At 44.2% G+C, this 144,179-nt stretch overlaps 2 protein-coding genes across 2 annotated transcripts; one reads left to right on the plus strand and one right to left on the minus strand.

The window, feature by feature from the left end:
- Positions 1 to 1,875: 1,875 nt before the first annotated feature.
- On the minus strand, positions 1,876 to 75,491 carry LOC309653718 (cyclin-Y-like protein 1; the record flags this gene model as incomplete). The annotated part of the gene is made up of 10 exons (XM_082478545.1): positions 1,876 to 2,263; positions 3,821 to 3,983; positions 7,265 to 7,431; positions 11,252 to 11,371; positions 12,344 to 12,395; positions 14,597 to 14,632; positions 18,181 to 18,281; positions 24,332 to 24,366; positions 26,252 to 26,326; positions 75,410 to 75,491. 10 exons carry the CDS (start codon positions 75,489 to 75,491, stop codon positions 2,147 to 2,149), a joined length of 948 nt encoding a protein of 315 aa, XP_082334671.1. The 3' UTR covers positions 1,876 to 2,146.
- LOC309653717 (10 kDa heat shock protein, mitochondrial) lies at positions 20,654 to 21,390 on the plus strand (the record flags this gene model as incomplete). Its single annotated transcript, XM_082478544.1, has 1 exon — positions 20,654 to 21,390. The coding sequence occupies exon 1, from the start codon at positions 21,082 to 21,084 to the stop codon at positions 21,388 to 21,390; it is 309 nt and encodes a 102-aa protein (XP_082334670.1). The 5' UTR covers positions 20,654 to 21,081.
- Positions 75,492 to 144,179: the final 68,688 nt, after the last annotated feature.

Here is a 144,179-nt window from a genome sequence, read left to right on the forward strand (position 1 = left end):
AAGAGAGAAAGTACTTCTGGCCCAGAAATGCTTTGCTTACAGGCAAAATTCCTAGGATTACATTTGAGAAGGTAGGAGGAGAAAGATTTCACATAGTTGAGAACACTTTTTTTTTTTTTTTTTTTAATATTTCAAGTTTAGGTGACATCGTTACCAATCTCCAAAAAGACTGATTACTGGACCTCCCTGCCTTTTAAAGCCTGAGGTAAGGGTTCCTAAGGTTTATATGTTTCCTCTTACATAGAACTTGAAGTGAGACACCTACAGCCAGGTTAACACACAGGATAGAAAAGCTGTTTCGTATCACTTACTCTCCTGTCACTACTACTAGGGTCCAGTTCTTTTCAATTTATTACATGTGAATTAACACTGTTGTTCATAATTCCTTCACCAAATCTAGAAAAAAGAAACTTAGGTGATCAAGCAGGTAAGCAGCCCAGCCTTGCAAAGGACTATTTTAAAAAGAGGAGGGGAGGTATCCCCTCAAGTCTTAGTGCAATTTTAAGCTTTGATACTTGTAGAAGTATAAATGCCACAAACTTACGAAACATCATTTGAAAGTTTAATCGAATTTCTTCTAAACTCATTTAGTTTTGTAAATTTTAAACGTTAAGCGTTTATTGTTTTATTTTTTATTTTTTAAAATTTATGTATTTATTTATTTATGGCTGTGTTGGGTCTTCGTTTCTGTGCGAGGGCTTTCTCTAGTTGTGGCAAGCGGGGGCCACTCTTCATCGCGGTGCGCGGGCCTCTCATTATCGCGGCCTCTCTTGTTGCGGAGCACAGGCTCCAGACGCGCAGGCTCAGTAATTGTGGCTCACGGGCCTTCCCAAGCCAGGGCTCCAACCTGTGTCCCCAACAAGAGAGCCTGCGACAGTGAGAGGCCCGCGCACCGCGATGAAGAGTGGCCCCCGCTTGCCACAACTAGAGAAAGCCCTCACACAGAAACGACCCAACACGCCATTAAATAAATTAATTCATTTAAAAAAATAAAAAATAAAAAAATAAAAGCTTAATGTTTAAAATGTACAAAAGTAAATGAGTTTAGAAGAAATTCGATTAAAGTTTCAAGTGATGTTTTGCCAGTCTAGCATTTATACTTCTGCGACACTGTTCTGGAGTATCCAAGCACACTATATTAAAGCTTAAAATTGTTCTAAGACTTTTGGGACACCTTCTATTTCATCACCGGCTTGTTAATTACTGGACCACCATGTTGGCTGGAATTATGAAAATATCCTTTAACACAAGTACATAACAAAGAGGAAAATCATCACAAAATCAGAAGCACCATTATAGTTAACAAGAAATGCAGCACGGACCCAATAGAAGGAAATAACCTACTTTCTCTGTTTATGATCGCAAACATGCTAATATGCTAATAAGTACTGCCTGCAAAGAATTTGGATGACATGTGTTATTCAGCAGCTTTTTGGTTTAAATTGATTGCCAATAATGACTAGCAGCTTCAATGATATAGTAGGGAGGAAGAACCCTGCAAAACCTAACGATGCTACAACAGTCTGTTCCGAAGTTTGGCTTTATGAGTTGTTAGGAGTCCCATGTTTTTTTTTTGTTTTTTTTTTTGTGTTTTTTTTCTTTTTTGTTTTTTTTTGTTTTTTTTTCTTTTTTGTTTTTTTTTTGTTTTTTTGGTTTTTTTTCTTTTTTTGTTTTTTTACTTTTTTTTTTTTTTGGAGTCCCATTTTTTGATGGTAATACTGCACTGATTCTAAAGGAATATGCAGCAGTATGGGACAGTGAGGTAAGAAAAACATAGAAGTTATATAGCTAGTGTCTTTAAAGTCTAAAAATTTAAACTATTAATTAAAAAACGTCACATAGCTCACAGCTATCAGATATCTGTGCGTGGATTGGGAGCAGATATCTGTGCGTGGATTGGGAGCTTTTAGCTTTGGAGTGGTTTTTGTAACTCTGTTTACAATAAAAAGGACAGAAGAGCGTGTTACATTGACGAGGTCCCGTTCTCTCCTATGAGCATAATCTTCGCTTGTCCATGAGTCTCTTGAATTCAATGTCTTTCTTTAAGGTGAAAATACTAACTTTGCTGGTTTCTGAGCAGGAGAGGTGATATTTCTCCAGTCTTTGTTTCGAGGGGTTTATGATGTTACAACCCCTCACTTCTCCCTTAAGAGAGGATGGCATTGGAGCGCCGAATACCAATGAAATGATCAGCGCTGAAAGACCTTCTCATAGCAGCTCTACACACGTCTTTGTATTTGTCGTCACACAATCTGGAAATGGCCTAGGAAAGTCAATCAGGTAGAACATAGGTATAATTAGGGGGGAAAAAAATGTTCGGACCTTAAAAAAACAAAAAAAGCATCATTGATAAGCCACACATCTCCATTCGTTTAGATAAGTTCATAGTTACTGCTACTTTGGATAGCTGATATCTACACTAACTGACAGTTCCCTAAGGTAATAACCTTTAAGGGCTATGATTAGATTGCTGGGGCAAGGGGTAACTTGCCCTAATAACTTAGAGTTACTTAAAAATTGGCTTCCTAATGATAGGCTCCTAATAGCAATATCATCTGTTACCTACACACGTGATCCTTAAACGTAATGGACATACACTTGGGCAAAATCAGTGTTTACTCAGCTATTCAACTTCTCTTCAGTTTTCATTAGTTATTACATACTCTAAGAAAATTTTAATCAGGTAGGTATGTGCTGAAGGTAGGAGAGGTCTAATGACAAGCGCTGAAAGGTGCTATTTCACTTGCACATAAATTATGGTAGAAAAACATCTTATTCTAAAGTACCACCAAGGTACCACAGAAAGTATCAATTTTAAATGTGTTCATTTCAGTTGTGAATTTTGCTGTATACCCACCAAAAATCATAAGCCATAAGTATTACGTTGTTCCATGTACGTTACCATTTATATTAAAAACTCATGTACTTTCTACATCCAGTATCTGAATCCACATTATACCTTCCAAGTATAGGTCTCTCAGGTTAGCCACGGATGCTTTGTCTAATAAACTCATGGGACTGAACTGTGATACACACACACACACACACACACACACATACACACACACACACACACACACGAACTGCAAGCTGAGTAAAAAACAGTTAAGAGGGAATTCCCTGGTGGCGCAGTGGTTAAGAATCCGCCTGCCAATGCAGGGGACACGGATTTGGGCCCTGGTCCGGGAAGATCCCACATGCCGAGGAGCAACTAAGCCCGTGCGCCACAACTACTGACCCTGCGCTCTAGAGCCCGTGCTCTGCAACAAGGGCAGCCACTGCAATGAGAAGCCTGCGCACCGCAATGAAGAGCAGCCCCCGCCCGCCGCAGCTAGAGAAAGCCCGCGTGCAGCAGCGAAGACCCAATGCAGCCATAAATAAATAAATACATTTATTTATTTATTAAAAATATCAAGACAGTAGAAATAGTCCAAAACATCAATTATTAAAAAAAAAACAGACAGTTAAGAGTGGTAAGTAGATTCTGTAGGTACATCTGATTAGGGATACAATTTTAAGAAATTATTCATGTACGGTTATATGTAAGTGTAGAGGTTCAAATGGAAAACCATTAAGAACAGATTAAATATGATTGAAAGTATTCTGAATTATGGTTACAGAAGAGACAATTTTTTTTTTTATAATGTGGGATCCCTGTATAAACCATAAAAGACACAGGAAATATGATGCCAACGGGTCAATAAGCTCTTCAAACTGTTAACAGCTTTCCATTTTCCTAATCACTGCTTAATATAATTTAGCTACAGGTGTGGCTTCGGTGGCTGACAGAAAACCCCAGTTAGTGATTTCACAGCCTTACCTCTAAGTTCTGTGCTCTTTCTTTGCTAAGAGGAGTGAATAGAACATTCAGGTTGTTGTCATCTGCTAAGGAGCGAAGGTCAAAGTAGTATTTGGCATACACACTGAAAGGAACATTAATATTAAACTGAAGTAGCTCCACGAAGTGCCTTTCCATCTCATTCCTGGGGGAGGAGGAGAAGACAAAACCAACACAGGACAATTTTAGTCAACTGGGCTATCTTCAAAAATACCATTCTGAGCTACTAGGATGGCTCTAAATACTGTTTTGAAACCAATAATGGCTACCCAGCTGGATTAATACCCTAATGTGCAAACAAGGTACAGCTATTTGTGGTCCTTTCTGCGTCCCAGCACTTTGAGTCTGGGACAAGGGGGAAGAGGTCATGGCCCTCTTATGCACTCATGCTGCTGACTCAGGGGCTCATTCTTCAGAGTTCCATTAGTGCAGCTGTACGATTCATGCTCCACACTCACTCACGAGGCCCCGCTCTAGTGATCAGTTGAAAGGAATGATGTATGCTGTTTATTAGCTCTGAAGAACTTGCAGACATTTTCACCGGGCTGATGACAGGAAGGGGCTTACTGAAGTAGAGACGAGCCAACAAAAGGAGTGGGCACATCACCACGGCAACAAATGGATCCATCGAGAGCCACTGCTATTATCTCTGAGGGGGGAAAACTCTTGAGGCAACAAGGATTCATCTCAAGTAAATAAATAAATAAGCTACATTCGATGGGAAAGGGAATCCCCCCACCCCCACCCCCACCCCGTGCATGGGGCTGTGTCAAAGGGCATAATGCAAGTTTCTGTTCACCTTAAAACCTTACTAGGGTGAGTTGTCGTCACCATGACAGGACAGGATGCACTTTTTAAGCTTAGGAAGGCAGTAAGATTATGTCTCAGCTAGACTAAACCCACTTTACGATACGACCTCTGATAGAGCAGTTGTTGCCCCCGGTGTTAGGAGAGCAGCCCAGAATGTTCAGACCTACCGCCCCTTGCCAGGACAGACTGCACACGCCCACAGAGGGCGAATTCAATGAAGTGGGAAAGTAGAGTGCTGGGAGCAGGCTTCTGCTATATGACCATATCCAGCCATTTGCTTGCCAAATGTTTAAGTAAATAAATATAAAGTTAGAGTAAATCTTACCACTTTTCACAGCAATCACTTTAGAGAGTTGATTAGATAAAAATGATAAATACCCAAACAAACATGCAAGTGGCTTATTTTACAATACATTTGGTTTCTTGGTTTTCAAGTGTTAATATTTTATCCATTGGATAAATCAACAAATGCTCCATGTTCTCCTGTATGGAGAGCAGAGTATGAGCAGAAATGAGGTTTCTCATTTGTTGAACTTTAAACCTAACTGAACCTACTTCCAAAATTAATTTCCTGTTCATACGGCCAGAAGTCTATAGAAATGTAAATCAGATAATGTTTTGATAATCAGCTAATCAGGACTTAATTTACTACAGGAATAAATGCACTTCACTATCCCTTTTATATTTTCTCCACTAATACATTTTAATTGTGTGGAAATACAGTACTTCATAGGATTAACATGTCTATTAATAGAGCTTTAATCACTGAAGAAAAGCATTATGCCTACAGAATATGCATCTTCTGTGTTTTTTGCTGTTTGTAAATGGCTAGGTGGCTGAAGAGCCTACCACTTACAGGCGCAGCAAACTGTCTGAACAGCAGCTGCTCAGTTTAACTTACTCTTTTGAAGGGAAATATATATTTAACAAGACACAGAGATGTTAGAAAGTTTTAAGGAAAAGCTGATAGACAGCAATTTTTCAATTCAGACTCAAAATGAGACCATTACAAATAGTAGTCAACAGCAGAGGGATGAAACAAATGTGTATTAAACACTTTGTTGTAATGCTTTCCAACTCCCAAAGATCATAAACAAAAGCAGCCTATTATAAACATAACTCCTGGTGATTCTCCGTTCTACACAGAAAAGCGTTGTTTAGAATTAGTTTCTTCATAGCTGGACAGTGCCGCCAATGCTCCTGGGCTCAATGTCTATGAACACCCACACGTTTCCCTGCATGTTCTCGGATGTTGTACCTGGAACCAGAGCCCCAGTCAGCTCAGCTGCAGATTCTGAGAAAATTTCAGCTGCCATCATGGCAGGGATGGTGTTCACGATTACAAATTTTCCTTCCTTCAAGGGACCAGTTCAAAGACTGATGATAGTGTTGGTCAACGTCACTTTAGTTTCTGCAACTTCCAAAAGTACTTCTATTCATTTCAAATTCATTATCTGCTGTTCCACTGTTTGCTAAGATTGCTACCAGCAATATCACCACGACCACCTGGTTTACATGATCACCAAAGTGGGCATTTTCACCAAAAGCCACTTTGACAGCTACTGACAGTCACTGGTCCCTTCTCTTAGTCACAGCTTTCCTCGCTTCAGCTGTAAATATGCACTTTGGTAATTGTGAATTATCTAGGGTAAGGGGCAAAGGTAACAAAAACAAACTCTTGCCCCTGCCTGCCATCTTGATCGGCCGCTGCTGTCCAATATAATCAAGAGGTGTCCTTTCACATTTTCCTGAATGCCACCCACAAAGACAGGTTCACTGTCAAGCGGGCACTTCGAGAGTCTGCTGGAATTACCTCTCTGGCTCATCCTGCTTCCCACCCTTGGGGCCCTTCACCAGAGCCAGATTGGAAGCCTGGCGTTTCATGCCAATGTGAGCGTGCCATCTGTGAGGAGAACCTGCCTAGTTAACTCAAGGCCCCACAAAGTGCCGCTGTGTTTGCTGAGTGCCCTGGGTGAGGCCCCAGGGATGCTTCCCGGACGACCTGAGAGGTAGGTGTTTCCTAGCTCAGCAGACTTTAGGGGAGGAGACAGGAACACAGGGATCTGAAACCTTTATATGTGGCTACCTGTACATCATAGTTTCTGTAACAACAGAACCTCAGATAAAAAGGAGAAAAAGACCAGCAAAAGCAAATACACAATGTGTGACTCAGGTTGAAATTATAACCTGTCAGTAGTCTAGAGGCCCTAAGACCTTAACAGTGGCCACTTGCTTCAAAGACCAGGCATGTGCCCCTTAAAAATGGACTGGACCTGGTAGACAGCTTTAAGAAAGCTGTCAAGTTACTTACTGTACCATGTTGCTCTGGTAGTGAGCTTGTAAAATGTTTGGCAAAAACCACCAGAAAAATAATTTCAATTTCTCAAGCAGAATATTACAACAATAACACATCAAGACCTACCAATGAATGAGGGGAAATACAAATTGTTATACTACAGCTAGATAGAAAGAAGGCTGTAATTTTATGTCTATTTCAGCTCTCTGCACAAGGTAACCTTTCTTAAAATGTAACATTTCTTAAAAATGTAAACTTTATGAGAGCAAATGAGGTATTGGAAAATGGTTTGAAAGTTCACGGTAACCTTACAAACTCACATGTCCTCAACTGTAACGTCCTTGAGGATCTGGCAGTCGTCCACATTCCATACAGCCCGATCGTCCCAAAACTCGGAGGCAAGAAGAATGGCTCCCAAAACAATTCTTTTCCAGTTAGTGGGGCAAATGTCGATCTCAGCATAAGTTAAAAGCCTTTCTAAGTAAACCTGCAAAAGTAGAGCACTGATCTTTGATTTTCGTTCAGTTTAAGTGCTGTGATAAGAATTGTTAGGAATGACAGATTTCATCTCTTTTTGACACCCCTTTTATTCCTAGGTTCTACAAAGACTTTGCTCAGCCAAGCCAAGGCCAGAGGCCAGGTCACAGTTGTAAGTCAGATATTTCTGTGAGTCTGATATTTCTACTCTGCCCGTGTGAATTTCCAACCCAATTTTGGTCACAGGAATGAAAGGACATCTCAGCAAAGGGCATTCTAAAGACACGCATTGTATTATTACCTTCCCACTTGTCAAGGGCAGCACATACAGCCCAGTGTCGACTTCAACTGTTCAGTAAATGCTTGAGTGCCTATCACGTGCAATGTTAACTACAAGACTGGTGGTGGTTGCATGGCGATTTTACATAACGCTTGAGTGTGTAAAATTCTGGTAAGACTGAGCACATCTTTACCTTCTCTTCAGAGTCAGTCACCAGTCCTTTTGTGGCATGAACTTGAAGATAAAAACTGGTGGTCAAGAGAGCCTCCCAGTGGCTGCTGCGTGGCACAGCAGGACAGGCAGTACAAAGGGGCTTTACAACTGTCAAGTATTCCCATATTTTAGTGCCTTTTTAAGGAACACACATGCATACAAAGGGTAGTCCTTTTCATAGCCCTAATTTTTCACATCTCCATTATCATTTCATTATTCATTTCTGTCTTACATAATCTGCAGCTTAGTCAATTCTTTTGGTTTTAAGGTGGGAAGACCTGCCTGTGTCTGTATCCCTGGGGCTCCTCTAAACCTGCCGGTTTGTGAGATGATTTCACGGTTTCTTTTACATGTATCAAATGTCTACCCTACAAAGAACTGGATGGAGTTAACAGCTGAGCAAAGATTAGAGAGGTAAGCTGTGATTTGTTGTTACCTCTGTAGAAGAGTGTATATGCCATTTGACAAAAAGAAAAATGTCCAGTTTGAAAGAGTCTGTTTACTCTCTGAAGGGTTATCAGATTGACAGCTCAGATTCGCCCATGCCCTCCAAACTCTACTGTGTTTTCAAACACGGGTATTGAGATTATATGTTCTTAGTGAAATTCGGCTCCCATTCCCCAAAGAACTCAGCACTCTCTAGTACCCTAAGAACGACTCTCCCCGCAAGGTTCAACTCTCTACTTTATGGGACTCATCAGAGGCACTGAAACGACACTGGCAATCTCTCAACTTCCTCTCACCTTTGTACTGGCAAACTTGGTACACGTGCTGATATTCATTTATCCCACTTGCCCTCCTGTCTCGGAGGAAGCGAGATTTCTTTCTTTTCACTGAAGCTAACTCTCCTATGAATGAAGTTGATCCCACCTCACTTCTGCAGAGCACTGTGCCCACAGTTAGTCTCCTTTTGAACAACTTCTCCCTGTCAGAGGCTTCCTCCAGTGTGAATGCTTCCATGTCCCCAGCCTGTCCCCCACTGCCCCTAGACGGCGTCCTCAGGCCTGAGGCCAGCTCCTCATCTCCCATCCTCTCCTTAACCCACTTCAGTCAGCCTCCTGCTGCTACCACTCTACAGAGACTACTCTTGCCGTGGTCACCGGTGCCTTCACACAAACAACCCAGAGCTCTTCGTCCCAGAGCTCCACTCCCCAGGCCTTCCCTCATAAATGAAAGAGCACTGCCACACGCCCAGTCGCTGAGACCAAAAACCTGCACTTGAGTGTATCCTGCTCCAATCTGTTAGGACTTCTTGTTATCTCTACCTTCACTGGTACCCTGACCGCTTTTCTGTCTGTCACTTCTGACTTGTATCGCTGCCACTGCCTAACTTCTCTGCCTCCCAACAGACTACAGTCTGTTCTCCCCAAAGCAGCCAGGAGAGCCTCTTAAATTAAGAGTACTTTATGCGCCTGCTCCAGATCTGCCAGAGGCTTCCCATCAAACAAATACCTTCTTCCCGTGGCCTGCAAGTTACGAGGCCCTGTGCGGTACGGCCTTGTCCTTCCGTGACCTCATCACCTATGCTCTTTCCCTCATTTCCCGCTCGGATCACAATGGCCACCTTGCTTTTCCTTGAACACACAGAACAAGTTCCTGTCTCAGAGCCTTGCACTTGTCCCCTCTGCCCGTAATGCCAGCGTACCTGATCTTCCTCAGTTCAGCCAGGTCCTGGGTTCAAACATTACCTCTTTAAAGAGGCTCTTCCTGAGCTTTCTAGTAAGCCCCTCTAATCACTTTATCCCTTTACCTTGCTTTCTCTTCATGGTTTTTACCACCACTTGAAATAGTCATCTTTTAAAAAACACTCATTAAAAAAAAACACTTATACTTTGCTATACACCTGAAACTAACACAACACTGTAAATCAACTGTACTCCGATAAAAAAAAAAAAAAAAAAAAAATTTACGTCTTCCACACTTGCTCCATAAAGGCGAGAACTTTATTTATCCAACTTGTTCTCTCCTCCACCCCCCACATGTAGAAAAGTGACACAGAGTAGGTATTCAGTGACATGGTATTTATGACATGAGCAACTTCTTGGTAGCATTTAGCGTTTGGACCATACTCTCCTTCTTGAACCTCTCCTGGTGTCTCTTAGGGTTCTCTGCTGGGTTTCCTACCACTGTAGCCACTCCTCTGGGGATCTGTCCCTTAAGTGCTGACAGTCTCTAGTAGGATCTATCTTCTACCCACTTTTTATTTTACATACTTTCTCTGCATTTTAACAGCTACACTTAATTCCCTCCCTCTAGCTCAGATTCATGCTCCAATCCCATATATTCAAATGATTACTAGACACTGCCATTCTGCTGTCTCGCAGGTACATCAAGCTTAACTTGGCTACAAAGAAATGCCCCTCTTCCAACCCAAATACTCTCCTTCCTGCATTTCCTAGCTCTCCATATGCAAGCACCATTCCTGCCTCTCTCAAGCATGTGCTAAGCACTCCAAGTGGCCTGTAGCGCCAAGAAAAGGCCTGTGTCTGATCCAGTACCCACTGAGGGGTCTCTTTTCAAAAGGACAAGCCTCCTGTCCTAAATTCTGCCTTGATAGGAGCAGGCAGTGAGTGGCCTAAGTATTCCTTCCCTGCAGACCACGCAGCTGACTTTCCCCCCTACAGGTTTGCTATAGGGAGGAGTAAAACAATCCCAACTACCTCTCACTTGAATATGATTTATTATTCAAATGATAAAATCTTACCATAGGAATTAGGAATGGATGACAAAAAGGTCCTTACACAGCTGTAGCTTAGCAGGCTAACTAGAGTAAAGCCTTCTGAAGTCCTACTGGCACCCTAGTCCTGGGCAACTTCACATGCAGGCAATAAGAGGACAGCAGGGATGGTTAACACCATTATCCATTATCCAAGGAACAGAGAACTGAGGGCAGTAGTTCTCAGTCAGGACACACATCAGAACTGCCTAGGCAGTGCAGTCTGGGACTCAGCTTCAAACTGCCCGGAACCTGTTTCTGCCTGTGGACCAGAGCGCTCAGTGATTGCGCCGCCCCATCACCACCACACGCGTCGTCTGTGTGTGCGTGTGTGCACTGTGCGTGCGTGTGTCCCCTCAGGTGTGGAAGGAGAAACCAGAAATCTCTCCTGCTGCCTTTAATAGCAATTGTTTTGTGATGAGAAAAGCAATGGCAACGTTTTAAATCATAATGATGATTAAAGCTCAAATGTGTATACTTTACTTTCTTTTGATAGGTTTCTCTTAATAAAGTTCTAATGATCGTTTCAGGAACCTACTTTCATTTGGGAAAAACAGGACCATACCATGTGTACAAGACAGAAATTTCTACAGATGCTTTATGAAAGAAAAAATATCTTACCAAAGTTACTACTGCACCTTCAGCAGTTAGCTGTGCGGCACTAGAAAGAGTATGAACAAATCCGTAAATGAATTTGTGTTCAGGATCATGCTCGAAGTATTCCTCTGGAATCTTTTCTCGCTGAAGGGAGAAAAAATGCAATTTAAGTATCCACGGAAGAAAAATACTTAAAAGTACCCTTAAGATAGCAGTCTTCACACTTGGGCCCACGTGCCCCTTAAAATAATTCTGATTGGGTGACATGTCTTGTAGTCTTTTAAATCTAAACAATGGGATCCTAAAATACCACAGTGATCCAGTACTCACCACCATTCATTAAAGAAAAATACAGGCACAACCGCAGAAAATTTATGTATTTCCACGTTCCTCCCCACAGAATTCTAACCAAATGTAAACTATTGGGTTGGCCAAAAAGTTCATTTGGTTTTAAGTAAAAATAAAAGACACAGTTTTCATTTTCACCAAGCATTTTATTGAACAATATATTCACTAACCAAACAAACTTTTTGGCCAACCCAATACTTTTAGGCTCAAAAGTCTTGCTGATCACCATATGTCATACTTTTCTGTAGTCAACTTTGAAAACACATTTCCAGTGTCCTGTAACCATAAGGCTCTAAGAATGTGCTGTCCTGTACAGCAGTCGCCAGCCACGTGTGGCCACAGAGCACCCGGAGAAGTGAATTTTAAAACTTTGTCATTTTAATTCGTTTAAAATGTAAACAGTTTTCTAATTTTCTTCTTAGAGGCCTTATCATATTAGGTTTATTTACAAATATTTATATTGTTTGATGCTATGGAACATCATCCTTTAAAAAGATACATTTTCTGTTACTTGGGTATGTTTACTTACCTGCTCACTATTCACACAAAGTGCAACTCGGTTCATATCCATCAACCCCTTATACAACACGCCTTCGGGAAAATGACTAGACACAACATGGCGTGGGGAAGAAGACTTAAAGGAAGATGAATTTGACTTCGAGCTGGAGGAAGTAATTTTCTTCTAGTAATTAATTTCAAAGCAAATCAGCATGAAATAAACACAACTGTATAAGAGAAAAATACCACTTCAATAAAACTGACACTTACTGTGAGTGGATGTAATCTCTCATCAAAAATATCCAAGGATCTATCTGCAACTCTATAAAATAAGAATGTGCATTTAAAAAATTAATTCAGGACTTACTATCTTAGTAAAATATCGGCTAGGAGTAGAGAGAGGGGTAGAGGAAGCTTAACCGTCAACGAAGCAAACAGTTTTATAAATTCTTCTCCTGGATTCCACCCTTAGAAAGGTTTCCTGACCTATTTTTACTCAGCACATCAAGTTCTGTGAAACCTTTTCTACAACAACCAGCCAGAGTTGCCTCTATAAGCACTGACCCTCCCTAACAGGCAATGCTAGTAAACCAATATATTTTCACCCCTCTAACCTCACACTGGAATATGCAAGAACATTTTATGAAGCAGTGGTGGTGGGCAATAAATTCTTCTCACTTCAATCAATGTGAATATGAGATTCATGGTTTTTTCCCGTTTTTTTCTCTTTAGTTCTTTATATCCTTATTGTGTATTTCTTCTTGTCTCTTTTAAATAGTTTGAGTTAAAAATGTAATTGTCTTTTTATTTTAAAAGAAACCAGGCTTTTTAATTTAAAATTTCACCACACTAATACACTGCGCTCATTTGAACAGCGGTTCTCTAAATGTGGTCTGCAGGCCTCTGGGATTCTCCCCTATCCCCTCCTTCAGGAGGCCCAAGAGGTCAAAACTGCTTTTGTAAGAATACTAAGACACTACCTGCCCTTCACATTGTGTGACATTTGCTATGGATGTATAAAAGCAAAAGTGGGTAAAACTGCTGGTTTCTGAGCATGAATCAAGGCAGTGGTACCAAACTGAATTAGAAGTCATTCAATTATTCACTGCCACTTGCAGTTAAAAAATCTGCTTGAAGAACATCCTTGATAAAAGAGTAAAAATTAATAGTGTTCTTAAACCTTGGTCCTTCTTTTTAATATTCTGAATAAGTGGAAAGTATGCATTAAGCACTTTTACATACTGAAATATGGCTGTGTTAAGGAAAAGCACTTGTGACTTGGCGGTAAGTCATTTTTTTCATAGAACACCATCTTTATTTGAAACACTTTTTTCATCGAACACCATCGTTATTTGAATGTACAACTGACACAGTCATTCTTTCAAAAATGAACAAAGTGAGCCTGTCACTTCAAGGAAAATAACTCTAAAGTTATTTGTTGCCAATGATAAAATTCAAGCCATCAAGCTAAAAATATCAGGAGTTTTGGAAAACTTCTACCTTCGATTGTGAACTTGACAACTTCTCAACACTTAAAAGACTTTTCTGGTAAGACTGGTGGTGATACTAACAAAAGTGAGTTTTTGACACTGTCTAAAGAAATGTGAACCAATACTTTCCAAATGACCAATGTATAATATTATAAAGTCAGGTACAGGTAAAAAGATCTACTCAGTATGCATGACAGATCAATGGGTATTAATTTAACATAGTATTTATTACAAGTTCATTGATATGATTTAGAATTCCATTTTAACTAATTTAAGAAACTAGCACATGCAGACTTTTGGTACAGTATCAAAGAATATACCAAATTATCTGAAGGCTTTAAAAATACACCTTTTTCCAACTATATATCTGCAAGCGGCTGGATCTTCTTCATATTGTTTCTTCAAAACAAATGACTGAAGACAGAATAGATATGAGAATCAGCTGTCTTCTATTGAGGAGATACTTTTCTCTCAATATTTTTTGTTGTGGAAAATAGTTATTTTTCATTAAAAAAAATGATTTATGTTGAACACTGGGGTTCCCAATCAGGGGTGATTTCGTCCCCCAGGGGACTTCTGGCCATGGCTGGAGACAGTTTTGGTTGTCGTAATGTGGAGGGAAGAAGGTGCTACTGGCATCTAGTGAGTAGAGGCCAAGGGTGCTGCTATATATCCTATAACACACAGGACGACACCCCACAACAAAGCATTATCTAGCTCAAAATTTCAGTAGTGCTAAGGCACACCCTGTTTTAATATACAATGAATTTAATTTTTTAAATTCTCAATTTCAATTTCTAATACAGTAAATTATCAATATAACCCATATAAACAAATACTCTTTGGGATGCTCAGTAACCTAAGAATTAAGGGTCCTAAGAGAAAAATAAATGATTCACTTCTATATTGTAATAAAAGCACTCTAATAATAAAAGCTTATGCCAGTAACATCTATAGTTATTACCTAACACTAAACTTGATACCTTGTAAATTAATTAGCTGGAATAACAAGATAGGTTTCAAAAGAGCTCACCTGTTCTTGATGTGGTAATATATTGCTAAGGTCATACTGTGGAGGAAAAAAAATACATTGTCATCACTGATTTTTATCATATCAGGCCTGAAGACATTTTTAAAAAGGGGTTAGCAAGGAGGGAAGACCTTCCAGAGGCCCAGTGGCCCCGAAATCCTCGAATTCAGAACAGTACCACATGGGTGCTTTCCCCCTTGTTTTAGGTTCTTCAGCTTTTAGCAAAATTAGGAGACCCAAAATGCTAGATATGCTGTTAGAAGGCATGTTTTGGTTGATTATTATAATATATAAATTATTACATATGTCCCCTGTCATTTGTCCTTCTACCCACAAAACCTTCTGTCCTGTACAAGTTATATCTATCTATACACGTGCTTAAATTTAAGCCATATAGTAGTTTGTGTGTGGGGGTGTGTGTGTGTGTGTCTGGTTTTTTTGTTAGCCCCTGCATTTCAGTTGATTTAGTTCGCTATCCACCTACCCATCCGTTTTCCATTATTTCCCTAAAAGTAAATAATAAAAGTGCTCTATACCAAAATGATTTCAAATCACTTTTACATAATTATTAGAAAATTTAATAGCAAAATTTTATAGCCACAAAACTGATGATAGGTCTAGCTATCCTGAAATAAGCAGTGCTAATAAGACAGCATAATACTACACAGTATCCTATTAATGACAGGTATTTCCAAATTATTTTAAATAAAGTATTAACGAACAGATAGATACAAGTCCTTAGGTAGTCTTTTTTAAGTTACTATATTCCTAAGTTATTCACAGATGTTGTATATTAGGCAACAAAGGGGTTCTCTGGTTAAGTTATATGCTCCCCTTTGTTCTCAGTGTCTAAAATGAAACTCAAAATAATTGAGGGAAGGCAAATCTGAATTTTAGAATAGGTCTATAGAATCTTAGCACTTGTATAAAGGCCTGTAACACCGTTAGCATCAAAGATGGATACTTCTATAGTGCTTCCAAGTTTCATCTTCAAATTGATTTTAAAATCACAGCATTAGAAGTTTTATGATGGAAAGGACCACTGAACCGTAGATGACATTTAATTAAACCACCCATTTTACAGATAAGGGAACCAAGGCTTAAAACTGACTTACCTAAGGTCCCACTAATTATCAGAAGCAGTTCTCTTTCTCCTGCCCTCTAACCAAATAGTGGCTCCCAAGCTCAGCTGCACACTGGGATCATCTGAGAAGCTTTAAAAACTGCCTGGCTTCTGCTTCAAGATGTTCTGATTTAACCGGCACTGGGTATGACTTGGGCATCAGGACTGTTTTTAAAGATCCCCAGATGACTGCAGCGTGCAGCAAAGTTTAGGGATGAATGAGTTAGGGTTAAGATCGGAGAATCACTCGGGATGCTTTTGTCCATATAATCATGCTTCACATCATTCCCCATCTTGTCAACAGGTGTGTGTGCGTGGGTGAGAGAGAGACAGACAGACAGACAGACACACAGACACTGTGTCTTGGAGGCGGGGGCAGGCGGGTGGACTTTGTGCATCCAGAAACATATATCTTGAAAAGTTGCATAAGTGATTCTAATAAGGCTCACCTACCCCACTGAGAACAGCTACCCCACTGAAAACTAACCCCATGATAAACATTTTCAAAATCATTCCTAAAAGCCAATTGGCCCTATTAATTTTCTCAGTAAACCTTTATTTCACCAATAATGAATGTGATGAATGATCATTTCTAAAACTTCATGAGAGCAAATTAAAATTTACTGTACTTCCAAAAATTAGACTAGGTCGGGAAAAAAAAGGATGAAACCTTCTTGTCTGAGCAAGGTAAATCTTTTTTTTTTTTTTTAATTTTATTTAATTTTACTTAATTTGGGATGCATGGGGTCTTTGTTACTGCGCGCGGGCTTTCTCTAGTTGCCAAGAGCGGGGGCTGCTCTTTGTCGTGGTGCGCGGCCTTCTCACTGTGGTGGCTTCTCTTGTTGCACGGCACGGGCTCTAGGTGCGTGGGCTTCAGTAGTTGCACACGGGCTCAGTAGTTGTGGCTCGCGGGCTCTACGGCACAGGCTCAGTAGTTGTGGCGCACGGGTTTAATTGCTCTGCGGCATGTGGGATCTTCCCAGACCAGGGCTCGAACCTGTGTCACCTGCGTTGGCAGGCAGATTCTTAAACCACTACACCACCAGGGAAGTCCCTGAGCAAGGTTTACTTTCAAAGTACTTTTGAATTATATACTGGACATCAGACTCTTTTGAATTCAAAAGAAGCTGCGACTCTAGCCAAAGTAGAGTGGTTTTTGTACCCACAGATTCAGTGTCTTGGCTGAAGAAAAACATTGAGTGATTATGTGATAAGTGCCCAAACTCAGGACTTTAGAGATGGGGCTCAGTTTTTGCTGAAACATGACTTGACTGCAACTATTATTGTAAGCAAGAGAGGAAAGTTACATTATTATGACTGTGAACTTGCTGTCTTTAATTAAAGTAGAAGTTACTGATAATTTAAATAGCTAAAAAAAAAGCTGGCACATTAAAAACCAATTAAAAATACAATTAGCTTATAAAATTAAGACAACAAATAAAATTAAGGATAAGGACATTAATATTTTCAAATAGCATTTCCCAAACTGTGTTCTGGAAAATCAACATTCATATCCTAAGGAGATGTTAATGTTTCGTGGACAACCGCGAGGGAGGAGGCAAGAAGCTCTGCATCCCGTTTGGTTTTTTTCTCTTAAATAAGCTTGAAAGGTTCATCATTAGGGTGTTTTGAAAGTGCATCTCCAATTGTGGACTATGAGGTGCTCCCAGAAATTAAAGAATAGTTTCCATCATCATGACACTGTTCGTGTCTCCTTAAGTATAAGCCTGACCACAGCCATGTTTCCGAAACCTCACCTCTTTTATTGTTCTCTGCTGTGAGTGATACAGTGTGTTGGAGATATATATATATAAACAAAACTTAAATGTGTCTATTAAGTTAAAACCTCAGTTGAACAAATTTCATCTACAAAGAAATTAAGCTTGAGTGTGTATTTCTTAAGACTGGTTTGATATATTCTCCCCCTCTTTGGGGGACAGGAAGGAGAAGTAAAATTTCATACAGAAAGAGTGCAGGAAAAAAAAAAAAGCACAGTGGGATAAATCTGACAAACTCCAATTAAATTTAAATGCAGATTCGCTTTGGTGCCAGCAGGGGACAAGCTGTTCCTTCTTCTAAGAGCAGCTTCCAAAGTAGTGCACGTTGTTTGAGGACTACAACTCATACAGTAATAATTGTCTCTAGAAACAGCCAATCAAAAGCACCTCTCTTTCTCACTGTGTTCAACAATGGCTTAGCAACAGAAACGCGTCAAATAAAGATTTATACTTTTTCTGGGATTTCTTATTTGCTAACTGGCTTTCCCTTCTATCATGCGCTCTAAGATTAAAATGGAAACTGAAAATTCATATTTAGGTCCTTGAAATCAATCTATAGTTGACACCAGTTTTTTAACCTGATCACTGAAAAGGACAATTCAAATGAATGAACTTATGTATGGCTAGGATGCTTTTAGCGATAAGGGGGTCTGTCACTCAGCCCTTGGCAACCTACTTGTACTCACCATTTTACTGTGGTTCTAAGATTAGGCTGGCTGACCGTGCTGTCATCTAGAAATATTGTTGAGCATGAGCTATACTTTTTAGTAAGCTGCCCTGGAGATACCTGAAGGGGAAGGGAAATAGAAGAAAATGTCACAGTAAGTTAAACCTATCAAGTGTGTGTTTTTCCTCGGTTAAAATGTCAAACGATAAAGCATTAAGATTTTTCTTACACTCCATGAACTGCCTGAGTGTGATATCATGTGCAGCTCTATGGGAAACCTCTATACTCTGACTTCCACAGACGAGCTTTGAGAAATGGGTTATAAAATGCTGCCTTGATATAGTACCTATAATCAAACCTGGCAAGCACCTATTATAAATTACCTTTATAATAATGTAAAAAGTTTAGAATAAGATTTCAGGGTTTTTTCCTTAAGCAATGAAATGCAGCTGAGATTTCCTATTTCTATTCATTTACTACAATAAAACGTAATGCTTTATATAATACCGATGTAGGAGCATTTCACTGCAGTAAATGAACACCAATAATAAATGTTCAGGAGACAGTGTGACGAAACAAACGTTTTCCAATCAGAGGCTGGGCATGCCAGGGCTGCTCTATCACTAAAAAGCTGGGGGCCATAAGTCTCTCTGGGCCTCAATTTCCTTATCTGGAGGACAAAAAGGTACTGCTTAAAGATTCTCTCGCATCCAAAAAAAACGGATAAAACAACTCTGAGAATTTAACTTCTCACTTCATGTTTAAGTAAGACTGCCATGACATTACTCAAGTGAGAACCTCAGAGAATACTTGCCATTCATTTCAAAATTGTACTAATTCTGTTCTACGTGTTATTTGACACTCCTGCCTCACCCATGCTGCTCTCTGCCTGCAATGCCTTTTTCTTCCTCCTGTCCCAGCAAGCTTGACCCCATCTGCCTCTAGGATCCCTTTGCCAGCAGGCACACCACAAAACTTCTCACTTTCTGCACACTCACACATCTAATTTACCAACTGTTCCATGGTCTCAGCTGCTTGCATAGTACCACCCTCTTAAGTAAACAAGCTTCTCCAGGTTAGGAAGATTCTTCTCCTACCTCCAGCTACTGAGCACAGAATCTGGGACAAATTAGGATTCGACAAGTGTTTGAGAAATTATTTAAGATCAGTTACAACTGGAGGTAAATCTTACTAAAGGTACAAATTCGTGAGAATTTATCTACAGTGGTGTTGGATAGGTGACAAAGAACTTTTTGAGACCCTCTAGAGAATGAACTATCTTTAAAACACTTTAGAAGTATCCATTTATTTGTGAAGAGCCCATGAACACGGCAATAGTCAAATACTAAAATGGCCTAAACTATGTTAGGACAACTCTCTTCCTTAAAGTAAGGCCAATAACCAAATCCCAATCACTGAAAGCCACTGGAAGGAAGAGTAGCATTCTTTAATACCACAGAATACGAACAATTTTAAAGCTGGGTTTTGGTTTTGGTTTTTGTTTGTTTACTAATTCAGATGAGCCTTCCTTCCTCCTATTAATATAAAATAGTTTTCACCATGCTGTCACACTCTCCCATCAATGTCCTCCACAAATACATGAAAGGTGAGGCAGGGAGAAAATCTAGTTGATGCTTTTTAAAATACAGAGCATTTAAATAAAAATTGCCAGTATCCAATAATCAGAAATATCCAAATGGCATATATAAAACACCATTTTGCTTGTTTCAGATGCTTTATGCAAAGCCACTTATTCCTTATTAACAAAAAGTTCTAGATGTAACATATTTGAAACAGTATCACTATTTGGAAGACTAATTTCTCCTTCAAGCTAGAAATGTTTTAAACTAAAACTCTGATATGGTCCTTAAGCTATTTGGTTAATGTGTAATTTTAGAATCTCAAAAAACAGATACAGCATGAAAAATGAAAATTCACTCATTCAAATACTTTGATTCTAAACGAAGCAGGTTATCTTTTAAGGTCACTACTATTAGGGTATAATATGACATACACTACACGTAATAAAAGTCAATGCTGACCAAAAATCTATATATATGAGGGGAATAAAAATAGTAAGGAAATGTACCAAAATATAGACTAGTTGGTAGAGCTTTGGGTGCTATTTATCCTGTTTTCCTCTATTAAAAACTTTTTTTTCTATTATGAATGTATATGGATTTGTCTTTGGAAATATTACTGCTAAAACATTTAAAATTTTTAATTAGATGTGCTCTAGAGTCCTATGGGGGCTCATTTAAGTTGTATCAGCAACTTACAGTCTACTGGCTCGATCCTACAAAAGAAACACTTCCACAGGCCTACTCCTGAAACTATTCAAACTTTCCAGCATCTAGTGTTCACTAAAGGATGGCAGAATTGAAGCCTCTGAGCAAAGCCTAGATATGTTAGCTGCCAGCAGATTACTTTCCTCTCATCTTGCTTGAAAATTTAAGATAACTGTCCCTTATGATTAAAGCTTTACCATTGCTGGCTCACAACCTCAATAAACTGCACTGACACACATAAGGGTATAAAATGCAAATACAAAAAAAAAAAAAACAAGTAGCAAAAAACACTACTGACAGTTTAATGTTCATAGGTATTATTTCAATTGGTCACTGAAGAAGAGTATTTATCTTCATTCAGCACTAAGGACAAAATACATGGACTTTTACAATCTTTATAAGGTGAAAGGTTGCTTAGTAGACTGCAGGTTTAATGGTGAAGACTAGAAAATAATCATACCTAGGAGGCTAGTAAGTAACAACCCTCAAAGCTTATCATTAAAGGTCAAGTACCTGTTGAAATCCTGCCCCCACCCAATGACTCTTCCTATTGTGCCTACTGCCTCTGATTTTAACCCATTAAAAGAATAAAGCTGGAGAGAGCGAGAGTACGAAGTGCGGCAACCCGAGTCATGGCAGGACAGGCATTTAGAAAGTTTCTTCCCCTCTTTGACCGAGTATTAGTTGAAAGAAGTGCACCCGAAGTTGTAACCAAAGGAGGCATTATGCTTCCAGAAAAATCGCAAGGAAAAGTATTGCAAGCAATGGTAGTAGCTGTTGGATCAGGCTCTAAAGGAAAGGGTGGAGAGATTCAACCAGTTAGTGTGAAAGTTGGAGATAAAGTTCTTCTCCCAGAATATGGAGGCACCAAAGTAGTTCTAGATGACAAGGATTATTTCTTATTTAGAGATGGTGACATTCTTGGAAAATATGTCGACTAAAATAAGTCACTATTGAAATGGCATCACGTGAAGCTGCCCGTTCCCCCAATGGCATCACGTGAAGCTGCCACTGAAGTTCTGAAATCTTTCATCCTGTAAATAATTTCCGTGTTTCTTTTATAATAAAGTAATGATATCCAAACTAATGATATTCATTGTCTCTGAAATTTCGTTTTCTCTGTATTGATTTAAACATTCCCAAATAAAAGTATATAAATGAAAAAAAAAAAAAAAAGAGAGAGAATAAATCTGAAGTTCACTTTTTTCTTCCCCCTTTTCACAAGTTTTGGATACGTTTATTAAGAATCAATGACTTTCACTGAAAAGTCTGTAATACTCCATCTATGTTGCACATTAATGGACAATATGGTAGGGTGAGTGGTTTGAATAGAATTCATACTCAAGGCCTTAGTAGAAAAGTATAATATTCTAATTATAGGTATAATCAAAAATATTGTCTGAATTAATATCGTTAATTATATTGCATTAAACTTCAAACTCAGAACCTATATTCAAAGAATAAATCTAAGTTTGAGTAGACTGACCACAAATCTATTTCCTCTCCCCCTTCTTTCAGATATCATCTCATTAGAATTAAAGGCATTTTTTAAAAAAGCTATACATAAGACAGGATAAACAGCAGATGATTTTTAATGTTTGAAAGGTGAAAAGACTAGATAAAGGAGTGGTAACTGACATGGCAGAACAGAGGAAGCACAACCTTGGTACCTACAGAGGCTGACTAGGACAGGAACAAGAAAACCAGTTTGTCTTACAGAACCCAAGGCAGGCTCAGAGTTCAGAGGCGTGGTCCCCAAATCCTTGCAGTGAGGCCCATCAGTTAACGAGTTGTCCAAGTGATGCTTCCAATTAGATCTTAACAGACAGCCAAGGACCATCACACGTTTGAGGGAAGCCCCCAACAAGTAAGAGATCAAAACAGGAAGAAGGAATGGGACTTCCCTGGTGGCGCAGTGGTTAAGAATCCGCCTGCCAATGCAGGGGACACGGGTTCGAGCCCTGGCCCAGAAAGATCCCACATACCACAGAGCAACTGAGCCCATGCGCCACAACTACTGAGCCTGCGCTCTAGAGCCCATGAGCCGCAACTACTGAAGCCCGCACGCCCTAGAGCCTGTGCTCCGCAACAAGAGAAGCCACTGCAATGAGAAGCCCACGCACCCAACAAAGAGTAGGCCCAGCTCACCGCAACCAGAGAAAGCCCACGTGCAGAAACCAAGACCCAATGCAGCCAAAAAATAAATAAATAAAATAAAATATAAGGACGCTTTAAAAAAAAAACAAAACAAAACGGGAAGAAGGAATTGATGGGAGTGATAAAAACTCAGGAGCAAATGAAAACTTGAAATTGCATCAGTGAAAAAAAGAATGACAGGATATAAGAGAACTCTATAAATTGAAAATAAGGTAGACAAAACAATATATTCAATAGAAGGATTAGAGCACAGTCAAGGAAATCTCCAGGAAGCAGGACAAAAAGACAAAATGCAAAGCAGGAGGGGAAAAAAGTTAGCGATCTGGTAAGTCTAAGACTTCCAACATCTGAATAATAGGAACCTGGAAGAAAAAAACAGAATATCAAAGAAACACACCAAAAAGGTCTATACCAAACCAAATTATGAAATTTCAAAATCCCAGGGAGAGGGAAGGTACTAAAAGGTTCCCGAGAAGGAAGGGATGGGGGAAAATGACTAAAATCGGTAATGTACAATGTACCATACAATGTCAACAGGTTTAAGAGCAACAGTGTAAATGAGAAGATGAGAGGGAAATGTCTTTAGAACGGCAAAAATTAGTTTCAACTGAGAATTCTATACTTTATCAAATAGAAGGAGTTTCAGAGAGGCTAGATCTCTCTAAACTTTCTGCCCATGTGCCCTTTTCCCAGGAAAATGTGCTCCAGTAAAACAAGGAAGTATAACAAGACAAGAGGGAAACAGAATCTAGGACATAGGGGATCCAACATAAGAGAGCAGAGTTATGTGAGATCCCAGATGACTTCACACAGATATCCCAGGAAAAGAGGCATAGAGCAGGCCTAGGGGAACACTAGTCTATATGGGAGTAGGAAGACAAAAGATTGGGGCAAAGTGTCTCCAAGAAAAAAATGGAACAGATGTGGCTTAGTAGACGGAAAATAGTTTTCATAGGCATGTGACAAATGTTAAAACATTTGGGGAAAAAAATAGCTGTTAGAAAACAGGCAAGTGAATATAGTCAGGAAATTAATTCCACAGAAAAAATGAAGAATGTGAAAGCAGGGAGACCGGGCAGGGAGCTACTTACTGCATTTGGCTGTGTGAGATCACGTTGGCTAGGAAAAGGGGGATTGGGTTATCCTAGAGAAGTGCAGAAGTGCTCCAATTTCATTAATATTTAAGAAAAAGAATGAAGGGTGTACAAGGAGGAGGCACAGTCAGAGAACTATATGGCTCAGCAATGCACAATATTTGCAGAGTCGTAGTAATGTAAACATTGATTCTGATTTAATAAAAACTGATACATGTTGAGGGAACACAGGGAGGGAAATAACGTCATGGTGGAGCGAAGAAGCTCAGCTTTCACCTGCTATGACAAGAAGTCAATGGACAGTGCTAAAAATTAACTTACCTGTTATACTTTTATTACTTTGGTTAAAAAATAAGATCAAAAAAATAAGGCAAAAGAATTTAAGGCAGATCTTTATACTACAACCGTATTAGTGAAATTTAACGTAAATGTCAGAACCCTTAAAAAATGGGCACTACTAAGTCAAAGACTTTCCTGAATCCATTTGATAATTAGGAAAATAGAGATTTAGAAAATCTACAAAAAAGAGGTCCATGCTAACAGTATTGGATCCATCATATTTTTAGGAATCATGGCAGACATATTTTTAATTCAAACTATTAATTTCTTAACTTTTCAACTGTTTACTTACATGGTTTAAATGGTTGCTCCTCCTCTTTTCCCGCACTAAGAATAAAAAAAATTAACTGATGAATTCTGATACAAATGCCATAGAAAAATAAAAGTAGTCACTAATTATCTGATGGATTACCAATAACACAATGAGATAGAATTCCATTCTATTTTTTAAAATAATTTCCAACAAAATATATAATTTAAATCACCCAGCAAGATGAGTCCTATAAATAAAATCTAAAAACTTAGTTTCACTTTTTTGACCTAATAGATATTCTGTATTAGGCACAAATGAAAGACTCCCCATTTACAAAAGAAAAGGACAAAGCAAATCAGGCCAGGTGAGAAACTTAGCTAATAAAAAAATGTACCTGCTGCATAGCTGAACTACTAGCCAGGAGTATTTTCTCAGTCTTCATTTACACACAGCTTACTTTAATTACCACAATCTACAGATGACGACTCTAAGAACCAGTTTCTGGCCAGGCACTCGTCTCCGAACGCACCAGGATCTCTGGAAGCATCCTGAACCACTTAATGGTAACCTACTCAAATACCTTACTGAAAAAATACACAACTGGAAAGTAACCTATGTTAAACGTAAATTTTAAAATGAGTGTGCTGACCTAAATGAACATATCTACAGCACACAAAACGGTTTTGCTCCAACAAAGGCCAGAAGAATAAAAGCCTGAAGAGGGTCTTAGGCCACACTCTTGCTCACATTGCCTCCTTTAACTCCAGACAGGCATCACAGGCACGGATTCCTTAAGGCTGAAGAGAGAGACAGGCATGGGACAGCTTTTCTTTTACTGTCTCCAGAGCCCCTCTACATGTGAGCAGCTCATGGCTCTGGAAGAAACTGAGAAATAGAGCAATCCTAACCAGAAAGGAGTGGCTCAAGTACACACACTAGAAAAATGCAAGTTAGAAACCCCAGGAGCTTCCAGGTTGGTGAGCATGTAGTACCCTTGCAGAGGGCATCAAAGCTCTGTGCCCTGTCCCCATGCCTGGCCCTATGCATCTCTTCCATCTGGCTGTTCCTGAGTTATATCCTTTTATAAAAACCAGTGATCTAACGGAAAAAAACCAAAAGCAAAACAACAACAACAAAAAACCAAACCTCCGTTTTTTATTGTGCTGCATCACTTTAAATATTATGGAATGTTCACTTCTTGTATTCCTGCTCTCGTAATCAACTGAAAAACTTGGTCACGTATGGCTTTTTAGCAAATAAACTAGGATTTAACATAACATTCAGGAAGACAAGCAGGCAAGCAGGAGTGCAAAAAATTCTACGGTTCTGATTCTCATCTTAAAACAAGGAGGACACAGGAAATGTATATGAGTTTCACATGCTGAGGATAATCTTCTGGAAAACCCCATATGGCATGTTGCTCTTATTACCCTGGCACAGCACTACATTAGGATGAGAAAGTTTTGAATAGCTTAAAAGTTCTGAGTAGCATAAATCTGGATGTGAGATAGGCTCGTCTGGTTGAACACTGTGTAAAACAGGGCCAAAATCACAAGGCTCAATTCCCACATATAACAACTGATTTTTCTGATTTGACCAAATGAAAACCTAACTGTGACCTAAACCCTATCATTTGTCTTTAACATATGTGCTCTTCGGAGCAAGGGGAAAAGGACAAAGTAGCATGGAGAAATAGACCACATCTAAATCATGTGGCCAGTTGACTATGTTGATAAAGAGGTGGCAAAATGTATAAACAGATAGTCTAAGTGTTCTCCTCCCTAAAACACTGACAACTAAAGGAAACTGTATCATCAACATATTAAAATAAGACAAGTGAATACATAAAAAAGTGAAACATTTAAACCACTGTAAGAGTTTTTCTAAATACCTCCTATAATACACAAAACAAAAACAGTTTTCACTCTTTTTCTCAGGGAAAAAAAAGCATTGCCTTACCATCTGTTTGAGATTTGCTCGGAAAAATGGTGCTTGCCCTTGGGTGGTCAGAAGGGTTTGGTTCCAAAGCTAAGTCTGTATAGGAAGAAGAGAAAAAGGTGTGGTGATTTAGTTGAGTAGAAAAATACATGATTTTAAAGATAGCTACACATTGATTGAAACCACTTATTAATAGTCTTGAGAAGAGCTTTTAGTAATGACAAAAAGGCAATTTTAGTAAAGGCACAATATAAAAATTCTATTGGGAAACAGCAAAATTGTAGAAACTCTCCATACATGTGGAGAAAAACCATGGCTATGTCTTAGACTTCTTTAACTTGCACCTAAATAATCTATGCCATTTTTAGATGAATCATATATGTGACTCCCCTCCTATTTATCAATTAAAAATTCAGTCACCCTCTTTTAAAGCTGATATTACTAGCACATTCCAGGAACAGTCTCAAGAAGCAAGTTATGCTGTGGCCAACTACTGTCAGATACCAGCTCAATATATCAAATATGCCAAAACGAAGTGAGTTGCTTTTGGCAAATGTTCTTCAGACAATCAAATGGCTAATTCTAACTCCATTCAACAAATGAACTCATTTCATTGGCTGTGGTTTATCTGGGGGCTATTCATCATGGCAGATTTAAGAGGACTACATAAAAGTTCAATGTTCTAATCTAGAGGAACACTTCCATGAGAGTGATTTTTAACTTTGCCCTCTATTTCCAAAGCTAAACTCACTTCTTCATTCCACGCTGCATGATTAATTTGGGGCTTCAATAAGAGTACTTTCTGGAGCAGATCATAGGGCTACTAGAAAAAAATTTTGGCCATACCTACACGAAAATGTGGGTCTGCCTGTAGCCCACCTTGCACCAAGGTGGGATAGCGTCTTCTATTTAGGCAGAAATACAAAACAAGCACAAGCTACCACACAGGATAGTAAGGTTGTTGTTTCAAACAAACAAACATAAAAGCCCTATGACACTTCCTCAGCAAAGTCCATCTCAAACCATTTAACCAATCTTTTAAGAAACTGGACCAAGATTCAGATAAAGAGTAATGGTTAAGGCAATTATTTCCCAAACCACATAATAACTGATCTGTTTTTGAAAGATGGCTTTGATGGTCAAAGTGAAATACAAATATATCCCTGCCTCTTAGAGAATCCAAAGAATACACACATTGATATATTAAAAACTAATTAGTCTAGTAGTGAATTCTGTCTAACCCAGCATTTCACAAATGTATCTACCTAGAATCCCCTTTTCCCACCCAGAAAGAATGTGGCACGAACAGTAATTTTGGACTTCCCGTTTTAACAGGAATCTGAGCCATCCATTTTAATGTCATTGCCAGCACTAGTAATTTACAGAGCTAAACCAACTGCTTTGTTCTTCATGAAAATTCCTTCACTGAATCTGAAGTTTATCAAGCTGCTTTTGGAGAAAATATTCTATTCAACATTTTTACGTAAAAGACCCATATAATTATTTTAAAGTTTTTTTCTCCTACATATTTGAAAAACTAAGACAATGGGAAAATAAATTATTTCAGCTGTACACAAAATGGCAGGCAGAGACTTTCACAGCTGCCTCTAACCTATAGCTTCCGAAAGAATTCATGACTACTTACCTATACCAAAAAGAAAGTAAATAGACTACATTTGAATCTAAAAAATAAGCAGAAATGTTTGCAAAGTAGCTGTCTTATTTTTCAGTGTCTATGGCATGGTAAAACTTAACAATTTTCAATGGAAGTCCAGGAAAATTAAGTGCCAGAATCAAAGAGAAGCAAGCTTTAACACACACACACACACACACACACACACACACACACACACACACCCGCCAAACCAAGATGTGCTACTACAGATCTAAATACAAAAGTCAAGAAGGCTGGGATAAAAGAAATGACAACATGCAAAAAAAAAAAAAGTAAACTTAGCCCAAGTGACCAGAAAAAAGCTGGCACTCTCCCTACTCTATCCTAGGGGGTTCAAAGGTAGGCACAGGATCCAGGAACGGCCAATCAATCACAGCTGTCCTGGGGCTTGCCAAGAAAAGAGAAAGGCAGAACTGTACTCTAGGATCCTTAGCTAGTCTTGAGCTGCTGGACACTCCCCTTGCTATCATGAGGGGAAAGGCTTTTCAGGAGACATCAACAGAGGAGAGCAGAACTGAGGAGATCATTTAACTCCTGGGTCAAGTAGTGCTTAACTCTGTGATGTTCTTTTAACTTGCAACTGAAGGAGACCTGGTTAATCAGCAGTACTGATGATCACACTAAAGGTGGGGAAAGGTAAAAGTCACTTGCTCATTCCTTTATCAAATATCATGAACAAAAATCTGCATGAGACAAAACGATGCTCTGTTTAAAAGTTACACACAACCATTCACAATCATTAACACACAATGATTCACAACTGTTACTTTTAGTTGCTTTTCTTATACGTTAAAAAAAGCTCTAATTAGTGTACAATTTATGTCTTCTTGTTACTAACAAGCGCTCTCCACCCCACTGTTGCATATTTATTGTTTAATGAATACACACTGGCCCATCAAGTGTTATTCCTATACTGGACTTAGCCAATCCCCTATTGCTGGGGATTGGTGCTTACAAAGTTCTATTCTTAAAATATTATGAGGAAAATCTTTATGTACATAGTTTTTTAAAATAATGGTTTTATCTCCTTAGCAAAGATCTTCGGAAGTGGAATGACTAAGCCAAAAGGTTAGATCACTTTCACGGCTCCATGTACAATGCTAAATTGCTTCCTAAAGAAGGTGGGGGGCACATTAGGGTATAATGCTACCAATCATGACATTTTGATTTCCTACCCTTGCTTTGGATACTTGAAAAAAAAAAAAAAAATTCCTACTGATATGAATGAGGAACCTCACTGTAGATCTAATTTGTATTTCTTCTGATTACACAGTTTGACCATTTTCCCACAGTTATCAGTGTTATTTCCACTTTGGTGAGTTGGCCTATCATTTGAATGTACTGTAAACACCAGGGCCCTACTGCTGTCAGTTTGCATGAGGTTTTCAGAAAATATTAATCTTTTGTTTATAGCCTATATAACTAACAATTTTCTATATAACTTGCACTTTTTGCTAATGAAAAATACCACATCACTATCTTATAGAATGGACATGTGAGCCATTAGACAGTAAACTCATACATACACACAATATTTCTGCACTTCCCATGAACTATCTTCCCAAGAGCCTAAGGAGACTATGATAAAACCTACCACACTCTTCACTATCACAAAGGTAAGACTGCCAACTATTAAGCAAAGCTTTACCACCCACCATCCCTCTCATCCCTCTCCCCACCACATGCACACACAGTAATTTAGAGACTTCAGGGAATTACTGTGCATTCAGGAAATTACATGGATTCTTCCGAAAGTTATTTCTTTAGAAACCTCTAAGAATGTTTTACCCAGGAGAAATATTCTTGAGCTCATGATTAGGGGTTATGATTAAAACTGTATTTTAAGACCCATCATTTTTGTATTATCAATTTAAATTGCAACTTATTTGACAGCATGATAGGTCGATGTAGAAAAAGTATGATTAAAAAAAAATTAAACTCGGTCTTCATGTAAACATTCCTCAGAGGAAACCTGTAAAACACCACCGACACTGAGTACTGTTTTTCCTCCAATCTAAGATTCTACCAGTTGTTAAGATCCATCTCAATTGCAGTTGTTAAAAGTGTGAAAACATAGGCAACTTAGAACAAATGAAATGCATTACTGAAGGCTAAAGGTGTTAAAACTATGCTATCAAACTGTCGATAAATGATTTGTCCTTGTTAAAATATTAGAGGGAGAGGGAAGTGACCAAGAAAGCATCTGACAGAAGCAGCATATTTCAGAAAGCGATTAATATCGACATATTGATTTCAATATATTCCAAATAAACAGGAGATGTCAGCAGTTTCTGGGCCAACTGCTGAGCACCAGTTTACTTAACGGTAACCACTGCATTTACTGAACTGCCCTAGCATCCCTATACTGTGCAGTGTATTAGTTTTATGGCTCATAATACAAACATTACAATCTTTACAATTACCATGTAAACTGATGATTTCATCTCTTTGCGTCCACACTTTCCACCGCAGTCAGGGAGTTCCTGCCAGCCAGCCCTGAGCTGGGCTGCCTCACCAGCGGGTACACAGCAGGCTCCTGCACCTGCCAGGCTACTGCTCACCCAAGCCTTGATCCTGCTTTCCTAGCTTCTGACAATCCTGGCTTCCAAACTTCCCAGCTCTGGTTTCCAACTGCTTCTGTACCTGCCTCTACCCTGGTTCTCAGTTTTGCCTTATTTTAATCCTCAATCAGTGTTACAGTGATCATGACTGAGAGGTGACACATAGGTAAGTACACCTGGCTTTATATATTTCTAAAGAGCACTTTACTCAGTTTCTTGGACTTTTAAGAACCTTTCTGGGTTGCAAGTTACCTTCATTTCATTTCACATTACGCAGTGTTACTGTTTTAACTCTTAAGTTTTATTACTTTAATACACTAAAACAACAACAACAAAAAAGGCTGAGAAAAAAGGTAGTATTCCAAAGAAGCTCACATAATGTCAACAATAAATTCTGTTCCTATATGCCATGCATTTGGAATTTACAGTCCTACTCTCTATCAATACTCATTTTTAAAACCTTGGACAACTCAATTTATACCTAAGAGAAGAATTCCTACACTACCTAACTCAGAACATGGTGAGAATCAAATGAAATGCAAGAGCAATCTATATACTACAGCCTATTTTAGACCCTTATTAATATCGCTTTTTTGTTCAAGCCACTGTTGGCTCTCACCTGAGCTACCGCACCAGCCTCCTAACTGGTCTCCCTCTCTGCTTCCTTCCACCCTTACAGTCTATTCTCACACAGTAGCTGGTCTGATCTCCCTCCGCCCTCTCTACCCCCCTTCCCTTTTTCTAAGAATTAACATCATTCCCCTGCATATAATCCTTCAATGGTTTCCCATTACAATTAGACTAAAATTCATATTTTTTGGTCAAGGCCCACTAGGCATACAAGGTCTTAATCCCCCATATTCCTCCTGGCATTCATTCACTCAGCTGCAGCCACCCATCTTTCTGTCCTTGGCACGCATCAAGCATATTCCCTTCTTAGGAACTGCACAGAAGCCTCTTCTCCCACAGCCTCACACGGCTCTCTTAGGACTGCTCATGGGTCGCTTAAGGAGAGAAGCTGTCTTTAACCACCCCTTGTAAAACTGTCCTCCTCCCCAGCCCATTACCTTCATTTTCTTTCTTAGTGTTCTCACTACCTGATGTTATTCTTGTGTCGTCAGCCCCCAGGCACCTCTAGAAAGTAAGGACCTGAGTTAGGATACGGGTTTTGTCTTGTCTAACCACTGTTTGTCCTGCCTCTGGAATGGTGCCTAATAATCATGTTTCAGTGTACCCAAAACCAGTTAAGGTTTTCCCAATTTTCCCACATCATCTAAGATTTCTTCTAATGCTGTCTTTTGATGTGTCTGTCACCTAGGACCAGAGTTAATTTCAGATCTCTTAGAGTAGTAGTTTAGTTACTCAGAATCAAAGACACAAGACAGGTTACCAAGAACCACGAAAACCTAAAAGAGGAAATCTAATGTTCAGTGAAAAATCAATGGTAACTTTAATTTGGAAAAAGAACATTTAATGTTAAAATACCTTTACTACAAAATGACTCACCCTATGAATTTAATTAAGTCGTAAGACAAAGTGTACAATCAGAATGCTATAGGGAAGTATCAATACAATGCATCAGTTTTTATCTGTGTCCCCTGAATAAAGCATTATAATGGGATTATAAAAGATGCTCAACCATAAAGGCTGGGTAAATGAATTATGCTCCAAGGTTATTCGATGGCCCAGTAAACAGTTGGTAAAAGGCAGGCTGTAGAGCTATGCGCAGTTGCATGGAAATACATCACCCTGGAGCACTCTCTAGGTGTCAGCACGGTTACAGGAGCTTCATGTCGTTACTTTTCTTTATAACAAAAAGTTACAAAGTGGCACATAAAGAACAATCCCATCTTTGTAAAATAAACACAATGTTATGTTTATATGCATACAAAAGGTTCAGGAAGAATCAACACCAAAATATTAATAAAAATTCTGGATATTCTGAGTGTGAGTGAAGGACTTTTCTGTGTTTTCTCAATCTTTCACATCAAATGTTCATTAATACTGTCACCAAAAAAAGGAAAGATCTGTTGCTCAGAGGTTTTTCCACATCATATTGCCAATTCCTTCCCTACCCACTCTTCAGGGGGATGGGAGGTAGGGGTCACTTGAGAGAGCACCTTTCACCAGAAAATTAGCAAAGCTCCTAAGGTCAGAACATAAAGGCTGTATGAAAAGTTGATGAATAAAAATAAAATCAGATAATAGGACCGTAGCATCTTCTTTTCTATTATGACACTACCATCAGTTATATTAGATATACTGTTAAAGACAAAGTAGTAAAAAATTCTTTTGAGTCTATCTGAAATCTATACTACGTTCTTAGGAGTTACTTTTTTGAGATGGCTTGAAGAAATCATGTTCTTCTCCAATGTTTCTGAAGAACAAGACAGAGCATCATTTATGTACGATTTTCTCTAAGTAACCAAATAATTCTTCACTGTAGAAAAGCCAAAATGTTTTATATCTGAGTAGGTATTTCTCAGTTTCCAGGGAAACTGATACAAAATTGTCTGAAATAAAGACATGAAGAGCAAACTTCCAATGTGCCTGTACTTTATATTTGGTGTTCTGACCTTGTTTCTATGGAAACTTAATTAATAGGCAAATGCTGAAATTGAGGTTTCTCTTATCACTTTATCGAATGCCCCCCAAAAAAGACAAATTGAAATGAAATTTTAACAATCATGTTAAACATAAAAAGGTAAATTCTGTACTCATGAACTCTATTTTTCCAGTTCCTGATTTAGCACTCCTTCCTTATCATACATAGTCGTATGCTAAATGCTTAGTACCTTACCTGCCCGCTTACCAGCTTCCCCTAATGTCCCTCTGTCCAGGGCATTCTCGGCTTCAATTGGATTTCACCAGAACAAACTCTTTAAATTATATCAACGTGTTTACCTGACTGATAAATTTAGGCTATTTCATGACTTCTACTTTTATTCATATCCATTGCAATGTATGTACAGACAGAGAATGGAGAGGTAAATGTTGCTTCTGAGTTGTGTACAATAAACTGGAATGGCAATAATCAAAACTGGAGTATGCTGAGATAGGCCTAACTTATGGATAAATTATAATAAAATATAAGGTGCACTCTAAACAGTTTCTTAAGCATCCCAAGAACTGAATTTGGCATATCTACCACCTCCCAAGTCTGTCTCTTTTGTTCAGTAGCTGTGTTACACAGTCATTTCAGATCTCTAAGTCTTGGCTTCTTCATCGGCAACAGAGGGAGAATATATACGGGCCTTATTTGTAGATGGAAGGGCCGAGTGAAATACACAAGAAAATGCATTGTAAATCTTAAAAGAATTCTATAAAGGTCCAATTTTCGTCTCTCATCCTACACTAGCCAACTACTAACTGTTTTTAAAAATCATTTAGAGGCTTACCTTATAGCAACAAGCAGAGCAGTTTTCACAAGTACTTACATGCTTTGTGTTTAAAGCTACAATTAATTCACATAATTTGTTCATTCTTTCACAATATCTAACGATTCTGAAAAGGGAGTACTTTCCACTTACAAAGCCACGTCCATCATAAGGGTGAATCCACAGGCTTCATTATTCTAACTTTTAAAGAAATTAAATAAACCCAACTAAAATTTAAATAGAAGAGCTGTAAGACATTTCGTCTATGAAATAATGAAATAATCTCTGGCATTTAAATGAAACAAATGGGCCAGTGGGGCTTTAACATCTTTATGATACAATGTTTTATACTTCAAAGAACAGTCTTTATTAAAGTGCCACTATGCTACCCAGAATTTTTTTTTTTTTTAACCTACAGCCATCCCTTTCCAAAATTCTAGAGGCAAAAATCAAACATTTCCTCTCTTCTCTCTCTCCTCTCCTCCCCGACAACACCCACCCCCAGCCACTTAGTCTACAGAACTTTTACCTGAACATTCCTAAAGTTAAATAGTATTCTACTGGGGTGGGCGGGCGGAGGAGGAGGGAGCCATGGAGACATTTTTCTGCAGGATGGATGTGGTATGTTAACTCCCAAACCTTTATATTACAAATTACAATCTGAATTTGTTTTTTCTCCTTTGAAACTTCTGTCCAGCAGTCTCAGGAACCACCTCACCCCTCCCTTAGAACAGGCAACGTGCAAAAGAAGTCGGTTAAGGCTGTGCAACTGAAGACATACTTGTGTCAAAGTGGGAATTTAAAAGTAATCAGAACTCCATGGGGTCTCCTTTGGTAAAGAAAAAAAACCCAACAACTATTCTCTGCAGCCGTGGCAGTAACGTTTCACACCGTTCACAGTTATTTTAAGCCCCTCTCCCACCATTTTCTTTCCTATCGTGTTCAAATTATAGTTAGAAGGGATAAAGTAGCTTCTATCAGGGCGACTGAAAACATTAAAATCCAAAGAATTTTAGTTAAGAACACCACACTGACTCTGTCCATCTCTATTTTGAATTTAAATGACAAATCCTCTAATGTTTGTCTTAATTGTCTCGAGTATCAACTACCTTAAGGAATAGAAATCTGTCATCAGGCCCTTACCTAGTTCCTTCGCTTAGGTACCATCTGGATAGGGAGACGGGATGGATACGCCGAAGTTAGAGTATTTAAGTTTGCATTAAGAAAAGAGAGACTACACCAGAAAGTCTCTGCTAAGTCCCACGAGATGTTAAATAGAACCACGAACAGGAAGGGCCGCGGATTGGAGGGTCTCAGGCCGGGCTGGGAAATGGGAACGGGGGAAAGAATTGGGCATTCGGGTAGGGAAGAGGGAAGGAGACTGGCCGGACGCGACTGGTAAAGAATAAGGGGTGGGGACGCCAAGCAGAGCCAGCCTTCGTCCCCGGTGCCCAGCCCTGGGAGAGCCAACTCCGGGCAAGAAGGAGCCCTAGGCGGCGTCTCCCTCCCGGGGGACCCTGGGGGCGGCGGAGGCCAGAGGTAAGCCCGAGAGCAGACGGCGCCGACCCCGCGAGGGGCGAGGCGCGTCAGCCGCTTCTTACCTTCGGGCATCTCCCGGTCGCTGATGTGCTGCAGGTGGTGGCCTTCGCCACCTGCGAAATCCAACTCGGCGGGTTCCACGGTAGCCGCCGCTGGAGCTACTGCCACCGCATTCCCGGCCGCCGCCTTGTAGACCTCAGACTCGCAGTCCGGCTCCGCTGACCCCCTGCGCCGGCCCGACTTGGGGCTGGCATTGGGGGACAGGCAACAACACAGCGAGTTCCCCATGGGGCGCCTTCACTCCTCGCCGCCGCCGCCTCCGCTCGTCCCCCGACTCTGCCGAGCACAGAAGCCGCCCCCTCCCCCAACAATGGCGCGGCGGGCACTGGCAGCCCCGGGCTATGCCGGGGCTGTGCCGCACATGCAGACGCGACTTCGCCCGCCGCTCTCCTGTCCGCCCAGCCGCCGGGGCCCCGGGCAGGGGTACGGCCCCGGCCGCACCCCTGCCCAGCCGCTGGGCCCCGGGCAGGGGTCCGGCCCCGGCCGCACCCCCGCCGCTGCCTCCCCGGAACCAACTAGTCTGTGAGGGCGGTGACCAGACCCGCTTATTTAAAAGGGCTGGGAACCAGACAAGCGCTGAGACGCGCAGCCACTGAGGGAGAGAGCGCAGCCGGAGCTCCTCCTCCTTCCGCTGCCACCTCCCGACTGAAAGTAGCTAGCCCGGCCGGCCCTTGCCTACCGGAATGTGTCCTTCGGTTACCTGGTTACGACGGACCAATCACGACCAGAGTTCCCTCCACGCGCCCTCCTCAGAGCGCAGGCATGTGACTCACAATGCCCCGCCCCCGCCCGCGGCTGCCCCGCCCCCCGAGCGGCGCGCCCCAGACTCTGGTTTCCATTCATCTCTCGCGCTCCGAGCTTTCGGGTCCTGCGGGAAGCGCCGCGGGAGTTTGTTAATCGAAGCCGTCCTGAGTCAGTGGGCTCTGTAGAAAGCCCCTGTTCGTAAAATGCCAGTTCAGTTAGCAACTCGCTTTCACTGGGTCCACAGTTGACTCATTTGATGTATTGCTCAACGAACTTAGTTTCACCCCAATTTTTGACCGTTTTTTATAACTGAATGCTCCTCCTGTCTTGCCTTCCAAAGAGTGTTAGTTTCCGCCTACAGTTTAACCATAGCAACCCCCGGGGCCCTGGTCCTACTCTCAATAAAGAGCTGTGGCTGTGTCTTGAATGAGACTCGAGGACACGTCACCCCTCCACTTCCTCATCAGCAAATTAGGGACCAAACTCCCCCCTCCCACCTCTGAGGCGCTGGGATTCAGCAACTCGCTTTTCTCGCCTGTTGCTCTCTTCCACGGCAGGAGTTTCCAGGTTTCCCTACTTTAGCCAACAACAACGCATAAAGCACGATTTTCTCATACAAACTTGAGAGTCACAAAGTGAAGTACCACGGTCTTGATTTGATGAAGATGATAACGATAGTTAACATTTGGCAAACACTATGCGCCCGCCCCCGTTCCAAGTGAGGTACTCATTTAACCCTCGGGAACAAAATCCTCAGAAACCTTCATTTTACAGATTTTACAGACGCTAAGTCACGTTCCCAAGGTCACATGATTGCTCAGGGGTGTGGCCAGGATTTGATCCCTGATTGTGTGGATCCCCAAAGGCACCTTATTGTGATCATCAGAAAATAAAGGTCGAAGTCAAATTTGGTTGGAAGTGGCATAGTGTATCAGGATTTTCTTTTTTTAAGGAGGAACAATTTTTTGATGTGGATTTTAAAATACTTTCCCTTCATTCAACATTGATTAGTCCCTCCTACATGCCAGGCACCCGTGTGTGAAAAATAGTCCTGCCCTCAGTGACCTCAGGCACGGTGAGAAAACAAAGGCTTAGAAAGCCCAACAGTCTGAGGTCACACTGCTGCAAAGTACTTAAACCTGAAATTCAAACCTAGATCTATTAACCCCAAGTAGATGCTGGGGTAAAGAGCTTGGTTTTCTTCCCAGAAACATGAGAGCCATTGAATGTTGTGAAGTTAAGGAGTCACTATCAGGTGGTTTGTAGTGAGGTCACGCTTGAGAATAAGTAGGACTGATGGAAGCAACAAAACCCATTAAGAGACTTTATATTCATCTAAGAGAGGAGTGAGGGCTCAAACTAAAGGCAGTGGCAGAGATTGGAGTGGAGGGAAAGGATCTGAGGTCATCTGGGAGGTAGAATAGAAGTGCTCAGTGACTAGATATGGAGCGGGAAGGGGAAAAGAGAAGCAAAAATGGCTGCTAGGGTTCTGGCTTAGGGAACTATGTAGAGTGTGGTTACTTTTTCTTAGATAGTGCAGGAAAAGGAAGAGGTTTGGGAAGGAAGATCATTTTGGGTTCTGTTAAGCGGAACATGGAAATGGAGCTCTCTGGTTGAAAGTAAGCCTCTGCAGGCTAAGTCCATTTTGTGATATCCCAACTTATGTTTTCAAAAATAACACATTAGATTAACCAAGATGGCGGAGTAGAAGGACGTGCTCTCACTCCCTCTTGCGAGAGCACCAGAATCACAACTTGCTGCTGGACAATCATTGACAGGAAGACCCTGGACTTCACCAAGGAGGATACCCCACGTCCAAGGACAGAGGAGAAGCCACAGTGAGACGGTAGGAGGGGTGCAATCAGAGTAAAATCAAATCCCATAACTGCTGGGTGGGTGACTCACAGGCTGGTGAACACTTATACCACACAAGTCCACCCACTGGAGTGAAGGTTCTGAGCCCCACGTCAGGCTTCCCAACCTGGGGGTCCGGCTACGGGAGGAGGAATTCCTAGAGAATCAGACTTTGAAGCCTAGTGGGAATTGATTGCAGGACTTTGACAGGACTGGGGGAAACAGAGACCCCACTCTTGGAGGGCACATACAAAGTAATGTGTGCATCGGGACCCAGGGGAAGGAGCAGTGACCCTGGGGGAGACTGAACCAGACCTACCTGCTGGTGTTGGGGGGTCTCCTGCAGAGGCGAGTGGTGGCTCTGTTTCACCGTGGGGATAAGGACACTGGCAGCCGAGGTTCTGGGAAGTTCTCCTTGGTGTGAGCCCTCCCAGAGTCTGCCATTAACCCCACCAAACAGCACGGGTAGGCTCCAGTGTTGGGTTGCCTCAGGCAAAACAACCAACAGGGAGGGAACCCAGCCCCACCCATCAACAGTCAAGTGGATTAAGGTTTTACTGAGCTCTGACCGCCACAGCAACAGTCAGCTCTACCCACCACCAGAGCCTCCCATCAAGCCTCTTAGATAGCCTCAACCACCAGAGGGCAGACAACAGAAGCAAGAAAAACTACAATCCTGCAGCCTGTGGACCAAAAACCACAGTTACAGAAAGATAGAGAAGATGAAAAGGCAGAGGGCTATGTACCAGATGAAGGAACAAGAAAAAAACCCAGAAAAACAACTAAATGAAGTGGAGATAGGCAACCTTCCAGAAAAAGAATTCAGAATAATGATAGTGAAGATGATCCAGGACCTCGGAATAAGAATGGAGGCAAAGATTGAGAAGATGCAAGAAATGATTAACAAAGACCTAGAAGAATTAAAGAACAAACAAACAGAGATGACCAATACAATAACTGAAATGAAAACTACACTAGAAGGAATCAATAGCAGAATAACTGAGGCAGAAGAACGGATAAGTGACCTGGAAGACAGAATGGTGGAATTCACTGCTGCGGAACAGACTAAAGAAAAAAGAATGAAAAGAAATGAAGACAGCCTAAGAGACCTCTGGGACAACATTAAACGCAACAACATTCGCATTATAAGGGTCCCAGAAGGAGAAGAGAGAGAGAAAGGACCAGAGAAAATATTTGAAGAGATTATAGTCGAAAACTTCCCTAACATGAGAAAGGAAATAGCCACCCAAGTCCAGGAAGCGCAGAGAGTCCCATACAGAATAAACCCAAGGAGAAACACGCCGAGACACATAGTAATCAAAGTGGCAAAAATTAAAGACAAAGAAAAATTATTGAAAGCAGCAAGGGAAAAACGACAAATAACATACAAGGGAACTCCCATAAGGTTAACAGCTGATTTCTCAGCAGAAACTCTGCAAGCCAGAAGGGAGTGGCATGATATACTTAATGTGATGAAAGGGAAGAACCTACAACCAAGATTACTCTACCCGGCAAGGATCACATTTAGATTTGATGGAGAAATCAAAAGCTTTACAGACAAGCAAAAGCTAAGAGAATTCAGCACCACCAAACCAGCTCTACAACAAATGCTAAAGGAACTTCTCTAAGTGGGAAACACAAGAGAAGAAAAGGACCTACAAAAACAAACCCAAAACAATTAAGAAAATGGTCATAGGAACATACATATCGATAATTACCTTAAACGTGAATGGATTAAACGCCCCAACCAAAAGACATAGACTGGCTGAATGGATACAAAAACAAGACCCATATATATGCTGTCTACAAGAGACCCACTTTAGACCTAGGGACACATACAGACTGAAAGTGAGGGGATGGAAAAAGATATTCCATGCAAATGGAAATCAAAAGAAAGCTGGAGTAGCTATACTCATATCAGATAAAATAGACTTTAAAATAAAGAATGTTACAAGAGACAAGGAAGGACACTACATAATGATCCAGGGATCAATCCAAGAAGAAGATATAACAATTATAAATATATATGCACCCAACATAGGAGCACCTCAATACATAAGGCAACTACTAACAGCTCTAAAAGAGGAAATCGACAGTAACACAATAATAGTGGGGGACTTTAACACTTCACTTACACCAATGGACAGATCATCCAAAATGAAAATAAATAAGGAAACAGAAGCTTTAAATGACACAATAGACCAGATAGATTTAATTGATATATATAGGACATTCCATCCAAAAACAGCAGATTACACGTTCTTCTCAAGTGCGCACGGAACATTCTCCAGGATAGATCACATCTTGGGTCACAAATCAAGCCTCAGTAAATTTAAGAAAATTGAAATCATACCAAGCATCTTTTCTGACCACAACGCTATGAGATTAGAAATGAATTACAGGGAAAAAAACGTAAAAAAGACAAACACATGGAGGCTAAACAATACGTTACTAAATAACCAAGAGATCACTGAAGAAATCAAAGAGGAAATAAAAAAATACCTAGAGACAAATGACAATGAAAACACGACGACCCAAAACCTATGGGATGCAGCAAAAGCGGTTCTAAGAGGGAAGTTTATAGCTATACAAGCCTACCTAAAGAAACAAGAAAAATCTCAAGTAAACAATCTAACCTTACACCTAAAGAAACTAGAGAAAGAAGAACAAACAAAACCCAAAGTTAGCAGAAGGAAAGAAATCATAAAGATCAGAGCAGAAATAAATGAAATAGAAACAAAGAAAACAATAGCAAAGATCAATAAAACTAAAAGCTGTTTCTTTGAGAAGATAAACAAAATTGATAAGCCATTAGCCAGACTCATCAAGAAAAAGAGGGAGAGGACTCAAATCAATAAAATCAGAAATGAAAAAGGAGAAGTTACAACAGACACCGCAGAAATACAAAACATCCTAAGAGACTACTATAAGCAACTTTATGCCAATAAAATGGACAACCTGGAGGAAATGGACAAATTCTTAGAAAGGTATAACCTTCCAAGACTGAATCAGGAAGAAACAGAAAATATGAACAGACCAATCACAAGTAATGAAATTGAAACTGTGATTAAAAATCTTCCAACAAACAAAAGTCCAGGACCAGATGGCTTCACAGGTGAATTCTATCAAACATTTAGAGAAGAGCTAACACCCATCCTTCTCAAACTCTTCCAAAAAATTGCAGAGGAAGGAACACTCCCAAACTCATTCTATGAGGCCACCATCACCCTGATACCAAAACCAGACAAAGACACTACAAAAAAAGAAAATTAGAGGCCAATATCACTGATGAATATAGATGCAAAAATCCTCAACAAAATACTAGCAAACAGATTCCAACAACACATTAAAAGGATCATACACCACGATCAAGTGGGATTTATCCCGGGGATGCAAGGATTCTTCAATATACGCAAATCAATCAATGTGATACACCATATTAACAAATTGAAGAATAAAAACCATATGATCATCTCAATAGATGCAGAAAAAGCTTTTGACAAAATTCAACACCCATTTCTGATAAAAACTCTCCAGAAAGTGGGCATAGAGGGAACCTACCTCAACATAATAAAGGCCATATATGACAAACCCACAGCAAACATCATTCTCAATGGTGAAAAACTGAAAGCATTTCCTCTAAGATCAGGAACGAGACAAGGATGTCCACTCTCACCACTATTATTCAACATAGTTCTGGAAGTCCTAGCCACGGCAATCAGAGAAGAAAAAGAAATAAAAGGAATACAAATTGGAAAAGAGGAAGTAAAACTGTCACTGTTTGCGGATGACATGATACTATACATAGAGAATCCTAAAACTGCCACCAGAAAACTGCTAGAACTAATTAATGAATATGGTAAAGTTGCAGGATACAAAATTAATGCACAGAAATCTCTTGCATTCCTATACACTAATGATGAAAAATCTGAAAGAGAAATTATGGAAGCACTCCCATTTACCATTGCAACAAAAAGAATAAAATACCTAGGAATAAACCTACCTAGGGAGACAAAAGACCTGTATGCAGAAAACTATAAGACACTGATGAAAGAAATTAAAGATGATACCAACAGATGGAGAGATATACCATGTTCTTGGATTGGAAGAATCAACATTGTGAAAATGAGTATACTACCCAAAGCAATCTACAGATTCAATGCAATCCCTATCAAATTACCAATGGCCTTTTTTACGGAGCTAGAACAAATCATCTTAAAATTTGTATGGAGACACAAAAGACCCCGAATAGCCAAAGCAGTCTTGAGGGGAAAAAAATGGAGCTGGAGGAATCAGACTCCCTGACTTCAGACTATACTACAAAGCTACAGTAATCAAGACAATATGGTACTGGCACAAAAACAGAAACATAGATCAATGGAACAAGATAGAAAGCCCAGAGATTAACCCACGCACCTATGGTCAACTAATCTATGACAAAGGAGGCAAAGATATACAATGGAGAAAAGACAGTCTCTTCAATAAGTGGTGTTGGGAAAACTGGACAGCTACATGTAAAAGAATGAAATTAGAATACTCCCTAACACCATACACAAAAATAAACTCAAAATGGATTAGAGACCTAAATATAAGACTGGACACTATAAAACTCTTAGAGGAAAACATAGGAAGAACACTCTTTGACATAAATCACAGCAAGATCTTTTTTGATCCACCTCCTAGAGTAATGGAATTAAAAACAAAAATAAACAAGTGGGACCTAATGAAACTTCAAAGCTTTTGCACAGCAAAGGAAACCATAAACAAGACGAAAAGACAACCCTCAGAATGGGAGAAAATATTTGCAAATGAATCAACGGACAAAGGATTAATCTCCAAAATATATAAACAGCTCATTCAGCTCAATATCAAAGAAACAATCACCCCAATCCAAAAATGGGCAGAAGACCTAAATAGACATTTCTCCAAAGAAGACATACAGACGGCCACGAAGCACATGAAAAGATGCTCAACATCACTAATTATTAGAGAAATGCAAATCAAAACTACAATGAGGTATCACCTCACTCCTGTTAGAATGGGCATCATCAGAAAATCTACAAACAACAAATGCTGGAGAGGGTGTGGAGAAAAGGGAACCCTCTTGCACTGTTGGTGGGAATGTAAATTGATACAGCCACTATGGAGAACAATATGGAGGTTCCTTAAAGAACTAAAAATAGAATTACCATATGACCCAGCAATCCCACTACTGGGCATATACCCAGAGAAAACCATAATTCAAAAAGACACATGCACCCGAATGTTCATTGCAGCACTATTTACAATAGCCAGGTCATGGAAGCAACCTAAATGCCCATCAACAGACGAATGGATAAAGTTGTGGTACATATATACAATGGAATATTACTCAGCCATAAAAAGGAACGAAATTGAGTCATTTGTTGAGACGTGGATGGAGCTAGAGACTGTCATACAGAGTGAAGTAAGTCAGAAAGAGAAAAACAAATATCATATATTAATGCATGTATGTGGAACCTAGAAAAATGGTACAGATGAGCCAGTTTGCAGGGCACAAGTTGAGACACAGATGTAGAGAATGGACATATGGACACCAAGGGGGGAAAACTGTGGTGAGGTGGGGATGGTGGTGTGCTGAATTGGGCGATTGGGATTGACATGTATACACTGATGTGTATAAAATTGATGCCTAATAAGAACCTGCAGTATAAAAAAGCAAACAAAACAACTAATACTAAACTTTCATTGGGTTATTTGTATGGAAATATGTTAATATAAATGTTTCAGACATTACATGAAATTTCTAAAAATCTTATATTTGTATTTGTATGGAAATATGTATGGAAATATGTTAATATAAATGTTTCAGACATTACATGAAATTTCTAAAAATCTTATATTTGTATGGAAATATGTATGGAAATATGTTAATATAAATGTTTCAGACATTACATGAAATTTCTAAAAATCTTATATGTTCTGGTATAATGTTATATGTAATAATCCTAGTTATTACTTTAAAATGTATATCTCAGAAATAACTAATTTTCTTGTCAACTGCATTATTATGAACTTTCATCAAATCTTTTACCGTGGTCATTTTTAAGGCTTTTGTCATTTACAGACAGTTCTGGGTGTACTCTGATGATTTTGCAAATATGTTCCTATAAAAGGGTTTCATCTTCAAGAAATTCATGGAAAAGACTCTGACATGTACAGGTTTCTGGTAACTGACTGTACTGCTGAACTGAATGAATAAGCATTTTCAGAACTCTGATGAAAAACTTATGAACTCATAAAAGTGCTAACAAAAGATCAAGATGAAAAAAAACAATTAATTACATGGGACTGAGTGAACTGATGAGGATGAGTATAATTTTTGTGACTTTCTGTCTGAATTAAAAAAAAAAAAAAAAAATCCCACAAGGACTCAGAGGCAAAGAATATACAAATCAATTTTCACTGCAAAGTAAAGGAGCTGTTACAGTGGAGGATTACTGGACTGAATGTCAATATTATGACATAGTATGAGTGTGTTTCATGTTTGGTAATGGCAATCATTGTTGCTTTTGTTGTGGTCATCCATGTACAATGCTTGGTGTCAGTCTATTTATCTCTTGTAAAAATAAAATACAGTGTGTGTGTGTGTGTGTGTGAAAAAAAAAAAAAGGAAATGATATAAATGTGACTATGAATGAGTGTATTCAATAGTTAAAATGATCTATTATATTAGTGATATATATTGTGGAATTAGTATTGTTTTTCTCTAAAGAGCAATGTGGAATAAAAGTTATTTGTTTCATTTAAAAAAAAAAAAAAATAACACATTAAATCAATTTAAAAATGTGATTGGGGAAATTCCCTAATGTTGACGGCTAAGAATATCACATTTTTCATGGAGCAACTTGGAATCTATGGTTTTAGTAAATGAGGCATCCTATGTAAAATAAAACTGGTAAATGAGAGCTCTACCCACCACCAGAGCCTCCCATCAAGCCTCTTAGATAGCCTCAACCACCAGAGGGCAGACAGCAGAAGCAAGAAAAACTACAATCCTGCAGCCTGGGGACCAAGAAACACAGTTAGAGAAAGATAGACAAGATGAAAAGGCAGAGGGCTAGGTACCAGATGAAGGAACAAGAAAAAACCCCAGAAAAACAACTAAATGAAATGGAGATAGGCAACCTTCCAGAGAAAGAATTCAGAATAATGATAGTGAAGATGATCCAGGACCTCGGAATAAGAATGGAGGCAAAGATTGAGAAGATGCAAGAAATGATTCACAAAGACCTAGAAGAATTAAAGAACAAACAAACAGAGATGACCAATACAATAACTGAAATGAAAACTACACTAGAAGGAATCAATAGCAGAATAACTGAGGCAGAAGAACGGATAAGTGACCTGGAAGACAGAATGGTGGAATTCACTGCTGTGGAACAGACTAAAGAAAAAAGAATGAAAAGAAATGAAGACAGCCTAAGAGACCTCTGGGACAACATGAAACGCAACAACATTCGCATTATAGGGGTCCCAGAAGGAGAAGAGAGAGAGAAAGGACCCGAGAAAATATTGGAAGAGATTATAGTCAAAAATTTCCCTAACATGGGAAAGGAAACAGCCACCCAAGTCCAGGAAGCACAGAGAGTCTCAGGCAGGATAAACCCAAGGAGAAACACGCCAAGACACATAGTAATCAAACTGACAAAAATTAAAGACAAAGAAAAATTATTAAAAGCAACAAGGGACAAACGACAAATAACATACAAGGGAACTCCCATAAGGTTAACAGCTGATTTCTCAGCAGAAACTCTACAAGCCAGAAGGAGTGGGACGATATATTTAAAGTGATGAAGGAGAAGAACTTGTAACTAAGATTACTCTACCTAGCAAGGACCTCATTCAGATTTGATGGAGAAAGCAAAAGCTTTACAGACAAGCAAAAGCTAAGAGAATTCAGCACCACCAAACCAGCTCTATAACAAATGCTAAAGGAACTTTTCTAAGTAGGAAACACAAGAGAAGAAAAGGACCTACAAAAACAAACCCCAAACAATTAAGAAAATGGTAATAGGAACAAACATATCGAAAACTACCTTAAATGTGAACGGATTAAATGCTCCAACCAAAAGACACAGTCTCGCTAAATGGATACAAAAACAAGACCCACGTATATGCTGTCTACAAGAGACCCACTTCAGACCTAGGGACACATACAGACTGAAAGTGAGGGGATGGAAAAAGATATTCCATGAAAATGGAAATCAAAAGAAAGCTGGAGTAGCAATACTCATATCACATAAAATAGACTTTAAAATAAAGAATGTTACAAGAGACAAAGAAGGACACTACATAATGATCAAGGGATCAATCCAAGAAGAGGATATAACAATTATAAATATATATGCACGCAACATAGGAGCACCTCAATACATAAGGTAAATGCTAACAGCTCTAAAAGAGGAAATCGACAGTAACACAATAAGAGTGGGGGACTTTAACACCTCAATTACACCAATGGACAGATCATCCAGCCAGAAAATTAATAAGGAAACACAAGCTTTAAATGACACAAGAGACCAGATATATTTAATTGATATTTATAGGATATTTCATCTGAAAAGAGCAGATTACACTTTCTTCTCAAGTGCACATGGAACATTCTCCAGGATAGATCATATCTTGGGTCACAAATCTAGCCTTGGTAAATTTAAGAAAACTGAAATCATATCAAGTGGCTTTTCCAAACACAACATTAGGAGATTAGAAATCAATTACAGGAAAAAAACATAAACAACACAATCACATGGAGGCTAAACAGTACATTACTAAATAACCAAGAGATCACTGAAGAAATCAAAGAGGAAAGCAAAAAATACCTAGAGACAAATGACAATGAAAACATGATGATCCAAAACCTATGGGATGCAGCAAAAGCAGTTCTAAGAGGGAAGTTTATAGTAATGCAATCCTACCTCAAGAAACAAGAAAAATCTCAAATAAACAATCTAACCTTACACCTAAAGGAACTAGAGAAAGAAGAACAAACAAAACCCAAAGTTAGTAGGAGGAAAGAAAACATAAAGATCAGAGCAGAAATAAATGAAATAGAAACAAAACAAGAGCAAATATCAGTGAAACTAAAAGCTGGTTCTTTGAGAAGATAAACAAAATTGATAAACCTTTAGCCAGACTCACCAAGAAAAAGACGGAGAGAACTCAAATTAATTGAATTAGAAATAAAAAAGGAGAAGTTACAACAGACACTGCAGAAATACAAAGGATCATAAGAGACTACTACAAGCAACTCTATGCCAGTAAAATGGACAACCTGGAAGAAATGGACAAATTCTTAGAAAGGTGTAACTTTCCAAGACTGAACCAGGAAGAAATAGAAAATATGAACAGACCAATCACAAGTAATGAAACTGAAACTGTGATTAAAAACAAAAGTCCAGGACCAGATGTCTTCACAGGTGAATTCTATCAAACATTTAGAGACCAGCTAACACCCATCCTTCTCAAACTCTTCCAAAAAATTGCAGAGGAAGGAACACTCCCAAACTCATTCCATGAGACCACCATCACCCTGATACCAAAACCAGACAAAGATACTACAAAAAAAGAAAATTACAGACCAATATCACTGATGAATATAGATGCAAAAATCCTCAACAAAATACTAGCAAACAGAATCCAACAACACATTAAAAGGATCATACACCATGATAAAGTGGGATTTATCCCAGGAATGCAAGAATTCTTCAATATATGCATATTATTCAGTGTGATAAACCATACTAACAAATTGGAGAATAAAAACCATATGATCGTCTCAATAGATGCAGAAAAAGCTTTTGACAGAATTCAAAACCCATTTATGATAAAAATCCTCCAGAAAGTGGGCATAGAGGGAACCTACCTCAACATAATAAAGGCCATACACGACAAACCCACAGCAAACATCATTCTCAGTGGTGAAAAACTGAAACCATTTCCTCTAAGATCAGGAACAAGACAAGGATGTCCACTCTTGCCACTCCTATTCAACATAGTTTTGCAAAAAACTATGTAAATAGTGCTGTCAGGTAGTGCTTCTTCTTTGGAAGAAGAAAAAGAAATAAAAGGAATAGAAACTGAAAAGAAGAAGTAAAACTGTCACTGTTTGCAGATAACATGATACTATACATAGAGAATCCTAAAGATGCCACCAGAAAACTACTAGAGCTAATCAATGAATTTGGTAAAGTTGCAGGATACAAAATTAATGCACAGAAATCTCTTGCATTCCTATGCAGTAACAATGAAAGATCAGAAAGATAAATTAAGGAAATGATCCCATTCACCATTGCAACAAAAAGAATAAAATACCTAAGAATAAACCTACCTAAGGAGATAAAAGACCTCTACTCAGAAAACTTTAAGACACTGATGAAAGAAATCAAGGATGACACAAACAGATGGAGAGATATACCATGTTCTTGGATTGGAAGAATCAATATTGTGAAAATGACTATACTACCCAAAGCAATCTGCAGATTCAATGCAATCCCTATCAAATTACCAATGGCATTTTTTACAGAACTACAACAAAAAATCTTAAAATGTGTATGGAGACACAAAAGACCCCGGATAGCCAAAGCAATCTTGAGGGAAAAAAACGGAGCTGGAGGAATCAGACTCCCTGACTTCAGACTATACTACAAAGCTACAGTAATCAACACAATATGGTACTGGCCCAAAAAAGAAATATAGATCAGTGGAACAGGATAGAAAGCCCAGAGGTAAACCCACACACCTATGGTCAACTAATCTATGACAAAGGAGGCAAGGATATACAATGGAGAAAAGACAGTCTCTTCAATAAGTGGTGCTGGAAAAACTGGACAGCTACATGTAAAAGAATGAAATTAGAACACTCCCTAGCACCATACACAAAAATAAACTCCAAATGGATTAAAGACCTAAAAGTAAGACCAGACACTATAAAACTCTTAGAGGAAAACATAGGAAGAACACTCTTTGACATAAATCACAGCAAGATCTTTTTTGACCCACCTCCTAGAGAAATGAAATAGAAACAAAAATAAACAAATGGGACCTAATGAAACTTAAAAGCTTTTGCACAGCAAAGGAAACTATATACAAGATGAAAAGACAACTCTCAGAATGGGAGAAAATATTTGCAAATGAATCAATGGACAAAGGATTAATCTCTAAAATATATAAACAGCTAATGCAGCTCAATATTAAAAAAAAAAAAAACCCAATCAAAAAATGGGCAGAAGACCTAAATAGACATCTCTCCAAAGAACACATACAGATGGCCAAGAGGCACATGAAAAGCTGCTCAGCATCATTAATTATTAAAGAAATGCAAATCAAAACTACAATGAGGTATCACCTCACACTGTTCAGAATGACCATCATCAAAAAATCTACAAACAGTAAATGTTGGAGAGGGTGTGGAGAAAAGGGAACCCTCTTGCAGTGTTGGTGGGAATGTAAATTGATACAGCCACTATGGAGAACAGTATGGAGTTTCCTTAAAAAACGAAAAATAGAATTACCATATGACCCAGCAATCCCACTACTGGGCATATACCCAGAGAAAACCATAATTCAAAAAGACACATGCACGCCAATGTTCATTGCAGCACTATTTATAACAGCCAGGTCATGGAAGCAACCTAAGTGTCCATCGACAGACAAATGGATACAGAAGATGTGGTACATATACGCAGTGGAATATTACTCAGCCATAAAAAGAAACGAAACTGAGTTATTTGTAGAGATGTGGATGGACCCAGAGACTGTCATACTGAGTGAAGTAAGTCAGAAAGAGGAAAACAAATATTGTATATTAACGCATATTTGTGGACTCTAGAAACATGGTACAGATGAACCGGTTTGCAAGGCAGAAATAGAGACACAAATATAGAGAACAAACATACGGACACCAAGGAGGGAAAGCGGGGGCAGGGTGGTGGTGGTGTTGGGATGAATTGGGAGATTGGGAATGACTTATATACACTAATGTGTATAATATAGATAACTAATAAGAGCAAATGATTTTTCCAAATGTGCTATAACATACACACACACATGCATGCACACACTGTCTCCTGTTTGTAATCAATTCTATCCCACCTGGATCTTTTCTTATTAATCCCCCTCAAAAAAAAGAATTAAATGATAGTCATTATTCTAGAGATATGAGTATCCTCCTTATTTTTCTCCCGACCTTACAGGTGAGTCACACAAAGAAGTTGGTACCTGCTCACCGTTGCACAGAGTCACCTGAGAGCATCCAGGCCCCAGACTCTGGGGTCACAGAGCCAGGGTACAACCGGGCAGCTGATGGTCCAGGCAGCCTCCCGAGACGCCAAGCTGAGCACTTATGATTAACACATACGGTATTCTCGGAAGGTCGTGTCTCTCTCCCTCATAACAGCCATAAACATCTGCGATCATGTTTTCCGTGTGTCACTCTTTTCCTGTGCACACAGCCACAGCCGTACCCCCAGCAACAAGCAGCAGTCACCACTCGGGGCAGGAAGGAAGCACCTGTCGCCCGCCACTCACGCCCCCCTGCCCCGCCCCAAAGCCTGCGCTTCCAGAATCTACCTCCGCTAGTGGTCATGGGTGGGGGGAGCTGGGGGGTGCTCACCGGCATGCACCTTGTGTCTGGACCCCTTCTGTCCTGCTTTGTCCTCTCAGCTCCCAGCACAGCTCCTAACAGGTGCTCACACTTTGCTCTGTTAGTGATGTACACGCATAAATGGTGTGCACGCAGGTGCAGGTACGTACACATCTGTAACCACAAAGTACTTTTCCAAATGACATTTAATTTTACCTTCATAAAGTCCTGACCCCTTCAGGAAAACCCTCACGGCTGTGGAAAAGGCCAGCTTGGCGCCACTTCTCCTGGCTGCCCTCCCCGGCAGGAAGGCAGTGAAACCTCTGGCGTTTCTAATGCCACAAATGCAGAAGCTGCTATTTGTCTACCTTGTCACACAAGCCATGACAGCCTGGATCTATCACCAAGATGACAGGACTAGCACTGCCTATGTCGAGCCCACACACCTTCCCCAAAGCACTGCTGCCGCCTCAAGGGGTCCGAATGTCCCCAGGTTTACAGTTGAGGAGTAATTTCATGCTCCTCAGCACGTAACAAAAACTTAAGATAATTATAATGTGAAGAGTCAACTAATGGAGCCATTTGGTAAAGTATAATTATCTGAAGAGAAATCATTAAGGATAATATTCAGCAGGATAGAGATGAGAAGAGAATACGGTATATTTTACCATTAACAGTTATGCTGATTTGTAAAATTGATATCAAAATGCAGCAATTATAAAAATATAAAGGCACAATTTTATTCAAACCCGAAATAGCTAATCAGGGATTCCCTGATGGCACAGTGGTTAAGAATCCACCTGCCAATGCAGGGGACACGGGTTCGAGCCCTGGTCCAGGAAGACGCCACATGCCGCGGGGCAACTAAGCCCGTGCGCCACAACTACTGAGCCTGCGCTCTAGTGCCCACGAGCCACAACTACTGAGCCCCCGTGCCACAACTACTGAAGCCCGCACGCCTAGAATCTGTGCTCTGCAGCAAGAGAAGCCCACGCGCAGCAACGAAGACCCAATGCAGCCTAAAATAAATAAATAAATAAATAAATTTACAAAATAGCTAATCATAAATATAAATTCTCAGTACAAGAGCCAGAAACAGAACTTCCTCCCTCTTACAGCATGACATACCATTAATTCAGATAAATACTTATGATTCAACAGTGCGTATCAGCTGTTACGTACCAGGCATGTAATTTATTCACCCAGTCTTGCGTCTCTTTCTGAAAGAAAGGGGAACTTCCCCCCTCACTCACAAGCAGCCTCACTGGCAAAGCTGCAATCATGCCCTTTCCAAAGGCAATCATTGACTTAGACTGGTCCATATTTACACCTGAGGGTGGGATGAGGCCCATAAAGCATACGGGCACCAGATACCCAGACAAACGTGGGTTCTGAAAGCAAGAGAGAAGGGGCGCGGCTGTGACTGGGAATGAGCAGGGCTGATGGAGGCTGGGACAGAGGCCAGGGACGGGGTCAACGTCCAGGGAGAGACGAGAGCGTGAGCAAAGGCCCTGAGGCGGCCTCAAGGGCACGAGCACATCAGACAGAGACATGAGCTGGCTGGGTGGTGCTGCCGTTGTCTGACATATAAACACAGAGAGAGAGCGGGGTTTCGGGATTCAGATTAGGCGGAGGATCTTGGAAGTGTTAACTGGACAGCCAAGCGGGGCTCACCGAGGCACCGTGTTGGGCATCAGTGGGTTAACCAGAGGCAGGTGAGGCCACCTGGAAACATACAGCGAGAAAAGAACCTACAGCAGAAGGTCTGTACACCGCACTCTGAAAGGCAGAGCAGAGGACCAGGTCCCCAAAGAGCCGGAGACGGAAGGAGGAAAAGCAGAGGGTCGGGGAGGGAGGCGTGCCAGGTGAGCCGTCAGCAGCTCAAACCCCTTGGAGGTGAAGCCAGAGGGGCAGCACGTCTGGGGACACGGTGGCCTAAGTGTTGCAGGGACAGAGGTGAAGATGGTCAGCTGGGGGCAGGGACCACGAAGGGACAGCTCCCAGGGCAACACACTCGGAGGGAAAGAGTCAGGGAGGTGGGTTCAGCTCCCCTGCCACCTCTTGGATTCTGACTTAGCAAGGGAAGCTGGTCTCCCTTTAAAGAAGACCCGACGGCCACCGCACTTAGTTTCTGAAAGTCGTGTCATGCAAAATGTGTGCGAACGTTGTCAAATGTGACATTTATTGTCAATAGAAAGTGTTGTAATTCCTGATAGGAATAATTGGCAGTTATGTCACACTTTATAAATACAGATTATTCTCCTAAACACTAGCTCAATGAACAAAAATGTCCTAATGTAGAATCTGGGTGCATCCATGTGGTTATATTCTTACTGATATGAATTCATAAAACAGACAATAAAATATACACCTGCTGAGAGCATTCACATTCATTCTAGAAATGGAATTGGATTCTTACAATGATTTGTCATTCAAACTACTTCGATTAAAATACAAATAATTACAGTTACTTCTCTTTTAGTCAACGCTTAAATGCAATTACCACTCACTGGAAGGGGAGGGGAGTCAGCCTTCAAGTAAAATCAGCACAAGAAATAAAACAGTATGAATGCTAATAACACCATGAGATTTACAATACTGAACCTTACCATTTATATGATCGTATTTATAATAGTACAATTCAGCGCCATAATACAATGGTATTCATCCAAATTTCAAATGAATTTTGGTGCCTATCAAAACTAGAATTGCTGTCAAATGTCAACAGTTTAGAGTCAGATTTAGTCACTCAGAATAATAAGTGTGACTGTAAATAACCTGCAGACAGTGTTGAGTGCAAAGCGCCGAGACTCAGCCGCTCTGGAAACTCTCACAAGGTCATCGCCGGTGCCAGGGCTCCACGGCAGGGCAGCTCGGCGCCCACACGTAACTGGCCTTTTCTAACTGTTTCCAACAGGGCCTGCTGAGTGGTCCGCTAAGCAAGCTAAGAGTCACATTCACTTTTTAAAAGTCCTACTTCCTTGCTTCATTAAAAGATAGCTAGTTAACAATATTTATGGATGTAAAACTACAGCCTCCGTAGAAAACAGAAACTGTCTCACCAATAATTTCAATTGAGAAATCACAACAGCATAATATTCGCCACACTTTTGCAACAGCCTTGAAGATGAAACGCAAGAGAGGAAGGAGGTGAGGCTGCGGGGAGGCCGGAGGGCGGGCGTCCAGGGCGCCGAGCCTCCGCCGCTCAGCGCAGAATGAGTGGGGACCTCGGTGGCCTGGGGGAAACTGACATCCAGTGTTCCCTGAAAACAAGCCCAAAGCTCTCCAAAGGTACAATCTGAATGACAACATGCAGTAACCAGCTGATACTAAGGAAAAGCACACGCCAGTCGAAACACAAATACTTTTTTCCACGAAATTCGCATGCACTTTTCCCCCAAAAGCATTTCTTGAACCTGCCTTGCTACATTGCAAAAAATACAGGTAGATTCTAATTAGCGAGTTTCTGAGGATGTCGGAATCAGGTCTGAAGTGACTCAGAACCCAGACCACAGGTTCTTCGGGCGAGGGGGAGGCAGGGGACACACGGTTCCCCGTCCCCGTCCCGCCTGGAGCGGCCACCCATCACCCGTGTCCACGTGCCTCAGAGCGAGTGTCTGCTCTGAGAAGGACAGCGCGGGGGCCTGGGGTACAGAGACGGACCTCACGTGCCTGACGCCACCTGCTTCCTGTGGTGGCAGGCGAGCTGCTCTCATAATTCTGCAGCTGGGGTACCCGTGTGACAGAGAGGGAACCGGGCTATAAACTCACTGACACGAGCTCCCTCCCTCCACCCAGCGATAAAGCAGCTCGACGTCTCCGTCTGCCACTCACTCCCTTGACCGAACTCACATCAGTGCTGCCCTCTTGTCACCCTTCGTAAGTGTGTCTCCTGGGACATCTAGGGACATGGAACTAAATTAACGTTGAAATTTAAAAAGCCACATTTATGTTTATGTAGCTATACAGACATGTAGATATAAAAGGTCGCTGTTCTACACATTTGGTGAAATACGGCAATTTTTACATCTGGTATTTTCAATAAATAAGCACACTTTTTAAACTTGGATCTTGGAAACCTATCCAAGATAGGAAACCTATCTCCTGGTAAAGTCAGGTAATTCCCCATCTTAAAATATGTGAATCTTGCTTATGACATCATAGAGATCATCAGAAATTCTACACTTGAAATCAAAGATGAGTCAGCAAGGATGAGAAACACGTGACAAAAGCCTAGAACAAACGGACATCCTTCCCCAGAGGTTACCTGTTTCCTTTAGCTCCCGCGACAACTCACATCTCTAACTAGATGACGAAGTGGTGACATTACTAGATGCATACTTTAAATGACCTGACATGCTCTCACCTTCCAGTCGCCAAGCTCACCGTGAGAACTCACATATGACTGGCTCTCCCAGGCTTCCAGCCCCTCGACTGAAGCAGTGATGTTAATTAAAAACAGAAAATTGCGTTCAGCACAAACCAACAGCAGTGTTTGAACAGGAAAGCAGGACACCTTTACACACTGCACTGGCGGTTCTCCACCCAGGGGTTTAACCACAGGGACACAGGAGACTCAGGGACACAGGTATACGAACTGGCTCAACTTAGGGAATACATGTAACAGGGTACGGCTACCTAAAACGAAAGAGAAAAAGAAGTTCCAATCCTGAGCAAGAGACATTCAAATGTGGCCAAATTCTCATGATTCAAACCAGCAGTCATAAAGAACATGTTGTTTTTCTGACTTCAAAAAAATGTTTACAACTAGAAATATAATGGGTTTGAAACGATTTTCTTGTATGTCATCATTTTTCTAATTAGAAGCACTAAGTTCTCCTTCTTAACTGAAATGATTAAATAACTCTGTAAACTCAATGATGTTATGGACAGTTACTGATAAGAAAAGCAGCAAATCTGCATGCTTGTCTAGACTCCAAGGATTCAAGTGAAAAATTTATGGCCATCAGAGGTCCACAGTGCAAAGATGTTTAGGGCCATTTTCCAGCCAAGGTTCCAGCCATGATTGTGAGCTATGAATGTTCCTGTTTTAAAAGACACATGTGTAGACAGAACAGTTAACAGATTTGTTATAAATGAGCAAGAATCTGAGCTCTGCTGTAGGCTGGAGCACGCAGCATCTGAGCACACCTGATTACTTAGGACACCGGAGGGACCACTCCTGCTATTACGGGATCCATGTTACTATTCCAACACTTGTCCTTTGGTGCTGACAGAACTTCCTGGCTGGAACACAATCATGGCTGGAACCTTGGCTGGAAAATGGCCCTAAACATCTTTGCACTGTGGACCTCTGATGGCCATAAATTTTTCACTTGAATCCTTGGAATCTAGACAAGCATGCAGGTTTGCTGCTTTTCTTATCAGTAACTGTCCATAACATCATTGAGTTTACAGAGTTATTTCATCATTTCAGTTAAGAAGGAGAACTTAGTGCTTCTAATTAGAAAAATGATGACATACAAGAAAGTCGTTTCAAACCCAGTATGAGGCACATAGGATGCATCTTATAATCAAGGTTCTTATTACAAATAAGCACTAGTTACAGCCTCAGCAAATGGGGTATGGAGCCCCTTTCTGAGCCCCCAATTTAGTATCTTAATGGAGTCAACATTTAGCACCCTGGAGAGTACTTATTTGAGAACCTGCAGTTGACATATTTTTTAAAAACTTAAGTTATTGTCAATAACTCGTCCACGGAGTCAATTATGCAGTATGATCAATCCACTTGGTTCTTCCACTATAATTACGGTGGTTACACACAGGACGGCTGCAAGAACACCTCAAGCAGATGCGCAGCTCCTAACCAGCGAGCGCATGGCCGCAAGACTCCAGGCAGTGACAGAACTCCCAGCCTCTTTCTTAAGCACTTGACTTCCGACTACCCCAAGCACGTCTTCCCGGTTTAAGGAAAACTGCTCCGTGACAAAGTACTTTACACAATCAGCACGGAACTTCACATGAAATTTAATTTCAAGATTTTGTGGAAACACCCCAGAATTGTATAACTTGATGGAAGAAGCAACTGTCTCTACATAAGCTTTTTTTTTTTTTTTAAGAAAATCATACAGTCATTAGTACTGCCCTGGTTTAGAAGCATCCTGACACACAGGAATTTATAAAAGCCTTCAACCCATAGTCTCCGAAACATTTCTCTGTTATCCTGAAAAGGACTGCTAGACACACGCCGGTTTTTACTGTCGCTCCCGGGCTTAGGGAGTCTGTGAGGACAAACCCGAAGGGAGGCGGTTCCAGCCGGATTAGTCAATCAGTCGGGGAGCCTCGGCTGCGGTTCCTAAACTGTTTCCAGAACACTCGGTTATGCTGGGGGTGGCGACGCGAAGGCTTCCAAGAACTTTTCGTTTTTGACTGAGCCACATTTCTGTTTTCCCCCAACAGTTAAGTTATTTAGAAGTAAGAGGGTGGAGGGGAGTCGTCTGGGGCAGGGATAAGAAGAGATGTCACACAGACACGCACGCACGAATCGGTATCACGAACTGGGCGTCCAGAGCTGAGCTGTCCCCTAAGTAGCGGGGCGCTCGGCCGGGGGGGCCCCCAGCCCGGGCAGAGGCCCCCCCCAAGACGGAGAGGAGCTCAGGAGGACGCCCGCCGCGGCCCCCGAGGCCAGGAGCCGCTCGCAGGGAGACAGGAGGGGCGAACCCCCAACCCCCAACCCTGGAGAACCTGATTCCCACGGGCCACGGAGCCGCTGCACCTTCACGACGGGGAAAGGCAGACCCTACAAGTTTCCGTCTGGGATGCTGGGCCAGGAGGACGGAGGGTCAGGGGGTCTGCGCCCGCCCGCCCGCCCGCACGAGCCGCCCCGGGAGATGGAGATGGGGACGCAAGAGGGAAGGGGGCGCCGGGTGAGGAGGGGGCGGAGGATGAGGAGGGGGCACGGGGAGGGAAGACGGGTCGCGGAGGAGAGACAGGGGCGCTGAGAAGGGGAGGGCCTGGAGGGAGAAAGGGGTGCAGAGGGGAAGGGGGCGCAGGGAGAGGAGGGGCGCGCGCAGAAAAAACGGCCGGGAGGTCCGGCACTCACCCTCGCGGGCACTAGCAGGCGGCCGGGGCGCCCGCGGGGGGCAGCCGGGGGGAAGGGTCCCTCGGCGCTCATCGCCGCCCGCTCGGCGGGACCAACGCTCCGGGCCGCGCGAGCTCAGCGCCGAGGACCCGCGCGAGCCTCCTAGGGCCCCGCGGGCGCCACGTCCACGCCCCTCTGCGCTTCGGCGCCGCTCGGGCTCGGCTCGGGCTCCGCGGGCTGCGGCGGGAGGAGCCGAGCACCGCCCACCGCCCGTGAGCACCGCCCACCGTCCTGAGCACCGCCCACCGCCCGTGACCGCCGCCCGCCGCCCGTGAGCACCGCCCACCGTCCTGAGCACCGCCCACCGCCCGTGACCACCGCCCCCCACCCTGAGCACCGCCCACCGCCCGTGATCACCGCTCGCCGCCCGTGAGCACCGCCCACCGCCCTGAGCACCGCCCACCGCCCGTAACCGCCGCCCACCGCCCGTGACCGCCGCCCGCCGCCCGTGAGCACCGCCCACCGCCCGTGACCGCCGCCCACCGCCCTGAGCACCGCCCACCGCCCGTGACCACCGCCCACCGACCTGAGCACCGCCCACCGCCCGTAACCGCCGCCCGCCGCCCGTGAGCACCGCCCACCGTCCTGAGCACCGCCCACCGCCCGTGACCACCGCCCCCCGCCCTGAGCACCGCCCACCGCCCGTGACCACCGCCCACCGCCCTGAGCACCGCCCACCGCCCGTGACCACCGCCCACCGCCCTGAGCACCGCCCACCGCCCGTGACCGCCGCCCACGCGACGCGCCCGAGAGGAGGGGCGCGCGGCTGCCGAGGGGCGGGACGCGTCCCGGGCTGCGGCGCTCCGGGGGAGAGCGGGAGAGGTGATAGCCTCTGGGGGCTGCCGCTCCCCCGGGCCGGGGCCGAGCGCTCCTGCCGCTCGGCGGCCCCTCCCCGCCCCTGCTCCCCGGTGGATCTGACCTGGGGCGTCCCCCCGTCCGCAGTCGGGTGCCTCCGGGCCTTCCCCTCCCTCGGAGGGTCGCAGGGCAGCTGCCTGCCGGGTCCCTGGGGACCCCTCCGCCGGGGTCTCCCCGTCACGTGGAGCTGGTGCTGGACCCTGGGGACTGTCCAGAAGAGGAAAGGACGCCTCTCGCGCCCGCGCGCCCCACCCGCACCCCGGGCTGGCGGCTCGGCGGCGCCCGTGTCCTCGCTGCGGACCCGGCGACGCCCCGGGGCGCGGGGCTGGGCGCACCTCCGGGCAGTGGGGCAGCAGCCGGTCGGCGAGTCCCTTGCTCTCTCAGGACAGTATCAGGCTGCGTAGACTCAAGTCATCCTCGTTCAAGCGTAAATGAAAGTTTGGCATAAATCTCAGGAAAACACACACACACCCCCCCCCCCAAGCTACCAACCTTTACGAAGGGCGTGGGGTTTCCTCCCTTTCCACATCCCGCGTCTCCCGGTCCCGCAAACTCTCAGGGGCGCAGACGCGCGCGGCCTTTCATCTGCGGAAGCCCGTTCGCTGTCCTTCCGAGGCGGGAAAGCGCGAAGGCCGAGGTGGCAGCACCGGCGTGACCCGTCTCTGCGAGTGGGACGCCTGACGCATGGCGGGCAAGTGGCGGTGGAACAGACACGAGAGACGCTGCTCCTTCTGACGGTAACCTGGTTTTTTCGAGCTTTAGCGGGAAATAATGGATGGATAACAGTGTGTAAATTTAAGGTGTACAGAGTGTTGACTTGATCCACTTATACCGCCATGTGATTACCACCCTCGGTTAGCTGACCTTCACCAGGTCACATAATTACCATTTCTTTTCAGAAGTGGGAAAATATTCAGAGCAACTTTCAAGTGTATAATACAGTCTTGATAACTAGAATCACCATGCCATACATTAGACCCCCAGAATGTATTCATCTTATAACTGGACAGTTTGTACCCTCTGATCAACACCTTTGCAGACCCCAACTCCCCAGCCCCTGGTACCCACCCACCTACTCTGTTTCTCTGCGTTGGGCTTTCTTAGATTCCATATTGAAGTGAGATCATACAGCATGTGCCTTCCTCTGACTTAACGGAATGCCCTCAAAGTCCATCCATGTGGTTGCAAAACGGCAAGATTTCCTCTTTCTGGTGGCTGAATAATATTCAGTATACGTACATATAATATACATACATATACACATAGGCACATATATATCACATATATACATATATATCTGACATATATCACAATACATATACATACACACAGGCACACACCCCCACGTCTTCCTTATCCATTCATCCGTTGCTGGACACTTGGGTTGTTTCCATGTCTTGGCTATTGTGAATAATGTTGCAATAAACACGGGAGTTCATATACCTTTTCAATACCCTGTTTTCCTTTGGTTATACACCCAGAAGTGGGATTGCTGGGTATAATAATTTTATTTATTTTTCGAGGTACTTCCATGCTGCTTTCTCCATCTTCCTATGAGCAGAAAACTAGTGTGTGTTTTTATTTTATTTATTTATTTTTTTTAAACTGAGGGATTTTTTTAAAATTTATTTTATTTATTTATCTTTGGCTGTGTCAGGTCTTCGTTGCAGTGTGTGGGCTTTCTCTAGCTGCGGCGAGCAGGGATACTCTTCATTGTGGCGTGCAGGCTTCTCATTGCGGTGGCCTCTCTTGTTGTGGAGCACGGGTTCTAGGTGTGCGGGCTTCAGTAGTTGCAGGACCTGGGCTCAGTAGTTGTGGCTTGCGTGCTCTAGAGCGCAGGCTCAGTAGTTGTGGCGCACGGGCTTAGTTGCTCCGTGGCATGTGGGATCTTCCCGGACCAGGGCTCGAACCCGTGTCCCCTGCATTGGCAGGTGGATTCTTAACCACTGTGCCACCAGGGAAGCTCCTTGTGTGTGTTTTGAAAACCATATTTACTACAAAAGAAGTGTGTTTGCATACGCCATAATTTCTCGATGTTGTCTAAACTAGAAATTCACTAAAGAGTAAAAAAACTAATAATTATTTAAGAAAAAAGAGCATCACATGATCATTACCATATTTCTATTTTTAAACCTGATATTAATATGAATTACAACTAAAACTTACAAGAACTACATTGTAGAGCAGGTATCACTTTTTCCCAGTCTTCAGATAATAAATTTTACTGCTAAATTCATATTGTTTAGGAAATTTGTTCATATTTGTGTGCTAAGGAGTTGAAGTGAGTACTATTTTTGAGCTTTTTTGGAAAAAGTGACATTTCACTTTAAAAAGGATGGTGTGATATAATCGACACTAATATGCTACTCAAAGAACGGGAAGGGAAGGAGGGAGGGAGGGAGGAAGGGAAGAGAAGAAGGAGAAAGGAGAGAAAGATTCCACAGCAGTGGAGGGGGATTCCTGTAGGAAACCTCGCCCAGGGGAGCCATGGCTGTTGGAGGCCCTTGAGAATCGGCCCATCCTCGGAGGACTCAGAAACTGACCAGGGCTATAGCACCAGGGTCCTGGGGCCTGTGCAACTGCAGGATAACGCAAGGGCTCTTAAGTCACGGTCCAAGAGTGGGTTTTAGGCAGGTGATCAGTGAATGCCTATAACTGTATGTAAATATTTATATCTTTTACCGCTTTTTTTTTTTTTTTTTAAGATTATGGGCACAGAGCCACCTAGTTCCTAATGTGTTACCTAACACTCTTTTTTTTTTTTTTTTTTTAATAAATTTATTTATTTATTTTTGGCTGTGTTGGGTCCTCGTTTCTGTGCGAGGGCTTTCTCCAGTTGCGGCAAGCGGGGGCCACTCCTCATCGCGGTGCGCGGGCCCCTCACTGTCGTGGCCTCTCCCGTTGCAGAGCACAGGCTCCAGACGCGCAGACTCAGTAGTTATGGCTCACGGGCCCAGTCGCTCCGCGGCATGTGGGATCTTCCCAGACCAGGGCTCGAACCCGTGTCCCCTGCATTGGCAGGCAGACTCCCAACCACCGCGCCACCAGGGAAGCCCCCTTTTACCGCTTTTAATAGTCAATATTTTTTTCAATCATTCACACATTCAACAACAATTGATTGCTGACCGATGTCTAGATGCCTTAGTAGATATTGGGGATGTGATGAATGTAAGACCACCAGGTCCTCACGGAGCTCAGAGTCTAGTGGGTCACGGACATAAAATTACTGCCTCCCTTATTTGAGGGATTACAGACATTTTATTACCCATGTAATAAAAATGTCCTTCCCAAATCAGGTTCTTAGCTAACGTGTTAAATATCTTTGAGAATGTATGAGTGAACTCAAAACTGATTATGTCACCGTATCCTTACCTGAGTAAGAATATTTGGAGAAGATATTAAATATATCGAGTAGGCATTGTAATATTCAAATATGTACCTGAATTTTTAGAATGGTCTCCAAATAGAAATAAACCATGAATATATTTAGTTTTGACTCATAACCAAGTCCCAAATCTTATCTTCAGTTATATAAGTGTACAGAGGCTCTGAGGAGAGAATTGGTTTCTGAACACAAAGATACTTTGATTCTCATAGGCTTAAGAAAAATGAATAGAAATTTGAGCAACACGATACGATTCTCCTCAACTTTTGCTGTGACAAAAACAATTATGAGGCTAGTTTCTCATTTAATACTTTCTTTTTCTTAATAAGTACATTAGAAATGTACAAAGTGTATGAATTTTGAAAAGTTTGAACTTCTGATTTATTTACTTTTTCTTGCAGAAAATTGCTTGCAATCTACAGGTTTTGGTTTTCTTTTTTTATAAGAAAGTGCTTTAGTAAAACACCCACCTACAACCAAGAATATGGGATTCTTTTGTTTCATAGTTTAATAAGATAATCATTCAGTTACCTCCTTCCTTATTTATTAAAAAATATGCGCTGGACTTGTGTTATGTATCAGGCTTGTGCTACACGGGACCAACACGATGGTGACACAGACCACATGCTCCGGTCCAGTGTGCAGAATACAACACAGGAAGCGTAAGCAGAAACAGCGGGAGCCAAGGGGTTTGGCATTAGTTGGCAAGTGAGTACGGGATGCCCGAGATTCTGTCCAGTCTCCTCAGTCTCCCCTCCCTCAACGCCATGGTCCTCACCGCCCACATCTGCCCCACCAGCCCCAGGAACCAACCACCTGCAGTCCCACTGTCAGTACCCCTCCCGCCAGCTCATTTCCTCTGCACGTCCCCTGTGTCTCACTCTACACTTACAGCCAAATAATCTGCTGGCAACCACTGGCCCCTCCCTCAAAAATGACTTCAATTTCTTCCTTATTCCATTTAAATTATAAAATCCACCACTGTCCTCAGTCTCTTACAAACATTCCTAACTTCCCCCAGTTTTTCTCGCTGTCATGACTTGCCTCGTGAAACCACAGACCTGGTTAAGCCCAACTATCCACCTGTCCCTTACCTTTCCCCAAACACCTGAACCCCATGAGGGAAAACCACAGAGCCCTGCCGACCGGTCTGTTTCCATCCAGGACCACATCTCAAGCAGGCACGCAGTCACTCCTGTGGTTCGGCCACCCCTCCTGGTGGGCTTGACTTCCAGGCTCTAAAACAACTTCCCTCCTCCCTCCTTCCCATATTCTCTCTCTCTCTCTCTCTCTCTCCCCCTTTCCCTCCACCTCCATTCACTCTGCTGCAGATATTCTCTCTAATTCAAAGAGAAACTAGAAACAATTAGATAGGAGCTACCTCATGTGTCTCCCACCCTATAATCAAATCCGCCCACCTTCTGTTCCCTCCACAGACACTTCCTGCTGCCCGTCTCAGGGGACATGCCCTGCCTTATGGAATAGTCCGCCCCACCCCAATTGCTAAGGAACCTGTCACTTTCCCCTTTTCCTGCAGTATCCCTTCCTCCCCCCCATACCCCCTCCCTCATCCTCCGGAGGAATTGCCCATTTTCAGCTCCCTCCCACACCAGATTCTCAAAGAGCTTTAACTCCCCACCTCAGGCTCTCCTCCATCCTCTCCAGCTGGCTTTATCCACCTGCCACCAGGAGTCAGCCTCCTTCAGGTCTCCCTGACAGCCCCCCTCCACCCAGACATTCAGGGTCCCGCACGGATCTGATCAAACTTGAGTGAATATCAACCTGAAAAATCAATTAATGAAAAATGACGAAGTCTTTGTAGTTACTTGAAGGCCCAGTTACAAGTTGATCCTCAGAAAATGAAAACCAGAGTTCTTTTTCCTGGAAATTTTAAGAAAGGGGCCAACAGTCAGGATTAACCTGGACAAAGGGAAACATATACTTTCAGTTCCATTGCTCCTAAGCCAGGTCAGTGGTGTTTCCCTGCTCCTCTTTGGAGAAGAAGGCCTGGTCTCTGCGTCTTCAGAAGGCACAGCGGCGGAAGAGGCACCGTCCCTATCTGCTCACAGGACAGCTCTGTGGGCAGCCGTGCACTTACCCGGTCATTCCAATAACTTTCAGTGCTGGTATCATAGTCCCAATCTGAGGAAGAAAACCAGGGCTTGAGAGGTTGATATGTAAGCCTTTGACTCAGCAATACCACATGTATGAATTTATCATAGTACGTGATAAAAAGAATTGGGCACACACACACACAGATACAGCACTGCTCATTCCAGCCTTACTAAGACAGAAGAATATCAGAACACCATCTTTATACATAAAAAGGGATTAATTAAATAAAATGTCATCCGTACACATTTTTTATGAAGCTGTTACCAAGAATGAGGTATATTTACATTTATGTCTAGTAGACAGAGTCTACAATATGTTAAGAGAAAACAAAGTTATAAAATGTACATACTGAATAATACACTTTATGAGAAAACGTAGTAGCATTTACGTAATAGAGCATGCATGTAAGTAAGGTGTGCTCTGGGGCAGGCTCAGGAGAACCCCAAGTCCTCCGGGCGAGGAGAGGCGTGTTGGCAGCCTGGCTGCAGTCAGGGTACCAGCGCCTGAGAAGGAGGTGTGTGTACGCGCGTTGGCATCTGTACTCCCATAGACGTGGGGATGGTGGCTGCCTTGGAAATGTATGTGATTATGAAGAATACTTTTATCTCATCCTTCATAAAATTTGTAGTTTTCACTTTTCAAAGAGAAAAACTAGTACCTGTATATCAATACAGTTCTATATGCTATCAGTACCATATAGCTTTATATGTAGTATACATATGGTGAATACTACATGATAAACACTATACAGAAACACGTTTTTTCCTTTGGAAAAAATACATGTGAATTTATATTCAACTGAACTCTACAGCAAGTTTCCAAACATGATTTAGTGTGCATACTGTTTCATTGGGGACTATTACTTACAACTCCTTATGAAATTTTATGTAAAATACAGATTTTTATTTCAAGTCATTTATTTTCTTTGACTTTCATTAAAATATCAGTATTTTGTAAGTCTCTCTCTATACACACACACACACACACACACATATATATATAATATGGGAAAAGTGGCAAGTATTTAACACATCATGAATGTTTTTGCACAGAGAGTGAATATCAATTGGGATTTTCTCCAAAAACAAAGATTTTGGAGCATCTCGGGAAACTCTGAACTCTCTGATCCATGGTGAGTGGCTACAAGATATTGACAAGCTTTGATTCCCCTGTGAACCTCCGAAGGTTAATTTACCCATAGATCCACCCAACTGAATAAATACTCTTGAGATTGTTTATACAAATCACCACCACAGAAGTAACTCCCACCTCAGACGTGGCCCAGCCGTGATGCTTACTCCCCACCTGGTCCCGGAGCTGGTCCCTCACTTTCCACTTCCCTGGTGAGGTGACCTGGGAAGAAGGATGCAGGTAATTTGCAGAGGTCACCTGGTCTGAGGGCAGGGAGGGAGTCACACCCAGTAGTCACGTTTGGAGCCCCGGCTCTGAAACCCCTCCATATTGACCCTGGAGGACACGCATTTTTCAACACGAGATTGTGAGGTTTAAAAGAGACAATTCCCTTTCTCTTTTAAAAATGACAGTGAGAGTAGATTTATTTTTATTTTAAAAGTCCTTTTGATAAAAATAAAATAATATGTTTTAAAAAGTCATAAAATATATGCCAAATATACCAAATGCAAATACTCAGTTGTTTTACTCTCCCATTAAATTTTTTTAACATCCTTTTTTTCATTTTTTTGGAAGTATAGTTGACATACGATATTATAGTAGTTTCAGATGCACAACAAAGACATTTGACATTTATTTACATTACGAATTGATCACCACTATGTTTAGTAACCATACGTCACCTTGTAAAGTTATTATAATATAACTGACTATATTCCCTGTTCTGTGTATTACATCCCCATGACGTATTCATTTTATAACTGGAAGTTTGTCCTTCTTAATCTCTTTCACCTACTTCACTCATTCCCCCACCCCCATCCCCTCTGGCAACCATCTGTTTGTTCTCTGTGTCTGAGTCTTTTTTCATTTTGTATTGTTTGTTCATTTGTTTTGCTTTAGGCTTTTCTTTCAGATTCCACATATAAGTGAGAACACAACATATTTGTCTTTCTCTGTCTGACTTATTTCCCTAAGCATAATACTCTTTATATCCATCCATCCTGTCACAGATGGTGAGATTTCATTCTTCATTCTTTTTTATAGCTGAGTAATATTCCATTATTAATATTCTGGCATATATAAATATATATATATATATTTCACACCTTCTTTGTCCATTCTTCTGTTTATGGGCACTTAGGTTGCTTCCATATCTTGCCTATTGTAAATAATGCTGTAATGAACACTGGGGTGTGGATATCTATTAGAATTAGAGTTTTCATTTTCTTCAGATAAATACCCAGAAGTGGAATTGCTGGATCCTATAGTAGTTCTATTTTTAATTTTTTGAGGAACCTCCATACTGTTTTCCACAGTGGCTGTACCATTTACATACCCACCGACAACGCACAAAAGTTTCCTTTTCTCCACATTCAATCCTGAGAGATTTACCAGCCTTTATTTACTGACATGTACATCACTACTTGTTTATTATTTTATTTCTACGATTATAATTTTTCTCTAATCTACGTATAGTTCTGTTTCAGTGGGATTTCTAAAAGGATGGAAAATGTGTGAATGATCACCCTGTCATATTCTAGGATTGTTTTTATTGCTTCGGATTTAGGTTGATAGGCTTGAGCTGGTAATACACAACTCCTCTTAAATAATCGACATTGGTTTGTTGAGGGACTTTCTTTATATCACAATAATTCCTCTTCTTTTATCTCCATGCCCATCCCCTATCTTACATGCATATTTATTTATATATGTATTTCTTTAGAATTATGTAGTGGGGGGTGTGTGTGTGGTATTTTGCTATAGAAATCATTCTATTTCTAACATTCTCCACCTTACTATGTTTTTAGAACTATTTTTCTAAACCTAGTAAAATTTTATTTTATTTTTTATTGGAGTATAGTTGCTTTACAATGTTGTGTTAGTTTCTGCTGTACAGCACAGTGAATCAGCTATATGTATATCCCCTCCTTTTTGGATTTCTTTCCCATTTAGTTCACTGCAGAGCATTGAGTAGAGTTCCCCGTGCTATACAGTAGGTTCTCATTAGTTATCTATTTTATACATAGTATCAATAGTGTATATATGTCAATCCCAATCTCCCAGTTCATCCCACCCCCTATCCCCCGTGGGTATCCATGCATTTGTTTTCTACATCTGTGTCTCTATTTCTGCTTTGCAAATAAGTTCGTCTATACCATTTTCTAGATTCCACATATATGCAATAATGTACGATATTTGTTTTTCTCTTTCTGATTTACTTCACTCTGTATGGCAGTCTCTAGATCCATCCATATCTCTGCAATGGCACAATTTCATTCATTTTTATGGTTGAGTAATATTCTGTCGTATATATGTACCACATCTTCTTTATCCATTCCTCTGTTGATGGACATTTAGGTTGTTTCCATGACCTGGCCATTGTAAATAGTGCTGCAATGAACATTAGGGTGCATGTGTCATTTTGAATTATGGTTTTCTCCAGGTATATGCCCAGAAGTGGGATTGCTGGGTCGTATGCTAGTTCTATTTTTAGTTTTTTAAGGAACCTCCATACTGTTCTGCATAGTGGCTGTATCAGTTTACATTCCCACCAACAGTGTAAGAGGGTTCCCTTTTCTCCACACCCTCTCCAGCATTTAATGTTTGTAGATTTTTTGATGATGGTCATTCTGACCAGTGTGAGGTGATACCTCATTGTAGTTTTGATTTGCATTTCTCTAATAATTAGTGATGTTGAGCATCTTCTCATATGCCTCTTGGCCATCTGTATGTCTTCTTTGGAGAAATGTCTGTTTAGGTCTTCTGCCCATTTTTTTGATTGGGTTGTTGTTTTTTTTGAGATTGAGCTGCTTTAATATGACATATAAACAATGCATTATCTCAATTACTTCATAAAATTCCACTATTTTACTTATCTAATTGCCAGATAAATAAATGATAAATCTTTAGTTTATCTATGAATTTTGCTGCTATAGCAACCTTGTGATTAAAATCCCTTTCACTTTGTCTCCTTGTGGATGCCTGAGGAGCGTCTTTGAAACAGGTATATCACTTAGTATTAACAAATTACACAGAAAATCCTGTACAAAATTTATCATTGTTGTTCATCCTTCCCACACATTAAAAAAATCCAAACCCAGCCTTCAAATCTGTCTCATAAACAATCGCTTTGCTTGCCCAGCGATCTTTTTGCCTGTTGCTGCCATTCTTCCAAATTACTATACTTCAGAATTTCAGATAATGGGAACTTTGATTGTAAAATGAGTCAGTGCAACAAATAAAGAACAATGGAAAACTCATTGCAAATTTATTTCTAAAGAAGGAGGACATGAATTTTGAATGTTGAAAGGTGTTTACAGTTTTTGTGAAAAGGCTTCAGAACATGGAAGCTTAACTCCTTTTCTTAAGTGGTCAATGATTTGAATTAAAAAAGTGGAACCCGAAATGTTGCACTGCTCTTTCAAAACTTTGCAGAGTGTTAGGTGTGATGCATGATAGTGGTGTGCTGGGGAGGACAGAAATTGTTGCTGCATGGACCTAATGTCACCACCCCACAGAATACCTTCAATGGTAACAATAATTGATTTTAGGGGCAACTAAGGTTCTCCTGAGCTTTCTATACAATGGGCCAGAAGCTAAGTGTCATCTGTGGATGAGCTCACGGTATTTTCTCTGGAGCCCTGTGAGCTCAATGCCAGTCTCATCCCATTTTACAGATGAGGGGTGGAGGCCTGTTTTGGCCCAGGGCTGGTGAGCAGGGGCCTGCGGTTGGAGCACAGTGTGTGGCCTTAGCACGGAGCCCTGCGTGCCGTCTGTGCGCCTGACTAATGAATCGACGTACTTTATTCCTTGAACTTCGATTTCAAAGCCCAAATCCTAACGCCTACTTTGGAGAGTTGTTATAATGACTAATTTGTCAAATGTCTGGTGTCATCTGGAATATAAAAGGAGCTCAGTAAATTTACTCACTATAATTATTACCAATTTCATCAATTGCTATGACAATTAGTCGTATTGTAGACATAATAGCTGCCATCACAGATAGACTGGGAGTCCTGACCTGACTCCGAGAAGTGTCACATCCTCTCCCCTTAAACACAAATGACTTCTCCCTCAGAAAGTGTGCTGTAACGTTAAAAAGAAATCAATCTACAGTGTTGCCCACAATCCTTTGCTTTTAATGGGCTCTTCATTTCATTACGTATTATGATAATTCTGCTAATTCGCCCTTCAGTAAACTACAACGTGAAAACTCAGTAGAAGAAAGTATTGTTTGCCTTAGCAAAAATTAGCCTCTGGCATACAACCAGACACAAAAAACTATCTATTTGGCATGGGATTTGCAAACAAGTTTTCCTAATAGTAATTCTCAGACTCTGTATTAGAGCCCCTTCTACTTTATTGAAAGTAATTCTGATCTGCTGTGAGTATAACTCCTACTTAGCTGTGGCTGGAGCTCACAAAGGCAGCCTGTTCTGTAAGAGTTGATAAGCTTATAAGCAGAACACCAACCCCCGTAGGATTTTGTTAATTTGGAGATCTTTAATGTTCTTTAATTGCCTGATAATATTTTTTGAACTGATTTTAAGAATTACCTTTTAAAAATCATTTTCCCCCCATTTCCTTGGTTAAGATGGTGGAAAAAATAGAAAGGACTGAGCTATACTTTTCTTGAGCTAGAAATTGCCATCAGCTTGATTTTTCAGATGTTGCATTACTATGAAGCACGGTTATTTCTCAACACGCTTTTTACATGCCGAGTAGGAATGTGTTAAGGTGAGTGTGGAGGAGTGCTATTTTACTGCCCTAGAGGGTTTTTGTTGTTGTGGGTTTGTTTCATTTTGTATATTTTTATAATTGCCTAAGTCCAGCTGAAAAAGCATAAGATATATGGTTGTAGATTATAACACGCAGCTCTGTCCTGCAGGCAAATATTGCCCAAAGTACAAATAAATGAGAGGTCTTTTATTAGAAAAAATACATAACTATAAAATGGCTAATACATTTGCTCTGTAAATTGAGAATAGATATTCAGGATAAATTCAGGCAAGAAATCCTCCTCCCAGATACTTCTGTGCTAGCTCTTTCCCTCATTCTGTAGCCATTTGTAAACACCTTTAGGCTGGTACTTATTAAAAATGATCTTGTGTTAGTGTAAATTATGCACACACACTCACATGAACACGCACAGATGCACACACATACACATTCACGTGCCCTGGAAGTGAAGACAGGCCTGGAGGTGAGGACAGACTGAGTCTGGCAGTGTCAACAAAGGTTCGTCCTAAAGGAACCCCGACCACTTCTGCCAACGCTCAGCGTCCACGGTTAGTCCTGTGGCCCCTCCCTGCCCAGGTGGGCACCGGCCCTGTGCCCTGGCCGGCAGGAGCAGTGACCAATTCCAAAGTCACCCAGGTGCGCGGCACAGCTTCCCATGCTTTCACAGGCCGAACGGGCTCCTGCACGTCCCAGGACAGCAGGACGGCCCCTCAGACCCTGGGGATGGAAGCCCGACTTGGCGTCAGGAGGTTTCACGCTGCTGCCTCTCGTTCAGGTCCTGCTGCGGCAGCTCTCGGCCTGCAGACCTGGATCTGCTTCTTACGGAGAAGGTTCCCTTCCCTCCTTTCCTCTCCGTGCAGCCGGACAGGAGCAAACTCACCGCCTTGAGCACCCTCCGAGGGAGAAGCGCCCAGGTCAGGGCCCTCCGCCCGGGAGGACGGGTCCTCAGTGAGTCCCCATTTTGTTCCCTGACAGACACTCCCTTTTGCATGCGACCTGCGGCTGCACTTCGGGGACGCCTTTGGTTTTGCATCCTCACCTCTGGCGCGGCCTGTGACCCCCAACCTGCCTCCCCCAAGCCTGCCCCGCTGTGGGAGAGTGATCGAGCATCATTTAAATTCTCTGGCACTCGCAGACCTTCTTCAGGCTCAGGGTTTCCTCTACAATCAACTATTTCAAACTCTTGGCGAGCTTCTCATTTGGGGCTCCTTGCGACAATAGCTACACTCTGGTATTAGGGCCACCCAGCAGGTGTGTGGGAAGCACATCTTTAGCCCATTTCCTGGAGACAGACGTGTAATTGAGGAGACGCCGAGGGTACCATCCCACCATTGAAATTAACCGCCTCCCTGCCAGGCTGTGCATCACAGGTTGGCCGCTAAAATTGTCTACATTCCAACTTCTGTAAGTGATGGTCTTACTAAGTATTCATCACTGCAGAACAATTTCCCGTGGTCGCTGTCACAGACCGCCACAACCTTGGTGGCTTTCATTGGTTCATAAACTGGCCCCATCCCCAAGAGGACAGGGAGAGACCGAAGAAACTGGCAGACCTCCAGACTGGGGGGTGGCAGGTGTAACCAGCGGGGGGCTTACTTATGAGGCTTGCCTTGGACCGCAAGACAAGTGGCTATCTGCACCCACCAGCCAGATTTTAGACGTTTATAGAGGGCTTACCTGGGTTCCATCAGGTTCACTGTCTAGACGGCCTCGACCTCGAGGCTGTGTCTAGGGTGGGGATGGTGCAAACATCCCAAGGTCAGGGGTGAGGAGCCCCAGTTGCCCGGGACCAACTCGTGGGTCCTCTCAATTACTTTCTCCATCAGCTTTGAAACAGTACAGATCTAATTCTTACAGTTCTGCAGGCCAGGGTCCAAGGGGGTTTACAGTCTAACAGCCAGGTGTTGGTGGGCTGCCCTCCTTCCACAGGTGCCAGGGGAAGGTCCAGCTCCCAGGGGCTGCCGTGCTGTCTGCGTCCTGGCCCTCCTCCCACCTGGGCCAGGAGCACTGCCTCACCTGCATCACCTGGACTTTGACATGTTGCCCTCTCATCACATACGTGGACTTGTGATCACACTGCCCGCACCCCCTCCCTGACAGTCCGGGATGACCTCCCTTCTCAAGGTCAGCTGACCACTGGCCACAGTTCCGTCTGCAACCTTCACTTGCTTTGCCACGTTACGCACGTAACCACAGGCCTCGAGCAGGACGTGCATGTGTTTGGGGACCAATTATTCCACCTGCGGCTTGCTTTCTTCCCTCCATGCTTTTAAAATAATTTTTTTGGATCACCCTCAATGGACATCCCACTTGTGGTCCCATTTTTTATTTCAGTCAGGGTAGGTCTACAGTATTAACCACCACCCCCAAATCTGCATCCCTCACACAATGAAGATTTAATTCCTGATCCGGCTGCATGTACACGCGTGTGGGCCTCACCAGAGGAAAAGAGGAAAAGAGCCCTGACACCACTCACACTGGCCCTGAACGGGCATCCTTGCCCAGATCTGGTCATGGGCCCCTCTGCCACCGTCTGATATTGACACTAATGACACCACATCTGGCACCTTGTTTTTGCTAAGACAATATTTTAGTTCTTTAAGCAACCTTTAAAGCTATCATTCTGCTCTTGTTATAGATTGTGTTGTCAGCTTATGCTATGTTATCTTTCTTTTTCATAATATGATTTCAATTAATATACTGATCTCTCTAATCTTCAGATTTCTTATTCTATTTTTTTCAGATATGTTTTCCTTAATCCTTCTTAATTGTAAGGTTCTTAACTCCTGTTTTTAATCTTTAATTCTACCCACTGCTCTCATTTTAATTTTTCTCTCATTAATATTCTAACTATTTAATTATAATATTGTATCATTTATTTACTGAGTTCCTAGGTTTTTATCTTGAAGTTCATTTACTTTAGATCTCGTTATTATTTTTCTTTTACCCAACCGTTAGTCTATTATGCCCTTACTTCTCTTATTTTCAAATTGTACTAATTACCTTTACTTTGAATTTTATTTTAAATAACTCTTTTTTTATGTGTGAATATGGAAAACGTAGTTAACGGATATTACTTCTCTTCATCACAGCTTCTTCTTTCTTTAGGGAAGGAGCTAACCTTTTCCATAACGTAATTCATGGTCCCTCATACGGTGGTCATGTTGAAACAGTCATTTCTACTGCACGATCCACGGCCTGGTGGGTGGAAGTTTACCCCTCCAGCTTTACAAATTTACATCACAGATGTAAGAAATGAGGAGGAGGAGACCCGTAGAGAGAGAGCAGACATTAAAAATAAAGAATGGAAGTTGTTTACCCAAAATTTTCTTTGGGAACAAGCACTGGACTGAATCTCTTTCAAGGGTTTTGTGCCATACCTTTTAAAGAAAGCAGAAAACTTCTGCACCCCAGGCTCTGGGAGGGGAAGTTTCGTTAAAAGGCACCTGTTCTAAATGGTTGTCTTCTGCCTTCTGTGTCCTCATGCTGCTTTAACAAAGCACACCACACTGGGCGGCTTAGAACAACAGACCTTAAGGTCTTATAAGTCTGGGGGCTACAAGCCCAAAGTCAAGGTGTAGGCAGGGCCACGCCCCCCTGAGACCCGCCCCTTCCGACCTTCTGGGGACCCCTCCTGGGAAGCATAGCTCCAGCTTCACGCGGCTTCTCGTAAGGACACCAGACCTACTGGATTAGGGCCCACGCTGCTCCAGGGTGACTCATCTTAGCTAACAGTACTTCCATTGACCCTGTTTCCAAATAAGGTTGCATCCACGGATATTAGGGGCGAGGACTTCAACGTCTCTTATGGAGACACAGCTCAATCCACAACATACATCAAGGTGCTGATTTCCAGACACCAGATTAACACCGACATCAAGTCATTTGTGGTGAGGAACACGCTGGCGAGAACTTCATCCTGAAACACAGAAGCTGGCGACTCATCCGTGGCCGAGGCTGGACCCTGCACAGCTGGTCCGAGTTTTTTTTTTTTTTTTTTTTTTTTGACGCTTTGGAAGCCATTTTATTTTTCTTTAATCATTCCTTTACCTCAGTTAATTTTAAAATCTTAGTTTGCAGAGAGGCAATTTTAGGCTCCTGATAATATTTGGAAGCCTCAAAACACCAGTCAAAACAAGCATTCGATTCAGTTTTGGAAATTTTAGAGCTATGGTTGTCCAATTCAGTTTTGTGTTTTTTTTTTTAACATCTTTATTGGAGTATAATTGCTTTACAATGGTGTGTTGGTTTCTGCTGTATAACAAAGGGAATCAGCTATATATATACATATATTCCCATTTCTCCTCCCTCTCGCGTCTCCCTCCCACTCTCCCTACCTGAGTTTTAACTGGTGCCCCTGAGGCTGCTGGTGGGGAAGCAAGCAGAGCCCTGGCCGCGAGCCGTGTGGCTGTGTGGACTCTGAAAACCACAGAGCGCTTCAGATGCACAAATGGGAAGGTCAGCAAAAAGGCCCTGGAATGTGGACAACCCTTCACTTAATCTCATTCTTTACAGCCAAACCCATTTTTTTAATACCTACGTGAGACAGAAAAGTGAATGCATTCATTAGCATGACCCAGGGGTAGAGCCCGTTTACAGCATATAAAAACAAGTGCCAACTGAATTCTATTGTTCCAAGATCTTTGCTTAACTGATGACCTTGACAACTATTTTGAAGGTCACGCACCACAATACATAATTACTCTTGCCATAAAAGTGTATGTCGGAATCATAACTGTATTTAATTAAAAGTGTACATATTTTTTAATCTTAAAGATGATATAGGTGTATTATTAGTTTATCCAGAGTAAATCAGTGTAAGAAATTTAGAAAATTTAAATTATCTAGATTTGTCATGAGAAAACTCAGACCTCATAACAGCTTAAATGAAAAATTATAATATATTGCACAGACTTTTTAAATCAAAATTATCAAACCAAATTGATCTGTCCAAGGCTTATCTTCGTTTGAATCGATTTCTTATAGGAAAAAATACTTCCATGCTAGCACTTTCTCAAAAGTTTGTTCTTTTTATTTTTTTTCATTGAAGTCTAGTACACTTCAAGTGTTAGCAGTTCCGTTTTTTTTTTTTTTTTTGTAAATGTTCTTGGAATTCAAGGAATATTAGATTTATGCAAACACTTATTAGTCTAAAACCAGCCGGAGAAGGGCTCCTTTATTTCAAGGGGCCCCATAGTCTAATTTATTGATTACTCTGGAGGCAGGACTATCTCACAGTGGCAGGTGAGGCCTTTTTCTGACTACAGGTGTGCAGACTCGCAGGGCACCTGCAGCGGCTTCGGCTTCTCAAGTTCAGCCTGGGGTGGAGAAACACAGACACACCGCAAGGCACGTCCGTATCCCTCTCTGCCGTGTCCAGACAGTCCTTGTCCAGACACAGACCAGACGGCAGACTCGCAAATCCTCCGCTGTTGCTGCCGACGGACCTCGTCACAAGCCGGCTCCTTGCCCTCCGCTGCCCCCAGCTGAGAACAAGTCATCGAGCACGCCCGACCAGGACCAGCGAGGAAGCCTGGGGAGGGCAGGCCTAGCGTCGCTCAGGCTGTGGCTCTGAAGGCCCTTTGTCCACAACCAGCGGACTTTGAGCGAAGGAGACTTTCCTCCGTAATGTGGGTGGGAGGGCTTGAGAGCAAAAGCTGCGGTCTCCCAAAGAAGAAATTCTCCCTGAAACACCCAATCCCGGCTGCTGGCCTGCCCTCCAGACTCCAGACTGCCTCAGCCATCTCCCTCTTTGTTCCTCTCTCTCAGCACATGTAGGGACCCAAGGTTTCAGCAGGGGAGACAAATCGAATTGACTATCTGACCTTTGCCGCACTTCACACTGCCGACTTTATTCTCACCACGGACTCTACAGTTTATATCTGGTAAGTTGTACGGAGTCGGGCCTGAGTTTGCTTCCTAGGGCTACTGCTTATCAGCTCTGTGCTCTGAATGTATTTCACATCTTCTCCTTTAGTTTTATCACCTGTAAAATGGAGGCGAATCCACTTCCTAGAGATTTTCAAATATTGACATGAAGCAGTGCAGGCAAAGCACTTAGCCATGAAATAAGCATGTCATGGAGCAAGTGCTCAGGAGATGTCAGCAGCCCTCACACCTCCTGCTGCTGTTGGTCTGATTACATGTGCAATATATACGTATTATTACCACTTGCATCTCTTCCAAAAAGTTGGGATAAATTAAATGTCCAATATTATGTTTTAAAGCCTCACTAGAAAGAATCTGATGGATTTGCTATTCTCTATTCCCCCAATTTTTGTGACTTTTCTCTCCCTACGTTTTATGATAAAATCACTGATTTGTTTGTTCAGTAATTCTTTGCAAATAAGACTAACAGAAATAGATGTTCTTTCACTGGGCAAAGGGGATCATAGGAAGGAAGTTTATTGATTTTGGCTATTTTGTCTTTGGGGAGGAAAAACGTAATTGTTTCTTGGCAGAGTTTAGTCTGCTTCCGTCCAGGGTCGCTGAGCCTCACTCACTCGAACTCTGAAGCCGGGAAGAGAGGAGAGTTAACCCTTCAGAGGTCTTACTGATACTGAAAAGTGCCGTGATGCTTTGGACAGAGGAAGGCCAGATGTAAGGGCCAGAAGAGAGAGAGAGCCCCTTTGACTCTGCTTTGAGGGTTATCCTGACTTCACTGCATCCTCTGCACTGCTAGGGATTTGCCCTGGAGCGTGGAGCAACTCGCTGGACCATCGTCGTGATCTAGCTGAGATGGGGAATCAGTGTCTCTTCCCATCACGGGGAACAGTGAATAGCGAAGCCTCCTGGAGAAGGGACGGCTGTCTCGGGGGCGTCCTCCGAGGTCCAGGGCGGCAGTGCTGCTGTTGGGTTCTCTTCCTGATTAGTTCTCACTTGGCAGTTCCACTGAAATGTCAGAGTAGAAGCTCATTTCTGAAATACGGAAACGGCGTGAGCGTGGGTAGACCTTGGTCTCCCCACAGCAGCGTGGACAGTTTTCGGCATCAGAGCTTACAGTGAGCACAAGTCTCCCAATCGCTGGGATGGATTTCCCAGTTCAGTGGTTACAATTTTCCAAATGACTGAATTTGACGTACAGTTTACCCAGAACCGACAATAACTTTCAGGCTTTTTGATAACAAACCTTCTCAGTTTGGGAATATAGTTTACTTTTTCGACACGGATTGTTGAAGGCTGATTTAATTTGTCTTATTTAGTAGCCACAGAAAAAGCCTAAGTCCTGTGCTTGTTTAATTATTATTGCTCAGGCCAGCATTTTAGGGGAGAAATAGGCTTTTTGCTGATGTTTGAAGGAAGATTCTGTTATGCCGCTTCTGTTAACCATGGGACAAGTTAAGGAAATGTCTCTCTTTCACGTTGAGTACCCTTAAGTTTACTTCACTGAAGCTAAATATCCTTCAGAGCAAGGAAGGTCCCTAACCCTTGATTTACTTGCCTGATGTTCTAATATGTGTTTTTTGTTTACATCCTCACAAGCATTTTGACCTTTTCCATTTAACAAACAAGGGCTTTATGTTTTCACTTTAGTTTTCCAACACCAGGTATTTTATGTCAAATTCCTGGGCCTTTGACAGCAGCTGTTACAACCAGTAACTGTTGTAACACTGTTCCCTTTCCAGGAGAGCAAGGAAACTGTGCCAAAAAGATTGATTTGCTGATATTTTGCTGTTATAAGACATAGAGTTAAACTGTTAGGAGAAATTCCCAAAGCCAAAAGGAGTTCTGCAAATATCAGCCAACTGCCCTGAAACGTATCTGGCTTTATTAAAATGCCTACAACTCTCCACCCGCCTAATCTCATGGAAACAGAAGTTTGATCTCCTTACTAAGTATGACTTCACTACAAATGTTTTGCATGGCTTTATTTAAAAAGTATCAACATTTAAATAGAAGAATCAGTGTGAGTTTTTCACTCTGATTTAATGGAAATGTCAAAGAAAAAATAAAACTATCAAATCTGTACTATTGGAAAATGTCAAACTTATGGACACACACACACACAAAACCATTTCATATATCTTATCTCATTATATATTTCCAACAGCTTTCGGATGTAAGTAGAAAGGCAGACAGAAGATATATAGCATGGTAAGAACATGAGCCCTCGGGGATGGAAGACCAGGGCATCTTACCAGCAAACACTGAGTTATAAATTTAACGCGCTTATCACCTCCTGAAGCTCCACCTGAAACAGCGCCACTAACTTCCTTCTTTCTTGTCGGATGCTTTACCAGGTCCAGGTCCGGGTGACTGGAGGTGGTGGTGGATGGGATGCGTCTATCCTCACAGGCACTGGGGCAGGGCTGCCACACGGACACACCTTCTTTAGGAGGCGAGACCAGACCTTCCGTTAGGATGAACTGCAATCTTATCACTCATCTCAGTACTGTTCGCCAATTCCTGGACACAAGCAGAAAACCAACGTGTACAGTTTCTTGAGCAGCCTGAGAACTGAGTAAGAGATTTTGGTTGTGCTGTCATTGTTCATTTATGTGTTGATTTCCTCAGGACACTAAGCCTTTGAAGTATTTTAGCTCTTGAATTCATCTTTATAGACTCATTAATTAGCAGACACCTAGCACAGAAATAAAATCACAGAATATTTGTTAAATAAGTAAACACATAGGAGTTTTTTCTTTTTCATACATTAATTAGGCAACTTGTTAGATCTGGACTGTGAGAATTGAAATAAAAGTAAATAAAATGTTTAGAAAATCTAGAACTTAAACAGTAATACTAACAATATATTGTATTAATTGATCACATATTTTTAAAGTAATTACTTTGTGCTGAGAGTGGTTTTCGGTGGTACAGATCCAATGGAAGCAAGATTGATTTGATTTGTGTCCTTACCCTTAGAGAGCTTACGATGTAGCCACACGGCTGTTTTATTAGGATGAGTTATCTTTACCAGATGGAGGTGAGATCAGCTCCATAGGAATGAGCAATATATTATTTGCAAGGTTTTGGTGCCTTGAGAAGATTCTGTGCCCTTGCGAACTCACACTAGGATATCTTTTCAGCACATTTGGACGCTCAGTAGGAGTCTGGAATATATTTCCTCAGAAATAAACTCTTGACACTGGACTAGTTACAGAGCAGGGTTGTGTACAGAGCAAAGCATAGGAAATTGGTAAAAGGTTCTTCCAGGACACGGTTAATCCTACCGTTGTCTGGACCAAGATCTGGGCTCTGCACCTCTTCCAGCTCCCATTAGGGTCATTAGCAGCTCTCAGGATGATGCCGAGAGGATCTAAAAACTGAAACGTCAGAGCTGGAATGAACTTTAGAAATCATCTGGTCATTTGACAGACCAGGAAACCCCAGAGCCAAGAAAGTTCCTGCCCAGCCCGTGACAGGCCCTCTTGGTCATGGGTTTGGAACTTTCATTCCCAGCCCTGCCCACTGTCTGAGAACTCAGAGTAACAGATGCCAGCGCACGCATTGCTGAGACAGAGCCAGAACAAGTCCCCGTCCCCCCAGTTCTCCATGCCCTCCTGCTCAGAAACAGATAAGGCTGCCAACCCATGACTTCCCTCCCACCCCGGTCTCTAACCAGGGTAGCCTCTCTCCAACCAGAAACTGAGAAGGTGGCTCCAGCCTCCCAGGAAGGGGAAGCCACCCTGGAGGGCATGGGAAGACCCAAGCACTAGAGTCCCCCCATCACCCTTCTCCAGGGGAGCAAAGCAGTGTCATCAGTGCAGGTGAACTCGGAGACCCCAGCCAAGCCAGTGGTCAGAACAGCTGGGGAGTGCAGATAAGGAAAGCAGACAGCAATAACCAGGGCTGGATGCAGCTTCAGAAGCACAGCCCCATCCATCTCCTCTGTGTTTCGTCTTCTCCTACCTTTTCAGTTGAACTTCAAGATGAGAAGGGGGAAAGTCAGACAGATAATTAACAACCCACAGCAGAGAAGGGAGACAAACCCCTCCCTGCGGTGGGCAGGGAAGGAAGAGAACCACTTAGAGTAGCAAGTACTGTGTATTTACTACTGGGTACCAAGGATGTCTGCTCCTCACAAGGGCCCTATGAGGGGCATATCCTTATCCCTACCCTACAGATGAGAAAACTGAAATTCAGAGAAAACCCGATCCAAGGTCCCACAGCAGGCGAACAGCAGAGATAGGTCTGAACCCGGATCTGACGTCTGACTTAGAGTGCCCTTTGCTTTTACACCTGCCTGGAGCAAAAGCCCCTGAAGCCCCCACCAGTCACCTGTGTGAATAGGCCAATACCAACACGTGGGGCCAGCTGAGGTAGTGAAGACCTTTCTCATTGACACCAATTCCTTTTCCCTCGTAGAAAGTCGATCTTTGCCAGAGCCCCGGGTTAGGAGGCAGGGAGCTGAGTTCTTGTCCTGGCTCTGGTCCTGACTCCACTGTGTGAGTCAGGGCTGGCCACCGCACATCTCTGGGCTCAAGTTTTCTCATCCGTAAAGCAAGTGCACTGAACCAAAAGATCAAAGTCCATTCGGACTCTAAGAGTCTCTGCTTTTGAACGAACAGCCTAACAGACCAGAGCAGAAGGCTTCAGGGCGGAATGACTTGCTTCCTAAAGAATCTCCGCCGGATGTGAAAATGGTCTGGACGATGGCTACAGAGGCAGAGGCACAGGGCATGACCTGGGCCTGGGGGTAGCCATAACTCCCTCTCCTCCCAGACTGCCCTCTGGACCCTGCGGCCAGCATCTCCTGGGTCTCACTCACCACAGAGCCTGCAGAGAAACAGCGACACGCTGCAGAAGAGAAAGAGTACGAGGCAGGAAGTCAAGAGATCTGGGCTCAAGTTCTAACTCTGTCACTAACTAGTTGTGGGGATCCAGGCAAATGACCTCCTTTGGCCTCCTTTTCCCCCAAATCAGCCCACATCGGGGAAAGGAAGAGGGATTAGTTACCCGAACCAGAGAGTGGAAAGCTAGACTCATCCAGCCAGGCATTTCCCAGACTGCTCTAAAGAGCACTGCCCCAAGAGATGTTAATGGATGAGCTCAGAAACAGATAAGTCTGAAAAACAACCCATATCCCCTTTTGGAAATTCACAAGGCACAATGGCATAGGAAGCCTCTGAGAAGTTCTGCACTGAGCAAACGTGTTCACCTTTGTTCCTTCAAACATCCTTAAGCCTGGAACATTGTTATCAGGGCACACCTAGTTACCATCCTGTGGCGTGCTGGCCAGGCCACCTTTGATTTACAGATGGACCTCAGAATGATTCATGTCCTAACTCCTCATATCGTAAAACCCCTGTCCTCACCCCCAGCCCCTCAGAATAGTCACATTCAGTACCAGGCATGCCCCCTCACTCTCAGAGCCAGCTCAACGCCCGGATCCTCTGCGAGGGGCCTTCCTCTCCCCTGTCCCCAGAGCCGCTATAATCTCCAAAACGGGACTCACTGCCAAGGGCTGGGGGACATCTCCAGCACAGAGCCAGGAGGCTGCGATCCCCTAACATCGCCTTCATGTAATAGGAAAAAATACCAATCGTTACATATGAGAATAAGGACTCATTCTCATCCTCCTCCCTGACCCTCTAGGTACCTGGCACTGTGGCCTGTGGACTTCTGGGCATCATTTCTACTTTAAAACAAGGCCCAGGTTTTGGCCTAGATCCCCAGAATCAGGGTTGGAAGATTCTGTCAAGGCCATCTCCTCCACAGCATTCCCAACAGAATGCTCCAGAAAGCCCACATCAGGGTTAACCATACTGTTAGCAGAGACCTTCTCCCCAAGTTGCTGTATGAGCTTCCACTCTGGCCCTTCCAGTGTGTGTCCCTTGCCTGGGGCTTCTGCTCTTTCTGAAGGGTACAGGGTGACAAGTTTGGGGGATGGAAGTGCTCTTCCAGCTGAGCCATTCCCCTGGGAGGAGGCTGAGCTGAGGTGGCTATTACCCCAGCTCATGAAGTGAGGTTCTCCCCACACCTGAGGGGTACCCTGTCACTACCTCTCTGAGGTGCCTGTTTTTACAGGTGAGGCCCTGAGGTCACGGCACAAGATGACAGGAAGCCAGGGCACTTGACCCCGTGTGGTCCCACCACTACTTTCTAAGTTTGAAACTGGGTCTCGGGGTCCTCACGGCTGGAGAGGTGGGGAGAGCAGGCAGGTGAGGAGGAAGCATGGCTGCCCCCTTGCCCCTGACAAAGCAGCCCCAAGGAAGCACCTGGCTCCTCCTGCCACCACCGGCCAAGCCAAAGGCGCCAGCTTTGAAACCAAAGCTCACCAGTGAGATGAATATTTCAGAGCCCCAGAGAACTGGACACCCGAGGGACCTTCCATGACATCTGCCTCTGACCCTGGTTCCCAGGCCTACCCCCCTCATCCCATGTCCAGGTTCCTCAGGGGGAACCCCAACCCCTGGATACCACACAGAGGCCACCGTGGGGTCAGAAGGGATAGTGACCCCCAGCGGACAAGAGCTGGTGCAGAACCCGCAAGATCAGGGCCGAGCCTCCCAGCAGCCTTCCTCCACTGCCCCTCCCGCTGTCCTCTGTCTCCACGGTTTTCCCCTTTCCCATTTTCCTGTTTGGTTTTTACTCTGACCCGAAGAGGCCATGTGGAGGATAGTATTGATACTTCCGGGTAGCTTTCTGAATCCAGTCTGAGGGCAGTGGCTAGAAGGGGGTGGACTGAGGCAAAGTCGTGGTGACAGAGGTGGCAGGTTCCCCACGCGAAGAATGGGGGCTGCTCATGGCTTCCACCCGGTCCCCAACTCACTCAAATACTCAGTCACCTGTCTACACCAAAGCTGCCACCAGGGCGTGCAGAGCCAAGCCGAGGCCAGGCCAGGCCCTGGGCCGCCTCCCCTCCCCCTCCCACCAGCTTAAGGCCGTGACAGCCTTTATCCCACTCACAGCTGGCCACCCTGGGGCTGGCACTGTGGACACGCCCAGCGACAGATACGCGCCAGGAAGCGGGGGACAGGACACCCTCAGACTCTGGCCCGATTGTGCCCACAACCCGCGGCTCGGCTCCCAAGGCTAAACAGGCGCCACTCGCCCGCCCGGGGCGCACAGGGAAAGAGAAACGCCAAAGGTGAGGGAGACAGAGCCCCATTCTGGCCCGCTGCGCACTCCAAGAAAGTTTGCGACCCCATCCCAGCGCCGCCCCAGCCCTGGCCGGGTCCCCGCCGGCCCGCGGCCCCCCACTCCCGCCGGCCCCGGGCCCCTGGCTTGCCTGCCGCTCCCGACGGTGCGTCCCCGGCCTCCCGGTGTCGCAAGTTGAGTACCCCCTCGCCGGCCTGGACTGGACTGGTGTTCCACGCCCCGCCCCGTCGCGCAGGCCCCAGCCGGGCGCTGGGGTCCGCCCCGGTCCCGCCCGCATCCGCCCCGGTCCCGCCCGCGTCTGCCCTGTTCGCGCTCCTCCCAAGTCCCTGAGGACTTCCTAGTGTCTTTGGATTTTAAGGCATTACGTGATCATTGTTGGAAACTCAAAACTACAGGAAAAGATCACTTCTTCCCACTCCTCCCGACTCCCAGCGGCAAGCGCTTGCTTTTGATGCTTCTTTGCCTATATATATCTACGTATTTGACTTGTTTTATACGATGTTTTGCTTGTCGCTTTTTTTTTTACTTCACATTTTTGCATGAACATTTTTCTTGTCACTAAATATTCTTCAAAAGCATAATTTTAAAGCCACAAAGTATTCTATCACACAGCTATTGCTGATTTATTAAATCGGTTTCCTACTTTTAAGGACTTTGAAATTGTTTCCCATTTTTCTCATTATGAAACATAAATCAGTGATGAACATCCTTGACAATTCTATGCTTTGAAGCCAAATGTACTTTTCAAGTTTTAAACTTCAAACGTCCAAATGCAGAGATAGATGCAACTTAGAACCTCTGCCCCTGGGAACTAAGACATTGCCTGCCTGAAGTTACTTCAACCAGGAAAGCAGGTGTTTTAGAGTCAGAAATCCTGGGGTGTAGATCACTACAATCAGTGCACAACATTGTGTCGGGGGCTTTGCACCTGTAGTCTCAACCCTCACAGCCACTAACGGTAGAATGTACTAGTCATTCCATTTTACAGGCAAGGAAATAGGTTCTGGGAAGTTTTGAAACGTTGCCGGAGTTTACGTAGTTCCAAAGTCCATGGTTTTTTTCCATTACGCCAAGGCTACCGGTAGATGAACGGCTTTGTTTAAGGTGCTTATCTCGTGCTAGTAGCTGCAGATCTGCACTGCACTGAATGTTGTTCACAGCCTGTTGACACTTTTCCTTTTTGAATGGGGAGGGGTGTGACTTGACAAAACACAGCTTGAAATGAATGCGGTTGGACAACCTCGGGATTCCAAACCCATCACTAAGCACTTTTCTTTACATTATTATCTCCAGCGGCCAGTCCTGCTCTTTCACAGAGCAAGGCTTAGGAAGGAGGAACCTGTGGACTCATCTGGAAGCTCATTTGCATACTAAACATAAGTGAAAGCAGTGTGTTTACTACTAGAAAGCATAGTAAGCAAGGTTACCACTTGGACTGTATTGAGATCAATTAAAATAAAGGTGTTGTTTAAATTGCCCCCTCCACACACACTGTGTATGTTTGTTTGTATATAACTTAAGTAGGAGTTACTCAGGGGCACTGGTGGACATTATGGTGGGCTAACTCCCCCAGCCACCCCAACCCTTCAGTGTAAGTTCGGTTTGGGGTCAAAGACCTCACTTTAGGAAGTCCCCTCCAAAAGGGAGCAAGAACGCACCGGGGCAAGTACAGTTCTGCTCAATATCAGTTTACCCCTGGATCACAGGACAGAGCCCTCATGAACTGCAAAGCCCTGCCGCATCTGGCCGCGTCTCCTGACATCCCTTCATGCTGCCTGCACTTGGGCCCCTTCTCCAGAAAGTACGCTCCACTTTCTAGAACTGCTACAATGATTTCAAGCGGATTCATTTTCCAGCCAGCAAGCACATCCACCCCCTGGGAAAGTGGGCCGTGGGGATGCACACAGACAAGCCCAACACAAGCCTTGCTCCATGTTCTTTCTCCTGAGCCCATTTTCTGATCATGGAATCAAGATTGTGTTGACTGAAAGAAAAACACACAACGTAAAACTTCTGAGTTAAGTTTTATTCGGGGACCTTACTAAGGACCATAGCCTCTCAGATAGCTCTGAGAAACTGCTCCAAAGAGATTAAGGAGGAGCCGGAATATACAGGATCTTTTTTGCTGGGAAAAACATGTATTCAAGCATAAAAAGGTTACTGCTGATCACAAAGAACAGATATCTCAAGTTGATGATTTTAGTGTTCTATGTATGGGAAGATGCAAGAATCTGGGGTCATTAAAATTTTTTCTTAGATATGCATCTTAACTATCTAAGGACACTGATATCCAAAGCACAGAATGCCTCCTGTTGTTTTTTTTTCCCCCCACCCGGAATTCCCCTCAGGGTGCACTGTTGGTGGGTGACTGCAGTGACCAATGGCTTGATCCTGTAGAACTGGAATGGCAAGCAATGTTTTTTTCTTGACAATGATAATCCTAAAAGAACATCAGAAGCCCCAGGCCCAGGGTGACCATTCACAATAGGTAGTCAATAGTGATGTCTCCTTCTCTGGACCCCATTGTATGCCTGGATAAAAGGGATAGGGCCTTATCTGCAGAATCCTTAGCAGATTATTAATTAAGGCCCTACTGTCTGCCAAGCAGACAGGAATTTCCGGTTCTAAAGATGACAAAACTGAAGGACACAGCCCTTGACTTCAAGAAACTCACAATCTAAGGGAGATAGTAAAAGACCAGATAATTACAATTTTGTCAATTTTACCAGTGCTGGGATAGAGGAGTGTTCACTTGGTTCTGTGGGATCCCAGAAAAAGGAGCATGGTGTGGGAGTGAGGGATGTTTCAAGAAAGACTCTTGAGGGGGAATTCCCTGGCAGTCCAGTGGTTAGGACTCCAGGCTTCCACTGCAGGGGACCCAGATCGATCCCTGGTCGGGGAACTAGGATCCCACAAGCCGCACCACATGGCGGCTGGGGAAAAAAAAAAAAAAAGAAAGAAAGACTCTGGAGAGGCAGTAACACCTGATTCCATGTTGGTGGATGTTTAAGAATCAGCCTAGCTCGTGCAGGGGCAGGGAAGCAGGTTCTCCAGGCAGACAGAACAGCATCTGAAGCAAGGAGCTTAGGGCCCCTTGTCCCAGCAATCTTGGATGGGGCGGGTGGAGTGGGGCGAGAGTGGTAAGAAATAGGGCTGGGCAAGGAAGCAGGGGTCCAGGAATTGAAATTTTACCCTAGGGCAACAGGGAGCCAAGAGACTGTCAACAGCCATCTAGAGGGAGGTTGGGAGGACGGGGGAAGCTTGGTGGTACCCCTGGGGTAAAGTTGCCAGCTTCAGCAAAGAAAGATGCAGGACGATCAGTTAAATTGAACTTCAGACAAACAACAAATCACTTTTAGCATAAGTATGTCCCATTGCCCCATACAATGTTGGGAAATACTTACACTATTTATTTGTTTCTTATCTGAAGTTCAGATTTAAGTGGGTGTCATGTATTTTTCTGGTGACCCTGCTCTGGGAGGAGAGTCAAGTCAGTGGCCGCAGGAAGGTTGGGGGATGAAAGGCATCAGGCTGATGTTTATTTTAGGGATGGAGTAGCCTAAGTTTAGTGATTGATGACAGGGGGTGGAGTGGTTCCCTGGAGCCCAGATGGACCCCAGGGAGTGGGTGGGAAAACTTGACTGGAGTGGGGGTAAAACCGAGCAAAGGGCTCGCCTGCCCACGGCACGGAAAGCCAAACACTGACAGCTGGAGTTTGCAGCAAAGTAAGGGTTGATTACAGGGCGCCAAGCAAGGGAGTGGAGTGGGAGGCAAGCCTCAAATCCACTCCAACTTGGTCTTTGAGTTAGGGGGCTTTTTAAAGGGGAAGCACAAAGAGACTGGGATTAATCATCATTTTATGACATTTCTGTGACATTTCTTAATCATAGTTTTGGGAGTCGCGATGTCTCTTGTTTACAATTCTCTGCCCAGGTGATCCATGACTCCAGGGTCCATTAGCTCATCATGCCCAGAAGAAACAACCTGAGTTTGTATGTTAATGATGATATCCATAATAACAATTTTAGTATATTAACGATGTTACCGACAACAGCAATTTTAGTCATCTGACTCGATTAGTGTTCAGTTAGCATAGAATTGAAATCAGAGGGGACAAGAAAGGGAATGAAGTTTTGGATAGAGAGGTTAATCATAAAGTCAGTAAGGGAACTCAGTTTTAGGGGGACTTGGTTTCAGAGGATCCAGAGAAACTTCTCTGCTGCCCGACCCCAGGGCTCCACTAACTGGTTCCACACATTCCTCCTGCCATATGCCCTGTTACTTAGAGCTTATGTGTTACTCCACCCAAGAGAGGTCTTTTCATTTCTCACTAACTTTCTCAAAGAAGCTGCCCTTTTCCAGAAGGCTTTGTATTACTGAATTGAGGCATTTAACCTGGCCTGGAGTAAATATGCCTCTTTCTCCTTTTGGAAGGCAAGGACAAAGTCTCATTTATCTCTAGGCCTCAGCACAGCCCATCCCCATCATCCATGGAATTTAAGGAATTCTAATGCTCTAAATTGGCATCAGGGCAAGGCTCTCAGGCAGGAATGACAGATTATTAGAGTAGGGGGAAGGACATTAGAGTTCTTTCCCCTAAAAATTAGCCTTAATATCCATAAACATTAGTTAGCACTTTCATAAAGAAATAGGGAGTGGGAAGAATGGTGGATTCAATGTCCCAGGAGCAAGAGCATGTCCCAGCTTTGCCAGGAGTGGCTGTGAGGCCTGGGCCCACCTCTTTATCTCTAATGGGTTTAATGGGTCTAATTGTACTGCTCTTTCCTATCTCCTACGACTTTCAATGCCTCAAATGAAATCATCTATGTGAAAGGCATTGAAAATGGCACACAGTGATGTTGTTAGTGACTCTACCAGACTAGACAGAGCTGGAATCAGGTTAGATAAGAACTTCTCCTTCCCAGGAGGAAGGCTGGACTACAGAACCAGCCTGACATTCACCACACCGCGATGGCCAGGCAGGGTGCAGGGTACAATGCTTTCCAATCTTCCCTGACCATCAGAATCACCCGAGGGGCTTGTGAAAATATATAGATTTGCTTGGAGAGTCCTCTTTCTAGATCTCTGAATCAGAATCTTCAGGGAATGTGGAAATGAATCCCCGAAGGAGAAAGTAATTATCAGCCAGCTTTGGTGCTAGACAGACCTGGGTTCTGTTTAAATTGCTTAATAGTGGTTTTGTGACATCGGTCATATTACTTCTCTGAGCCTTGGTATCCTTATCCATATAAAAGGAGGTGATAATATAGGACGGTAAGGATTTAAAATAGCAGTTTTAAAGTGCTTGGGACCTAGCAGAAACTCAATTGCTATTGTTGTTTGTGAGATAGAAACCCAGTGACTCAGTGATTAACACAACCTCAGTTTGGCCAGCTATATGATTTCGTTTGGAAGACTAAACAGGACGTAGATGGAGGAATTTGCGGTAGCTCAAGAGGCCCAGGTTCCTTCCAGCTGTGTCCTCTCACACCCTGCCCATGGCCGCCCACCGTGGACCTCGGCCTTCTGAGTCATCCCCACCTGTGGGGGGGTTCTCAGCTTTTGCAGCCCCCCTCCTGGTCAGATTGAGAAACCCTTCCTCATATTTCACTTGCATTTGTCTAAACAACTCCCCTGTCGAAAAAAACCCAACAGCCATTTCCTCTTATTTCCAGCCCAAGATAATAGCTGCCCTGGAACCTCTCATTACCATTAACTGCATCCGCTATGATCTCAATTTCAAGCGCCCCACGCTCTGACCACCATCTCTCTTTCCAGCTCAAGGACCCTGCCGCCAACAACTCCGTGACCACATTGGGACTGCCCATCTGTGAACTGTCTTCCCTGTGTCTCCCAGCCTCGAGTCCCTCCTTAACCAGCTCAGATCCATCATTAGAATCACTCCATTCCGTTACCCCTCTCTGCCTTGTGGTACTCAGCAGGCAAAACTGCAGCTCTGCACCCACATGCTGAAAAGGAGGAGAAAAACACGCAAGGCACTGACTGATCTCACTCTGAGTTCAGAAGACTTAGGTTCTTCTCCTCCATTCATGTTAACATTCCCATCCACACTTTCTCCAGTCGCTTCAAAACTCCAGCACCTGCTCCACAGCCTCACTCTCAGCCTTGATCTTGTTTCCTATGTCACTGAGCAAAGAAAAGAACTGCCACCTGTATCTCCACTTGGCTATCTAATAGCTGACCGCTTCTCAAAATTTATGTGCAAACAGATCACGTGGGGATCTTGTTAAATGCAGATTCTGCTGCAGTAGGGTGGGTGGGGCCTGAGAGTCTGCATTTCTAATGTGTTCCAGGTGACGCTGAGCTGCTGGTGTGGGGACCACTCTCTGAGTGGTGAGGTCATGGGCATCTCAACCTTAATAGGTCCAACATTTAACTCCTAATCCTTACCCCCATCCATAGCCCAGTCTGAATGAGGTTTCTCGCAGCTTCCTCCTTCTCCATCAAGGATGCAAGATGCACAGGAGGGGATGGAGGGAGGGATATCAAAAGGAACTCCAGCTTTGTGAGTGCTGTCCAACAGAAATATGGTGTGAGCCACATGAGTAATTTAAAAATTTCCAGTAGCCACACTTAAAAAGTAAAAAGAAACAGGTGAATTTAATTTTAGTAATATATTTATTTAACCCAACATATCTAAAAATGTTATTTCAACATTTAATCAGTATAAAAAATTATTAATGAGATTTTTTTTCATGCCAAGTCTTTGAAATCCAGTATGTAGAGTACACTTACAGCACATCTCAATTTGGATGTTCAATTTTCATCAGAAAGATTGAATCTTTATCTAGATTTTATAAAATGTACAGTTGAAAAAGTGAATTGACATACAAAGTTTGTTCCAAACATATTTGAGTGTTTTCCAGTAACTGGAACAAGTATCGATTTTTATATTTAAATTTAAATGAATTAAAATTAATATTAGATTTCTCAGTTGCACTAGCCATATTTTAACTATTCAGTGCCTAGTGGCTACCATATTGGACAGCACAGACCTAGAGCAATTACACTGTGGTCATCAGTTGGGAGAAGACTCTTGGGGTCAGGGTCTATGCTGTAATTCATCTCAGAGCCCACCACCTCAGATGCATGGCCTAGGGCCTGCACTCAGTACTTTTTCCTGGAAAGAATTTATTCCCCAGTCAAAAATTGACCTCTAGGAAGACACGATCAGTTTCCAAACATGACCACTAGGGGGCAGGATCTGGCTATCATCCCTTGGCAAGGAAAGGGGGACCCTTAACAATTTTCTAGGTGGAAGATCATTCAGCGCAGCGTTTTTCATGCTGCTGGTCATGACCCATTAGTAGCATCAATTAAGTGGGTGATACCTACATTCAAAAAAAGACTAGAAAAAAATGAGAATATAAGCATTGCTATTGTTCTGTGTAACTTTGTTTCAGTTTTATTTATATATGTATTGTGTATGGGTCTCCATATAAAAAAAAAAAATGTCTTTCTTAACTGTGAGTCACGGTCAAAAAAGTCTTAAAATCACTTTAATCTCCCTTGTCTACAGATAATGAAACCAAAGCCACAAGTTGACCAGTGTTGAAGCTAGAAAATGGGGACATGAGAGCTCCTTCTCTTTTCTCCTCTTTCTTCACATGTTTTACATTCTCCATAATAAAAAGTTAATTTAAGAAGAAACTGAGCTCAGAACAGTGAAATGTCATCTGATGGGCTCACAGTTAGGAATGGCAGAGCCAGGACTCAACCCAACCCTTTAATACTAATTTAGCAGGTATTTCTGAGGGGCAGACTATGTGTCAGGTGCTGTGCTAAACAACGGGGAGACAGGAGGGGATGAAATAAGCACAGCCCCTGCCCGCCTGGAGCTTGCAGACCAGTCGGGAAGATAGACATTAGTCACTAACCTCACAAGTAAATGTATTGTTACAAACAATAATACCTGCACTGAAGGACAATGGACTCAGCACCCAAGAGAACAGCACACGGGGACCCCGCTTAGATTGGAGAGGCCAAGGCAGCTGCTCTGAGAAGCTGGCATCGAAGAGCAGCCTGAGTCACACAGGCTGTGTGTGTGTGTGTGTGTGTGTGTGTGTGTGTGTGGTATGGGTGTATATATGGTGTGTGTGTGGTATGTGTGCATATACTGTGTGTGTGTATAGTGTGTGTGTATGGTGTGTGTATGTATGAGTGTGTATGATATGGATGTGTGTATGGTATGTATGTGTGTGTTTGGGAGTGTACATGGGTGGTATGTATGTGAATGTGTGTATATGTGTATATATGTACATGTATCATATGGGTGTGTTTATGGTATACATGTGTATGTGATATGTGGGTATATGTATGAATGGTGTGTGTGTAGGGGTATATGTGTATATAGTGTGTGGGTATAGGTGTATGGTGTGTGTGTGTGTGTGTGTGTGTGTGTGTGCAGTGACAGGCATGCTGTTATTATTCCCTGAGTGAACAAGCTATGTGAAGGCGGTGGAGGCTACTCGAAAGCTGAAAGAGCTTGGGGTGTTCCAGAAATTTCCAGGAGACTCGTGTGCCTGGAGAGTGGTGAGCACTGGGCATGGCCTAAGAGGAGACGGGGGAGGTGGGCAGGGCCAGATCTGCAGGACCTCCTGGGTCTTGTTAAGGATTTGGAGTTTTACCTTATAGGGAAGCCATTGAATCGTTTTGAATAGGGAAGGGACATGATTTGGGCTGTATTTTAAGAAAACCCTCTGGTTCTGAGTGGAGAATGGGTTGAGGGGTGGAGCATGGGAGCAGGGAGGCCGGTTAGGAGCTGTCTCAGTGAGTGGGTGAAAAGTGGTATCCGGCCTTCACCTCTGAAGGGTCAATACGCCCCCAAACCCACATATCTTCTTTGGCCTCATTTGGCTGCCTACCTTCCATTTGTCCCCAAACCCATCTCCACCCTTCTCCACTGTGCTCAGGGCTGGCCTGGGTGGACACAGCAGGGGGCCCTTTGTCCTCCAGCTTCAGCTGGGTTTGGCCAATGGAGAGCCCCACAGGAGAGGGTCGGCCAGGAGCCAGTGGGGCTGGGGTATTTGTTCTTCTCCCGCCCAAAGGGTCATCCCACAACCAGAGGTCACAACTGCAGTCAGGTGGCCCTGTCCTCGAAACTCTGTCCCTCCAAGTTCCATAACTGCTCACTCCCCGCACCTGTCAGGACCTAGAGGTGGTGACACAGTCCCACTGTCCCTAGCCCTGGAGAACTGCACTGTCCCTTGTGTTTCCTATCCCCTGCCCATCACCTGTAGAGTAGTCCTTCCATAAAGTTCTCCTCCGGTTACCACTCTGACCGAACCACTTCCTACCCCACTCCCTACTCCATTCCCTACCCCAGCTGGCAAAACAGTTTCAGTGGAAAGAGCCTGGACTCGGGTCAGATAAAACCAGGACTGGACCTGGCTCTGTCATTTACTAGCTCTGTGTGGGGTAGTCACAGCCTCTCTGAGCCAGTGTGTTCATATTAATGTAAGGACACCATTATCTTAGGACGATGAAATAACACATGCGAGGGCTTGGTGCATGCCTAGGGCGTAACAGACAGTCACACACGCTAGTTCCGTTCTTCTTCCTTGCCCCGCACCGAGCAAACACTTATGCCTCTGTAATGGGTCGGCGCTAGGTGCTGGGGTGACGGGCACACCAGGAAGCACAGGGCACCATTTCTGCCTGCTCGGAGGCCACAGTGGCTCCCCCAGCTCAACTCCTCCTAATTCAAAGTGGAAAGTAGTGAGGGTAACATTTCAAACCATTCATTTCTTTTTGACTACTAGGTGGCAGGCATTTTTCCAGAGTCTCGAGGTAGATTAGTGACCAGGCATTGCAAAGAGTTGTGGTGATCAGAGGGGCTTCAAAGAGGACGTTGCATTTACTTTTAGCTTTAAAGGAACTGTTACTTAAAGGTAGGGGCATATCAGTCTCCCTGGTCCTGAACTTTACCCTCCTTCCTTCCTCCCCCTGGGAGAGCCTGCAAAATTCCCCAGACTGAGAACCTGGGCCTTAATTAGTTACAGTTACTCCTGGAGTGTCTTAGATCATGTGTGCTGGGGTGGAAGGCATCTTGAGAAGTGAGCCTTAAAAGACTTCTCCAGGTGTGGTAAGGCAGGTGTAAGGGGGCAAAAGCACAGGACAGTGACCACTGCAGGCTGACTGAAAGCTGGGGACATGGAAGGGAGAGGTGGGAGCACAAAACACTAGAAAACTGGGTTGAGACCATATTGCTAAACCAAGCCATGTGAATTTAATGCTGCAGATACTGGCTTTGAGCAGGGGGCAGACACAATTCAGAGCTGGGCTTCCAAAGCCTTTGTCTGATAACCTAAGTAAGGTGGACAGGGGCTGGAGGTGCCCACTATGGACCACGTGTTGGGACTCAAGTGCCCAAATTTGGGTGATGGCTGAGCACTCACGAGGACCAGACCTTGATGTTGCAAGAATGATACATGGTACAATAACATCAGTGAACATTTAGTAAGTACCCGTGATGAACTTGGCACTATGTCCTTTACTTGGGTAATTGTGGTTAATCCTTAGTAAATAGCTCGGTGCAAACTATCAGTCCTTTTTGCAGAGAAGAGTCTAAGCCCCTCACCCCCTACACCTGCCCCACCACCCTTGGAGATGACCAGAAAGAGGATGGGCATTTAGGTTTGGAACTCCAGGGGGAAGCCCGGGTGGACATTTCTCTTTGGGAGTAATGAGTGATATCAAGTGATTGCTGAAGTCAGGGGAAGCAGTGAATGTGAGGGACAGCAGCAGAGGGGGAAGCATCTAGGGATGCGAGAAGAGAACCAGAAGACACTGTCACAGGGAAGGCGAAGAAGAAAGAAGGCTCTGCCCGGAGGTTAAGTGACAAGGACTGAACATTGACAAATGCGTTTGAGGTTCAAGGGGTCAGAGCCAAATTCGGATGGAATGGTGAGGGCAGAGGCTCAGTGGGGTGGCCTGAGAATAGATGGGAAGTGAAAGTAGAGGCAGCAAGGAGGACACTTTCTTTGTTTTAATAAAATAATACTTTTAAAATTAAAATAGTATTACCTTCTCATCATAGACGGTCAGAAAATATCTTTTTATACAAATGTGATTTTTTTTAAGTTTTATTTATTTTTGGCTGAGTTGGGTCTTCGTTGCTGCACGTGGGCTTTCTCTAGTTGCGGCAAGTGGGGGCTGCTCTTCATTGCGGCACGCGGGCTTCTCATTGCAGTGGCTTCTCTTGTTGCGGAGCACGGGCTCTAGGCGTGCGGGCGTCAGTAGTTGCAGCACGCGGGCTCAGTAGTTGCGACATGCAGTCCCTAGAGCACAGGGGCTTCAGTAGTTGCCGCACGTGGGCTCAGCAGTTGTGGTGCACGGGCTTAGTTGCTCTGCGGCATGTGGGATCTTCCCAGACCAGGGATTGAACCCGTGTCCCCTGCATTGGCAGGTGGATTCTTTTTTTTTTTTTTTTTAGCAGGTGGATTCTTAACCACTGCGCCACCAGGGAAGTCCCCAGAACATATTTTTAAAGTATAAAAAAAATAAAACAAGTGATACCACATGAACCCATCAATTGAAGATCATCACTGATAGCATTTTAGATATTTTTATGCATTTTTGCTTATAGCAGTCATATCAATTACACAAAATTTATACTGCTTTTCCTCCCACTTTAGATTAAAATGTAAAATTTACCCGCAGTACTAGTTTGGGTGCTTTTGGCTGCAAGTATCAAAAAACCCAACTAAAAGTGGCTTGGACAATAAGGACAATTTTTATCTCACATAACAAGAAGTCCAGGGGCCAATCCAGACTGGTTAATTTAGGGGCTCAGTTATGTCTTCAAGGACACTAGTTCCATCCCCACTTTTGCTCTGCCATCTTCAGCTGTTGGAATAGCCTCTTAGGCTGCTTACTCACAGTCCTAAAATGCCTGCCATAGTTCCAGGCATCACAGGCAAATGACAGCACCCTGGAGCACGAAAAGAGCATAGCCCTGTATATCCCGTTTTTTTGTTTGTTTTTTTAAAAAATAAATTTATTTATTTATATATTTTTGGCTGCGTTGGGTCTTTGTTGCTGTGCGCGGGCTTTTCTCTAGTTGCGGTGAGCGGGGACTACTCTTCGTTGTGGTGTGCAGGCTTCTCATTGCGGTGGCTTCTCTTGTTGCAGAGCAAGGGCTCTAGCCACGCAGACTCAGTAGTTGTGGCATGCGGGCTTCAGTAGTTGTGGTGCACGGGCTCAGTAGTTGTGGCACATGGGCTTAGTTGCTCCGCGGCATGTGGGATCTTCCCGGACCAGGGCTTAGAACCCGTGTCTCCTGCATTGGCTGGCAGATTCTTAACCACTGCGCCACCAGGGAAGTCCCTATATCCCGTTTAGACAACTAGGAAAGGCCTATTTAGAAGGCCTCCCACCTATTTCCCTCCCCATCTCAACCTGGAGCAAATCACCGTGTGACCTGGAGCAACTGACTTGATCTCTTGGTGCCTTGGTGTTCTTTGCCAATGGGAATTATACCCGTGTTTGATTCATAAGGTTGTCATGAGAACTGACAATCTGTGTAAAGCACTTAGAACAATGCTTGGCACATGATTTGTGCTCTAAAAATATTTGCTATTATTATCTGATGTCAAGAATTGCGTCATATTCCTCGGTCTAACCAATCATTTGGCAGGGCAATGAGAGGGCCAGTGGGCTTGGACCAATCAGGATCCACCCACCAGGGCTGGGGAGGGGCTCACTTGGAAGCTATGACTGTTCATAGGCAAAACAGGGGTTAGCAAGGAAAAAAGGGAGAGTTGGAGAATGGGTATTAATCATCCAACAGGATCTGCCACACCTGTATTTTTTTTAATTTATTGAATGCTTAGTTGTACCAGGCACCATGTCAAGCATTAATTAATTAATTAATTAATTAATTAATTATTGGCCTCGCTGTCTTGCGGGATCTCCTCCCCTCACACACACCTGGGATTGAACCCATGCGCCCTGCAGTGGAAGCGCAGAGTCTTAACCACTGGACCACCAGGGAAGTCCCCTGTATCGTTTTTTAAAAACAATGTTTATCGACATATGAACACTGTTCTACATGTGTGTATTCTGTTTTGTTTTTTTTTAACTTTTTATTCTGAAGTCATTTCAGGCTTACAAAATACTTGCAAAAAAGTACAAGGAGGTCCCATACACCTGACACCTAGCTTCCCCAAATGTTCACTTCTTACTTTTAACTACAGTGTTAGTATCAAAACCAGGAAATTAACATTGATACAATTCTAAAAATCCCTTTACCGTCTTTACTCAAATGTTACCAGTTGTCCCCCAGCGTCCTTTTTCTGGTCCAGGATCATGCAATACATTGGGTTTTAACTATAAACACCATTTTAAAGCTGCACAGATGTTCGCAGAACCTTAACTCTCCCTTACTGCCGGACCTGTTGGCTGTTTACAACGTCACCATTGTGTACATTTCAAATGATATATTTGGGGCAGATCTTTTGGGCAGGTGGCTAAAAAGGAATTACTGAGTCAAAGGATATGAATATTTTTAAAGCCTTGATGCATGTTGGGAATTGCTTTCTAGGAAACTGTACCAGTTGATACCTCCAGAAGTAATGTATAAATACTCATCTTCCCATATTCTTAGAAGCCTTCAGAATTGTATTACTGTCTTTAATCTCTGCTATTTTGATAGATGAAAATCTTATCTCATTGTTTAGCTTGCATTTCCTTGATTCTTTTGAGGTTTAACATTTTTTCATGTATATATTAGCCATTTATCCCTTTATTAATTGGGGGTCTGTGTTCTCTCATTTATTTAAGGTCTTTATATATTAAGTAGATTAACTTTTTGACAAATTTGAGACAAGTATTTTCCACAAAATTTTTCTTTTGGCTTTTTCTTTTGTTCATATTATCTCATAACATAAAGGTTAAATTTTTTTTTAAGGAACCAGAAGAGTAATTCTTTCCCTTGTTAAGTCTTCAGTTGCTTTTTGTCTAAGTTTAAGAGTAACATATGCCTATTAAAGAAAATTAGAAAAACACTTATATTGCTTTTAGCCCTAGAAAGTCTTCCACTGTCCAGAGATTGGACATGTATTTAATTTTCTTCTAATTTGCTATGTTTTAATTTTATGTCCTTAGCACTTTAATTCACCTGGAATTTATTTTGGTGTATTCTGTGAAGCATGGGTCTAAATTGCTCTTTTCCAAATAGCTAATCAGTTATCTAAGCACCTTGCTTTCAGCACTACTACTAACTAATCTTTCTGCTTCCCACTGTCAGTGTTAGCTATTGTTGCAATAATGCCGCATAACAAGCAAATCCAAAACTGAGGGGCATACAACAACAAGCATGTACTTCTCATTCGTGCCCCTGTGGGCAGGTTAAGTTTCAGCTCATCTAGGCTGGGCTGGCTTCCAAGCTGTGAGTGGGATCAGGTCACTTCCATGTGTCTTTCACTCTCCTTAAACCAGCAACTAACTACCCGAGGGATGTTCTCATGGTGAAAGGCATGGCTACAGAGACCAAGTTCAACTGTAATAGCACATTTAAGACCTCTGCTTGTATCATTCCATTGGCCAAAGCAAGTCACAAGGTCAAGCCCAACATCAGTGGTGCGGGAGAAATATTTCACCTCCATGGAGATGGTGCATAGTCACATGGTGAAGGGTGTGTTTTCAGGGAGAGATGAAGAATTGAGAACCGAAATGCAATCAATCTACCACACCCACGGAAACAGTCTTTCAGGAAACTAGGTTGTGTTAAGATAAAGGCAGAACAGAATCTAGATAGGGACCCAAGGTCAAGAGAAGTTTGTTTTGTTTTAATTTCTTTATTTTATTTTTGGCTGCGTTGGGTCTTCGTTGTTGCGTGTGGGCTTTCTCTAGTTGCGGCGAGCGGGGGCTACTCTTTGTTGTGGTGCACGGGCTTCTCATTGCGGTGGCTTCTCTTGTTGCGGAGCACGGGCTCTAGGTGCGTGGGCTTCAGTAGCTGTGGCACGTGAGCACCATAGTTGTGGCTCGCGGGCTCTAGAGCGCAGGCTCAGTAGTTGTGGCACAGGCGTCTAGCTACTCCGTGGCATGTGGGATTTTCCCGGACCAGGGCTTGAACCCTTGTCCCCTGCGTTGGCAGGCAGATTCTTAACCACTGCACCACGAGGGAAGCCCCAAGAGAAGTTTTTTAGGCAAGGAGGTACTCGAGTTTGCTTATATAGAGTGAGAAAAGGGGTGGAGGGGTGGGTGGGCACAGAAATTATTTACCCTAAAAAGCATATTTGTTGAAAGCAAAGGAATTGGAGCTGGGCCTGAGGTTTCCAATAACAACTGTGGATAATGAGAGGAGATCTCAGCAAAGTAAAAGATCTGCCAAACAGAGGCAGACCTTAACCCTGACAGTGCCCCCCAAGCCAAATGTCTGCAAGCAATGAGGTATTATCAGGTATAAAGTGTAGGAGGGGGTGAATAATGAAGCATCAGTCTGGCTGGGGCAGAAGATTCTCATGGGAGAGGAGGTGAAACCAAAGCAGATTTGGAGCAGATTCGTTCTGGAAGTCTTCCAGAACAGGCCGGGGGAGGGGAGGGTGGCTTCCTAGCCCTGCATGAGTCCCCCAAAACACCCACTCTCATTCCTTATCCCCAGCCTTGTCCAGCTCCCTGCATTTCCTAAAATGTATCTTGGATGATTAGCTATAATCTTGTAAATGTGTGTGTAGCATGAGATTAGATTTAGGATTCAGTCGTCTCTGTATCTCTGCAGGCTCATGCTTGAGCCTGCATTTCCTGTTTCAGATGACAGGGACTGTGTTTTAATTTCTCAATATAATGCCTGGCACAGCCTTACCTGCAGAAAAGTGTGTTCACAGTGACTTTTGATGAGGTTCTGTAATTCTTCACTTTGCATGTATAGACACGGATTTAGAGACATGCAAGCTCCCTTGGCCCGGAAGGGCCTTCTACAAACTAGCTTGTCAGTCTTCTCACTCCCGCCTCTTTTGCGGCATACACAGGGGTTTAATTCAATTCTATCTGATTTTTGTTTATTGAGAGCCTTTTATGTGCCAGACACTGAGAAGAAGCTGAATTGTGGGTAAGGAGACAGGGAGGGAGCAGGCTATAGCTCCGGCCTTTAAGATGTATCCACATAAGAGAAACTTCATGTCTGGGGTTACTGAATGAAACCCAGGATTCGGTGTTGGGATTACAATTCATTGGGGATAATTTAACCCACCTCTTGGCTTTTTTGGGGCGGGGGGAGGAATGAGGCCTCCAGTTCATTGTGTGTAATGATCCTATACCTCTATACTCTCCACACTGGGGACTCAGTCTTTAGATTCAGCTATCTAATAAGGGTACATCAGAGGGAGAGAAAAAGTGTGATTTGGGGGTCAGGTTATCTAGCCTCTCTCAGGCCAGAGCACAGGCCGAAGCCCAAAAAGCAAGAGAAGAAAACAAGAGCAGTGCCTCCCCTGCTTCCCTCCCCAACTATCTCCCCGCTGGGGAGATAGCTACCTTCACTGTTTGCAGATTTCTTTCCCTCCCTGTGCTGGGCTAGGGCTAGAGCTGGAGCCAGAAAGAGCCCAACCTTAGCTCCGGTTTGCCCAAATCTGTAGATGTCACCACACCTGTCTTTACAATTCCTTCCAACCCACTGACCTTAACAACTTCTAGAACTCATTGGTAAGGCAGCATGGTGTGGAGGGGCGGTGGTTAACGAGGTGGAAACCGCACTGGTCTTGGGATACCTTGGGTCCTAGTCCTGCCTCTGCCATCCATTGCTGTATAATCTTGGTCGAATCACTCCCTCAGCCTCTGTGGCCTCTTCTTATCCTTCAGGGCATGGCTTACATGTCACCTGCTCAGGGAGGCCCTCCCCCATCTAAATTGGCCCTCTCTGTCCTCCATATCATTGCCCCTTCTGTTCGATTTCTTTATAGCACCACAATTTGTAATCACACACAGGTAGCTATGTATGTGTATATATACACGTATATGTAAGTATAGATAAATACATATATAATTATATTTGTTTGCTCATTTGGTTTGTTTCTCTGCTGGATTCTAGATTGTAGGCTCCAGGAATGAAGAGATTGTGTGTCTTTGACCCTTGCATTCTCAGAGCCTGGCACAGTGCCTGGCACAAAGGAGGACACAGAAAAGTAATTTAGTGAATGAATAAAAAGAATGAATGGCAGCTGACCCATGTGATCTCCCAGGTTCCTTCCAGCTGAAAAAGTTTATGAGGCTACGGTTTCCCGCCAAGAGGCCCATTCCAGGGCCTCTCTCAGAGTTCCCCGTTGGGGGAAGGTGGGAGGGTGTGGGGCCGAGCCCCGGACTCCAGCGATTTTATACCGGGATTAGCGCAGATCAGAAGCCGGCTCCGGCCACGCCTCCCGATCGGCCAGCCGGGGGCGGGGCCAGGCCGCCTGCAGCCCGGTGATATTCCGGGCGTGCACCAGGCCAGGGGCGGCGAGTGGGCGGGTGCGAACGCCAGCCAATGGAGGGGCCGGACCAGAACGCCCCCAGTCCCCCAGCTTGCGGGTGCAGGGGGCGTGGCCCCAACCCCTCAGGTTCCCCAAGTGGGGGCCTGGGCCGAGCCGTCGCCTAGCAACGCCCCGCCCCGCCCCCTGGGCGGCCTCGGGCGCCTACCCCCAGCATGGCCTGGCAAGGCTGGCCTTCGTCGTGGCTGTGGGTCGCCAGCTGCGGGCTGCTGCTCCTGGTCCTCGTCCTGCTCGTGAGCCCCAGCAGCTGCCGAGCGCGGCGGACCCTCCGCAGCCTGTTCACGGCGCGTAGCCAGCGGCTGCTCTTCCGAATCGGGTTCGTGCCGGGCTCCGGCGGGATGCGGGGCTCGGGAAAGCGGTCGCGCTGGAAAGGGGGACTGAGAGGGGTGCCGGGGGAGGGTTTAGGGGTTCTGACGGGGCTAGGGCTAGGGGATCCAGGGCCAGAGAAGAGCGATCGGAGAGGCAGGCTGGAGAAGCCACTGATCTGGGGGGACTGAGGAAGAGCAGCTGGGGGTGGAAAATTGGGCTGGGCTGGGGAAAGCAGTTTGCGGCGGGGGGGGGGGTGTGGGGAGCAGGCCAGGGTAGCCAGAGAAAGGGGGCGTTGAGAGGACATCTGGAGAAAAGAGCCAGATGAGGGGCTGGAGACAAGGGAGCTGGAAAAAGAGAGCAGGTGCAGGAGCCCGGGCTCCCGCCACCCCCGCAAGTTCCTCCAGTGGCAGGTGCTGGTGAGAAGGCATGTCTCAGACCGTCTAAGTCTCACGTGAAACCGCTAACCCCTTCCATGTGTCCCTGTCCCCCTCCCCATCGCTCAATTCCCTACCATTCAATGTAAGCTCTTCTGTCCCAACAGAGAGTCCCAACTCTGTAGGTCAGTCTGTCCCTTTCCTTCAGTCCCCTCCCCCACCAATCCTGGCCCCAGTCATAAGCCTCAGGCTGTGAAATCCGACCCTAATCACTCAGCCTGACTTGTTGCTGGTTCACTGACCTCCAATGACTTTTTCCTTTCTGACCACCCCCACTCCCACCCCAGTCCTCATTCTTCCCTTCCAGCTACTTCGACTCCTTCCTGGACCAAGCAAGGTTGGCGACCAGCCCTGTTCTGCCACAGAAACACTAAGAGGCAGCGAAGGAGCCACAAGAGGAAGGCTTCCTAGGGTCTCTGTCCCCTTCCCATTACCAGCAGGGCCAGGGGGCAGGACCTCAGGCCCCAGTTGAAGGACAGTGATGTTGGGCCTGGGAACTATGGGAGCCCTGGCCCCAGGCCAGGCTCGGGGGAGGACCTAAGCCGGGAATTTCCTGAGTTTCAGAGAAGACATTGTACAATTCACCCCTCCTCCCCGACCACCCCAGATATCCCAGAAGCTTCACCCCTAGGATTGTGCTCACACTCACTCTAAGACAAAGAGATATAAGGGCCCAGTGGGGGGCAAACTGGAAAAACATAGGTTGGGGGGGAATCTTGCACATGTGCCTTTTGGGGCATTCGCATCTCTAATAGCCCAAACATTGGTCACATTCTCAGTGATGCTCCGACTAAGTCACCACTGCTCTGCATTAAAATAATGAGATTTACAAATATTCAAATATCTGCATATTTAGGATTAAAAAAAAATTTCTCCTTACAACATTTATAGAAATTTTATTGCTCTATTTGGGGAGGGATTTTTAAATCTACTTCCAGCTTTCAAAATTGGTAACATTGAAATCACACAAATGGCCTGAGGAAGTGAAAAATAAAGGTTCCACAAGAGACTGGAATCAGAAGTCCTGAGATCAAAATTCCCAAGGTCGCCACCTCAGAATCCTGAGGGTTTGGCTATTCCTAGAACTTGGGGTCTGGGAGTTTCCAAATCCTCAAACTTGGAATTCTCAGAGAGCTTCTTTGGAATTCAGTATTCTGTGGGCTTTCCTGTGGCTGGATTTCAAGGTTGCCTTGGAACCAACTCCCCAAATTTGCAGAGCAGAAGGGCGTGCCTGGAATCAGAATCCCAGATCCTGCCCCTCCAGGGTCTGGGAAACAATCAGTCCAGTCCCTTGGGGGAGAAGCCACTGGCTGCTGGGAGGGACAGGGGGTGTTAGCAGGAAACGGTCTGAGGGAAATGGGCAGGTGTCAATGCTGTGAGGGTGCCTCCAGGAAGGATGGAGAGGGAGGGGGACAGGATGGGTCAGGACATGATGGGAGGGGCAGAGCGCATGGGCACACTCCACCCTAAATGTGTGGCTGAGGGGACCACAAGTAGAGGATTCTACTGGAGGCTGGAAAGTGGATGATGGAGATAGGAAGCAATGGCTGGGAGAGGAGTCGTTGTTGATGTTATCATTAATAACAATACTCACTGGTGTTTGACAGAGTTATTAAGGGCTTTCCTCAAACATAACCACCATTGTCTTGGGATGGGGATAACTGGGCGCAATGCAGGGTTGATTTGGGCTAGCCTGAGGCAGACACACACATTTGGGACTCTGCGGGGCCTGGGAGGCAGCGTGTAGTAGTTAAGCATATAGCATGTGGGGACAGACAATCTGCTTTTGAATCCTAGCTTTTGTGCCTTAGTAGCCACGTGACCTTGGACAAATAACTCAGCCTCTCTGTGCCTCAGTTGTTTGCATCTGTAAACGGGCCTGGTGATAGTGCCTATCTCACAGCGCTCCTGTGAGGATCAAATGAAATTCTACATAGGGCCTGGCTTGTAGTAAGTGCTCAGGAAATGTTAGCAATTGCTCATTCTATAGCATGAGGGATGGGTGGGAGGGAGGATACATGGCGGTGGGCCATGGCTCCTTCTGGAGCTTCCTTTGTTTTTTTTTTTAGATAGGCGCCCAGATAGCTTGTCAACTTCCTTTTTTTTTTTTTTTTGGCTGCACCATGCGGCACGTGGGATCTTAGTTACCTGACCAAGGATCGAACCGGTGCCCCCTGCAGTGGAGGCACGGAGTCTTTTTTTTTCTTTTATAAATGTATTTACTTGTTTATTTATTTTTGGCTGCGTTGGGTCTTCGTTGCTGCGCACGGGCTTTCTCTAGTTGCGGAGAGCTGGGGGCTACTCTTCGTTGTGGTGCACGGGGCTCTCATTGCGGTGGCTTCTCTTGTTGCGGAGCATGGGCTCCAGGGTGCGCGGACTTCAGTAGTTGTGGCACACAGCCTCAGTAGTTGTGGCACACAGGCTCGGTAGTTGTGGCGCACGGGCTTAATTGCTCCGCGGCATGTGGGATCTTCCCGGACCAGGGCTTGAACCCGTGTCTCCTGCATTGGCTGGTGGATTCTTAACCACTGCGCCGCCAGGGAAGCCCGAGGCATGGAGTCTTAACCACTGGACCACCAGGGAAGTCCCCTGTATCGTTTTTTAAAAACAATGTTTATCGACATATGAACACTGTTCTACATGTGTGTATTCTGTTTTGTTTTTTTTTAACTTTTTATTCTGAAGTCATTTCAGGCTTACAAAATACTTGCAGAAAAGTACAAGGAGGTCCCATACACCTGACACCTAGCTTCCCCAAATGTTCACTTCTTACTTTTAACTACAGTGTTAGTATCAAAACCAGGAAATTAACATTGATACAATTCTAAAAATCCCTTTACCGTCTTTACTCAAATGTTACCAGTTGTCCCCCAGCGTCCTTTTTCTGGTCCAGGATCATGCAATACATTGGGTTTTAACTATAAACACCATTTTAAAGCTGCACAGATGTTCGCAGAACCTTAACTCTTCCCTTACTGCCGGACCTGTTGGCTGTTTACAACGTCACCATTGTGTACATTTCAAATGATATATTTGGGGCAGATCTTTTGGGCAGGTGGCTAAAAAGGAATTACTGAGTCAAAGGATATGAATATTTTTAAAGCCTTGATGCATGTTGGGAATTGCTTTCTAGAAAACTGTACCAGTTGATACCTCCAGAAGTAATGTATAAATACTCATCTTCCCATATTCTTAGAAGCCTTCAGAATTGTATTACTGTCTTTAATCTCTGCTATTTTGATAGATGAAAATCTTATCTCATTGTTTAGCTTGCATTTCCTTGATTCTTTTGAGGTTTAACATTTTTTCATGTATATATTAGCCATTTATCCCTTTATTAATTGGGGGTCTGTGTTCTCTCATTTATTTAAGGTCTTTATATATTAAGTAGATTAACTTTTTGACAAATTTGAGACAAGTATTTTCCACAAAATTTTTTTTTTGGCTTTTTCTTTTGTTCATATTATCTCATAACATAAAGGTTAAATTTTTTTTTAAGGAACCAGAAGAGTAATTCTTTCCCTTGTTAAGTCTTCAGTTGCTTTTTGTCTGAGTTTAAGAGTAACATATGCCTATTAAAGAAAATTAGAAAAACACTTATATTGCTTTTAGCCCTAGAAAGTCTTCCACTGTCCAGAGATTGGACATGTATTTAATTTTCTTCTAATTTGCTATGTTTTAATTTTATGTCCTTAGCACTTTAATTCACCTGGAATTTATTTTGGTGTATTCTGTGAAGCATGGGTCTAAATTGCTCTTTTCCAAATAGCTAATCAGTTATCTAAGCACCTTGCTTTCAGCACTACTACTAACTAATCTTTCTGCTTCCCACTGTCAGTGTTAGCTATTGTTGCAATAATGCCGCATAACAAGCAAATCCAAAACTGAGGGGCATACAACAACAAGCATGTACTTCTCATTCGTGCCCCTGTGGGCAGGTTAAGTTTCAGCTCATCTAGGCTGGGCTGGCTTCCAAGCTGTGAGTGGGATCAGGTCACTTCCATGTGTCTTTCACTCTCCTTAAACCAGCAACTAACTACCCGAGGGATGTTCTCATGGTGAAAGGCATGGCTACAGAGACCAAGTTCAACTGTAATAGCACATTTAAGACCTCTGCTTGTATCATTCCATTGGCCAAAGCAAGTCACAAGGTCAAGCCCAACATCAGTGGTGCGGGAGAAATATTTCACCTCCATGGAGATGGTGCATAGTCACATGGTGAAGGGTGTGTTTTCAGGGAGAGATGAAGAATTGAGAACCGAAATGCAATCAATCTACCACACCCACGGAAACAGTCTTTCAGGAAACTAGGTTGTGTTAAGATAAAGGCAGAACAGAATCTAGATAGGGACCCAAGGTCAAGAGAAGTTTGTTTTGTTTTAATTTCTTTATTTTATTTTTGGCTGCGTTGGGTCTTCGTTGTTGCGTGTGGGCTTTCTCTAGTTGCGGCGAGCGGGGGCTACTCTTTGTTGTGGTGCACGGGCTTCTCATTGCGGTGGCTTCTCTTGTTGCGGAGCACGGGCTCTAGGTGCGTGGGCTTCAGTAGCTGTGGCACGTGAGCACCATAGTTGTGGCTCGCGGGCTCTAGAGCGCAGGCTCAGTAGTTGTGGCACAGGCGTCTAGCTACTCCGTGGCATGTGGGATTTTCCCGGACCAGGGCTTGAACCCTTGTCCCCTGCGTTGGCAGGCAGATTCTTAACCACTGCACCACGAGGGAAGCCCCAAGAGAAGTTTTTTAGGCAAGGAGGTACTCGAGTTTGCTTATATAGAGTGAGAAAAGGGGTGGAGGGGTGGGTGGGCACAGAAATTATTTACCCTAAAAAGCATATTTGTTGAAAGCAAAGGAATTGGAGCTGGGCCTGAGGTTTCCAATAACAACTGTGGATAATGAGAGGAGATCTCAGCAAAGTAAAAGATCTGCCAAACAGAGGCAGACCTTAACCCTGACAGTGCCCCCCAAGCCAAATGTCTGCAAGCAATGAGGTATTATCAGGTATAAAGTGTAGGAGGGGGTGAATAATGAAGCATCAGTCTGGCTGGGGCAGAAGATTCTCATGGGAGAGGAGGTGAAACCAAAGCAGATTTGGAGCAGATTCGTTCTGGAAGTCTTCCAGAACAGGCCGGGGGAGGGGAGGGTGGCTTCCTAGCCCTGCATGAGTCCCCCAAAACACCCACTCTCATTCCTTATCCCCAGCCTTGTCCAGCTCCCTGCATTTCCTAAAATGTATCTTGGATGATTAGCTATAATCTTGTAAATGTGTGTGTAGCATGAGATTAGATTTAGGATTCAGTCGTCTCTGTATCTCTGCAGGCTCATGCTTGAGCCTGCATTTCCTGTTTCAGATGACAGGGACTGTGTTTTAATTTCTCAATATAATGCCTGGCACAGCCTTACCTGCAGAAAAGTGTGTTCACAGTGACTTTTGATGAGGTTCTGTAATTCTTCACTTTGCATGTATAGACACGGATTTAGAGACATGCAAGCTCCCTTGGCCCGGAAGGGCCTTCTACAAACTAGCTTGTCAGTCTTCTCACTCCCGCCTCTTTTGCGGCATACACAGGGGTTTAATTCAATTCTATCTGATTTTTGTTTATTGAGAGCCTTTTATGTGCCAGACACTGAGAAGAAGCTGAATTGTGGGTAAGGAGACAGGGAGGGAGCAGGCTATAGCTCCGGCCTTTAAGATGTATCCACATAAGAGAAACTTCATGTCTGGGGTTACTGAATGAAACCCAGGATTCGGTGTTGGGATTACAATTCATTGGGGATAATTTAACCCACCTCTTGGCTTTTTTGGGGCGGGGGGAGGAATGAGGCCTCCAGTTCATTGTGTGTAATGATCCTATACCTCTATACTCTCCACACTGGGGACTCAGTCTTTAGATTCAGCTATCTAATAAGGGTACATCAGAGGGAGAGAAAAAGTGTGATTTGGGGGTCAGGTTATCTAGCCTCTCTCAGGCCAGAGCACAGGCCGAAGCCCAAAAAGCAAGAGAAGAAAACAAGAGCAGTGCCTCCCCTGCTTCCCTCCCCAACTATCTCCCCGCTGGGGAGATAGCTACCTTCACTGTTTGCAGATTTCTTTCCCTCCCTGTGCTGGGCTAGGGCTAGAGCTGGAGCCAGAAAGAGCCCAACCTTAGCTCCGGTTTGCCCAAATCTGTAGATGTCACCACACCTGTCTTTACAATTCCTTCCAACCCACTGACCTTAACAACTTCTAGAACTCATTGGTAAGGCAGCATGGTGTGGAGGGGCGGTGGTTAACGAGGTGGAAACCGCACTGGTCTTGGGATACCTTGGGTCCTAGGGATGCCTCTGCCATCCATTGCTAGGAAGCCTTCCTCTTGTGGCTCCTAGCAATGGGATGGCCTCTGCCATCCATTGCTGTATAATCTTGGTCGAATCACTCCCTCAGCCTCTGTGGCCTCTTCTTATCCTTCAGGGCATGGCTTACATGTCACCTGCTCAGGGAGGCCCTCCCCCATCTAAATTGGCCATCTAAATTGGCCCTCTCTGTCCTCCATATCATTGCCCCTTCTGTTCGATTTCTTTATAGCACCACAATTTGTAATCACACACAGGTAGCTATGTATGTGTATATATACACGTATATGTAAGTATAGATAAATACATATATAATTATATTTGTTTGCTCATTTGGTTTGTTTCTCTGCTGGATTCTAGATTGTAGGCTCCAGGAATGAAGAGATTGTGTGTCTTTGACCCTTGCATTCTCAGAGCCTGGCACAGTGCCTGGCACAAAGGAGGACACAGAAAAGTAATTTAGTGAATGAATAAAAAGAATGAATGGCAGCTGACCCATGTGATCTCCCAGGTTCCTTCCAGCTGAAAAAGTTTATGAGGCTACGGTTTCCCGCCAAGAGGCCCATTCCAGGGCCTCTCTCAGAGTTCCCCGTTGGGGGAAGGTGGGAGGGTGTGGGGCCGAGCCCCGGACTCCAGCGATTTTATACCGGGATTAGCGCAGATCAGAAGCCGGCTCCGGCCACGCCTCCCGATCGGCCAGCCGGGGGCGGGGCCAGGCCGCCTGCAGCCCGGTGATATTCCGGGCGTGCACCAGGCCAGGGGCGGCGAGTGGGCGGGTGCGAACGCCAGCCAATGGAGGGGCCGGACCAGAACGCCCCCAGTCCCCCAGCTTGCGGGTGCAGGGGGCGTGGCCCCAACCCCTCAGGTTCCCCAAGTGGGGGCCTGGGCCGAGCCGTCGCCTAGCAACGCCCCGCCCCGCCCCCTGGGCGGCCTCGGGCGCCTACCCCCAGCATGGCCTGGCAAGGCTGGCCTTCGTCGTGGCTGTGGGTCGCCAGCTGCGGGCTGCTGCTCCTGGTCCTCGTCCTGCTCGTGAGCCCCAGCAGCTGCCGAGCGCGGCGGACCCTCCGCAGCCTGTTCACGGCGCGTAGCCAGCGGCTGCTCTTCCGAATCGGGTTCGTGCCGGGCTCCGGCGGGATGCGGGGCTCGGGAAAGCGGTCGCGCTGGAAAGGGGGACTGAGAGGGGTGCCGGGGGAGGGTTTAGGGGTTCTGACGGGGCTAGGGCTAGGGGATCCAGGGCCAGAGAAGAGCGATCGGAGAGGCAGGCTGGAGAAGCCACTGATCTGGGGGGACTGAGGAAGAGCAGTTGGGGGTGGAAAATTGGGCTGGGCTGGGGAAAGCAGTTTGCGGCGGGGGGGGGGGTGTGGGGAGCAGGCCAGGGTAGCCAGAGAAAGGGGGCGTTGAGAGGACATCTGGAGAAAAGAGCCAGATGAGGGGCTGGAGACAAGGGAGCTGGAAAAAGAGAGCAGGTGCAGGAGCCCGGGCTCCCGCCACCCCCGCAAGTTCCTCCAGTGGCAGGTGCTGGTGAGAAGGCATGTCTCAGACCGTCTAAGTCTCACGTGAAACCGCTAACCCCTTCCATGTGTCCCTGTCCCCCTCCCCATCGCTCAATTCCCTACCATTCAATGTAAGCTCTTCTGTCCCAACAGAGAGTCCCAACTCTGTAGGTCAGTCTGTCCCTTTCCTTCAGTCCCCTCCCCCACCAATCCTGGCCCCAGTCATAAGCCTCAGGCTGTGAAATCCGACCCTAATCACTCAGCCTGACTTGTTGCTGGTTCACTGACCTCCAATGACTTTTTCCTTTCTGACCACCCCCACTCCCACCCCAGTCCTCATTCTTCCCTTCCAGCTACTTCGACTCCTTCCTGGACCAAGCAAGGTTGGCGACCAGCCCTGTTCTGCCACAGAAACACTAAGAGGCAGCGAAGGAGCCACAAGAGGAAGGCTTCCTAGGGTCTCTGTCCCCTTCCCATTACCAGCAGGGCCAGGGGGCAGGACCTCAGGCCCCAGTTGAAGGACAGTGATGTTGGGCCTGGGAACTATGGGAGCCCTGGCCCCAGGCCAGGCTCGGGGGAGGACCTAAGCCGGGAATTTCCTGAGTTTCAGAGAAGACATTGTACAATTCACCCCTCCTCCCCGACCACCCCAGATATCCCAGAAGCTTCACCCCTAGGATTGTGCTCACACTCACTCTAAGACAAAGAGATATAAGGGCCCAGTGGGGGGCAAACTGGAAAAACATAGGTTGGGGGGGAATCTTGCACATGTGCCTTTTGGGGCATTCGCATCTCTAATAGCCCAAACATTGGTCACATTCTCAGTGATGCTCCGACTAAGTCACCACTGCTCTGCATTAAAATAATGAGATTTACAAATATTCAAATATCTGCATATTTAGGATTAAAAAAAAATTTCTCCTTACAACATTTATAGAAATTTTATTGCTCTATTTGGGGAGGGATTTTTAAATCTACTTCCAGCTTTCAAAATTGGTAACATTGAAATCACACAAATGGCCTGAGGAAGTGAAAAATAAAGGTTCCACAAGAGACTGGAATCAGAAGTCCTGAGATCAAAATTCCCAAGGTCGCCACCTCAGAATCCTGAGGGTTTGGCTATTCCTAGAACTTGGGGTCTGGGAGTTTCCAAATCCTCAAACTTGGAATTCTCAGAGAGCTTCTTTGGAATTCAGTATTCTGTGGGCTTTCCTGTGGCTGGATTTCAAGGTTGCCTTGGAACCAACTCCCCAAATTTGCAGAGCAGAAGGGCGTGCCTGGAATCAGAATCCCAGATCCTGCCCCTCCAGGGTCTGGGAAACAATCAGTCCAGTCCCTTGGGGGAGAAGCCACTGGCTGCTGGGAGGGACAGGGGGTGTTAGCAGGAAACGGTCTGAGGGAAATGGGCAGGTGTCAATGCTGTGAGGGTGCCTCCAGGAAGGATGGAGAGGGAGGGGGACAGGATGGGTCAGGACATGATGGGAGGGGCAGAGCGCATGGGCACACTCCACCCTAAATGTGTGGCTGAGGGGACCACAAGTAGAGGATTCTACTGGAGGCTGGAAAGTGGATGATGGAGATAGGAAGCAATGGCTGGGAGAGGAGTCGTTGTTGATGTTATCATTAATAACAATACTCACTGGTGTTTGACAGAGTTATTAAGGGCTTTCCTCAAACATAACCACCATTGTCTTGGGATGGGGATAACTGGGCGCAATGCAGGGTTGATTTGGGCTAGCCTGAGGCAGACACACACATTTGGGACTCTGCGGGGCCTGGGAGGCAGCGTGTAGTAGTTAAGCATATAGCATGTGGGGACAGACAATCTGCTTTTGAATCCTAGCTTTTGTGCCTTAGTAGCCACGTGACCTTGGACAAATAACTCAGCCTCTCTGTGCCTCAGTTGTTTGCATCTGTAAACGGGCCTGGTGATAGTGCCTATCTCACAGCGCTCCTGTGAGGATCAAATGAAATTCTACATAGGGCCTGGCTTGTAGTAAGTGCTCAGGAAATGTTAGCAATTGCTCATTCTATAGCATGAGGGATGGGTGGGAGGGAGGATACATGGCGGTGGGCCATGGCTCCTTCTGGAGCTTCCTTTGTTTTTTTTTAGATAGGCGCCCAGATAGCTTGTCAACTTCCTTTTTTTTTTTTTTTTGGCTGCACCATGCGGCACGTGGGATCTTAGTTACCTGACCAAGGATCGAACCGGTGCCCCCTGCAGTGGAGGCACGGAGTCTTTTTTTTTCTTTTATAAATGTATTTACTTGTTTATTTATTTTTGGCTGCGTTGGGTCTTCGTTGCTGCGCACGGGCTTTCTCTAGTTGCGGAGAGCTGGGGGCTACTCTTCGTTGTGGTGCACGGGGCTCTCATTGCGGTGGCTTCTCTTGTTGCGGAGCATGGGCTCCAGGGTGCGCGGACTTCAGTAGTTGTGGCACACAGCCTCAGTAGTTGTGGCACACAGGCTCGGTAGTTGTGGCGCACGGGCTTAATTGCTCCGCGGCATGTGGGATCTTCCCGGACCAGGGCTTGAACCCGTGTCTCCTGCATTGGCTGGTGGATTCTTAACCACTGCGCCGCCAGGGAAGCCCGAGGCATGGAGTCTTAACCACTGGACCACCAGGGAAGTCCGTTACTTTTTTTTTTTTTTTTTTTTGGAGCTTCCTTACATGCTTCTACTCCTGTCTTCCAAGTCTATCCTGCCCATGTACCCATCAGGAAATCCCACATCCCTTCATTCGTTCAGTGACCCCCCCCTAACTGCCCTGGGTCGAGACTGTGGGATCACTGATATGAGCAGAGTCTGGTCGCCGTTCTCAAGGAGTCGGGGAGAGGAGCATGTGAAAAGGGACCCTAAGTGGCAGGAGGCAGGGCATGACAGTTTCCCCCAGGAGGAACAGGGTGTGCCTGAGGAGGCTGGGATCCGGAGTGTGTGCTCCCCTATGTGTGCCTCCTGCTTCATGCCTCAGTTTCCCTTTTGCCCCTTTGCCTTCTCAGTGGTAGTTGAGGAGGTTTGAGTAGAGAAAGGGCCCCTGAGCAGAGCCTGTCTGCAGGGGGTGGGGAGGGGAGGGGGGTGAATGGGGAATTAGGCTGGGAATGTCTTGAGAATGTCTGAGAAAGTGGAAAGCGCCTGGCCTCTGCGGATGGACAAGGTCACACGGTGATTTGCTCCAGGTTGAGATGGGGAGGGAAATAGGTTGGAGGCCTTCTAAATAGGCCTTTCCTAGTTTTCTAAACGGGATATAGGGACTTCCCTGGTGGCGCAGTGGTTAAGAATCTGCCAGCCAATGCAGGAGACACGGGTTCAAGCCCTGGTCCGGGAAGATCCCACATGCCGCGGAGCAACTAAGCCCATGTGCCACAACTACTGAGCCCGTGCACCACAACTACTGAAGCCCGCATGCCACAACTACTGAGTCTGCGTGGCTAGAGCCCTTGCTCTGCAACAAGAGAAGCCACCGCAATGAGAAGCCTGCACACCACAACGAAGAGTAGTCCCCGCTCACCGCAACTAGAGAAAAGCCCGCGCACAGCAACGAAGACCCAACGCAGCCAAAAATATATAAATAAATAAATTTATTTTTTAAAAAAACAAACAAAAAAACGGGATATACAGGGCTATGCTCTTTTCGTGCTCCAGGGTGCTGTCATTTGCCTGTGATGCCTGGAACTATGGCAGGCATTTTAGGACTGTGAGTAAGCAGCCTAAGAGGCTATTCCAACAGCTGAAGATGGCAGAGCAAAAGTGGGGATGGAACTAGTGTCCTTGAAGACATAACTGAGCCCCTAAATTAACCAGTCTGGATTGGCCCCTGGACTTCTTGTTATGTGAGATAAAAATTGTCCTTATTGTCCAAGCCACTTTTAGTTGGGTTTTTTGATACTTGCAGCCAAAAGCACCCAAACTAGTACTGCGGGTAAATTTTACATTTTAATCTAAAGTGGGAGGAAAAGCAGTATAAATTTTGTGTAATTGATATGACTGCTATAAGCAAAAATGCATAAAAATATCTAAAATGCTATCAGTGATGATCTTCAATTGATGGGTTCATGTGGTATCACTTGTTTTATTTTTTTTATACTTTAAAAATATGTTCTGGGGACTTCCCTGGTGGCGCAGTGGTTAAGAATCCACCTGCTAAAAAAAAAAAAAAAAAGAATCCACCTGCCAATGCAGGGGACACGGGTTCAATCCCTGGTCTGGGAAGATCCCACATGCCGCAGAGCAACTAAGCCCGTGCACCACAACTGCTGAGCCCACGTGCGGCAACTACTGAAGCCCCTGTGCTCTAGGGACTGCATGTCGCAACTACTGAGCCCGCGTGCTGCAACTACTGACGCCCGCACGCCTAGAGCCCGTGCTCCGCAACAAGAGAAGCCACTGCAATGAGAAGCCCGCGTGCCGCAATGAAGAGCAGCCCCCACTTGCCGCAACTAGAGAAAGCCCACGTGCAGCAACGAAGACCCAACTCAGCCAAAAATAAATAAAACTTAAAAAAAATCACATTTGTATAAAAAGATATTTTCTGACCGTCTATGATGAGAAGGTAATACTATTTTAATTTTAAAAGTATTATTTTATTAAAACAAAGAAAGTGTCCTCCTTGCTGCCTCTACTTTCACTTCCCATCTATTCTCAGGCCACCCCACTGAGCCTCTGCCCTCACCATTCCATCCGAATTTGGCTCTGACCCCTTGAACCTCAAACGCATTTGTCAATGTTCAGTCCTTGTCACTTAACCTCCGGGCAGAGCCTTCTTTCTTCTTCGCCTTCCCTGTGACAGTGTCTTCTGGTTCTCTTCTCGCATCCCTAGATGCTTCCCCCTCTGCTGCTGTCCCTCACATTCACTGCTTCCCCTGACTTCAGCAATCACTTGATATCACTCATTACTCCCAAAGAGAAATGTCCACCCGGGCTTCCCCCTGGAGTTCCAAACCTAAATGCCCATCCTCTTTCTGGTCATCTCCAAGGGTGGTGGGGCAGGTGTAGGGGGTGAGGGGCTTAGACTCTTCTCTGCAAAAAGGACTGATAGTTTGCACCGAGCTATTTACTAAGGATTAACCACAATTACCCAAGTAAAGGACATAGTGCCAAGTTCATCACGGGTACTTACTAAATGTTCACTGATGTTATTGTACCATGTATCATTCTTGCAACATCAAGGTCTGGTCCTCGTGAGTGCTCAGCCATCACCCAAATTTGGGCACTTGAGTCCCAACACGTGGTCCATAGTGGGCACCTCCAGCCCCTGTCCACCTTACTTAGGTTATCAGACAAAGGCTTTGGAAGCCCAGCTCTGAATTGTGTCTGCCCCCTGCTCAAAGCCAGTATCTGCAGCATTAAATTCACATGGCTTGGTTTAGCAATATGGTCTCAACCCAGTTTTCTAGTGTTTTGTGCTCCCACCTCTCCCTTCCATGTCCCCAGCTTTCAGTCAGCCTGCAGTGGTCACTGTCCTGTGCTTTTGCCCCCTTACACCTGCCTTACCACACCTGGAGAAGTCTTTTAAGGCTCACTTCTCAAGATGCCTTCCACCCCAGCACACATGATCTAAGACACTCCAGGAGTAACTGTAACTAATTAAGGCCCAGGTTCTCAGTCTGGGGAATTTTGCAGGCTCTCCCAGGGGGAGGAAGGAAGGAGGGTAAAGTTCAGGACCAGGGAGACTGATATGCCCCTACCTTTAAGTAACAGTTCCTTTAAAGCTAAAAGTAAATGCAACGTCCTCTTTGAAGCCCCTCTGATCACCACAACTCTTTGCAATGCCTGGTCACTAATCTACCTCGAGACTCTGGAAAAATGCCTGCCACCTAGTAGTCAAAAAGAAATGAATGGTTTGAAATGTTACCCTCACTACTTTCCACTTTGAATTAGGAGGAGTTGAGCTGGGGGAGCCACTGTGGCCTCCGAGCAGGCAGAAATGGTGCCCTGTGCTTCCTGGTGTGCCCGTCACCCCAGCACCTAGCGCCGACCCATTACAGAGGCATAAGTGTTTGCTCGGTGCGGGGCAAGGAAGAAGAACGGAACTAGCGTGTGTGACTGTCTGTTACGCCCTAGGCATGCACCAAGCCCTCGCATGTGTTATTTCATCGTCCTAAGATAATGGTGTCCTTACATTAATATGAACACACTGGCTCAGAGAGGCTGTGACTACCCCACACAGAGCTAGTAAATGACAGAGCCAGGTCCAGTCCTGGTTTTATCTGACCCGAGTCCAGGCTCTTTCCACTGAAACTGTTTTGCCAGCTGGGGTAGGGAATGGAGTAGGGAGTGGGGTAGGAAGTGGTTCGGTCAGAGTGGTAACCGGAGGAGAACTTTATGGAAGGACTACTCTACAGGTGATGGGCAGGGGATAGGAAACACAAGGGACAGTGCAGTTCTCCAGGGCTAGGGACAGTGGGACTGTGTCACCACCTCTAGGTCCTGACAGGTGCGGGGAGTGAGCAGTTATGGAACTTGGAGGGACAGAGTTTCGAGGACAGGGCCACCTGACTGCAGTTGTGACCTCTGGTTGTGGGATGACCCTTTGGGCGGGAGAAGAACAAATACCCCAGCCCCACTGGCTCCTGGCCGACCCTCTCCTGTGGGGCTCTCCATTGGCCAAACCCAGCTGAAGCTGGAGGACAAAGGGCCCCCTGCTGTGTCCACCCAGGCCAGCCCTGAGCACAGTGGAGAAGGGTGGAGATGGGTTTGGGGACAAATGGAAGGTAGGCAGCCAAATGAGGCCAAAGAAGATATGTGGGTTTGGGGGCGTATTGACCCTTCAGAGGTGAAGGCCGGATACCACTTTTCACCCACTCACTGAGACAGCTCCTAACCGGCCTCCCTGCTCCCATGCTCCACCCCTCAACCCATTCTCCACTCAGAACCAGAGGGTTTTCTTAAAATACAGCCCAAATCATGTCCCTTCCCTATTCAAAACGATTCAATGGCTTCCCTATAAGGTAAAACTCCAAATCCTTAACAAGACCCAGGAGGTCCTGCAGATCTGGCCCTGCCCACCTCCCCCGTCTCCTCTTAGGCCATGCCCAGTGCTCACCACTCTCCAGGCACACGAGTCTCCTGGAAATTTCTGGAACACCCCAAGCTCTTTCAGCTTTCGAGTAGCCTCCACCGCCTTCACATAGCTTGTTCACTCAGGGAATAATAACAGCATGCCTGTCACTGCACACACACACACACACACACACACACACCATACACCTATACCCACACACTATATACACATATACCCCTACACACACACCATTCATACATATACCCACATATCACATACACATGTATACCATAAACACACCCATATGATACATGTACATATATACACATATACACACATTCACATACATACCACCCATGTACACTCCCAAACACACACATACATACCATACACACATCCATATCATACACACTCATACATACACACACCATACACACACACTATACACACACACAGTATATGCACACATACCACACACACACCATATATACACCCATACCACACACACACACACACACACACACACACACACACACAGCCTGTGTGACTCAGGCTGCTCTTCGATGCCAGCTTCTCAGAGCAGCTGCCTTGGCCTCTCCAATCTAAGCGGGGTCCCCGTGTGCTGTTCTCTTGGGTGCTGAGTCCATTGTCCTTCAGTGCAGGTATTATTGTTTGTAACAATACATTTACTTGTGAGGTTAGTGACTAATGTCTATCTTCCCGACTAGTCTGCAAGCTCCAGGCGGGCAGGGGCTGTGCTTATTTCATCCCCTCCTGTCTCCCCGTTGTTTAGCACAGCACCTGACACATAGTCTGCCCCTCAGAAATACCTGCTAAATTAGTATTAAAGGGTTGGGTTGAGTCCTGGCTCTGCCATTCCTAACTGTGAGCCCATCAGATGACATTTCACTGTTCTGAGCTCAGTTTCTTCTTAAATTAACTTTTTATTATGGAGAATGTAAAACATGTGAAGAAAGAGGAGAAAAGAGAAGGAGCTCTCATGTCCCCATTTTCTAGCTTCAACACTGGTCAACTTGTGGCTTTGGTTTCATTATCTGTAGACAAGGGAGATTAAAGTGATTTTAAGACTTTTTTGACCGTGACTCACAGTTAAGAAAGACATTTTTTTTTTTTATATGGAGACCCATACACAATACATATATAAATAAAACTGAAACAAAGTTACACAGAACAATAGCAATGCTTATATTCTCATTTTTTTCTAGTCTTTTTTTGAATGTAGGTATCACCCACTTAATTGATGCTACTAATGGGTCATGACCAGCAGCATGAAAAACGCTGCGCTGAATGATCTTCCACCTAGAAAATTGTTAAGGGTCCCCCTTTCCTTGCCAAGGGATGATAGCCAGATCCTGCCCCCTAGTGGTCATGTTTGGAAACTGATCGTGTCTTCCTAGAGGTCAATTTTTGACTGGGGAATAAATTCTTTCCAGGAAAAAGTACTGAGTGCAGGCCCTAGGCCATGCATCTGAGGTGGTGGGCTCTGAGATGAATTACAGCATAGACCCTGACCCCAAGAGTCTTCTCCCAACTGATGACCACAGTGTAATTGCTCTAGGTCTGTGCTGTCCAATATGGTAGCCACTAGGCACTGAATAGTTAAAATATGGCTAGTGCAACTGAGAAATCTAATATTAATTTTAATTCATTTAAATTTAAATATAAAAATCGATACTTGTTCCAGTTACTGGAAAACACTCAAATATGTTTGGAACAAACTTTGTATGTCAATTCACTTTTTCAACTGTACATTTTATAAAATCTAGATAAAGATTCAATCTTTCTGATGAAAATTGAACATCCAAATTGAGATGTGCTGTAAGTGTACTCTACATACTGGATTTCAAAGACTTGGCATGAAAAAAAATCTCATTAATAATTTTTTATACTGATTAAATGTTGAAATAACATTTTTAGATATGTTGGGTTAAATAAATATATTACTAAAATTAAATTCACCTGTTTCTTTTTACTTTTTAAGTGTGGCTACTGGAAATTTTTAAATTACTCATGTGGCTCACACCATATTTCTGTTGGACAGCACTCACAAAGCTGGAGTTCCTTTTGATATCCCTCCCTCCATCCCCTCCTGTGCATCTTGCATCCTTGATGGAGAAGGAGGAAGCTGCGAGAAACCTCATTCAGACTGGGCTATGGATGGGGGTAAGGATTAGGAGTTAAATGTTGGACCTATTAAGGTTGAGATGCCCATGACCTCACCACTCAGAGAGTGGTCCCCACACCAGCAGCTCAGCGTCACCTGGAACACATTAGAAATGCAGACTCTCAGGCCCCACCCACCCTACTGCAGCAGAATCTGCATTTAACAAGATCCCCACGTGATCTGTTTGCACATAAATTTTGAGAAGCGGTCAGCTATTAGATAGCCAAGTGGAGATACAGGTGGCAGTTCTTTTCTTTGCTCAGTGACATAGGAAACAAGATCAAGGCTGAGAGTGAGGCTGTGGAGCAGGTGCTGGAGTTTTGAAGCGACTGGAGAAAGTGTGGATGGGAATGTTAACATGAATGGAGGAGAAGAACCTAAGTCTTCTGAACTCAGAGTGAGATCAGTCAGTGCCTTGCGTGTTTTTCTCCTCCTTTTCAGCATGTGGGTGCAGAGCTGCAGTTTTGCCTGCTGAGTACCACAAGGCAGAGAGGGGTAACGGAATGGAGTGATTCTAATGATGGATCTGAGCTGGTTAAGGAGGGACTCGAGGCTGGGAGACACAGGGAAGACAGTTCACAGATGGGCAGTCCCAATGTGGTCACGGAGTTGTTGGCGGCAGGGTCCTTGAGCTGGAAAGAGAGATGGTGGTCAGAGCGTGGGGCGCTTGAAATTGAGATCATAGCGGATGCAGTTAATGGTAATGAGAGGTTCCAGGGCAGCTATTATCTTGGGCTGGAAATAAGAGGAAATGGCTGTTGGGTTTTTTTCGACAGGGGAGTTGTTTAGACAAATGCAAGTGAAATATGAGGAAGGGTTTCTCAATCTGACCAGGAGGGGGGCTGCAAAAGCTGAGAACCCCCCCACAGGTGGGGATGACTCAGAAGGCCGAGGTCCACGGTGGGCGGCCATGGGCAGGGTGTGAGAGGACACAGCTGGAAGGAACCTGGGCCTCTTGAGCTACCGCAAATTCCTCCATCTACGTCCTGTTTAGTCTTCCAAACGAAATCATATAGCTGGCCAAACTGAGGTTGTGTTAATCACTGAGTCACTGGGTTTCTATCTCACAAACAACAATAGCAATTGAGTTTCTGCTAGGTCCCAAGCACTTTAAAACTGCTATTTTAAATCCTTACCGTCCTATATTATCACCTCCTTTTATATGGATAAGGATACCAAGGCTCAGAGAAGTAATATGACCGATGTCACAAAACCACTATTAAGCAATTTAAACAGAACCCAGGTCTGTCTAGCACCAAAGCTGGCTGATAATTACTTTCTCCTTCGGGGATTCATTTCCACATTCCCTGAAGATTCTGATTCAGAGATCTAGAAAGAGGACTCTCCAAGCAAATCTATATATTTTCACAAGCCCCTCGGGTGATTCTGATGGTCAGGGAAGATTGGAAAGCATTGTACCCTGCACCCTGCCTGGCCATCGCGGTGTGGTGAATGTCAGGCTGGTTCTGTAGTCCAGCCTTCCTCCTGGGAAGGAGAAGTTCTTATCTAACCTGATTCCAGCTCTGTCTAGTCTGGTAGAGTCACTAACAACATCACTGTGTGCCATTTTCAATGCCTTTCACATAGATGATTTCATTTGAGGCATTGAAAGTCGTAGGAGATAGGAAAGAGCAGTACAATTAGACCCATTAAACCCATTAGAGATAAAGAGGTGGGCCCAGGCCTCACAGCCACTCCTGGCAAAGCTGGGACATGCTCTTGCTCCTGGGACATTGAATCCACCATTCTTCCCACTCCCTATTTCTTTATGAAAGTGCTAACTAATGTTTATGGATATTAAGGCTAATTTTTAGGGGAAAGAACTCTAATGTCCTTCCCCCTACTCTAATAATCTGTCATTCCTGCCTGAGAGCCTTGCCCTGATGCCAATTTAGAGCATTAGAATTCCTTAAATTCCATGGATGATGGGGATGGGCTGTGCTGAGGCCTAGAGATAAATGAGACTTTGTCCTTGCCTTCCAAAAGGAGAAAGAGGCATATTTACTCCAGGCCAGGTTAAATGCCTCAATTCAGTAATACAAAGCCTTCTGGAAAAGGGCAGCTTCTTTGAGAAAGTTAGTGAGAAATGAAAAGACCTCTCTTGGGTGGAGTAACACATAAGCTCTAAGTAACAGGGCATATGGCAGGAGGAATGTGTGGAACCAGTTAGTGGAGCCCTGGGGTCGGGCAGCAGAGAAGTTTCTCTGGATCCTCTGAAACCAAGTCCCCCTAAAACTGAGTTCCCTTACTGACTTTATGATTAACCTCTCTATCCAAAACTTCATTCCCTTTCTTGTCCCCTCTGATTTCAATTCTATGCTAACTGAACACTAATCGAGTCAGATGACTAAAATTGCTGTTGTCGGTAACATCGTTAATATACTAAAATTGTTATTATGGATATCATCATTAACATACAAACTCAGGTTGTTTCTTCTGGGCATGATGAGCTAATGGACCCTGGAGTCATGGATCACCTGGGCAGAGAATTGTAAACAAGAGACATCGCGACTCCCAAAACTATGATTAAGAAATGTCACAGAAATGTCATAAAATGATGATTAATCCCAGTCTCTTTGTGCTTCCCCTTTAAAAAGCCCCCTAACTCAAAGACCAAGTTGGAGTGGATTTGAGGCTTGCCTCCCACTCCACTCCCTTGCTTGGCGCCCTGTAATCAACCCTTACTTTGCTGCAAACTCCAGCTGTCAGTGTTTGGCTTTCCGTGCCGTGGGCAGGCGAGCCCTTTGCTCGGTTTTACCCCCACTCCAGTCAAGTTTTCCCACCCACTCCCTGGGGTCCATCTGGGCTCCAGGGAACCACTCCACCCCCTGTCATCAATCACTAAACTTAGGCTACTCCATCCCTAAAATAAACATCAGCCTGATGCCTTTCATCCCCCAACCTTCCTGCGGCCACTGACTTGACTCTCCTCCCAGAGCAGGGTCACCAGAAAAATACATGACACCCACTTAAATCTGAACTTCAGATAAGAAACAAATAAATAGTGTAAGTATTTCCCAACATTGTATGGGGCAATGGGACATACTTATGCTAAAAGTGATTTGTTGTTTGTCTGAAGTTCAATTTAACTGATCGTCCTGCATCTTTCTTTGCTGAAGCTGGCAACTTTACCCCAGGGGTACCACCAAGCTTCCCCCGTCCTCCCAACCTCCCTCTAGATGGCTGTTGACAGTCTCTTGGCTCCCTGTTGCCCTAGGGTAAAATTTCAATTCCTGGACCCCTGCTTCCTTGCCCAGCCCTATTTCTTACCACTCTCGCCCCACTCCACCCGCCCCATCCAAGATTGCTGGGACAAGGGGCCCTAAGCTCCTTGCTTCAGATGCTGTTCTGTCTGCCTGGAGAACCTGCTTCCCTGCCCCTGCACGAGCTAGGCTGATTCTTAAACATCCACCAACATGGAATCAGGTGTTACTGCCTCTCCAGAGTCTTTCTTTCTTTTTTTTTTTTTTTCCCCAGCCGCCATGTGGTGCGGCTTGTGGGATCCTAGTTCCCCGACCAGGGATCGATCTGGGTCCCCTGCAGTGGAAGCCTGGAGTCCTAACCACTGGACTGCCAGGGAATTCCCCCTCAAGAGTCTTTCTTGAAACATCCCTCACTCCCACACCATGCTCCTTTTTCTGGGATCCCACAGAACCAAGTGAACACTCCTCTATCCCAGCACTGGTAAAATTGACAAAATTGTAATTATCTGGTCTTTTACTATCTCCCTTAGATTGTGAGTTTCTTGAAGTCAAGGGCTGTGTCCTTCAGTTTTGTCATCTTTAGAACCGGAAATTCCTGTCTGCTTGGCAGACAGTAGGGCCTTAATTAATAATCTGCTAAGGATTCTGCAGATAAGGCCCTATCCCTTTTATCCAGGCATACAATGGGGTCCAGAGAAGGAGACATCACTATTGACTACCTATTGTGAATGGTCACCCTGGGCCTGGGGCTTCTGATGTTCTTTTAGGATTATCATTGTCAAGAAAAAAACATTGCTTGCCATTCCAGTTCTACAGGATCAAGCCATTGGTCACTGCAGTCACCCACCAACAGTGCACCCTGAGGGGAATTCCGGGTGGGGGGAAAAAAAAACAACAGGAGGCATTCTGTGCTTTGGATATCAGTGTCCTTAGATAGTTAAGATGCATATCTAAGAAAAAATTTTAATGACCCCAGATTCTTGCATCTTCCCATACATAGAACACTAAAATCATCAACTTGAGATATCTGTTCTTTGTGATCAGCAGTAACCTTTTTATGCTTGAATACATGTTTTTCCCAGCAAAAAAGATCCTGTATATTCCGGCTCCTCCTTAATCTCTTTGGAGCAGTTTCTCAGAGCTATCTGAGAGGCTATGGTCCTTAGTAAGGTCCCCGAATAAAACTTAACTCAGAAGTTTTACGTTGTGTGTTTTTCTTTCAGTCAACACAATCTTGATTCCATGATCAGAAAATGGGCTCAGGAGAAAGAACATGGAGCAAGGCTTGTGTTGGGCTTGTCTGTGTGCATCCCCACGGCCCACTTTCCCAGGGGGTGGATGTGCTTGCTGGCTGGAAAATGAATCCGCTTGAAATCATTGTAGCAGTTCTAGAAAGTGGAGCGTACTTTCTGGAGAAGGGGCCCAAGTGCAGGCAGCATGAAGGGATGTCAGGAGACGCGGCCAGATGCGGCAGGGCTTTGCAGTTCATGAGGGCTCTGTCCTGTGATCCAGGGGTAAACTGATATTGAGCAGAACTGTACTTGCCCCGGTGCGTTCTTGCTCCCTTTTGGAGGGGACTTCCTAAAGTGAGGTCTTTGACCCCAAACCGAACTTACACTGAAGGGTTGGGGTGGCTGGGGGAGTTAGCCCACCATAATGTCCACCAGTGCCCCTGAGTAACTCCTACTTAAGTTATATACAAACAAACATACACAGTGTGTGTGGAGGGGGCAATTTAAACAACACCTTTATTTTAATTGATCTCAATACAGTCCAAGTGGTAACCTTGCTTACTATGCTTTCTAGTAGTAAACACACTGCTTTCACTTATGTTTAGTATGCAAATGAGCTTCCAGATGAGTCCACAGGTTCCTCCTTCCTAAGCCTTGCTCTGTGAAAGAGCAGGACTGGCCGCTGGAGATAATAATGTAAAGAAAAGTGCTTAGTGATGGGTTTGGAATCCCGAGGTTGTCCAACCGCATTCATTTCAAGCTGTGTTTTGTCAAGTCACACCCCTCCCCATTCAAAAAGGAAAAGTGTCAACAGGCTGTGAACAACATTCAGTGCAGTGCAGATCTGCAGCTACTAGCACGAGATAAGCACCTTAAACAAAGCCGTTCATCTACCGGTAGCCTTGGCGTAATGGAAAAAAACCATGGACTTTGGAACTACGTAAACTCCGGCAACGTTTCAAAACTTCCCAGAACCTATTTCCTTGCCTGTAAAATGGAATGACTAGTACATTCTACCGTTAGTGGCTGTGAGGGTTGAGACTACAGGTGCAAAGCCCCCGACACAATGTTGTGCACTGATTGTAGTGATCTACACCCCAGGATTTCTGACTCTAAAACACCTGCTTTCCTGGTTGAAGTAACTTCAGGCAGGCAATGTCTTAGTTCCCAGGGGCAGAGGTTCTAAGTTGCATCTATCTCTGCATTTGGACGTTTGAAGTTTAAAACTTGAAAAGTACATTTGGCTTCAAAGCATAGAATTGTCAAGGATGTTCATCACTGATTTATGTTTCATAATGAGAAAAATGGGAAACAATTTCAAAGTCCTTAAAAGTAGGAAACCGATTTAATAAATCAGCAATAGCTGTGTGATAGAATACTTTGTGGCTTTAAAATTATGCTTTTGAAGAATATTTAGTGACAAGAAAAATGTTCATGCAAAAATGTGAAGTAAAAAAAAAAGCGACAAGCAAAACATCGTATAAAACAAGTCAAATACGTAGATATATATAGGCAAAGAAGCATCAAAAGCAAGCACTTGCCGCTGGGAGTCGGGAGGAGTGGGAAGAAGTGATCTTTTCCTGTAGTTTTGAGTTTCCAACAATGATCACGTAATGCCTTAAAATCCAAAGACACTAGGAAGTCCTCAGGGACTTGGGAGGAGCGCGAACAGGGCAGACGCGGGCGGGACCGGGGCGGATGCGGGCGGGACCGGGGCGGACCCCAGCGCCCGGCTGGGGCCTGCGCGACGGGGCGGGGCGTGGAACACCAGTCCAGTCCAGGCCGGCGAGGGGGTACTCAACTTGCGACACCGGGAGGCCGGGGACGCACCGTCGGGAGCGGCAGGCAAGCCAGGGGCCCGGGGCCGGCGGGAGTGGGGGGCCGCGGGCCGGCGGGGACCCGGCCAGGGCTGGGGCGGCGCTGGGATGGGGTCGCAAACTTTCTTGGAGTGCGCAGCGGGCCAGAATGGGGCTCTGTCTCCCTCACCTTTGGCGTTTCTCTTTCCCTGTGCGCCCCGGGCGGGCGAGTGGCGCCTGTTTAGCCTTGGGAGCCGAGCCGCGGGTTGTGGGCACAATCGGGCCAGAGTCTGAGGGTGTCCTGTCCCCCGCTTCCTGGCGCGTATCTGTCGCTGGGCGTGTCCACAGTGCCAGCCCCAGGGTGGCCAGCTGTGAGTGGGATAAAGGCTGTCACGGCCTTAAGCTGGTGGGAGGGGGAGGGGAGGCGGCCCAGGGCCTGGCCTGGCCTCGGCTTGGCTCTGCACGCCCTGGTGGCAGCTTTGGTGTAGACAGGTGACTGAGTATTTGAGTGAGTTGGGGACCGGGTGGAAGCCATGAGCAGCCCCCATTCTTCGCGTGGGGAACCTGCCACCTCTGTCACCACGACTTTGCCTCAGTCCACCCCCTTCTAGCCACTGCCCTCAGACTGGATTCAGAAAGCTACCCGGAAGTATCAATACTATCCTCCACATGGCCTCTTCGGGTCAGAGTAAAAACCAAACAGGAAAATGGGAAAGGGGAAAACCGTGGAGACAGAGGACAGCGGGAGGGGCAGTGGAGGAAGGCTGCTGGGAGGCTCGGCCCTGATCTTGCGGGTTCTGCACCAGCTCTTGTCCGCTGGGGGTCACTATCCCTTCTGACCCCACGGTGGCCTCTGTGTGGTATCCAGGGGTTGGGGTTCCCCCTGAGGAACCTGGACATGGGATGAGGGGGGTAGGCCTGGGAACCAGGGTCAGAGGCAGATGTCATGGAAGGTCCCTCGGGTGTCCAGTTCTCTGGGGCTCTGAAATATTCATCTCACTGGTGAGCTTTGGTTTCAAAGCTGGCGCCTTTGGCTTGGCCGGTGGTGGCAGGAGGAGCCAGGTGCTTCCTTGGGGCTGCTTTGTCAGGGGCAAGGGGGCAGCCATGCTTCCTCCTCACCTGCCTGCTCTCCCCACCTCTCCAGCCGTGAGGACCCCGAGACCCAGTTTCAAACTTAGAAAGTAGTGGTGGGACCACACGGGGTCAAGTGCCCTGGCTTCCTGTCATCTTGTGCCGTGACCTCAGGGCCTCACCTGTAAAAACAGGCACCTCAGAGAGGTAGTGACAGGGTACCCCTCAGGTGTGGGGAGAACCTCACTTCATGAGCTGGGGTAATAGCCACCTCAGCTCAGCCTCCTCCCAGGGGAATGGCTCAGCTGGAAGAGCACTTCCATCCCCCAAACTTGTCACCCTGTACCCTTCAGAAAGAGCAGAAGCCCCAGGCAAGGGACACACACTGGAAGGGCCAGAGTGGAAGCTCATACAGCAACTTGGGGAGAAGGTCTCTGCTAACAGTATGGTTAACCCTGATGTGGGCTTTCTGGAGCATTCTGTTGGGAATGCTGTGGAGGAGATGGCCTTGACAGAATCTTCCAACCCTGATTCTGGGGATCTAGGCCAAAACCTGGGCCTTGTTTTAAAGTAGAAATGATGCCCAGAAGTCCACAGGCCACAGTGCCAGGTACCTAGAGGGTCAGGGAGGAGGATGAGAATGAGTCCTTATTCTCATATGTAACGATTGGTATTTTTTCCTATTACATGAAGGCGATGTTAGGGGATCGCAGCCTCCTGGCTCTGTGCTGGAGATGTCCCCCAGCCCTTGGCAGTGAGTCCCGTTTTGGAGATTATAGCGGCTCTGGGGACAGGGGAGAGGAAGGCCCCTCGCAGAGGATCCGGGCGTTGAGCTGGCTCTGAGAGTGAGGGGGCATGCCTGGTACTGAATGTGACTATTCTGAGGGGCTGGGGGTGAGGACAGGGGTTTTACGATATGAGGAGTTAGGACATGAATCATTCTGAGGTCCATCTGTAAATCAAAGGTGGCCTGGCCAGCACGCCACAGGATGGTAACTAGGTGTGCCCTGATAACAATGTTCCAGGCTTAAGGATGTTTGAAGGAACAAAGGTGAACACGTTTGCTCAGTGCAGAACTTCTCAGAGGCTTCCTATGCCATTGTGCCTTGTGAATTTCCAAAAGGGGATATGGGTTGTTTTTCAGACTTATCTGTTTCTGAGCTCATCCATTAACATCTCTTGGGGCAGTGCTCTTTAGAGCAGTCTGGGAAATGCCTGGCTGGATGAGTCTAGCTTTCCACTCTCTGGTTCGGGTAACTAATCCCTCTTCCTTTCCCCGATGTGGGCTGATTTGGGGGAAAAGGAGGCCAAAGGAGGTCATTTGCCTGGATCCCCACAACTAGTTAGTGACAGAGTTAGAACTTGAGCCCAGATCTCTTGACTTCCTGCCTCGTACTCTTTCTCTTCTGCAGCGTGTCGCTGTTTCTCTGCAGGCTCTGTGGTGAGTGAGACCCAGGAGATGCTGGCCGCAGGGTCCAGAGGGCAGTCTGGGAGGAGAGGGAGTTATGGCTACCCCCAGGCCCAGGTCATGCCCTGTGCCTCTGCCTCTGTAGCCATCGTCCAGACCATTTTCACATCCGGCGGAGATTCTTTAGGAAGCAAGTCATTCCGCCCTGAAGCCTTCTGCTCTGGTCTGTTAGGCTGTTCGTTCAAAAGCAGAGACTCTTAGAGTCCGAATGGACTTTGATCTTTTGGTTCAGTGCACTTGCTTTACGGATGAGAAAACTTGAGCCCAGAGATGTGCGGTGGCCAGCCCTGACTCACACAGTGGAGTCAGGACCAGAGCCAGGACAAGAACTCAGCTCCCTGCCTCCTAACCCGGGGCTCTGGCAAAGATCGACTTTCTACGAGGGAAAAGGAATTGGTGTCAATGAGAAAGGTCTTCACTACCTCAGCTGGCCCCACGTGTTGGTATTGGCCTATTCACACAGGTGACTGGTGGGGGCTTCAGGGGCTTTTGCTCCAGGCAGGTGTAAAAGCAAAGGGCACTCTAAGTCAGACGTCAGATCCGGGTTCAGACCTATCTCTGCTGTTCGCCTGCTGTGGGACCTTGGATCGGGTTTTCTCTGAATTTCAGTTTTCTCATCTGTAGGGTAGGGATAAGGATATGCCCCTCATAGGGCCCTTGTGAGGAGCAGACATCCTTGGTACCCAGTAGTAAATACACAGTACTTGCTACTCTAAGTGGTTCTCTTCCTTCCCTGCCCACCGCAGGGAGGGGTTTGTCTCCCTTCTCTGCTGTGGGTTGTTAATTATCTGTCTGACTTTCCCCCTTCTCATCTTGAAGTTCAACTGAAAAGGTAGGAGAAGACGAAACACAGAGGAGATGGATGGGGCTGTGCTTCTGAAGCTGCATCCAGCCCTGGTTATTGCTGTCTGCTTTCCTTATCTGCACTCCCCAGCTGTTCTGACCACTGGCTTGGCTGGGGTCTCCGAGTTCACCTGCACTGATGACACTGCTTTGCTCCCCTGGAGAAGGGTGATGGGGGGACTCTAGTGCTTGGGTCTTCCCATGCCCTCCAGGGTGGCTTCCCCTTCCTGGGAGGCTGGAGCCACCTTCTCAGTTTCTGGTTGGAGAGAGGCTACCCTGGTTAGAGACCGGGGTGGGAGGGAAGTCATGGGTTGGCAGCCTTATCTGTTTCTGAGCAGGAGGGCATGGAGAACTGGGGGGACGGGGACTTGTTCTGGCTCTGTCTCAGCAATGCGTGCGCTGGCATCTGTTACTCTGAGTTCTCAGACAGTGGGCAGGGCTGGGAATGAAAGTTCCAAACCCATGACCAAGAGGGCCTGTCACGGGCTGGGCAGGAACTTTCTTGGCTCTGGGGTTTCCTGGTCTGTCAAATGACCAGATGATTTCTAAAGTTCATTCCAGCTCTGACGTTTCAGTTTTTAGATCCTCTCGGCATCATCCTGAGAGCTGCTAATGACCCTAATGGGAGCTGGAAGAGGTGCAGAGCCCAGATCTTGGTCCAGACAACGGTAGGATTAACCGTGTCCTGGAAGAACCTTTTACCAATTTCCTATGCTTTGCTCTGTACACAACCCTGCTCTGTAACTAGTCCAGTGTCAAGAGTTTATTTCTGAGGAAATATATTCCAGACTCCTACTGAGCGTCCAAATGTGCTGAAAAGATATCCTAGTGTGAGTTCGCAAGGGCACAGAATCTTCTCAAGGCACCAAAACCTTGCAAATAATATATTGCTCATTCCTATGGAGCTGATCTCACCTCCATCTGGTAAAGATAACTCATCCTAATAAAACAGCCGTGTGGCTACATCGTAAGCTCTCTAAGGGTAAGGACACAAATCAAATCAATCTTGCTTCCATTGGATCTGTACCACCGAAAACCACTCTCAGCACAAAGTAATTACTTTAAAAATATGTGATCAATTAATACAATATATTGTTAGTATTACTGTTTAAGTTCTAGATTTTCTAAACATTTTATTTACTTTTATTTCAATTCTCACAGTCCAGATCTAACAAGTTGCCTAATTAATGTATGAAAAAGAAAAAACTCCTATGTGTTTACTTATTTAACAAATATTCTGTGATTTTATTTCTGTGCTAGGTGTCTGCTAATTAATGAGTCTATAAAGATGAATTCAAGAGCTAAAATACTTCAAAGGCTTAGTGTCCTGAGGAAATCAACACATAAATGAACAATGACAGCACAACCAAAATCTCTTACTCAGTTCTCAGGCTGCTCAAGAAACTGTACACGTTGGTTTTCTGCTTGTGTCCAGGAATTGGCGAACAGTACTGAGATGAGTGATAAGATTGCAGTTCATCCTAACGGAAGGTCTGGTCTCGCCTCCTAAAGAAGGTGTGTCCGTGTGGCAGCCCTGCCCCAGTGCCTGTGAGGATAGACGCATCCCATCCACCACCACCTCCAGTCACCCGGACCTGGACCTGGTAAAGCATCCGACAAGAAAGAAGGAAGTTAGTGGCGCTGTTTCAGGTGGAGCTTCAGGAGGTGATAAGCGCGTTAAATTTATAACTCAGTGTTTGCTGGTAAGATGCCCTGGTCTTCCATCCCCGAGGGCTCATGTTCTTACCATGCTATATATCTTCTGTCTGCCTTTCTACTTACATCCGAAAGCTGTTGGAAATATATAATGAGATAAGATATATGAAATGGTTTTGTGTGTGTGTGTGTCCATAAGTTTGACATTTTCCAATAGTACAGATTTGATAGTTTTATTTTTTCTTTGACATTTCCATTAAATCAGAGTGAAAAACTCACACTGATTCTTCTATTTAAATGTTGATACTTTTTAAATAAAGCCATGCAAAACATTTGTAGTGAAGTCATACTTAGTAAGGAGATCAAACTTCTGTTTCCATGAGATTAGGCGGGTGGAGAGTTGTAGGCATTTTAATAAAGCCAGATACGTTTCAGGGCAGTTGGCTGATATTTGCAGAACTCCTTTTGGCTTTGGGAATTTCTCCTAACAGTTTAACTCTATGTCTTATAACAGCAAAATATCAGCAAATCAATCTTTTTGGCACAGTTTCCTTGCTCTCCTGGAAAGGGAACAGTGTTACAACAGTTACTGGTTGTAACAGCTGCTGTCAAAGGCCCAGGAATTTGACATAAAATACCTGGTGTTGGAAAACTAAAGTGAAAACATAAAGCCCTTGTTTGTTAAATGGAAAAGGTCAAAATGCTTGTGAGGATGTAAACAAAAAACACATATTAGAACATCAGGCAAGTAAATCAAGGGTTAGGGACCTTCCTTGCTCTGAAGGATATTTAGCTTCAGTGAAGTAAACTTAAGGGTACTCAACGTGAAAGAGAGACATTTCCTTAACTTGTCCCATGGTTAACAGAAGCGGCATAACAGAATCTTCCTTCAAACATCAGCAAAAAGCCTATTTCTCCCCTAAAATGCTGGCCTGAGCAATAATAATTAAACAAGCACAGGACTTAGGCTTTTTCTGTGGCTACTAAATAAGACAAATTAAATCAGCCTTCAACAATCCGTGTCGAAAAAGTAAACTATATTCCCAAACTGAGAAGGTTTGTTATCAAAAAGCCTGAAAGTTATTGTCGGTTCTGGGTAAACTGTACGTCAAATTCAGTCATTTGGAAAATTGTAACCACTGAACTGGGAAATCCATCCCAGCGATTGGGAGACTTGTGCTCACTGTAAGCTCTGATGCCGAAAACTGTCCACGCTGCTGTGGGGAGACCAAGGTCTACCCACGCTCACGCCGTTTCCGTATTTCAGAAATGAGCTTCTACTCTGACATTTCAGTGGAACTGCCAAGTGAGAACTAATCAGGAAGAGAACCCAACAGCAGCACTGCCGCCCTGGACCTCGGAGGACGCCCCCGAGACAGCCGTCCCTTCTCCAGGAGGCTTCGCTATTCACTGTTCCCCGTGATGGGAAGAGACACTGATTCCCCATCTCAGCTAGATCACGACGATGGTCCAGCGAGTTGCTCCACGCTCCAGGGCAAATCCCTAGCAGTGCAGAGGATGCAGTGAAGTCAGGATAACCCTCAAAGCAGAGTCAAAGGGGCTCTCTCTCTCTTCTGGCCCTTACATCTGGCCTTCCTCTGTCCAAAGCATCACGGCACTTTTCAGTATCAGTAAGACCTCTGAAGGGTTAACTCTCCTCTCTTCCCGGCTTCAGAGTTCGAGTGAGTGAGGCTCAGCGACCCTGGACGGAAGCAGACTAAACTCTGCCAAGAAACAATTACGTTTTTCCTCCCCAAAGACAAAATAGCCAAAATCAATAAACTTCCTTCCTATGATCCCCTTTGCCCAGTGAAAGAACATCTATTTCTGTTAGTCTTATTTGCAAAGAATTACTGAACAAACAAATCAGTGATTTTATCATAAAACGTAGGGAGAGAAAAGTCACAAAAATTGGGGGAATAGAGAATAGCAAATCCATCAGATTCTTTCTAGTGAGGCTTTAAAACATAATATTGGACATTTAATTTATCCCAACTTTTTGGAAGAGATGCAAGTGGTAATAATACGTATATATTGCACATGTAATCAGACCAACAGCAGCAGGAGGTGTGAGGGCTGCTGACATCTCCTGAGCACTTGCTCCATGACATGCTTATTTCATGGCTAAGTGCTTTGCCTGCACTGCTTCATGTCAATATTTGAAAATCTCTAGGAAGTGGATTCGCCTCCATTTTACAGGTGATAAAACTAAAGGAGAAGATGTGAAATACATTCAGAGCACAGAGCTGATAAGCAGTAGCCCTAGGAAGCAAACTCAGGCCCGACTCCGTACAACTTACCAGATATAAACTGTAGAGTCCGTGGTGAGAATAAAGTCGGCAGTGTGAAGTGCGGCGAAGGTCAGATAGTCAATTCGATTTGTCTCCCCTGCTGAAACCTTGGGTCCCTACATGTGCTGAGAGAGAGGAACAAAGAGGGAGATGGCTGAGGCAGTCTGGAGTCTGGAGGGCAGGCCAGCAGCCGGGATTGGGTGTTTCAGGGAGAATTTCTTCTTTGGGAGACCGCAGCTTTTGCTCTCAAGCCCTCCCACCCACATTACGGAGGAAAGTCTCCTTCGCTCAAAGTCCGCTGGTTGTGGACAAAGGGCCTTCAGAGCCACAGCCTGAGCGACGCTAGGCCTGCCCTCCCCAGGCTTCCTCGCTGGTCCTGGTCGGGCGTGCTCGATGACTTGTTCTCAGCTGGGGGCAGCGGAGGGCAAGGAGCCGGCTTGTGACGAGGTCCGTCGGCAGCAACAGCGGAGGATTTGCGAGTCTGCCGTCTGGTCTGTGTCTGGACAAGGACTGTCTGGACACGGCAGAGAGGGATACGGACGTGCCTTGCGGTGTGTCTGTGTTTCTCCACCCCAGGCTGAACTTGAGAAGCCGAAGCCGCTGCAGGTGCCCTGCGAGTCTGCACACCTGTAGTCAGAAAAAGGCCTCACCTGCCACTGTGAGATAGTCCTGCCTCCAGAGTAATCAATAAATTAGACTATGGGGCCCCTTGAAATAAAGGAGCCCTTCTCCGGCTGGTTTTAGACTAATAAGTGTTTGCATAAATCTAATATTCCTTGAATTCCAAGAACATTTACAAAAAAAAAAAAAAAACGGAACTGCTAACACTTGAAGTGTACTAGACTTCAATGAAAAAAAATAAAAAGAACAAACTTTTGAGAAAGTGCTAGCATGGAAGTATTTTTTCCTATAAGAAATCGATTCAAACGAAGATAAGCCTTGGACAGATCAATTTGGTTTGATAATTTTGATTTAAAAAGTCTGTGCAATATATTATAATTTTTCATTTAAGCTGTTATGAGGTCTGAGTTTTCTCATGACAAATCTAGATAATTTAAATTTTCTAAATTTCTTACACTGATTTACTCTGGATAAACTAATAATACACCTATATCATCTTTAAGATTAAAAAATATGTACACTTTTAATTAAATACAGTTATGATTCCGACATACACTTTTATGGCAAGAGTAATTATGTATTGTGGTGCGTGACCTTCAAAATAGTTGTCAAGGTCATCAGTTAAGCAAAGATCTTGGAACAATAGAATTCAGTTGGCACTTGTTTTTATATGCTGTAAACGGGCTCTACCCCTGGGTCATGCTAATGAATGCATTCACTTTTCTGTCTCACGTAGGTATTAAAAAAATGGGTTTGGCTGTAAAGAATGAGATTAAGTGAAGGGTTGTCCACATTCCAGGGCCTTTTTGCTGACCTTCCCATTTGTGCATCTGAAGCGCTCTGTGGTTTTCAGAGTCCACACAGCCACACGGCTCGCGGCCAGGGCTCTGCTTGCTTCCCCACCAGCAGCCTCAGGGGCACCAGTTAAAACTCAGGTAGGGAGAGTGGGAGGGAGACGCGAGAGGGAGGAGAAATGGGAATATATGTATATATATAGCTGATTCCCTTTGTTATACAGCAGAAACCAACACACCATTGTAAAGCAATTATACTCCAATAAAGATGTTAAAAAAAAAAACACAAAACTGAATTGGACAACCATAGCTCTAAAATTTCCAAAACTGAATCGAATGCTTGTTTTGACTGGTGTTTTGAGGCTTCCAAATATTATCAGGAGCCTAAAATTGCCTCTCTGCAAACTAAGATTTTAAAATTAACTGAGGTAAAGGAATGATTAAAGAAAAATAAAATGGCTTCCAAAGCGTCAAAAAAAAAAAAAAAAAAAAAAAACTCGGACCAGCTGTGCAGGGTCCAGCCTCGGCCACGGATGAGTCGCCAGCTTCTGTGTTTCAGGATGAAGTTCTCGCCAGCGTGTTCCTCACCACAAATGACTTGATGTCGGTGTTAATCTGGTGTCTGGAAATCAGCACCTTGATGTATGTTGTGGATTGAGCTGTGTCTCCATAAGAGACGTTGAAGTCCTCGCCCCTAATATCCGTGGATGCAACCTTATTTGGAAACAGGGTCAATGGAAGTACTGTTAGCTAAGATGAGTCACCCTGGAGCAGCGTGGGCCCTAATCCAGTAGGTCTGGTGTCCTTACGAGAAGCCGCGTGAAGCTGGAGCTATGCTTCCCAGGAGGGGTCCCCAGAAGGTCGGAAGGGGCGGGTCTCAGGGGGGCGTGGCCCTGCCTACACCTTGACTTTGGGCTTGTAGCCCCCAGACTTATAAGACCTTAAGGTCTGTTGTTCTAAGCCGCCCAGTGTGGTGTGCTTTGTTAAAGCAGCATGAGGACACAGAAGGCAGAAGACAACCATTTAGAACAGGTGCCTTTTAACGAAACTTCCCCTCCCAGAGCCTGGGGTGCAGAAGTTTTCTGCTTTCTTTAAAAGGTATGGCACAAAACCCTTGAAAGAGATTCAGTCCAGTGCTTGTTCCCAAAGAAAATTTTGGGTAAACAACTTCCATTCTTTATTTTTAATGTCTGCTCTCTCTCTACGGGTCTCCTCCTCCTCATTTCTTACATCTGTGATGTAAATTTGTAAAGCTGGAGGGGTAAACTTCCACCCACCAGGCCGTGGATCGTGCAGTAGAAATGACTGTTTCAACATGACCACCGTATGAGGGACCATGAATTACGTTATGGAAAAGGTTAGCTCCTTCCCTAAAGAAAGAAGAAGCTGTGATGAAGAGAAGTAATATCCGTTAACTACGTTTTCCATATTCACACATAAAAAAAGAGTTATTTAAAATAAAATTCAAAGTAAAGGTAATTAGTACAATTTGAAAATAAGAGAAGTAAGGGCATAATAGACTAACGGTTGGGTAAAAGAAAAATAATAACGAGATCTAAAGTAAATGAACTTCAAGATAAAAACCTAGGAACTCAGTAAATAAATGATACAATATTATAATTAAATAGTTAGAATATTAATGAGAGAAAAATTAAAATGAGAGCAGTGGGTAGAATTAAAGATTAAAAACAGGAGTTAAGAACCTTACAATTAAGAAGGATTAAGGAAAACATATCTGAAAAAAATAGAATAAGAAATCTGAAGATTAGAGAGATCAGTATATTAATTGAAATCATATTATGAAAAAGAAAGATAACATAGCATAAGCTGACAACACAATCTATAACAAGAGCAGAATGATAGCTTTAAAGGTTGCTTAAAGAACTAAAATATTGTCTTAGCAAAAACAAGGTGCCAGATGTGGTGTCATTAGTGTCAATATCAGACGGTGGCAGAGGGGCCCATGACCAAATCTGGGCAAGGATGCCCGTTCAGGGCCAGTGTGAGTGGTGTCAGGGCTCTTTTCCTCTTTTCCTCTGGTGAGGCCCACACGCGTGTACATGCAGCCGGATCAGGAATTAAATCTTCATTGTGTGAGGGATGCAGATTTGGGGGTGGTGGTTAATACTGTAGACCTACCCTGACTGAAATAAAAAATGGGACCACAAGTGGGATGTCCATTGAGGGTGATCCAAAAAAATTATTTTAAAAGCATGGAGGGAAGAAAGCAAGCCGCAGGTGGAATAATTGGTCCCCAAACACATGCACGTCCTGCTCGAGGCCTGTGGTTACGTGCGTAACGTGGCAAAGCAAGTGAAGGTTGCAGACGGAACTGTGGCCAGTGGTCAGCTGACCTTGAGAAGGGAGGTCATCCCGGACTGTCAGGGAGGGGGTGCGGGCAGTGTGATCACAAGTCCACGTATGTGATGAGAGGGCAACATGTCAAAGTCCAGGTGATGCAGGTGAGGCAGTGCTCCTGGCCCAGGTGGGAGGAGGGCCAGGACGCAGACAGCACGGCAGCCCCTGGGAGCTGGACCTTCCCCTGGCACCTGTGGAAGGAGGGCAGCCCACCAACACCTGGCTGTTAGACTGTAAACCCCCTTGGACCCTGGCCTGCAGAACTGTAAGAATTAGATCTGTACTGTTTCAAAGCTGATGGAGAAAGTAATTGAGAGGACCCACGAGTTGGTCCCGGGCAACTGGGGCTCCTCACCCCTGACCTTGGGATGTTTGCACCATCCCCACCCTAGACACAGCCTCGAGGTCGAGGCCGTCTAGACAGTGAACCTGATGGAACCCAGGTAAGCCCTCTATAAACGTCTAAAATCTGGCTGGTGGGTGCAGATAGCCACTTGTCTTGCGGTCCAAGGCAAGCCTCATAAGTAAGCCCCCCGCTGGTTACACCTGCCACCCCCCAGTCTGGAGGTCTGCCAGTTTCTTCGGTCTCTCCCTGTCCTCTTGGGGATGGGGCCAGTTTATGAACCAATGAAAGCCACCAAGGTTGTGGCGGTCTGTGACAGCGACCACGGGAAATTGTTCTGCAGTGATGAATACTTAGTAAGACCATCACTTACAGAAGTTGGAATGTAGACAATTTTAGCGGCCAACCTGTGATGCACAGCCTGGCAGGGAGGCGGTTAATTTCAATGGTGGGATGGTACCCTCGGCGTCTCCTCAATTACACGTCTGTCTCCAGGAAATGGGCTAAAGATGTGCTTCCCACACACCTGCTGGGTGGCCCTAATACCAGAGTGTAGCTATTGTCGCAAGGAGCCCCAAATGAGAAGCTCGCCAAGAGTTTGAAATAGTTGATTGTAGAGGAAACCCTGAGCCTGAAGAAGGTCTGCGAGTGCCAGAGAATTTAAATGATGCTCGATCACTCTCCCACAGCGGGGCAGGCTTGGGGGAGGCAGGTTGGGGGTCACAGGCCGCGCCAGAGGTGAGGATGCAAAACCAAAGGCGTCCCCGAAGTGCAGCCGCAGGTCGCATGCAAAAGGGAGTGTCTGTCAGGGAACAAAATGGGGACTCACTGAGGACCCGTCCTCCCGGGCGGAGGGCCCTGACCTGGGCGCTTCTCCCTCGGAGGGTGCTCAAGGCGGTGAGTTTGCTCCTGTCCGGCTGCACGGAGAGGAAAGGAGGGAAGGGAACCTTCTCCGTAAGAAGCAGATCCAGGTCTGCAGGCCGAGAGCTGCCGCAGCAGGACCTGAACGAGAGGCAGCAGCGTGAAACCTCCTGATGCCAAGTCGGGCTTCCATCCCCAGGGTCTGAGGGGCCGTCCTGCTGTCCTGGGACGTGCAGGAGCCCGTTCGGCCTGTGAAAGCATGGGAAGCTGTGCCGCGCACCTGGGTGACTTTGGAATTGGTCACTGCTCCTGCCGGCCAGGGCACAGGGCCGGTGCCCACCTGGGCAGGGAGGGGCCACAGGACTAACCGTGGACGCTGAGCGTTGGCAGAAGTGGTCGGGGTTCCTTTAGGACGAACCTTTGTTGACACTGCCAGACTCAGTCTGTCCTCACCTCCAGGCCTGTCTTCACTTCCAGGGCACGTGAATGTGTATGTGTGTGCATCTGTGCGTGTTCATGTGAGTGTGTGTGCATAATTTACACTAACACAAGATCATTTTTAATAAGTACCAGCCTAAAGGTGTTTACAAATGGCTACAGAATGAGGGAAAGAGCTAGCACAGAAGTATCTGGGAGGAGGATTTCTTGCCTGAATTTATCCTGAATATCTATTCTCAATTTACAGAGCAAATGTATTAGCCATTTTATAGTTATGTATTTTTTCTAATAAAAGACCTCTCATTTATTTGTACTTTGGGCAATATTTGCCTGCAGGACAGAGCTGCGTGTTATAATCTACAACCATATATCTTATGCTTTTTCAGCTGGACTTAGGCAATTATAAAAATATACAAAATGAAACAAACCCACAACAACAAAAACCCTCTAGGGCAGTAAAATAGCACTCCTCCACACTCACCTTAACACATTCCTACTCGGCATGTAAAAAGCGTGTTGAGAAATAACCGTGCTTCATAGTAATGCAACATCTGAAAAATCAAGCTGATGGCAATTTCTAGCTCAAGAAAAGTATAGCTCAGTCCTTTCTATTTTTTCCACCATCTTAACCAAGGAAATGGGGGGAAAATGATTTTTAAAAGGTAATTCTTAAAATCAGTTCAAAAAATATTATCAGGCAATTAAAGAACATTAAAGATCTCCAAATTAACAAAATCCTACGGGGGTTGGTGTTCTGCTTATAAGCTTATCAACTCTTACAGAACAGGCTGCCTTTGTGAGCTCCAGCCACAGCTAAGTAGGAGTTATACTCACAGCAGATCAGAATTACTTTCAATAAAGTAGAAGGGGCTCTAATACAGAGTCTGAGAATTACTATTAGGAAAACTTGTTTGCAAATCCCATGCCAAATAGATAGTTTTTTGTGTCTGGTTGTATGCCAGAGGCTAATTTTTGCTAAGGCAAACAATACTTTCTTCTACTGAGTTTTCACGTTGTAGTTTACTGAAGGGCGAATTAGCAGAATTATCATAATACGTAATGAAATGAAGAGCCCATTAAAAGCAAAGGATTGTGGGCAACACTGTAGATTGATTTCTTTTTAACGTTACAGCACACTTTCTGAGGGAGAAGTCATTTGTGTTTAAGGGGAGAGGATGTGACACTTCTCGGAGTCAGGTCAGGACTCCCAGTCTATCTGTGATGGCAGCTATTATGTCTACAATACGACTAATTGTCATAGCAATTGATGAAATTGGTAATAATTATAGTGAGTAAATTTACTGAGCTCCTTTTATATTCCAGATGACACCAGACATTTGACAAATTAGTCATTATAACAACTCTCCAAAGTAGGCGTTAGGATTTGGGCTTTGAAATCGAAGTTCAAGGAATAAAGTACGTCGATTCATTAGTCAGGCGCACAGACGGCACGCAGGGCTCCGTGCTAAGGCCACACACTGTGCTCCAACCGCAGGCCCCTGCTCACCAGCCCTGGGCCAAAACAGGCCTCCACCCCTCATCTGTAAAATGGGATGAGACTGGCATTGAGCTCACAGGGCTCCAGAGAAAATACCGTGAGCTCATCCACAGATGACACTTAGCTTCTGGCCCATTGTATAGAAAGCTCAGGAGAACCTTAGTTGCCCCTAAAATCAATTATTGTTACCATTGAAGGTATTCTGTGGGGTGGTGACATTAGGTCCATGCAGCAACAATTTCTGTCCTCCCCAGCACACCACTATCATGCATCACACCTAACACTCTGCAAAGTTTTGAAAGAGCAGTGCAACATTTCGGGCTCCACTTTTTTAATTCAAATCATTGACCACTTAAGAAAAGGAGTTAAGCTTCCATGTTCTGAAGCCTTTTCACAAAAACTGTAAACACCTTTCAACATTCAAAATTCATGTCCTCCTTCTTTAGAAATAAATTTGCAATGAGTTTTCCATTGTTCTTTATTTGTTGCACTGACTCATTTTACAATCAAAGTTCCCATTATCTGAAATTCTGAAGTATAGTAATTTGGAAGAATGGCAGCAACAGGCAAAAAGATCGCTGGGCAAGCAAAGCGATTGTTTATGAGACAGATTTGAAGGCTGGGTTTGGATTTTTTTTAATGTGTGGGAAGGATGAACAACAATGATAAATTTTGTACAGGATTTTCTGTGTAATTTGTTAATACTAAGTGATATACCTGTTTCAAAGACGCTCCTCAGGCATCCACAAGGAGACAAAGTGAAAGGGATTTTAATCACAAGGTTGCTATAGCAGCAAAATTCATAGATAAACTAAAGATTTATCATTTATTTATCTGGCAATTAGATAAGTAAAATAGTGGAATTTTATGAAGTAATTGAGATAATGCATTGTTTATATGTCATATTAAAGCAGCTCAATATCAAAAAAAACAACAACCCAATCAAAAAAATGGGCAGAAGACCTAAACAGACATTTCTCCAAAGAAGACATACAGATGGCCAAGAGGCATATGAGAAGATGCTCAACATCACTAATTATTAGAGAAATGCAAATCAAAACTACAATGAGGTATCACCTCACACTGGTCAGAATGACCATCATCAAAAAATCTACAAACATTAAATGCTGGAGAGGGTGTGGAGAAAAGGGAACCCTCTTACACTGTTGGTGGGAATGTAAACTGATACAGCCACTATGCAGAACAGTATGGAGGTTCCTTAAAAAACTAAAAATAGAACTAGCATACGACCCAGCAATCCCACTACTGGGCATATACCTGGAGAAAACCATAATTCAAAATGACACATGCACCCTAATGTTCATTGCAGCACTATTTACAATGGCCAGGTCATGGAAACAACCTAAATGTCCATCAACAGAGGAATGGATAAAGAAGATGTGGTACATATATACGACAGAATATTACTCAGCCATAAAAAGGAATGAAATTGTGCCATTGCAGAGATATGGATGGATCTAGAGACTGCCATACAGAGTGAAGTAAATCAGAAAGAGAAAAACAAATATCGTACATTATTGCATATATGTGGAATCTAGAAAATGGTATAGACGAACTTATTTGCAAAGCAGAAATAGAGACACAGATGTAGAAAACAAATGCATGGATACCCACGGGGGAAAGGGGGCGGGATGAACTGGGAGATTGGGATTGACATATATACACTATTGATACTATGTATAAAATAGATAACTAATGAGAACCTACTGTATAGCACGGGGAACTCTACTCAATGCTCTGCAGTGAACTAAATGGGAAAGAAATCCAAAAAGGAGGGGATATACATATAGCTGATTCACTGTGCTGTACAGCAGAAACTAACACAACATTGTAAAGCAACTATACTCCAATAAAAAATAAAATAAATTTTACTAGGTTTAGAAAAATAGTTCTAAAAACATAGTAAGGTGGAGAATGTTAGAAATAGAATGATTTCTATAGCAAAATACCACACACACACCCCCCACTACATAATTCTAAAGAAATACATATATAAATAAATATGCATGTAAGATAGGGGATGGGCATGGAAATAAAAGAAGAGGAATTATTGTGATATAAAGAAAGTCCCTCAACAAACCAATGTCGATTATTTAAGAGGAGTTGTGTATTACCAGCTCAAGCCTATCAACCTAAATCCGAAGCAATAAAAACAATCCTAGAATATGACAGGGTGATCATTCACACATTTTCCATCCTTTTAGAAATCCCACTGAAACAGAACTATACGTAGATTAGAGAAAAATTATAATCGTAGAAATAAAATAATAAACAAGTAGTGATGTACATGTCAGTAAATAAAGGCTGGTAAATCTCTCAGGATTGAATGTGGAGAAAAGGAAACTTTTGTGCGTTGTCGGTGGGTATGTAAATGGTACAGCCACTGTGGAAAACAGTATGGAGGTTCCTCAAAAAATTAAAAATAGAACTACTGTAGGATCCAGCAATTCCACTTCTGGGTATTTATCTGAAGAAAATGAAAACTCTAATTCTAATAGATATCCACACCCCAGTGTTCATTACAGCATTATTTACAATAGGCAAGATATGGAAGCAACCTAAGTGCCCATAAACAGAAGAATGGACAAAGAAGGTGTGAAATATATATATATATTTATATATGCCAGAATATTAATAATGGAATATTACTCAGCTATAAAAAAGAATGAAGAATGAAATCTCACCATCTGTGACAGGATGGATGGATATAAAGAGTATTATGCTTAGGGAAATAAGTCAGACAGAGAAAGACAAATATGTTGTGTTCTCACTTATATGTGGAATCTGAAAGAAAAGCCTAAAGCAAAACAAATGAACAAACAATACAAAATGAAAAAAGACTCATAGACACAGAGAACAAACAGATGGTTGCCAGAGGGGATGGGGGTGGGGGAATGAGTGAAGTAGGTGAAAGAGATTAAGAAGGACAAACTTCCAGTTATAAAATGAATACGTCATGGGGATGTAATACACAGAACAGGGAATATAGTCAGTTATATTATAATAACTTTACAAGGTGACGTTTGGTTACTAAACATAGTGGTGATCAATTCGTAATGTAAATAAATGTCAAATCTCTTTGTTGTGCATCTGAAACTACTATAATATCGTATGTCAACTATACTTCCAAAAAAATGAAAAAAAGGATGTTAAAAAAATTTAATGGGAGAGTAAAACAACTGAGTATTTGCATTTGGTATATTTGGCATATATTTTATGACTTTTTAAAACATATTATTTTATTTTTATCAAAAGGACTTTTAAAATAAAAATAAATCTACTCTCACTGTCATTTTTAAAAGAGAAAGGGAATTGTCTCTTTTAAACCTCACAATCTCGTGTTGAAAAATGCGTGTCCTCCAGGGTCAATATGGAGGGGTTTCAGAGCCGGGGCTCCAAACGTGACTACTGGGTGTGACTCCCTCCCTGCCCTCAGACCAGGTGACCTCTGCAAATTACCTGCATCCTTCTTCCCAGGTCACCTCACCAGGGAAGTGGAAAGTGAGGGACCAGCTCCGGGACCAGGTGGGGAGTAAGCATCACGGCTGGGCCACGTCTGAGGTGGGAGTTACTTCTGTGGTGGTGATTTGTATAAACAATCTCAAGAGTATTTATTCAGTTGGGTGGATCTATGGGTAAATTAACCTTCGGAGGTTCACAGGGGAATCAAAGCTTGTCAATATCTTGTAGCCACTCACCATGGATCAGAGAGTTCAGAGTTTCCCGAGATGCTCCAAAATCTTTGTTTTTGGAGAAAATCCCAATTGATATTCACTCTCTGTGCAAAAACATTCATGATGTGTTAAATACTTGCCACTTTTCCCATATTATATATATGTGTGTGTGTGTGTGTGTGTGTATAGAGAGAGACTTACAAAATACTGATATTTTAATGAAAGTCAAAGAAAATAAATGACTTGAAATAAAAATCTGTATTTTACATAAAATTTCATAAGGAGTTGTAAGTAATAGTCCCCAATGAAACAGTATGCACACTAAATCATGTTTGGAAACTTGCTGTAGAGTTCAGTTGAATATAAATTCACATGTATTTTTTCCAAAGGAAAAAACGTGTTTCTGTATAGTGTTTATCATGTAGTATTCACCATATGTATACTACATATAAAGCTATATGGTACTGATAGCATATAGAACTGTATTGATATACAGGTACTAGTTTTTCTCTTTGAAAAGTGAAAACTACAAATTTTATGAAGGATGAGATAAAAGTATTCTTCATAATCACATACATTTCCAAGGCAGCCACCATCCCCACGTCTATGGGAGTACAGATGCCAACGCGCGTACACACACCTCCTTCTCAGGCGCTGGTACCCTGACTGCAGCCAGGCTGCCAACACGCCTCTCCTCGCCCGGAGGACTTGGGGTTCTCCTGAGCCTGCCCCAGAGCACACCTTACTTACATGCATGCTCTATTACGTAAATGCTACTACGTTTTCTCATAAAGTGTATTATTCAGTATGTACATTTTATAACTTTGTTTTCTCTTAACATATTGTAGACTCTGTCTACTAGGCATAAATGTAAATATACCTCATTCTTGGTAACAGCTTCATAAAAAATGTGTACGGATGACATTTTATTTAATTAATCCCTTTTTATGTATAAAGATGGTGTTCTGATATTCTTCTGTCTTAGTAAGGCTGGAATGAGCAGTGCTGTATCTGTGTGTGTGTGTGCCCAATTCTTTTTATCACGTACTATGATAAATTCATACATGTGGTATTGCTGAGTCAAAGGCTTACATATCAACCTCTCAAGCCCTGGTTTTCTTCCTCAGATTGGGACTATGATACCAGCACTGAAAGTTATTGGAATGACCGGGTAAGTGCACGGCTGCCCACAGAGCTGTCCTGTGAGCAGATAGGGACGGTGCCTCTTCCGCCGCTGTGCCTTCTGAAGACGCAGAGACCAGGCCTTCTTCTCCAAAGAGGAGCAGGGAAACACCACTGACCTGGCTTAGGAGCAATGGAACTGAAAGTATATGTTTCCCTTTGTCCAGGTTAATCCTGACTGTTGGCCCCTTTCTTAAAATTTCCAGGAAAAAGAACTCTGGTTTTCATTTTCTGAGGATCAACTTGTAACTGGGCCTTCAAGTAACTACAAAGACTTCGTCATTTTTCATTAATTGATTTTTCAGGTTGATATTCACTCAAGTTTGATCAGATCCGTGCGGGACCCTGAATGTCTGGGTGGAGGGGGGCTGTCAGGGAGCCCTGAAGGAGGCTGACGCCTGGTGGCAGGTGGATAAAGCCAGCTGGAGAGGATGGAGGAGAGCCTGAGGTGGGGAGTTAAAGCTCTTTGAGAATCTGGTGTGGGAGGGAGCTGAAAATGGGCAATTCCTCCGGAGGATGAGGGAGGGGGTATGGGGGGGAGGAAGGGATACTGCAGGAAAAGGGGAA

Source organism: Balaenoptera physalus (genome assembly GCF_965194825.1).
Source record: "Balaenoptera physalus genome assembly, contig: HAP1_SCAFFOLD_1016, whole genome shotgun sequence".
NCBI classification, from domain to species: Eukaryota; Metazoa; Chordata; class Mammalia; order Artiodactyla; family Balaenopteridae; genus Balaenoptera; species Balaenoptera physalus.